General features: G+C 44.4%; 1 protein-coding gene and 2 long non-coding RNA genes across 3 annotated transcripts; 1 reads left to right on the top strand and 2 right to left on the bottom strand.

Annotated features, from left to right (window-relative positions):
* The first annotated feature begins 21,723 nt into the window (after positions 1–21,723).
* On the top strand, positions 21,724–141,469 carry Fli1 (Fli-1 proto-oncogene, ETS transcription factor). The gene is made up of 9 exons (XM_048343656.1): positions 21,724–22,053; positions 87,624–87,835; positions 97,362–97,516; positions 103,134–103,337; positions 112,012–112,077; positions 136,799–136,864; positions 137,934–137,993; positions 138,899–138,946; positions 139,468–141,469. Exons 1-9 carry the CDS (start codon positions 22,036–22,038, stop codon positions 139,995–139,997), a joined length of 1,359 nt encoding a protein of 452 aa, XP_048199613.1. The 5' UTR covers positions 21,724–22,035; the 3' UTR covers positions 139,998–141,469.
* Positions 48,923–55,075, bottom strand: LOC125349486. The gene is made up of 3 exons (XR_007210522.1): positions 52,706–55,075; positions 51,829–51,832; positions 48,923–49,090 (listed from the first exon to the last, which is right to left on the bottom strand). It is a non-coding gene; the product is annotated as an uncharacterized LOC125349486 (long non-coding RNA).
* Positions 123,129–136,788, bottom strand: LOC125349487. Its single transcript, XR_007210523.1, has 3 exons — positions 133,053–136,788; positions 126,623–126,624; positions 123,129–123,141 (listed from the first exon to the last, which is right to left on the bottom strand). It is a non-coding gene; the product is annotated as an uncharacterized LOC125349487 (long non-coding RNA).
* Positions 141,470–142,465: the final 996 nt, after the last annotated feature.

Raw genomic sequence — 142,465 nt, 5'->3', positions numbered from 1 at the left:
AGCCTTCTTGTATTCATAAATAGTTCAAGAGTATTAATAGCTTATCATACTGCCAAGTTCTGTTTAAAAATGAGTCAGCAATCAATATACATGCTTCTGTTTTTTCTGATAAATGGCAATTTCTGAACACATCCTAGATTCCAACACAAATAATTTAGCATTTCTTTATTAGAAGTTTTCTAGTGATATATTTTTGTTACTACTTACTGAATGTTTTAACCATTTTCCATCAATTATGTAAATTGAATATTGTGAATATTTTAAATTTAAAATCTTATTAATATAGCTAGGTGTGCTTCGGGCTTTAATATGTAACACCATCTAAGCCTTACTAGAACATTTAGGAATAGTTACTGTTACTTCAGTGAAGGGGAAAGCAGGCTCTGAGTTGTTAAATAACTGACTAGAATTCTGCAGCTTGAAACAGAGCTATTGCCCAAACCCAGAGCTGTTGATGCAAAGCTAGGATCTTAAACAACATGCCACATGGCCTCACCAGGGACTTCAAGATGTCACTTTAGTAGCAATGCCAAGGCATCCTTGACAGCACTATTAGTCAATCATATTCTTGAAGATTTGTGTCTCAGGACTGTGATGCAAATATGGCTATTACTCAGCAATGAAAAGTAACAAGTTATTAATGCATACAGAAAGAATGCTGAATCTTACATGCACTTTGCTAAGTGAAAGAAGCCAGATCCTAAAGACTACACAGTATATAATTCTATTTCTAAGTTTTAGTAAGACAGGCAAAACTCTGACCATATAGACAAGTCAGTAGTGATCGGTGTCTAGCAGTGAGATGAAAGGATGGGATAGGAGAACATATTCAATGACAGATTGTTACAGTACTGTGGTTTTGCACTTGTGGAAACCCAAAGAACAGCACACCACCAAGAGTGAGTTTTGCTGCATTTAATTTTTATAAATCAGGCAGAAGCTGGTGTCTCTTATCTGTATCTCAAGCAACTCAGGAGACTGAGATCTAAAGGATCAAAATTTGAAGCCAGCTGGAGAACAAAATTTCAATAGAATCCATTTCCATAACAACCAGTAAAAAGCTGGACTGGTGGCTTGGCCCATGTGGTAGAGCATCAACCACACAAGATGGAATTAATAGGATGACAACTGAGTATAACTGTATTAGGAATGACTTACTCAAACTAACTGAGAGATTAGGGGAAAGGGAATGATCTAAATAATTTTGGAAAGTTTCTGGCCAGATAGTAAAGACCAATAGAATTATGCATAAACATAATATGTCTGATGAGATAAAATTTTCTGTCTGTAGGGTATACATTAGTAATTTTGAGACCATCCTCCCAGCATGATAAATTTGAACAAACAAGCAAATATATCATCCACAATAAGTGGCAAGTCCCGGGGCTGGGAATATGGCCTAGTGATAGAGTGCTTGCCTCACATACATGAAGCCCTGAAGTGGCGCTGTGGCTCAAGTGGTAGAGTGTTAGCCTTGAGCAAAAAGAAGCCAGGGACAGTGCTCAGACCCTGAACAAAAAGAAGCCAGAGACAGTGCTCAGACCCTTAGTATAAGCCCCAGCACTGGCCAAAAAAAAGGGGGGGGGGACAAGTTTTTCATTGCAGAGGAAGTAAATGACAAATCACAAAAGAGCAAATTCTAGGATGAATCCTGTCACCCTAGATTGACATTAGCAAAATTACAAAATCAGCATCCCCCCAACCACTGTCCCTGTCCCTGACCCTTTTTTTTCTCGTCTAGTGCTCTACCACTTGAGCCACAGCTCCACTTTCTTTTTGGTGGTTAATTGGAGAAAAGAATTTCATGGTCTTTCTTATCCTGACTGCTTTGAACCATGATTCTCTGCCTCAGCCTCCTGAGTAGCTAGGATTATAGGTATAAGCCACTTACAGCCAACTAACTCTTCTTCTCCAAAACAATAATAAGCCTCCTATGTTGAAGCTCCAATCCTCAATAAGGCCATTCTTGGAGTTCTTCTAGAAGGTAATTAACATGAAATGAAGTCCTGGAAATTGGCTATAACTCAATATCACACATCCTAAGAAGAAGAAGTAGGGATGAGAGTGCACAGAGGAAAGGTTACATGTATACCCAGCAGAAGACATCCATCTGCAACCCAGGAGACATAGAACCAGCCAACACCTTGTTCCTGGACTTCCAGACTGCAGAGAGGGAAACCTTAAGGTGGTGGGGGGGGGGGGAGGGGGACATTCTAGAGCTACTCACTCTAGGGTATTTTTTTTAAAACATGCTTAGTCAACCCAGATGTAATGAAGAACAGAAAGAAAGAAATTCACCAGGTGTGTGCATTTACCTTGGTATAAGTTCATACAGTTCAGTTCCTCATCTTGTCCCCCAAGAGTTACAAAGCAGTGACACCAAGTGATAAGCACACCTCAGTCCTAAGTCACAGTTCCTAAATACCATTCTGCAGTAAAAAGAATTGAGGCTATTCTGAGAAGCAGTTGATTCCAGAGGCAAAGCAGGGAAAACACAAGAGGATCACGAAGCATCTGATGATCTAAGAACACAAGGAAGTGCCAAGGAAACTAATGCAACAAGGATAGGCACAAATCAAAAGGATACAGAGGCAAAATGTGGTGGTACACCCCTGTAGTACTAACACTGGAGAGGCCAAAATAGGATTGAGAACTTGAGGCCAGCTGGAGCTACACAATGAGACCCTGTCATAAATAGATATATTTAGGCAGATATATATACACATATATATATATACTTGAAGATATATGTACTTGTAGATGAATAAACATATATATATATACAGGTTAGGTACATACATAAACACACATACACACATACGTACATATACAGACAGACAGGAGTCAAACTGACCGAACTCTTACATAGTCAGAATATGGACAACAAAGCAAATGCTGATAGCTATGGAGTCTAATCCAGTAGATAATACATACCCATGAGTCTAGGCTGAAATGAATAGATGATTAAATCATTACAGACAACTCTTATTAAGCGCAGAATTCCAATCATGTAGAGAGAGTAGTGAGATCACCCTGAGAATACCACAGCCATTGTTGCCCAAGGTGAAATTTACCAACCTGAGGAGAGAGAGACCAACCTCAAAATTTGTCTCCAGGAAAATCCTTTTCCTTGCAAAGAATCTCCTTCTAATGTCTTGTCAACTACAAAGGCAAAGAAAAAAAATAAATGGTGACTTTACATAAAGAATATTGACCAACATAGCTAGAATCTGGAACCAACCCAGATGCCCCTCAGTAGACGAATGGATCAGGAAAATGTGGTACATATACACAATGGAATTTTATGCCTCTATCAGAAAGAATGACATTGCCCCATTTGTAAGGAAATGGAAGGACTTGGAAAAACATTATACTAAATGAAGTGAGCCAGACCCAAAGAAACATGGACTCTATGGTCTCCCTTATTGGGAATAATTAGTACAGGTTTAGGCAAGTCATAGCAGAGCATCACAAGAGCCCAATAGCTATACCCTTATGAACACATAAGATGATGCTAAATGAAATGAACTCCATGTTACGGAAACGATTGTTACATCACAGTTGTAACTACTTTCAACGTCCCATCTGTATCTGTAGCTTCTATTATTGATGATGTTCTTGAATCACCTTCAGTGGTTGTACCTACACTATCTCTGTAATCTTATCTGAGTATATTGGGAACCGTGTATACTGGTATTAGAAGTAGGAAATTGAAAGGGAATACCAAAATTGAGAGACACCGGGTAAAAACAGACAAACAACTACAAAAGCAATACTTGCAAAACCATTTGGTGAAAGTGAACTGAACACCTCAGGGGGGGGAAGGGAAAGGGAAAGGGGGAGGAGGGTAGGGGGGCTATGAGGGACAGGGTAACAAACAGTACAAGAAATGTATCCAATGCCTAACGTATGAAACTGTAACCTCTCTGTATATCAGTTTGATAATAAAAATTTGAAAAAAAAAAAAAAAAAAGAATATTGACCAAGCACTTTGAGAGAGAGAAAAACAACAACAACAGTAACTTTACAAAAGAGGCCATTGGCCAGGAAACTTTGATTTCTCATGTGAGACTCAATTTTCAGCAAGTTAAAGATGGTAATAATAGAAAAGGACTGGTGGTGCACACTTGTAATCCCAGATACTAAGTAGGCAGAGATCAAGAGGATCGTGATTCAAGGTCAGCCCAGGTAAAAAGTTAGCAAGACACCCCCCCACCCCACCCCCGCCAATCAACCATGCACTTGACATCCCAGCTAGGAGGAAAGCACAAACAGGAGGATCAAGACCCAGGCCACTCTCCAGGCAAAAACACCAGACCTTATCCCCAAAATGACTAAAGCAAGAATGGTTAGGGATATAACTTAAGTAATAGAGCTTTTTTATTTTTCCTTTATGCCAGTTGTGGGGCTTGAACTCTGGGCCTGGGCCCTGTTCCTGAGCTCTTCAGCTCAAGGCTAGAGCTCTTCCACTTGAAACACAGCACGATTTCTGGCTTTCTGGTGGTTAATTGCAGGTAAGTGCAGGTAAGTGTCTCACGAACTTACCTGTCCAGGCTGGCTTTGAACCGAACCGAGCTCCTCAGATCACAGCCTCCTGCGTAGCTAGGATTACAGGCATGAGCCACTGGCTCCCTGTGATAGAGCAATTTTATAACAGTCTCCTTAGTGCATCAAAATATAACTAGAATGTAATATAACCAATTTAATGGTAGCACGAGGCTGCCACGTGCATCAATTAATGTGAGCTGCCTTCCTGTGCCCACACACACATGCACATACATACACCAAGAGGTCATATCTGTGTGTATATAGACCCATGCCCGGGGTTCTTTCTTATTTCCCTTATTGGAATGCTGTGTAAACATGGCTGCCTCCCTAGCTCCAGCCTGCGGGTTGTCAGTCTCCCTCCATGGGTTCCACCTCTCCTGCAACACACAGTACTGGTAAAGGAGCTTAAAGAGAGGGCCTGAGTGTCAGCCCGGTCCTGCCTCCATTCCTGTCCCTGCTGCTGTGGCAGGCAGGAAATGCCAGCCTCCTCACAGGAAGGCCTGTTGTGGTAAGATTTCCCGATTTACTTTATAAATGCAAGAAAGCCAGATACAGGAGGAGATAAGCACTCAAGATTGCAAGTGCTTATCATCTCTCTGAGTTCTGAGCCCCGTGGTCAGCACCAGGAATCAGCTTCTCTTCTAGAGCTGCAGGCCAAATTTCAGTTTGGTTCCAAACTGAAAGGACTGATGAATGGCGTTGTCCATGGAAAAGCCCTTCTCACAACTTGCTGGCTCTGAGGGAGATTCCTTACTTAGCAAATTGCCAGTGCCTCTCACTCACATGTGCAATGGAATCCCAAGGAACTGGGGCTGGAGCTGTGGGGAGGGACATAGGAAATCAAGCCATACAATGGTTCGTGGCTATAATCCTAGCTATTCGGAAGGTGGAGATTAGGGATCATGGTTCAAGACCAGCCCAGGCATAAAAGTTTGAGACTCCACCTGAATTAGTGGCTGGGAGCTGTGGTAGAATCCTGTCATTCCAATGGCACAAGGAAGCACAAATAGGATCTCAGTCTAGGCCAGCCTGCCCATAAACAGAGACCTTATCTTATAACTAACCAATGGGAGAAGATGCAAGTAGACTAGGTCAAGTGGTAGAACAACTGCTTAGCCAAGGTGAGGTCTTGACTTCAAACCCAAGTACTGTCAACATACAAGAGTCTGTGACATACAGGCTTGGGAGTGAACCATAGTATTCACCTGACTGGAGTTTTCAGTAACAGCATTCTCCTGGCTCTGATGCCTAGCTGTTGATGAAATGGATGTAAAATGTTTGGTAGAGTAAGAAAAGGATAGAGAACTCAAAAGAACCAGACAGCCTGCAGGTGGTGACCAGATGAAGTAATACAGAGTATGTGGAACAGGTTCTATCTAAAAATCAATTGCACTCTGGCAGCCATACAAGCCCACTTGCTCTTGGATCAAGCATGGGCAGTGGTATAGTAAAGGTTGGAAAGCAGGTACCACAGACTTGAAGAAAATTGTGATTCCTTCAAGATCCTTTCTACTCCAGCCCTTTACCTTCAAAGTCAGTTTTTATAAAGTAGAAGCGCTAGTCAGGTGCTAGTGGCTCACACCTATAATCCTAGCTACTCAGGAGGTTGAGATCTGAGGATAGAGGTTTGAAGCCAGATGGAGCAAGAAACTGTCTACGAGACACTTATCTCCAATTAATCACAGAAAAAGTCAGAAGTGGCGCTGTGGTTCAAGTTGTAGAATGCTAGCCTTGAGCAAAAGGAGCAATGAGCTCAGGGACAGTGCCTAGGCCCAGAGTTCAAGTCTCAGGACCAACAGAAGAAACGTAAAACCCCTAAAGTCACCAGCCAAAAAAGCAGCCGGCAGGTTGTGCAGAGTGAAATTCAGTTCTGCGTCTCTCTGTCTCTGTCTGTCTCTGTCTCTCTGCCTCTGTGTGTGTGTGTGTGTGTGTGTGTGTGTGTATTCATATTCTCAGGCACTTTGAAGCTATGGGAATTTCAGAATCACATGCTTAGTATGTCAATGTGTCACTCACAATCTGATCTTTATAAAAAGAAGAAAAAAATGACAAGATTAGGGTGAGAGCTATGTTCCTCCTTCTCCCCACCAGCAAAAAAAAACCTAAGAGACACTTTAGTTCACAACACTTTGACTTAAAAAACATACAGAAAGAAAATGAAAACATGCCTTCCACCTTTGATCTCTTATCTTGGCAAGCCAGGTTCCCTCAGAGGGACTCTCAAGGCTGTGTGTCCCACTGTTTATTGTGTTAAGTGGGGCACATTGTCTTGTGTTCAGCTATGCTGCGCATCAAGGTAGTACTGAATGACTAGACTCTCTAGGCCCCTACCATCCCCTGTCTCCCAAAGTTGATGGTCACCATAACAAAAACAATGTTATATAAGGCCAGTCTTTAATCAGACAAGTATTTGCATAGCTTCTTTTCTCTCTATAAGTTGGAAGCCCTGTGACAAAAGAATCTTAGCTCTCCAGATAAATGTTCTCAGACATCAATATTAAAAATGTTTTATATATATATATATATACATATATATACCACCTTATCCAGATGTCTCTATACACTAACCACTATCTAGCCCCATCCCTACCCACCCTTCTAAAGAATAAACTCCAAGGATTTGCATGTTAAATAGAATTGACTTTGGTCTATCTTGATTTCCATCCATTTTTTTCTTTTTTGTTTAGAGTGGAGTCACGACTACCTAGTATTCTTCGTGACTGTATATTTGCTTTGCATTTTCTGTGGCATGTGTCCCAAAGACTGTAGGGTATTGCTTTATTTTCAGTGGTCACAGTCACTTCTATATTACAGTTGCAATGGGTGACCACGTGTCCTACTTGGAGCAATTCATTTTTGAGGCCTGCTGATGACCCCTCAGTGATAGGGTACCTTTCCTACAAGAGCATGCTTTCTTTTAATTCTCTGCTTCCTGCCTTTTCAAGGTTGAGTAAGGTCAGATTGACAAAACAACAGTAACAGAATCTGTGCAATCCTTTGGCTTCTCAGAGACAGCAAAGTGAAATTGCTCAGGTGCTGTCCACTGCCTTTCCCACACACTCGGGGCACCTCTCCTTTTACTCTGTCTCTTTCTCTCTCTTTTTCTCTTTCTCTCTCTTTTTCACACACACACACACATACACACACACAGAGAGAGAGAGAGAGAGAGAGAGAGAGAGACACCAATGAATCAATCAATCACTCCATTCAGTCACAGAAGCAACACTGTGCCTGGAATCATAGTTGAATTATATCAAAAGAGCAGAGGTTGTAGCTCAGCATGCATAAGGCCCTGAGTTCAAGCACCAGCACCACGAACAAGTAAACAAACAGAAATAAGCAAAAAAAAACAAACCAACAAAATCATGGTCTAATCCTCATTTATGTCAATGCACAGTTTTATTTATTCTCCAGTAACCCACAGTTCAGCCTTGGGACAGTGTGCCAGAACTACATTTAATTTACAGGTGCAGTAAAGAGAAAAGCTGTTTGCCTGGAGGAGGTCCTATCTATGACACTCTGGATTACCGATCGAGCATCTCCCCTTTGTGTACCTCTGGCTCTCTCTCTCTCTCTCCTAAGATCCCTATCACACTAAAGTCATGCATCTGTGTGTGTGTGTGTGTGTGTGTGTGTGTGTGTGTGTGTGTACAATGGGAGTCATAGGTCTCACCAGGTTACACATATCCCGGAAGGCAAAGAGACCCCCTGTCCAGTGACTCTTTCCATGGAGCATGCTCTGGTCACTGCCTCTATTTCCTGGACTTATCTCCCTCACCAGATTTCCCACCCATTCTCTGCTCCTGAAATATCCAGGAACTGAATCTACATTTATAGCCTGGTAAAGGCTATAGATGACACAGATAATGAGTGATCAAGAGAGTTTCTCCTTGGTAGCCACCTATTAAAATCTGAAAGTGTTTGTTTGAGGAGCAGAGAGTGACTTTCCTCCTTCCTCATTTTTGAAAGAAAATAAAGAATAGAAAAACCCACAAAGTAGCTAAAGATAATAGGGTTTTGCCCCTTATTTAGGGGGTGAGTGGAACTCCAAAACTATGGCAAAAAAATAAAACAGCTGACACCATATGGGCACATAATAAAGCAGTCTTGATCATGACAGTAGTTTCTGGGAAGGTGGAGTAAAATGGGTCGACATGGTCCGTTCCCAATTTTTGTCTGTGCCAGTACTAGGACTTGAAGTCAGTGCTTGGGTACTTTCCTTACTTGTTGGGCTCAAACCTAGCAGTCTATCACTTGAACCACACAGCTCCACTTCTGACTTTTTAGTGGTTAATTGGAGATTTTTGGGTTTTCAAACGTAAGGACTGTAAGGCACCATAATTAATTCCAGTCACCAGGAACAGAACCAAGACTAGAACAGAAAGTTCCTCACCCTGGAACAGTGATTTGCCTTTCATTCACACCCTCTCCCAAGCTTAAAATCCCCACAGAATTATAACCTGAAGCTATGTCATGGCCATTTAATTATACCCCTCTCAGATAGCAGAGATGGAAGCTGAGTCTTGTCTTGGTCAGAATCGTAGAGCCCTTTGGATGACCCAAGGGAACATCACCCAAGTATGTTCCCCTGCTTCCCTAACCTCCTATTACTTGCTCTCCTATCCCTCCAAGCCAGCATTGCTGTTGCTTACCACCCTAAGCCTGGATGGCAAATCCATGGCCCAGGAATTTCTTGCATCTTGCCAGAGGACTCGACCCCCCACTCTCCTTTAGGAAGGGTTGGGGGATAGGCTGGTTTTCATGACTCCCCCTCCCCCCACTGCCTCTCACTTGTGCCTGCCTTATAGCAGCTGTTACCAATTTCAGCAATTTTCTTCTGGTGAACTGAAGGCTCCAGGTGACAAAGGGAGTTGATTGTATTCTCCTGAAGAAGAAGATAGCCTCAAACCTCCTCCCACCCACTCCTGAGCCTGGACTGGGCAAGTGGGGCTTCCAGCTGGTATCTCACAACCCTCCCCATCCTCTTTCTGTACACATGTGTGCCTATACACTTATGCATGCACAAATGTCTAACACACAAATCTGTATAGACACACAAATGTTTAACTCTTAAAACCTGTCTGAAGGGGACTCCGATTCATCGTCAGTTCATTTGCCCAACGAATGGATTAAATGTCCATTCTGGCTCCTGAAGTCACCGGGAAGAATAGGAAATAGAACACAGATACATACCACACTGCCTAGGACATGAGCCTCATTCATCAGCTGATCTCATCCAAGAAGCTTGGGAATGCTTAGCAATGAGGTTTATAGATCAGGCCTCCTGTTTAAACGATCACTGTACAAATGAAGCAAATGGGGAGCACTGATTTGAAGGTAGACACTCTCCCCCACCTTTAAAGCAGATAATAAAGCAGTATCATTCACGATAAACCTCCTGTCAATGTTCCTTTACTCAACTCAATGGCCCAGCATTGTTTTGTATGCCCCTCCTTAGTGGCTGCCCGGAAGGAAAAAGACAGTTAAGAAAGCACCTCACTTCTCTGCCAGTTAATATCAGTGGGAATGCTAGGTATCCAGACATTTAAAAAATAGTCAATGCCTGCCTTTCAGGTTGCTTACAAGCTAACCAGGGGCAGACATTACGAAGATTTCTAAAATAGTAAGGATGTCAGAACAGAGTGAAAATATAAAGACGGAAGTGTGTAGAATCTGGAGGAAGGTCTCTGAGTGATCACTTTAAGGAAAGAAATACAGGCCAGGCACCTTGAGGTAGCTTACATTGCAATCCTGGCCACTGGAGGTGGACAGTGGAAAGATCAAATTCAAGCCAGCTCAGGCAAAACTTTTCCAAGACATCATCTCAACAAATAAGCTGGATACGGCGGTGGGTAGCTCAGCTACAAGGAAGACATCAGTAGGAAGATGGTAGTCTGAGCTGGCCTAGACAAAAATAATTGAAGCTCTATTAGAAAAATAACTAAAGCTAAAAAGGTCTAGAGTGCCTCTCTTGCAAGTGTGAGATCCTGAGTTTGTACCCCAGTACAGCCAAAGAAAAGAGCAAAGGAAGGAAAGGAGTGAAGGAAAGAAGGAAGGGTGGGAAGCAAGGAATGGGAAGAGAAGAGAAGAAAGGAGGGAGAGAAGGAAGGAAGGAAGGGAGCAGGAAAGAAGGAAGGGAGGGAGGGAAGAAAAGGAAGGAAAGATAGGAAGGAGTGAAGGAAGGAAGGAAGGAAGGAAGGAAGGAAGGAAGGAAGGAAGGAAGGAAGGAAGGAAGGAAGGAAGGGAAGGAAGGAAGGGAAGGAAGGAAGGATCAATGATGGTGAGATATAAGCTACTTTAGTTTTTGCTTCTTCTAATATAGCTGAAGCCCTCAATTTCAAATCTCCCACCCAAAGATGCATGACATGGTTTTAGCATGTATCACTCATTTTATTTGAGATTGTTTGGAAAAGTATTTTTGTTCATTTGGGAGGGAAGACAATCTCTGCAAGAATCCTAGTAACAAGCTGAGCTGGGGGCTCATGCTTGTGATCCTAGCTACTCCCGAAGCTGTGATCGAGCACTAGCCTTGAGCAAAAAAGCTAAGGGACAACACCCAGGCCCTGAGTTCAAGCCCCAGGGCAGGCATACACACACAAAAAGAATCCTAAGAACAGAATTCTAGGGCAGTGAGTGGCTCGGGTCCCCCAACCCCTTCCCCTCCTAAGCTCCCCAGCGGGGTCTTGTTTTCCTAAGCATTGGTCAGGAATGTGCGGGGCGGGGGGCAGCCTGGTCGCCAGCGAGGAGCCCAGGCAGCCCCAGTCACGGTCCCAGGCTGGCCTTTCACCTCCTCGCTCTCTGGGCTGCTCTTACTAAGTAGCAAAATGTTTCAATATGTGGAGCTCTGGGGGAGGGACGGGAGAGAAAAATCGGGATATTGTTGAGAAGGAAATAATGAATAACCCTGCCGCCAGTCCTCGTACCCCCCACGGTGGGCAGATCTGGGTGATAAGTGTGTGCTTTCTCTTGAAATGGAATCCTAGCAATTGCCTCTTGGCCAGACATTTCCAAAGTCAGTTGGAAGATGGGGGGGGGGGGGAGGGAATGGAGAGCCGGGGAACAGAGACTAAACCAACTTTCTTTCTAGGGGCCAGACCCAAGGCACTGAAGTGACTAGAGTACCCAAGAAAGAAGAGGAGATAGCACAGAGAAGCTAAAGGATTTGTCCGTACAAACGCAAACAAGCCCATCCTTACTCTTAAATGATGCCCCTGGATCTGCAGTTCCCCCCCCCCACACACACACACAAATCTTAGATCTACAAACCCTGGTCTCTGCAAGGGTGCTCCAGGTTAGGGCTCCTGGAGTGAACCCCTCTTATGATATGCCTAGAGAGAAGAGAGCAAACTAAACCCCAAGCCTCGCTTGACCCTGGACTGGGCAGGCCACTGAAGGGAATCTCTGTTTAGAAATCTGAGAAATGTGAATCCAAGCAAGGCCAAGGCTACAAGGAAAAGTGAAGAGGGAAACAAGAAAAGTCTCAAGAAAACAGAAAGTTCAGGACCCCCACACAACTCTTTCGCCTCAGCACTTTTTTTAATGCTTGCATTAAATAGAAAAAGAACCCTCCATGATTCAAATATTTCTGTGACATTTGTAATCCACCTTGCTCTGACAAATACTCCCTGGAAAGGTGAGTTCTTCAGGAAGTCAATTACAGGTTCATGCTAACTCAAGAGACTGAGATCAGAGTATCATTGTTCAAAGCCAGCCCAGGCAGAGAAGTCTATAAGACACTTATCTACAATTAATTAGCAAAAAGCTAGAAGTAGAGCTGTGGCTCAAGTAGTAGAATGCTAGCCTTGAGAAAAGAAAGTGAGCTAAAAGAGAGTGCCCAGGTCTTGAGTTCAAGATCCCAGAATTTGTGCATGCATGTGTAAACACACACACACACACACACACACAAAACACAACACAGAAATTTGCCTGGCAATAACACGAAACTTTCAGAAAACAGATGCTGAGCTTGTGGGCCAGGCTGGCCTGTCTCCTTTTGGGTTCACAGTGGCTGTGTTTATATATGCATGAAGTAGTTTTTAATGTTTCTTAAAGTTTTGTGGTAAAGTAGGGAAGTTTCTGGAAAAGTAGCTGGGGACAGATGGGTGGCCATCCTTTTAGAACAATCCATCAGACAACAGTTGAAATATTGATAAGAAAACGGAAACCAAATTACAGCAGGGGAAAGCAGAGGAAGAGGGAGTGGGACCGACTGGGAGAGCTGGCCCTATAGAGGAAAGCTGCCCTTATGTGCACAAAAGCTCTGGTTTCGGCAGCAAACATCCCCTTCACCCCCACCCCCGCCCCCAGGATGCACCAGAAGAGCTGAGACCTCGGGTCTGCAGGAGCTGCAAAGAAACGATTACAGCAAGTTTTGCCTACAGGCAGTCAGGTTTAATTTCTCACTGCCAAGGTTCTGGGATCTCTGGGCACAGACAATACGCACAAACTAGAATCCTGCTGACTTCTCTGGACAGATTGACTAAGGTGAGTGGCATTTTTGCCTGAGCAGCTGCAGGCAATGCAGGGTCCCAGTGACTCTCTCTTCCCCATGCCAGTTTATGTCGCCTTTGGAAAATTCATGGCTTCCTGGGACAGCTTTTTCTTCTCAATCATCTCTCTCTCTCTCTCTCTCTCTCTCTCTCTCTCTCTCTCTCTCTCTCTCTCTGTTTGTGTATGTGTGTGTCTATCTGTCTGTCTCTCCTCTTCCCTTCAAATGGTACCCTGGGTTTCAAAGAAAAAGGAGAGAGTGGAAAATGTGTGTGGGGAGCGGAAGCAACGAAGGAAATCTATGAGCCATGGAAACCTACCTTGTCCCTGAACTCGGGTGTGTATGTTGTGGCTTCAGGAGCCAAAAAAGCTGGAATTTGTTAGTGGGGAGAAAAGTGCTTTATCAGAAACACATTGGCTGCTGGAGAAGCCGTGGGCTGCTACGTTAAAGATGGATTAAGAGAAAGCAGTAGAGGAAAGGGGGAAAGAGACAGCTGCCAAGCTTGGCAAAGTCAGAAGACAGACTCGCTGAGGCAGAAGCACCTGGCACCCTAAAGTGGTTCTTGCTCCCTCCCGCTCAAATAAGCAGACCCAAGAAACCATCTCATTGATTATCACATATGCATTGTCATTGTCCTTGCAGAAAATCCATTTTCTTTCCAAAGGAGAGAATTGGTTCCCGGGAAAGCACACCACCACCACCACCACCACCCCCAACCACCACCACAACAGACCTGAGAAACTTGACTTAGTCTTATCCCTAGAGAATCCATCTTCCAAAAGGGAAAGAGTAGAGCTACTGGCCTGGCATTGCCAGGGTGGTAAGAAAATCTTGCAGTTGGTCTCTGCCCGGGTCCTATTGATAGCAATTTGTTCTTTAGGACCTTTCTTGAGCTGTGTGGAAGGGAAGAACTATCTCTGTTCTGGACAATTTCTCTCCTTGAGCTAGTGCAATCCTGGTGCATAACTACCAAAGCCCTGGGGGGGGGGGGGAGGAAAGGCCCGGAGCTTTAACTGTAGGAGAGAGGAAGGATCTGGCTCCAGTCCCCCAGTCTCCCAGATGCTGCCTCCTAGTTCTTCCTTTTTCCTCTTCCATTTTTCCCAAGGCTTCCATCAAACCCCACCTCCTCATCAAATCCCCTACCACCTCCTTATCACCTCAGTCAACCTCATTCCATTCTTGAGTGACCGAGTTTCTCCCACCTAGGTTGGTTCTTGAGCCTTCTGGTCCTTTCCTGGGCACTTACTTGCACCATGTTTCAGACCGTCCCAGACACAGCGTCTTACGTCAAGGTAAGACATGACAGCGTCCTAAAACAGGTAATGACCCCTTCCCCCTCTCCCTGTTCAATCCTCACCTTGACCTTCCTCCTTTTCCCTGGAAAAGTGGGGGAAGAGGAAAAGCCATTAGGCATCCCGGTACCAGGTACATCGCGCTTAGCAACTGCGGTTTCTGAAGCTAGAAACAGACGAGGCTGGTGTAAGACCTGCCTGCACGCGGCCGTTTGGGTCCAATGGTGGCGCCGTCTGCGGCCCTGGCGAACAACTGGCTGGTGCCCGGCGTTCAAGGTGTGCTGGTGTTTGCGTGCGAGCATATGTGTGCCGTCGTGAGGGCTTCTGCGTGTGCACGCGCGAGTGTGCAAGCGGATGTGCGTGTCTGTGTTGCTCCGCGCAGGGGTGCTGGGGCGCCACGCGTGTCTCCTACCCGACGGACCTCAAGCCCACCTTGCTCGGCCCTGCCCGCCCCTCGAAGGCTCAGATCACTATGTCTGACAGCCAATCGCCCATCGTAGGTTTTTTTTTTTTTTTGAATCATTTATTTTTCCTTTCCACAACGATTCTTAAGAATGTAAACAAAACCGGGGCTGGGACATCTGGGTTACACGTTCAATGAAAATCCCTTGATGGGGCAGCGCTGAGGTCGCGAGCACCGGGACGGCGTTTGCGCGCCCGCCGCCACCCTTGGCCTTTCAGATAGGGATCCAGAACTTGGGACTATCCGAGCCTACCTCAGAACCCAGAAGGAAGGAGTCTGCGCGACGTGGTAAATGGAGCCGACACACGCAGACTCTCCAACCTGGCTCCGCCCTCCCGCCCAGAAGCCCCTCCCCTTCGACCTCCCCGACCGTCCCTCCCCCCCCCCCCCCTCAGCTGAGCTACCTTCAGCTTCAGCGAAATACAGTGATAGTGCATGCTAGTGCTAGGTGTGGGCCGGCCAGCAGGACCTCCACCTAAACTGACCTCTCCGTTCACGTCCAAGGAGAGCCAATTATGTGTCCAGCCTCCCAGACCTCTGGTAAAGGGAAACTTGACACCGCGGGCCATCTCTTCAGTCCCAGCCTAGCTTTCTGAAGCAGTGTATGGTCACTTTTGAGAGGCGGGATCCTGGAGACGAAACCCCATAGGGCGTTTAATCAAGGATGAACGTGGGAATGAAAGATAAGACGAATGTGTCAATGGTCCAGGAAAGGAGGGAGGGAGAGAGGAGGGAGGGAGGGAGGTGTTTCTCCACGAAGTGTCGGGAGTTCCAAGACTGTACTGCAACTTGCTCTCACTTAAGTTCTACCTTCCATTGTAAGGGGTCGCTGAGGAGTGGGAGCTATAACCACTCTCACAGTGCCTCTGTGTGGGCACACACCTAGCACCCACAATCTCAGGGATGATGATCCACCCCGCCCCCTCCATTCCCCAAAAAGGAAGCAAAAGGAAGCCAAGAGGCCTGACTGGGGCTAAGAGTTAGGGGGAAAGAAAAGTGGTCCAGGAGAGAGCTGAGGGGCTGGAAAGATGATGGTTGCCAGAAGGGGCCGCTCCCTGCTGGAGCTCTTTTTCAAGGAGGGGTTTAAAAAAATGGGATTTTTCAGCTGCCACAAAGTTTGTATTGTTGCACAAAGGAGTGCATTGATGACGGGAAAAGTCTGCGTGGCAGGACAATCTTGAGTCTGTTTAGCAGGCTCACTCCGTCCATCATTTGCCAGAGGGGCACAAACAGACCCCGGCTGCCAATCCCAGTCACCAGCACCCCGCTCAGGGTTGTTGACAAACATGGAGCCCAGGCTCCTGGACCCCCCCCCCCCCCAGGAGTCAGAAGCAGAGCTGGGTCCTGAGGAGCCAAGGCTGTCTTCTGTGCCTAGAAGATGATGATGGTGGCGATCTGAACCCTGGTGTGGGCTCTGGGGGCCTCCAGAGTGCAAGGGGTGAGGGGAATACCACAGGAGAGAGTGTGGGGAAGGTGACCCTGTAAATCCCTGACCACCACAGTCTGAGATGTCTCCTTGTGGTGATATTGACAGTTACCTGTCACACAGCCCTTACCCCTTACATTTGCCAAGCCCTGTTCTGAGCATGGAGCTAACTCATTTCTAGTAATAATGAACCTATTCAGTAGTTTGCAGATCAAAAGCTGAGGCACGGAGAGGTTAGTGTGACTGAGCTTGTATGGAGAAAATTGAGGTACAGGTAATGACAAAGTTCTAGACTGCCAGGCACGTTCTAAACACTCCTTTTCAACAGCCCTTAGAGATAGGTCCTAGCATAAAGGTTCATACAGACCAGGATAATGATACACACAGAGGTTAAGGAACTTGTCCAAGGCCTCGCAGCTGCTAAGTGCAAAGTCAGATTCAAACTCAGGTTGCCCCCTAGTAAACTGAAGTCAAAGGCAGCAGTCACTCGGTTATGGGGATGGAGGAAGGGCTTGGAGACCCAAGTAAAGGAACCCTGCCCAGTGCTAGAGCCCTAGCACAGAATGCAAAGCTGGGGGCACGCATTCCTGAGAGCTCTCCCCTGTCCTTCTTAGTGCTTCTCCTAGACTCCTTATTTCTGCCCTACCAGCTTTCGGATCTGGCTCAGGCAGCATTCTGGGAGAGCCGCCCTCCCTGATATCCCTGTTCCAACCCCAGATGGAGGAAAATTGTTGGGTCCGGACTATTCCTAGCCACAGTAAGTGTCTGGAAGTGGCACCTGGCTTGCCTGATTCGCAGGATTAAAAGCTGCATTTCAAGGATACAGATTACTACTTGGAACACACTGTTTGAGGCTACTAGGAGGAGGAGGAGGATTAGAGGAGACTGGAGAAATGAAGCCCACTCCCTCATTTCTACTACCTCCTTCTGGGCGCTGCTACTGAGTGCGGGGTGGGGGTGCAGACACCTGGTTGGTCTCCACCGTTTGTCAGTTTAAGCTCTCTGGTCAGCCTCCCACTCACTTGGGTTTTTTTTTTTTTTTCTTTCCTGGACGCCGTGTGGTCTCAGAGTGTGTGTGTGTGGGGGGGGGGGGGGGCGCCCAACCGATGGCTTGGGGATCGCCTAGGGCTCGGGGTGCGTAGACACCCCTCCCCATCCCTGCCCCAGCCTCCCGCCTGCGCGCCGGCGCGCACCCCACTCTGGCCCCCCACGTTGCGTTCTGAATCCGCTGGGCGCAAAGGCAAAGAAAGAGCGTGGGGAGCGGGCAGGGCAAGCCGAGGCTCTAAATCTTCCTTCAATCTGTGAGTGGATGAAGTCGGAGAAACAAATTCAAAGCAGGCGCGCCTGCAGAGCCTTCCTGCAGAAATATTCCCCGGCATTCAAGCGCATCCAGGGGCGGCTTGAGCTGCCTTGTTTGGCTAAGGTCTGACGAGACTCGAGTTCTCCAATAAAAATAAATCTCAAATTAATTATGGCCTCGAGCGAGAGGCCAGACACTTGAAGCTGCAGTTTGTGCAGTCTGGAGTTTTGGCGCTCGCTGGCCCGCCCACCCCTCCTCCCCGCCCCCACCTTCTCCCGCCCTTCTCTCGGCTCTCTTTCCCCTCCCCCTTTGCCCGCCCCGGGTACCCAGTGTGGCCGGCAAAGGACCAGCCACCCGGGAAAGGAGAGGACCCAGAGGGAAGCCCCCTTCCCACCCCCAGCCCCCACCCCCGCGCCTTAGACGCCCTGCCCAGGCGGGCATCTTTAAGAGTTTCAAGTGACCCCGATGTCCCAGAGTCTAGAGGCACCTCCGACACTCGGCTGCATTTGTGGCGTCCTCCCATCCCTTGACCCAGGCTGGGACCTAAGAAGCCCAGGAAGCCTGTGTCTGGAAAGTCTTGACCCGGTCAAAAGGGCTGACACTGAGCGAGCCAAGACACGTTTTCGCCCCGTCGTCGTTCCCCTCCCTGGGGAAGCGGGACTTCCGCATCTTTGAAAAAAATTGTCAAGTGCAGTCTGCCCTACGCAAGCCCTGTCCTCTACGTTTCAGTGAAAAGACTCCAAATATTTCCTAAATATCCCCCCCCCCCACACACACGTGTACATGCCTTCTAGAGAAGCCTTAGGAATGCCTGAGGGGCTGTTTTGTTGTTGAAGTCTTTGTAAGTTTTCTCCCCCCCCCCCCCCACCTCCAGTTGGTAGCTTTAAAAGAAAGGTTTGGCCTGGCTGCCTTGGCTGTGAATGTCCTGACTTTGAAAGCCAGGAATGGGTTGATGAAATGGGCACCGCTGGTATTCATACCAGATCATGGTCCCAGCCCTGCCCAGTCTGGAAAAGAGCAAATCCAGGCAGTGCTTGTGGAGCCAGGAAAGAGGGTGTGCACAAGTGTGTGGGCAGGGGCAACCATTCCCAAGCTAGGCTGGTAGACCAAGGAAGGGGGTGGGGAGGGGGGGAGACAGGGAGAAGAGAGGGAGGGGAAAGAGAAGAGGGTGGAGGGAGCAAAGGAGGGAGCCATAGAGGGTAAGGAAAGCTGCATTCCCAACACAAGACAGTTTTCATTTGTAGCGGGCCTCACCGCAGGCTCTCTATCAATTTGTCTCAATGCAAACATTCAAAATATTCTCTTTGGCTGCTCGTGAAAACAATGTGAGCTGCCAGGATCAAACCATCTTTCCAGATGTCTGGTGGTAACCACATTAAACAGGGCAGACTTGTTTACTGTTGTGTTTGGTTAGGGCTCTCTCCCCACCCCTTCGGGATTTTAAAAAAAGAACCAGCAGCAATAGAATGAAGTTTCTAGCCCGGAGTTATATAAGTTAGGCAAACTTGCCCACCAGCACATCAACACAGGATGGAAAGAATCTGACAACCCCTCCCCCCTCAGAATTGGAGGGGGGGTCCTTCTGAGTGAAGACCCTTATGAATGGGCAGTAGCTCTTAACAGGGGAACTGCTATGTAGTAAGAAACAGTATTCACACCAATCAGGGGTCCACAATGCCTGTGTCTATGCACAGGGTGTTGCTTATGCCAGAACAACCCCCACATCTCCAAAATTACGAAATCACCATACTTTTGGTTTTACAGGCAAAAACAGAAAGTGTTAGTCTTACAACTCAGACAGGCAGCCCAGTCTTCATTTTCATCTAGTTTTATATTGAATACTCCCAAAGGGTTAGGAAATGAGGCTTAATGAAAACTGGGAGTACTAGGAATGTTGGGGTGACCCTTGATCAGAACAGTGAAGACAACTGGTCTTTGGAGGCCAAGAGAAGTTGGAAAGAGAAACCTGGTGGTTGAATTGTCATGGTTTAGGAGAGAGAGACAGAGAGAGAGAGAGAGAGAGAGAGAGAGAGAGAGAGAGAGAGAGAGAGAGAGAGAGAGAGAGAGAGAGAGAGAGAGAGAGAACACGGGGGAGTTGCCTCTTGTGAAGTGGCTATTCACAGCCTCTGTGTAGTCAGCTCCTGGAAGAGGGGCTCTCCATCGCGGACTTGAATGATTTCTAGCTGAAAGAGAGGTTGGGATGCTTAGTTTTCTAGTGAGGTCCTGGTGAGACTCAGTCTCCCCACACCCTCCTGCAAGCTCTGTTGTCGTTTGAAGGTCGGTAGAGTCTGGGCTGAAAAGGAAACAATTTGGGGTTTGAAAGGATGTAATTCATTCTTCCTTTCCCTTTAACCTCTTTCCTTTCTGGAAAGCATGTGGAAATGCTGAAGGGAAGAGCAAGAGGGCGGGAGACAGGCTGGTGGGGAAGAAAGGGTTAAGCCTGATTTCTTTTAATTGAACTCCAGAACTGGTGGCCCCAGGCAAAGGGGGGGGGGGCTGACCCCGCTAGCGGTAACCAGATGTGGCGGTCCCTAGGGAGCTCTGGAGCAGACCCCTGGATTGAGAAGCAGACAGGAGGGAGGGGGGAAGTCCGCCCTGGCCCCCACCCCACTAACCACTCCACCCCACCCCCCACGCACACACTGAGACTCAATTGCTGGCTGGCTGCACCCGACACTCCAGGTCTGGTCACGTTCAGACCCGTGTCTGTATTCGAACTCAAAATTGGAGCTGAATTGATGAGACTAATTTCGAGAAGGGGAGGGGGGAGGGACGGAGGGAGGCGAGCGAGCTCTGGGGCTCAATTGCTCCTGAAGAAATAAAGCATTAATAAGTCACCTTTTTTTTTTTTTTAATTTTACCCCCCTGTCCCGCCGCCGTGGACACCCTTTTGAACTTTTTTTTTTCTTTTCAATTTACTTGGATCATCTCTGGATTGTTTTTTTTTTTCTTCTGTTTTTTCCCCTCTGGGAGGACTCTTAAATAAAAGTGAGAAAGTCCAAAGCGTGGTCTGGAGAGCGTGGACAAGGTAACTGGTTTTTGAGATTGGGGAGAAGGGAAGTCAGGCCACACAGACCCCTGAGCTCGGCAGCCCAGTAGAGGGCCCGGGAGATCTCTGGGTGAGCTGGGCCTGTGAAGTGGGCTGTGGGGAGGCCGGTCACACTGCGGGGTGGGGGTGCCAGTCCCGGGAGGGGGGACCCCAAGTCTCACGGGGCGGGGGAGGGGGAGAAGTCTGGGTGTGATGTGCTGCGCTCGCGGGGGGGGGGGGGGACCTGCTGGTCGGTGTAGAGGGCTGGTCGGTCGCTGGGTCCGTTCCTTGTCCCCCACCCCCACCCCCCAACCTTCTCTCCGAGGACTTGAAAGGGCGACTTTGGCTTGAGAACCTAGGCTTGGGCCGTCGGGTCCCGGGGTCCCGGTAAGCGCGAGGGAGTGAACTGGGATGCTGTTGGTCTTGGCCTTCGGTGACTGCGGGTTGCCCGCGTCGGAGGTGCGCCTACGGGAGGGACCCCGAGTCCCGCCCCGGACAATTCAGGTCCTGCAAACTCCCCCCGAAAGCCCCGTCGAGGAGTGAGTGAGAAGAGTCGCTCCGGGCGTCCGCAAGCGTCTCGGCCGCGGTGGGACCGAGTGGGAAGTTTCCCATTGATTCATTCGTATTATTATTGTGTAAGGGTTGGTTTGCTTCCGTCGGCGTCCGGCGTCCCAGCAGTAGGCGCTCCCGCCAGGTTATCCCTCGTTCTAGAAAACTCTCCCGCCGTCGTCCTCCCATCCCCAAGAAAAGCTTTGACTCCGGCTGGAAAAGGCATTAATGAACGTATCTGTGGGAAGAAACGGAAAGTGAATGAGTCAGGACGGCCACCTTCGGCCAAGGGCCCCGGGAAGAGGGAAGAATCTCAAGGCGTTTGGCTTTGGATTTGGGGACGGAGGGGGAGTGGTGGGGGGGGGTGTGGAGGTGGAGGTGAAGGGGGCTGCGTTGCAGACTGCGGGGAATCGGGGCGCGGACGCTGGGCGTGGACCCCGTCATTGTTCCCGGCCAGCTCTTATCTCCCAGAAGCAAGTATCCTGTGTGCCGCGGCGCATGAAGGCACCGGGCTATCTCCGCGTATATTTATATAGAGTGTGATGCGAAAAGCAGGACGAGCCGCGGAGAGGAAGAGGGGGTGTTGGCGGGGGGGGGGGAGGCAAGGGAGAGCAGAAGGGAGAGAAGAGAGAGGAGAGCGCGAGAGAGAGAGAGAGAGAGAGAGAGAGAGAGAGAGAGAGAGATAGGACTTCCTCCCCGATCGCAAAGTGAAGTCACTTCCCAAAATTAGCTGAAAAAAAAGTTTCATCCGGTTAACTGTCTCTCCGCTACAACAACAAACGTGCCTAGGGGAGCGAGGGCAGGGCGCTCGCAGGGGGCACTCCGAGAGGGCCCAGGGCGCCAGAGAGGCCGCGCCGGGCCAATCTGAAGGGGCTGCGAGGTCAGGCTGCAACCGGGTCAATGTGTGGAATATTGGGGGGCTCGGCTGCAGACTTGGCCAAATGGACGGGACTATTAAGGTAAGCGGGGGTGTCGGGGGGTGGGGAGCAGTGGGCGCAGCTAATGGGCCCCTAATGGGGCCCATTAGGGGATCCGGGAGATGGGCAAATGGGGCGCTGGGTGGAGGGGTCCCGGAAGACGTGGCCGCTCTCCCTTCTTTCGGCGTCCCGGCTTTGCGCGGTCTTCCCCGGCGCTCGGGTGTTAAGTCCTACATTGCGGAGAGGCCGGCTAGGCTCTCCATCCAGGACGATCTCCCCCCACTACTCTCTTTGCCAAAGTGGAGTCCGGCCTCCTCCCACCCAGCTGCCCAGAGGGCTGCGGGAGGGGCCATGTATAATCTGGAGACCCTGAGCGCCGATCGGAGTCAAGGTCGAGAGACCCCTGGGTCTGCCATTCCATCTCGGCAACCAGGGCGCGCCGGTACTGCAGCTGGACACTCGTTTGGCAGCCAGCTTCCTTTCGCCAGGGGTCGAAAGCAGCAGCGGCCACCAGCTTGGGTCCCTGCCTGGTGTTGGTGATGGGTGGGGAGGGGGCACGAGTAAAAGGATTAACTGCAGGCGGGTCGGGGTGCCAGGGTCTGGGGGTCTGTTGGAGCTGGCTCTTCCAGATGGAAACCCCTGTTTACAAGCCAGCCAGGCTGGTTTCTCTTCCCTCTCCTATTTCTGTGACCGGGTGCTCAGCGCTCAGCAGCCGCGGGCTCCCCGGGACTAACAGGCTGGCTTCGACGCTTCCTCCTTGGGGAGTCTCCCACCCCACCAGTATCTGGCGGCGCAGCTCTTCTGCACCTCAGTCTTTCTGAGCCCCATAAGTGCCAGCTTCCACAAAAGGATCCCCCAGTAGCTGTCTTCTAAGTGAGGGCCCATAGATCTTCAAATCACTCAACCCCCCACTCGCCCCCTGCGGGTTCGGACCCCCCCACCCCCCATCCTAGGCACCTACCATGCCCTTCCCTTCTCCATCCGCATTGCTGCGCCTAGGGCTAGATTGCAAAGTGCAGACCACGGGAAGGTGGAGCTATGGGTTCTGTGCCACCCTCCCGTAGGGGCTACTGACTACTCCCTCTGTAAGGGGGAAGTGGGGAAAGAACAGAGAGAGGGGGACCCCCATCCCCCAAGGTGACTGGCCTTTGAAGACCTAGTGAATGAATGAGACCCAAAGTCAGCTTCTAAGCTGGCCATGCAGAACCAAGCAGAAAGGTGCCTGGTAAAACTATTAGGCTGGTGAGGTGGGACTGGCACAGACTGTCATCCTTCAGATCCCAGAGGCACCGCCTCCCCCGCTTCGGGCTCTGCAAAGAAGTCTAAGATGTATGATGTTGAGCTTAGAGCTGCAAGAGATTTTTATCATCCGGGTGGAGTCTTAGTGGTTTTATTTTCTAAGGTTTCTCTCTCCCTCTCTCTGAAAGTTTGACATATGCTGACATAGGTAAAAATTACCAACTAAAGGAGCTTGACTCTTGGAGATGCCATAACTGGCATGTGTTAAAAGGAGCCTTTAAAAGCTCATGTAACTCAAACTTAAAATGAGTGGGTGAGAAGAGGGGCATGGAGGCAGGAGTGAAGGTCACCAGGCCGCTTTGCTCTTGTTTCTCTACTTCGTGTGTGTGTGTGTGTGTGTGTGTGTGTGAAGTGCCTTTATTCATGGGTTTGGTATGGAGATGTTCCATTCTAGGATGCCCTTCCACTAAACAGGACTCTTACAATCACTCTCTTCTATCCCCAAGATACCACTCTGGTCTGCTGATCTCTGGAAGGGCAGCAAGATGGCTTCCAGGGATTAGTGTGGACACCCTAAGGAGAAGTGAGGCAATATCTATCTCCCCAGTGTTCAGATCTCTTAAGCACAGGCCCTGAGCAGAGGGAGGAAGCTGTGGTCTGTATGTATACCCAGGATGTGTTAACCTCCTTTGGCATATACATAGGGATTAGCATGGCAAGTAGTGGGATCAGCCTTAGACCAGAAACCTGGCACTTTATGTCAAAGGTGGGACTAAAAGTCTCTTGTAAACTGGGTAGCAGGAGCCCCTGAGCCCCTCCAGCCTTCCCTTTAAGCACCTTCTCTTCCTGGTTGCCAGTCTTCATAGTCACCCAGAGGGCCATGGCCTTCTCAAGCTATGTTCAGTTCACTCAGGTTCTGAAGGATGGAGTCTAGAGTGTGTGTTTTGGTGTTCTTATTATGTGGAAGCCACAGTTTCCTGTTCACTTGTGACCCTTTGAATCAGGGTTCCCAGACCTCCACTCCAGGACTGTGCTTGGAGAAGGTACTGATCTGGGAGAAAGGCCCACTAACTTCTGGCCTTGCTGTGTAAATGCATGATATGTTCTGTCTCTTGGTGCTTCATGTTGGTAAAAGCAAGCTGAAGAGTAAAGTGCTTCTAGAATGGAGAGTATCTTTCCAATCTATCCTCTGAATATTATGCTTCTGCTAATCCCTTCCTGTCATAAAGGAATTGTGAAGACCCTATAGACAAGACCTAAGTTGTAGACCCTAGATTGCATGTAACCAGTTTGAATAGCCTGCAAACAGCTTTGAGTGGTTCTGGGATGTGATCTTCATCCACCTCTACATTTCTTCCTCAATTATGAAGCCCATTTTAAAGTGCCTGCAGATCGGAGAGCTCAGGAAGTGTTTTGTCCAGGAAGCCAGGCGAGTCTGGATCTCTTTATAGAAGCCCCTAACGTTGTGTATAACTTAGATAACTCTATGGGATTATAAATTCCCAATCCATGGGCTGGGAATATGGCCTAATGGCAAGAGTGCTTGCCTCCTATGCATGAAGCCCAGGGTTCTATTCCTCAGCACCACATATATAGAAAATGGCCAGAAGTGGCACTGTGGCTCAAGTGGCAGAGTGCTAGCCTTGAGCAAAAAGAAGCCAGGGACAGTGCTCAGGCCCTGAGTCCAAGGCCCAGGACTGGCAAACAAACAAACAAACAAACAAAACAAAAACCCAACAAAAAAACCCAAAACAAAAAACAGATAAATTCCCAATCCTGTTGGCTTTCACCATTGTGTTCTCCATTCCAAGGATGTCTCCTGAAAGTTCTGAGCACCATATTGGTAGTAACAATGATTGTTACTCGTCTCTTGCTAAGGGCCAGTTCACTCATCATATTAAACAACACCCTATGCCCCACCAGGTTCCCCACAGTGATATTATCAGTGTTGAAAAGCACATGACAGTGATATTCCCTTGGTGCCTGAAGAAATGACCTGGTTTCAAAAAATGTATCTTAGTTCTAAGCAGACTTCAGTTGAATCCAATTTGTTTTGTCTATGGACACTTGACTACATAGATAGATAGGGAGCTATCAAAGCTGGAGAAATAATCAGAGAAGTAGACATGATAGCAAAAAATTAGGAAATAGGGGATGGAAGAGGGGACTTGAAGTCAGAAAACTGGATCCATTTTCAGCTCTAGAACTTGTCGCTATATGCTGCATAGCAAGTGTCTTATCTTGGTTTACTAATTTATAAAATGAGGCCAAAGCATTTCCTTACCACAGCTCACATTTAGAAAGAAATAAAGTACCTAAAGCTGCATATACATTAGTTGAACTAATAATCTTTTAGATCAGAATATATGGTGATCTCATGGACAGAACATTAGAACCCAGGTCTAGATTTATCATATTGTGTATATCCTGAATTCAGCAAATATATGTGATATATTTTTTTATGTTCAAGACTCCACATAATATTGAGAATAAAGCCAGTCATCAAAGCCAGGCTCTGGTGGCTCACATCTATAGTTCCAGCTACTCAGGAGGCTGAGATCTAATTCAAAGCCAGCTCAAACAGGAAAGTCTGTGAAAGTTTTTTATCTCCAAGTAATGACCAAAAAGCCTGAAGTAGAGCTGATTTTTATGGCTCCAGAATAGCAACAGAAAAAAACACACACAAAAGCACACAAACTACACCAACAGAAGTGTTTAAAACCCTGAAAATGTATACTCTAGTGGAGGTGGTGGGTGTATTTGAAAAGAAAGAGAATCATATCCAGTAGCCATGCATTTTCTGAAAAGCTATAAAGATCTTGGAGCACAGAAAATGTATGTTTAGGGAAATCATCACTAACCAAGTTAAACAGAGCAGGTATGATCTCATCTAATCCTTTACCTTGGCAAAGTTGAATACCACACAACCAGTAAGTGATGGGAATGCAGAATGGGAAAGAGAAGTTGGGGTTACAAGCCCAGATTTGCAAACCAGAAGAGAGTCATGTGACAGACTGACCCTGGATGGCAGGGAAATATGGGGGAGACATCTTGGAAAGAAGCAGCCAAATGAGAGACACAGGAGCAGACTTGACTGCTGCCTTCAGGTAGAGGATGGACTGTGACCTGCTTTCTCCCCTCCCTGTCCATCTCATGGCCTAGTGCTATCTCCTGTCTTTGAGAAGGCTCCAGGCAAGAGAGGCTGTCGGTTTCTCAGTTACTATAGCCATACAGCTTGCTCTCAGAGGACAATTACCAAGTGGTAAGTTCTGTTCTCTGTGTGAATAATTTCTACTCAATTTCCTTCTATTTCTATGACTATGAAAATTCAAAATGTGTAGGTTGGAAACTTTAGAGCATATATATGGACATTCTCATTTTATCGCCAGGGACACTGAGGCTCAGAATATTAAATGGAGCATCCAAGATCACACAGTTGCATTTTCACGGAAAGAGTGAGAATTTAGGAATTTAGGGTTCTATGCTTTCCTCTACAACATGAAGATTGAAGATATGGTTTGCTTTTGTTATGTTATGTGAATTAAAGAATCCTAGAGGCAACGTGTGTGTGTGTGTGTGTGTGAGAGAGAGAGAGAGAGAAAGAGAGAGAGAGAGAAAGAGGCAGATCAAGACAGACAGAGAGAGAAAACAGAAGCCTTTAAAAGAGGTATCATGAGGAATCTGACTTTAAACTAAACATATACTTGTGTCATTTAGTGAAAAATATATTATTACTGTCCTGACCGTGATGATGGCTCACACCTGTAATCTTAGCTACTCAAGAGACTGAGAGCTGAGGATCTGATTCGAAGCCAGTACAGGCAGGAAAGTCCCTGAGATTCTTATCTCCATTTACCGACCAGAAAGCCAGAAGTGGAGCAAGTGCTAGAGCAGCAGTCCTTGAGAGAAAAAGCTAAATGATAGTGCTCAAGCATCAGGACTGCTCCGTAAAATAATTGTTATTGTCTTCAGTTATTTCTCTCCTTAGAGAGAGAGGGGAAAAAAAACTCCTAATTTTTGGATAGAATTTTGACACAACTGGTTTCTAAAATAATTTCTTTTTTATGTTAGACAAACTGTACAACTTACAAGAATACATCCCAAAATATTGTTTTTTTAATAACTGACAAGTTCCTCTGACAGCCATGTCCTGAGTGCTGAATTCTTCTGTCAACTCTTAATAATTGAATATTAACCTATTTAAATAAAATATGTTCAGCAGTGTTCAAACATTTCCATTTTCTGGACTGTGCAGAAAAGAGGTCTTTAATAACAACCACATTTAATAATAAGATTTAGGATTTCAGTGGCTCCCTCTGTTTGGGGTTAAACAGTTAAGCTGGCATTTTTAAAGTAGTTGATTTAAATCAAGTCTCTCTTTTTTTTTCTAGAAATACAGAATTTATCTAATGTAAGTATTGAGTTACACCCCCAGAAAACAAAGAGAAAAGATTGGGAAAAGGTTTATATTGATAAATTACCAGGCAGGCTTCCTAGTGTAATGACTTTTATCTAACCTCAACCTTCAGAAAATATCCCCAGATTAAAGTCTCACTCAGTCTGAAGCTTGGTATAGAGGGCTTCAGGTCCAAAAACAACTATCTTAATTTCAAATGGAACATCTACTGTTTTCTTTCATTTGAGACAACCAGCTGCATAATATAGTTATAGAATAGTGTTTTTGTTGCATTTTGAATAACATGGTTTTTGGAAGAGTGCACTTAAAACAGACTTTCTAAGGCTATCTTTTGTTTATTGTTTTTCAACAGATTGAATAACCTAAAAGGCATTGCTGTTGTATGTGTTTGCACATGCACACACGCGCACGCGCACACACACACACACACACACACACACACACACACCTTGTAAAAACCTTCAAAAAGCCAGCCCTAATACTTTTTTTTCTTTTACTGTGTAACCCAGGCTGGTCTTGAACTTGAGTTCCTTGCCTTTCCTTCCTGAGTATTGGGATTATAGGTGTACACCACCATGTCCAGTTCTAAAATAGCGTGTTCAGCAATTTCAATGTTATACAAGTGTTTTTTACTTTGCAAAAGATTATATATCTTGTTTCATTTTCTGTTACTTCAGTGTTTTCATGTCTATTGTATTCATCCCATTTAGGTATCATTTCATCTGTGGGATGGTTTTACTATGTGATTTCACTCTTTCACATATAACTCTACTATTGACTTGGTGTATATAACCATCACTAACCTGTGCCCTTTGTGGTGGTGTTTCTTCAGAGACATCAAATGGGGTCATCATCTGTTCCACTATGGTCACTCCTAGCACCAGTACCTTCAAATTTGTCAGAAGGAGGCAATCTATGGAACAATCATTTTCTGTGTAGAATGAGATGTCATTGTAAGCATTGCTAACCCCACCCTTAAGGGAATCATCAACTGACCAATCATATTAACGCAACTATAGCACTGTTAGTCAGGACCTGAACTTGGTGACTACTTTCTATGAAGAGACATTACTGGTGGCAACAGGGACACTGCTTGGTGGACCCAGCCAGGGGATAAGCTGTGTATTTGTCAGCAGAAGGCAGCAGGTGAGCTATCCCCAAGGAAGGAAAGAACAATTTAAACTGAAGAGACAGAGAAGGACTCAGTGCTATCAGTGACCTATGTTGTTTCTTACCTGTGTAGTTTGCAAAGCATACTTGCTGGCATCTTGTACTTATAGGAGCTCTGTAGAAGGGCAAATCATCACATCTCTCCATGAAAGCAAGTCCAGAGAGCTGAGACACCTTGCCCCATATTATATAGCTCATAGCAACAGAGCTACCTCTCAAGCCTGGTCTTTCTTATGGCAGAAGAGTTGCTTTGTCTGTCCATACAGCTGTGCTTCCTCTTTGCATAGGTAGCTCTAAAGGCTGCTCTTGAAATATGGATAGGACTTGAACATTAAGTATGGTCAAGGGCATTCTAGGAGAGAATAGGCTACTTTGAGGAGGGAAGGATGAGAGTGGGAAGGTCAACTGAAACTAGATTATGAGAACACTAGTTACCATAACAAAGAATTGGGTCTTACAAAAAAAAGAGTAATCCAAATTTTTGAATAGAGGGATGGTCTATGTGGATATTACAAATCTCTTAACAACTGAGTCTTCCCTACCTCCATTCTCTGAGACAAATGGCAATGTGAGTAGCTCCATCACTTAGTAGAGATCTCATGAAAAGTGGGTAGAGATCAGGAACAGACAGTGGTGATAGGTTCAAGCAATCAGAGTTCTACCTGAAATCTTTAAAGTGGTTTTTTTTTAATTTATATTAATATGATACCCAGAGAGGAAGGAGAAATTGTGTAATAATGTCATTACTGTTTTTCTTGCCTCAAATGTGTCTTCTCTGACCAGTGTTCTGGGAATCTCGCCATGACTTGTCTCTTTTCAATTGAATTGTCTATGCTGAGGTACAACTTAAGTTCTTTTTGAGAATGAGTCAGCAGAGAGTAACTGAGAAGAAGCAAAAAGATGGGTATTGGTTTGAAATTCAAATCAAATTTCTATGGAAATTCAGAAAGGGGTGATATTTTTCTCATTGGATGGTTAGACCCATTGCCTGGCTTAGACAATTGGTATTTCATCCAAGTGAATCAACCAACTCAGAGACTTAACACCATTGTTCCAAATAGTATCTGAGCTTGAAGACATTTTCAGATAATTCATATCCATTTTATAGCAGCTTCCAAATTATAGCAGTACCAAATTCCTGGTACCTACCAAACAACCAAAATACCAAAGTATTTAAGCTATTTCCTGTCATTAGGGAAGGAACAATGTTCACGTCATGCCATTTCTGATCAACAGTTCACAGTGTATGACATTTTTAAAATGGCCTCAAAGAGAATGTAGATGTCAGTACTGAAATGCTTTTCCAAGAGCAGGCCCATTTAGGCAGCCAGTGCTGTGTGTCCAAAGTAATAAAAGACCTTAAGTCACATTTCAGTGCACACGTGCAAGAGGCCAGAATTACAGGTGTCCAGGGAGCTCTAACCTTGAATTTCTAGACATGTGTGGGTTTCACAGGTCTACTGGAACCTCACATTCCAGTAGCAGATTTGGTTCTGAATGTGGGGCTATTTCATTGAGTTTATGTTAGAAGTGTCTGAAAGCAAATATTTTTGCCATACATTCATGCTACAAAAATGAATGTGAAAAGAAACAGGTTAAAAGAAAATCCCTCAGCTTGTGAATTGTCTCTGTACATGCTGTTATCATCACTATGAAAAAATACATTGAGATTTTCTTTCCTTTAAAAAATATTATCTTTAAGTAGTTGTATGAAGGAATTACCATTTAACAAAGCAGTTTATGACTATCGTGTATCTTGATCTGTGGCGCCGTTTTTGACATTCAATGAGATTGAGATTTGTAGGTCTCCAAGAGTCATTTTATCTTTCAATGTTTATCACTTAATTTACATTCACTCATCTGAATAGGGCACCAGGTACACTACCCAGTAGAGTGGGGTATAGCTGAGTAAGAACAAGCTGTCTCTAATGTTTCATTCAGACTTCTACATAAGATTGCTCTGTTTCCTGATTTTAAGTGCTGATTTTTTTTTTCCAGTCCTGGGCCTTAAACTCAGGTCCTGAGCACTGTCCCTGGCTTCTTTTTTGCTCAAGGCTAGCACTCTGCCACTTGAGCCACAGCACCACTTCTGGCCATTGTGTATATATGTGGTGCTGAGGAATCGAACCCAGGGCTTCATGTATAGGAGGCAAGCACTCTTGCCACTATTCCATATTCCCAGCCCTTGATGGTTCTAAAAGAAGAAATAACCCTTTTCTTTCATCTTTGGTGATACCAGTCCATTGTGTCATTTTTGAAAAGCCAAAGAGTCAACCCAGTGGAGAGTCCTTCTTATTTTCTCTTTCTCAGTTCCAATTCATCTGTTCATATAGTAGCATGGAGAAAAATGTCACAACTAAAGTAAAAAGATAGGGATGGGTATGTGACTCAGTGGTAGAGTGCCTGTGGAGCATGCAAGGTCTTGGTTTCCATCTCAAGAACACCAGGAACAAACAATGAAAAGATAAAGAGAAATTGCTTAAAAGTATTTGTTATACTTACTGCCATATACTTAAAATCTTCTCAAGATTAACAAGTCTTGGTAGAAAATAGGAAAGAATATTATGAATAGGCAATACTAGAAAAAGAAATTCAAATAAGCAGTAAACATGGAAAGCATAGCCAGCTAGAAGGAATGGTTCAGGCCTGTAAAATCCTACTTACCCATGAGGCAAGGGAGGAGTAAGTATATCTCATTATTCAAGGATAACCAGGCCCAAAGCTAGCAAGACACAGTCTTAATCACTATGCTGGGCAGGGTAGCACTCACACAAACTCTCTCAGCTATGTGGGAAGCCTAAGAATGATGATCACAATCACAGCCAGCTTGGCATATATTTAGCTCTCTTTGAAAAACAACTAAAGCAAAAAGGGCTATGGCATGGCTCAGGTGGTAGAGTGCTAGCTCAATGAGTGTAAAGAACTGAGTACCAGTACCACTCAAAACAAACCCAAAAAGTATTTTAATAAAAATAATGAAATTTCTTCATTTGTGACCTAGAAGAGCACACAGATAAAAACAACTTAATAATGTGCATATGTTAAATGGTTGAAATTCAAGGATACAGATTAATTCATATATTAAAACTAGTTGCTTCTAGGCATGACTATAGACTTTAACTTTTCATAGGATAAAATCATGGACAATTTCATTTCTTTAATCACTGGAACATATTTTTGTAACTTAAAAATAGTGATGTAGGGCTGGGGATATAGCCTAGTGGCAAGAGTGCCTGCCTCGGATACACGAGGCCCTAGGTTCAATTCCCCAGCACCACATATACAGAAAACGGCCAGAAGCGGCGCTGTGGCTCAAGTGGCGGAGTGCTAGCCTTGAGCGGGAAGAAGCCAGGGACGGTGCTCAGGCCCTGAGTCCAAGGCCCAGGACTGGCCAAAAAAAAAAAATAGTGATGTAAAAAAAATTAAAAACCTCGACGACAGGTAGGCCTGTAAGAATCACTCTATGCAAAATTGTAGATCCCAGTGAGTTGGAGGTCAAATTTTATAGTAAAAATAGGAAGAAATAGTCAGACTACTCAGATTGAGGGTCTCTATATTTGAGTTCTAGCCCCAGGCCTACCTCAAGCTAGTTATGTGGTCTTAGGTGAGTTAGTTCTGGGTTAAAGATTTTCTAGAGTATAAAATGAAAGCATAATTTCAGTTCTTCCTTTCAGCTCTCATGTTCCTATGACTCTGCTCTTGGTCAGGTTTTATATTCTTGCATCTCATTTGGGGATTGTGGGTAACTGAGCCTCTTACAGGTTTTCTTTCTGGTCCAGGATGGTTCTCCTATACTTTCAGAGCTATTTTCATATTGTAGAAGGACCTTGGAGGCTGGGGCTCTTAGGAGGGGCTTTGTGAGTTTCTGGAAGCCAATTGTCTTTACTGCCAAGTGACATTGGAGCTGTGCCAATCTCTTTGCGTTAATGCAAACTAAGAATAGAGCTTCACTCTGCTCTGGGGTCCTAAGACTCTTTTTTTTTTTTTCTTCAAAAATTTAGCCTCATTTGAAATCCAAAAACACATTTGGCTCCAAGTGCCATTGCCCTGGACTTAAATAAAAAAATCTTGTCTAATTGAAGGGAAATTGAATTTGTCTGGTTTTAATTCATTTACACTTAAGTCTTAAAACAACAATATTTTTGAGAGCTTATTTGATGTCCAAGAAGAATGTTGAGCCTCTTAATGAGTTTTCTGGAAGGCCTCTCTCTCTCTCTCTCTCTCTCTCTCTCTCTCTCTCTCTCTCTTTCTAAAACAGGAAGTGGTGCTGTGCTTTGGGCAAACACACTCAACCCCAAAAGGCCCCAATTCAGTTTGAAACTGTATCACCCATAACATGTGCACAGGCCCTGATGGCCCTAGCTAAGGCCTTTCTTCCTCTAGGCCTTACCTTCCACCTAAAGAGGAATAAAAATGAGGAAGAGCAATCATAGTTATAAGAAGAGAAAGAACAAGTTATCTGTTCAGCTTTAGGTGCTAAGCCTTAAGACATCTTCTCAGTGTTCGTATCAACCCTAGAAGGTAGGCATTCTTTCTATTTTGGAGCACTAAGTCACAGTCATCCATTTAGGTAGAAAGCAGAAAAGCCATAATCTGAATCTAATCCCATTTACCTCCAAAACTAGAACACAGCGACGGTGATACATCACCAGATGGGCACATAAGTCTCCATGTGGTATATACCACACCAAACCATTTAACGAATCTGCCCAGGAAGGAAAAACTACCTGGCTTTGTTAGCAAGTGTACCAGGCAGCCAAGAAATGATAAAGTTGACAGGTTCTGTTTTTGCCGTAATGAACTAGCAGTAAATTTTCTAACTCAGTAGAGAATAGCATATTCTTTGATTCGACAATACTTTGTCATCTACCTTCCCTTTTTCTTTCTTTTTTTCTCTTTTCCTCTCTTTGCTCTTTTTGCCATTGTCTTTCACTTGTATATTCATAAGACTACACATATTTTTTTTTAAAAGTAACAGATTTGGGAGATCATAGGACACACAAAGAAGTGAATGTTCTGTGAGGTTAAAAGGAAATCATCGAGCAAGGCTGACTTCAGGCTTCAGTTTCTCTTGAACAGCATTTCTTGTTATTTCAAGGTAGATTGACTTATAACTGCATCCAAAGCCACCTCACATCAGTGCCTTTTATCAGCTCAAGTGAGACTTCCTGTGGACTGGCGCAGCTTCCTGATAGATTTCCTTTTTCCTTTGGCAGAACAAAGAAATCATATCTTCAAGGATCTTTGGAACAAACATAACTTAGCACTAAAGAACCAATTATTTTTTAAAAAATTATCCTCCTATTGCAGGGCTAAGTGCTTGCCTTTGCATTTTTCATAGCATCTCTGCTTTACCATGGGAAAGCCTAAGTACATTTGTCAGGGCCCAATGAGTCATCCAAACCTATCTAGGTATAGTTTGATTTTATTCAAAGATAGGAAATTAACCTAGTATTATTACCAATGCACGATCACTTCTTTCCCTGCCTACTTCTTCCCCCATGTAAACTTTCAGGAGTTAGGTGAAACACTTCATTACATAGAGTTTTTTTGTTTTTGGTTTTTTTTTTTTTTTTTTGCCAGTCCTGGGCCTTGGACTCAGGGCCTGAGCACTGTCCCTGGCTTCTTCCCGCTCAAGGCTAGCACTCTGCCACTTGAGCCACAGCGCCGCTTCTGGCCGTTTTCTGTATATGTGGTGCTGGGGAATCGAACCTAGGGCCTCGTGTATCCGAGGCAGGCACTCTTGCCACTAGGCTATATCCCCAGCCCTCATTACATAGAGTTTTTATCCTTTCAGAATAACATATCAGCAAAAAAAAAAAAAAAAATGCAAACTCTCTCTTATGTAAAGATTTCAGCTTAGATTGGTGTTCTAACTAAAAACATGCATATACATATATATATATACACACATACATATACATATATATGTATCTTTCAAAGTATACTCGAAGACTCATTAAATCAATTGAAGTAGAAATTATAGACATTGTGACAAGGTTGTTCCTTTTCTCTTTTGCCTGGAATAATCTGTATTATTCCACAAACTTTGACCTCACTATCTTCTCTCTCTGTTACTACTGAAAGGCCTTTAGGCATAACCCAGGGCAAGAAGGAGACACCTAGAATTGCTGCTTGTATTTTTCTCATATCCCCCAAAGCAATTGTCACACACTGTCAAGTTAAACATAGTAGTGCTCTCCCTAGACTCTTAGAAAGCAAAAAACCATTACACAGAAAAGAGAGTTGAGGCTTCAAGATGCTTGCTTTGGAGATGACAGGTTGGCAAAGAGGCACTACAAGCAAGACTCAAGGACTCATGGGTCCAAATGGTACATTCCACAGTGAGAGTATCTTCCGAAGGAAAGAAATCAAGCATCATTGAATCCACAAGGATTCCTGCTCGCTTTAATCATTGGTCCTATTTATTGACCATTGTCAAAATATACTTGGGGAGTGAAAGAGGACCTTTGCCATAAGAGCCACTGAGAAAATCATGTAGCCCCCCTCCCAAATGTTACTAAAATAGAATTTTTGTTTTTATTTTGTCTTTAAAAGGATTTATTTGGAATAGGAAAAATTAAAGCTGAAATGTAGCTCTGTGGCAGGAAAGATATGAGAGCTAATCTATCATGATGAATTCATCTTGAAGTCTCCTAACTCCATTGTCATCTCTAAAAGAAAATGACTTAAGCTGGGCATATGCAGGTAATCCTAGCTACTTTAGAAGACTGAGGTTTGAGGACTGCAGCCCAAAACTAGTTTAGGAAGGAATGTTCATGATACTGTTATCTCCAGTTAACACCACAAAGCTGGAATTGAAACTGTGGCTCAAGTGGCAGAGCACCAGCCTTGAGTGAAAAAGGTAAGGGACAGTGCCCATGCCCTAAACTCAAGCCTTAATATGGCAAAAAAGTAAGTAAGCAAAATAAAATAAAATAGTTTGAGAGGGTATTCTGAAATAGTAAAATAACTCAGAAACTGTCTGGCATGAAGACTATGGGAGTGGTTTGGGCCTGACTGGTATACTCATGTTATCCACTTTGGTGACGCAAAAAGGAAAGGGTTAGAATGACTACATGAATGAAAGCATGAGAGTAAGATGTTTCTTTTCCTGTCACTGCACTATACTACCAGCCCTGCTCTCTACTACCAGTCATGTCCTCCATCTATGACCGCACAGTCATTCTACTACAAAGATCTATACATTGTCATGCAGCTATCGCCAACTCTGACACTGCTGTCTATAGAAAACCCTACTGACTTGACTCTCATCTGCTCCATGCCAAGAGTACGTTGGGTCAAAAGGCACCAGTAGTCTTTGTCACACAAGGTCTCTGATACAATGACTTCTCTAGGGGTCAGAGACTTGGAAGGATACTTGTGCTTTGTGCCATTTTTTTAGAAAAAAGAAGAGAGAAAGCTCAGCCATCTTTTCTGAAAATATCTCAGGAATTGAGCGTATTGAGCATTTTCCCAGGGTGCATGGAGAACGTATCCAGGAATGCAGATCTGCTTCTCTGAGGTTCTAAGTTGTTCCTTCTGCAGACTTGTGGATCTCTATGTACTTGTTGGTCTGTGGAGGAATTACCCCGGGCACTCCTTCCTGTCCTCCTTCATGTCCCCCCGGAAAGTTTTGTGCATGAGACATGAATGGGCAGGGGCACTCAGCTTGGAGCGCATTGGAATTATTTGCTTCCCATCAGTGTGGACTGGATTTGACCCAGTCTCTTCTCTGCCCAGAGCACCCTTTAAAAAGAATTTTGAAAACCCTGTGTGTTTCATGGGAAATTTCACATGCCTGTTTCTGATTCATTTCCAATTAAAGGCTCAAAATACTGGTTTTGTAAGAGCTCTTTGATGATTCTGATTCTTGTTGGTTCATCTTTTTCCCTCTCCTAAATGTCCACAGAAGTTTAATAAATGTTGTTCAGATATTTGCATGCTTAATTATTAAACATAATTGGAAACAGGAGAGGATGTTTTAGTGCTATAGACAATGCAAGTACACTTATAAGCATGGAAAGAGACAGAAAATCACATTGAGGATGAACTGTGGAAAAACATTAGAGACGACACTGAAGATGGATGCCCATCACTGGAGCATGGTGGGAGATCAGAGCTCCTTTGGAAGGGAGAAGGGAGTAATATGAGCAGCAGTCAGCTCAGTTCCACAAATGTCACTTGAGTCACCACTGTTATCTGAGATGGAATAGGTAGAATATCATTTTTTAGATACAGATGCTAATCTTTACTTCCTCCTGATTGGAGAGGGTTAGTAGTCTATATATATAGCAAGCCTCATTCTCCATCTCTTTCTCTTGGTCAGTAAAACCTTTGCTGTTTATTCTTTCTGGGGAGATCTCTACACTAGCTCTCCAGGAAGCTTCCAAATCCTTTGCATGATCCCTCTAAAGTACCAACATGCCCCAGGTTTGGGTTAACCCACTTCTATGTCTGGTCTTGCCTTAGGCTGGCTGGAAGTGTGGCATTGAGCTATAACTCTTTCCTTCTTGACTTTGACCTCTCCAGCAACCCTGAAAAAAACCTAAGACTAGTTGTACAATCCTTTTCTACCATGGATCAGGTAGAAATGTGAACCAATGAGTTGCTTGGAGTCTCTTGAAAAAAAAATGTATGAATTAATTACTACAGTTTACCATATAGCTCCATGTATGGTTGTCCTTGCTGCCAGTGGTAGGATGTTTTAGAGTCTGTCAAACTTCTCAAGTGCAACTCCGTGTCCATACAATGGAACTTGACAATGCTGTGTGCTATAAGGTACTTCAGCCCTAGCAAAGGGGACATCAAGTAGTAGTGAAACAGGTAAGCAGTTGCCAGAATGTGTCCCTAGACTACTATGGCTGTAAGTCATGTGCAGATTGACATTTGAAACTGTAGATTTTATCCCCCCTCCCCTTATTGTCTAAAGATATGTGATCTAAGAAAAAGTATTCACTTTTATAATTCCTTTTTCTAAGAATAGTAGTGGTATACCTGTACTCCGAACTACTTCAGAGGCAGAGATTGAGAGGATGGCCATACAAGGACAACCTGAATAAGAAGTTAGCAAAAGCTCATCTTAGTCAACAGCAAGGGAGTGTGGTAAATAGGAGAATTGCTGCCCACTTCAGCCAGCCAGGTACTTGAGACCACGTTTGAAAAATAATTAACGTGAAAAGGGCTGGGAGCATGGCTCAAATGGTAGAGTACATTGAATTTGAGGCCCTGAGTTCAAACTATATTATTACTCCCCCCACCCCCAAAATAGAAATGACAGTAGTAATAAGGAATACTAAATTTTCTACCTGTTTTACTAATTAGTTGAGTAAAAAGAAGTGTAGAAGTAAACTACTTTGCAACCAAATGCAAAAGTGAGTCATTATTATTAAGCTAGTTATATTATTTTGGTTATTCTCCTCATTCCAGTCCATGATTTCACAAAACAAAATAAATATGTCTTAAATTGAATTTATTGGCTTGCTTTTCTCTGGCAGTAAGACTTCAAGGGCGTAGTTGGTTAAATTCGTCAATTAGCTACTTACTCATATCTCTTTGCCCATATAGACTCCATCTCTACCAATGCCCAGTACACATCAAACATCTATATTCCACCTTTCCCTCCCTCGCATCCGGCCATTGTCCTAGTTGTGAAACTCCCGTTAAATCAATGGAGTTTTTACGTAAAAAACACAAAGCGATGGCAGGATATGACTCTGAGTTCAAGAATTCCAGGCTTGTGCTGCTGATAAAGAGACCTGTCAAATAGAAAACACCAGAGAAAGCTTCTCCTGTCCAACTTAATGGTGCTCAGCTCCATTTGTTTGAAGATTTGCCTCTTTCTTTATAGAGCCAACAACATCCTAGACTACAAATCACATTGTTCTTCACAACAATCCCTTGCAAATAGATTTTTTTACATGCCCATCTGGTTATCTCAACATTCACCAGCTGCCAATTCTTGTTCACATTGAGCCTTCTTTTGTAGAATCTTCCATGTCCTTTTGTCTTTAAGGAGGTACAGGAGCAGCCCAGAGGTTGGTCATTTCAAAGGGGAGCTTAACATTTCAGCCTCTGATATTTTATCCCCCCCACCCTTTTTTTTGTAAAGAAGACATTTCCACCAGGGAGGGATAATAGAGATCATTCCCATGGGTAAGTGGATTTGAATTTGTTGGGTCATCTCAGAGATGGTCTATTTTCTGAGATGTTGCTTCCAGGAGCTTATCTGACTTACACGTGAGCAAAGAGATATCAGAATGAAAGCAGTAACTGGCCTGAAAGACAACCCTCTGGTCTTGGAGATGTTGGAAATGGTGGTAGCTCTCACTTCATGAGCACAGCAAAGCCATCTCTCTCTGTCTTTTGTCATTGCCCTTCACTAATATTTTAGATACACTTGTAACTAAGTCTTTGGATTTATACTAACCCACCACATGTGATTATGTGACCAGAAGGAAGCAATGAAATAGCTGAAGTAGTGGAGAGATGAAGACAGAAAAACAATGTTGGCTGTTTCCACTTTGAGCACTATGCAGACACTGAGGACTGAGATTAAGAATTCCTTAAGTCTTTCTTTCTGAGTCTGCTGACTTGTGCATGAGATTTTATGACTGGCTTACAGAATTAGGATTTCAAAGTGGATAGTGATGGACATTTGAGTATCAGTGATTCCTAGACATCACCAGCTAGCAAAATCCGCTATATGTCTTGCTGCTCCATAAGACCAAAAATCACCACTTAAATTTAAGGGAGGCATTATATTTTCCCACCAACCAGAGAATAAAAGTAAAGAGATTATAGAGCATCTCAAATGTGATAGACTATCTCATACAATGGAAGCAAATCAGCAAGTTGCAGGAAAGACTGTTTTTTGACACCGCTATCTTTTTTTAAAAGTAGGTTCAATTGTACAAAGATTCTAGATGGCTGCCTTCTTGCACCATTTTACTATCTATACCCTATGTCTTGCCTACATTGTTACAGATATGAAACTAAGGAATACATCCCTTTCCAAGTTTTTCAAGGAACTATTAAATTTCTAGTTTTAAATCTGAACTGGGTAGGAGAGAGAAATAGTGTTTTCTTGGGCTACAGAAAGCTTAAACATCTCTTTTGAAAGTATTGGTAAATAGGTAGCTTCACAGGAGATAGAGCTCTTGTGATATTGCACACTTTTTAGCAAAAGAGATTCAGGAAATGCTATTTTCAACTTTCTTAACTCTATCTTAAAGGCCACAGAAACTAGAAGATTAAAAACAACAATAACAGCAGTCAGTATTGCCCAATAAAACTTTCTACAAAGAAGGAAATATTCTTCTGTATACTGTCCAATATGGTAGCCACCAACCTTAGCTTATTCAAGTGGCTACTGAGCCCTTTTAAAGTAGCCAGTACAAAAAGGAAGCAGATTTTTAATTCAATTCATTTAATCTAATTCAATTCAATTAATGTAAACACACATATCTTTCTATGGTTACTTGGCCACCATACTGGATAGTGCAAATCTGTAATTCAGGTTAAAAAAAAATCATCCTGAAATCTGAATTGAATCAGAAGGCTGTATTTGCCTGGATTATTTTCCATCTGAATTGGCAAGATACCTGTTGTCCACATGGAGACAAACACTTTCATTTATTCTTGTCACTGACACTAAGTCAAAGGAGAAGGAAAAGTCAGTGCTAAGTATTGTTAAATTACCACCCACTGTGGACTGGGACTATAGGGTTAAGTTTACCATCTGGTCTCCTGGCTTCATCCTTAATTCTAGTCTGTCTCTTAGTTATGGAACACTTTATTTCCCGTCTACAAAATGGGTGCATTTGGCTTTATCAAAGGGAAATTCACAATCATGATTGAATGTCTATTGGGTTTGCCAAGACACAGGCTTTCAATATATATCCTTCCACTGAAAAATAACCTTGGCTAATGAGGACTCATACAATATCACAACTTCAGTTTCCCAGATGCAAAATGCTAGCATTGTACTAAGTTGCTTTTAAGGTTTCTTTTAGCTCTAATGCTTTATGCCACCATGAAAATACGATTTGCTATTGCATAGGACTCTGTACTATTAACAGATGGTTTCCTTTTCTAGTTCCCAGATCTGTATAATTCCTTGTAAGAAAATTCCTTCTTAAGTATAACTGCAAATAAAGCAATTTAATTTAGCCAATGGCTAGCTAGATGATCTTGGAAACTCGATTTCCTTCTAGTGGATATGCCCTAGGTTTTGAACATTTTGTGGTACTCTTGTCCAGAGATCTACATCCTTGATATACCCCAAGACATAAAACAGTGGCATCTGTTGCCTTCATGTTCTTAAATGTGGCTAGTGGAAATATGTGACATATTACCCTTACTGTGGCTTAAAAACTACCCTAAAGAATAAATACCTGTATTCTTCTTATGGGTGGAGATCTTCTCTCATTCTTAAAGTTTATCTAATGAGCAAAACTGTGATGGATTTTTCTTTGGAAGCCCACACAGCATTGTAAACATCAATCATGTAGTTCATCACTGAATCTGTGGCCTAAGATTGTGAGTTGAATTGTAGAAAGTGGAGGTGGACGGGCTCCCCTGAAAAATGAGGTAGAGTTCTCTGAGGTCTAATTCTCCCTAAAAGTTTTAGGAGTGATAAACCACTGAGAACCAGCTTCTCACTTTTACCAGGCCTCTAGAAAGCTAGGATTATGGGTGTGACCCACCAGCACCGGGCAGAATAAAATACAGACCCTCTATAGGCTCCAATCACTACTCAGTTAGAGTCACTCAATCTGATTATGCATAGAGTTCATCATAAATTCCACAGTTCTGTAGTTTGCTCATTTGAATAAATCCCTTATGCTTGAAATATTCTACCTTTGTTCTTTTCAGATTGCATCTTATTTAAGTGAAAATTGTGTAAAAGCAAACAACACAATTCTTGGCCAGGCACTGGTAGTTCATGTCTAAAAACCTAGCTAGTCAAGAGGCTAAGATCTGAGGATCAGGGTTTGAAGCAAGTCTATGCAGGAAACTCCCTGAGACTCTTATCTCCGTTTAACCAGCAAAAAGCTGAAAGTGGTAGAGTACCAGTATTGAGTGAAATTTTAAAAAAGACAGTGCTTAGGCCCTGAGTTCAAGACCTAGGACTGGCAAGCACACATACATATACACATATACATACACACATACACATACATACACATACACAATGAATACCATTCTTTGGTGGATTGGGTTATTATTGGATCGTTTATCTGTCTACTTAAGCTAAACTATTTCCTGGTTTTCAGGATCTAAGTCTTGTTTTGTGATGTTTGCTCAGAGCTCCTTGAGAACAGAGTCTCTTCTGGTTTGCCTTCTTATCTTGAGTACTTCACTCATATTTTGTGCATTTATTGAGCAGCTTTCAGGTGCCAGGGGCACTGTGGACAGATATAAAAGCAACAGATATAGTTTCTTCTGTGGCAGAAATTTTGATCAAGCTGAGAGAACAGGTATCCAGTCTGAAGAGTTCTGTGTGAAAGGGGAAGTATGGGGTGCCTCACAGAGTCTAACATGGGGACCTAACCTAGCCTCAGAGGTCAAAGGCTTTGCTAAGGAAGTAACGATTGGTCTGAACCCTGAATGACAAGAAGGAGTAAATGTGAAAGAGACTAGGCCTTCCACAAGCCTTTGCTAATGAATGAATGAGTGAAAAGGCTGCTTTCCTATGTGGCCTTGTTAAGAGTCAGAAGCTTAGACATTTGAACTAGAGTCCTTCTGGCACTACTTGTGTATCCATGAGCCATTTGCTTAGCCATTCTCTTCTTCAGTATTTACAGGCAAAGTACAATGAAAAGCATGGAAAGACATCCAACTTTGCTGACATCATCACATGCATGTTCTACTAAATACATAGAGCCAATGCTTCTAGTGTCCGTATTATTTTAACAAGCAGAGCATACAGACATTTCAAGGTCAAGATACTTAAAGAGTGATTACCACCTTTGAAGATCCCAGACTGGTTTCAGGCTGATATATAATTCCTCACTGGGCAGTCTGGTAGCTCTTGTGTAGCTAGCACTCAGAGAAATATACTCATTGGCTTTCACAGGAGCCACTATCTGACCTAAGTAAGAAACTGCATCTCCTCAGGCTTCAGTTTGCTTAACTACAGATCAGGGAGATTCTTCCAATGATAATTTTACCTCTAGGTGATGTTGCAATTGAAGACAGTGGTAAAATCATTTTGCAAGATCAAACACATACACAGGCACACGTACACACGCGCCTACTGAATAGGCATGCTAATCTCTATCTAGTGTTTGCTAGAATTTCAGAAGAAACTCTCCGATCTAAGTTTCTAGGAAAGTTGAGGATTGGAATTGGCTACTGAGATCTTTTCTGGGCTTTCCAGGCCATTTTTTTAAAAACTACATTCTTACCTTAAAACGTTTTCAGGACAGACCAGTGTAATGCCCATAATGTTTGTTGAGTAGTTACTAACCAGCCCAGATTGGTACTGAATCCTTCAATGCATTTTGTCACCTCATTTCCATCATAGATCCCTGGAATTCATCTATTATTATACCCTTCTTCCCAGAGAGACTAATGGAAACATACAAAACTCAAGCAACTTTCCAAAATGTTTTCAGCTTATAGTCTCTCTGATACCAAAGATTTTATTCACATCATATGTGAAATAGCTTAGATTTTAGAGTAAGGATTCAAGGTTTCTAAGTGACTAAACATACACAATTAATTATTTCTGCCCTGGAATACAAGCATATTAGCATTCGCAAGAGTTTATTCATTCATTCATTTATTTATTTCAATATTTTTGGCTTTCTGGTGTTTTCCACATGCCTCTACTTCTTTTCCTAACTGTATTGCTCTCCTGGTGCTTAAAGGAAGGAAATCTATTTTCAAGCCTGTCCAAATAGAGAATGTCTTGCATTAAAAGTCGTAAGACCCACAGAGAGACAGGCACCGGTGGCTCATGCATGTAACCCTAGCTTCTCAAGAGGCTGAGATCTGAGTCAACCTCCACAGGAAAAGCTGTGAGATGAATATCTCCAATTAACCACCAAAAGGATAGAAGTGGAAGTGTGGCTCAAGTGCTAGACCAGCCTAAGACCAGCTAAGGGACCTGAGTTCCTGAGTTCAAGCTCCATTATTGGTGCATGCGTTCCTGCACCGCCCCCCACCCCCAGAAGGATTGAATTGGCAGAATTAATGACATATGGTGAAAACTCACTAAGCAAGCCCCATAGGGCTGCCTGGACCTGGGCTATGTTTTAGTATCGGTATCTTAAACCATGTTTAAGAGTCTTGTTATTCCCTCCCAGTTCCCATCCCACCTCATTCTGTTACATGATACATACAGAGAGAAAATAACATTTCTACCTTCTTACTGTGGAAACAATAGGTTTTTGCCTGTGCCCTACTTTTATTTCCCCAGTGGGGAATCTGAGAGATGACCTGATTGAATTCCGACCTTTGAAAGGTCATGGTTTGCATTCAAGGCAGAGGAAAAGAGTGAAGAAAACATTTTAGAATGATATCCCACGTGCCCTGAGCACCCTGGGACCTTTCCTGGATGCCCTGTGGTCTGCTGATAAGATTAACAGGGATGACAAGTGGTTCATTTCCAGGATAAAGGAAATGCGCTGCTCCATTGTTTAAAGGAAGCCCAGCTGGGAGAGTAGAAAGAGTTGGGACCTGAGCATAGGTTTTCCTGCTGGTTGGAAAGACAGGCAGCACTTTGCTGGAGATGCAGTGACACTGCCTGGGTCTGTCCCCAAGCTCATCTGGGCAGTGTTTGTGTGGTTGAAGTCACTGAGGGGTCATTGAAGTTTATGGCATGGTCTAGGGGTTAGGAGCCAGGCTGTTAGGAATGAAGGTACATCGCTTTGGAGAGCAAAAAGCCCAATTCATACAATGTGGTCCATTTAGGAATCAGAGCAAATGCACCAGGAGATTTAGAGACGTTGATCTGGTTTTGAGTTTAAATCTGGGCCCTCCTTCTCTCCCTACCCCCTCCAAGCCAAAACATTAAAAAAAAAAAAAAAAAAGCTCTGGTTTCCCTTTATGGAGTGCAAAATAAACAGATCTTCAAGAGCAGGAGAGGAGCCTACGTCTCCAGCCCAGAGCTGGGGGTGGTGGGGGGCCTTGGGGAAAAGCAGTGATTCTTCTTTCTGGTTAGGATTTGGCATTGACTTTTATTTTCTCCAACCTCTGTTTTTCTAGAAGTCTTGCCTGGGTGGATAGGAGAGGACAAAGGCAGAACCTGATCTTGGTTGTTTTCCGTGTGTTTATTTGTTTGCTTTTTAACCAGACTTCAAAAGAGGAGGACTTTTGAGAGTTTAGCATTTCCCAAATTACAAGCTACCTGGGAAGGAATTGAACCTACCATCCTGAAGAGAGCCATGTATTCTGAGCTGTCCGCCTCTCCTGTCTCAGCCCAGGAGAGCACCCAGCTGTAGGCATCGCAAGGTCAGCTGTGGTTAGTCTGGTCACCGGGCCCTGCATTCCTTCTGGGCTTTGCTGGGTTTGGGTGGGTGTGACCACTGAGTTTACTCTGTAGAAAACCGGAGACAAAGAGTCTAAATTGGGCAGGATCTTGAATCTAATGACTTGTTTACGATCCTGTACTTCTTCTAGGGCAGGGAGGAGAGAGAGGACAGGGTGAGGGCGCTCTGTGGGCACCGGCACCCTGTTGTTTTTCATTCTAAGGAGGCAGGCCAACTCCAGCAAGTAGCAGGGTATGCCTGGCAGCCAGCGGCCAAAGCCAAGCCGTGCTCTGTGTAATTTTCCAAGGTGGGGAGGAAGCAGTGGTAGTAACTTCTGCCTAAGACTATGAGTTTGGCTTCCAGGAAACGAACTGCTCCACAGAGAATGCCCGATCTTCCACATTAAAGCCTTCATTTCCTCCGACTTCTGCTTCCAACCAGGGGCGGTAGGGGTGGGAGCCTTACCCTCTTCACCTCTGCTCTAAATGCACCCTGCACCAAAAGTACCTGTATGGAATGCAAGCCTGTGATGTGGCTATCCTAGGACCTGCAAAAGGAAGGAAGAGATTCCCAGGATTCTGGCACAGACAAAAAGATTGAGAGGGCAGTGCTAGAAGGTAACATTTACTTCGTCATTGTTAAGTGCAAAAAAATTCCTCAAGACAGAACAAAACAAAACAAACACCCACACAGGAAACCTAGTCTCACTGCAAATTTTGGGGACTTCATTCTTCCTGGGTCTAGAAGTTCTATAGTTCAGAGATGCTGCTTCCAGGATGATAAGATTTGGGCCTTTGGGATTAATCCAATAGGGAGGAGTACAGAGGCAGAAGAAGGTAGCATGAACTTGCTAGGCAGTTTATAAATATCACTTTTTAGTTTAGGGTTCTCTTTTCTGATGAGGAAATTGAGGCTCAGAGAGGTGAAGTCATTGGCTCAAGGCTGCATAGCTTCTAAATAGGACATGGTACTGCTTCTTTTCTGTACAGGTTGGCACAAGGAGACAGTAGTAAGTCACCCATGTGTGCCTCAGCTTCTCAAACTGAGAAGGGGGTGGCCCTAAGATGTGGTCTGCTACCTCTCCTGGGTGGTTTTGGTTGGGCGTGGCCAATTCGAAACTGTGCTTCAAAAGAATGAGATGTGCTGTGGGAGTAGAAGAGCCCAGTATAAGATGAACTGTGCCTTCTTGCTTTCCAAATGCTTCCTTATGTTCCCATAGGGACAACGGTGTATTGGACATAGAGAAGGCCATGTTTGTGGGATCCTCAATGCCTTCCTATCTGGGAGACCTCACCAATGAGAGAACCGCCAGGAAACTACAGTTATAATGGAGAAAGGGCCAAAAAAATGACAGCACCCAGTCACCCTGAAAGACAGAGAAATATTTCTTCCTGCACACTTTGTCAGGGTTATTCATTCATTTGACTGCTAAGAGCTAGCTAGGCGGGGCAACTATTGTAATTGGAAAAAGAAGGCCACCTGGTATGATGGATATGTATTTCTATTCCAGCCTCTGTCATCCAGGAGATCTATGGCTAAGCTGTGGGAGGGGGTACAGAAATGGCTGTCCACAATGCTCTGAGGTGCCCACAAAAGCTGACAGCATAAACCCTTCATTGAACGCCACGTCCTCTTCTCTTCTCTCCTCCCCCTGCCCTCCCCCCCACTGGCCCAAATCTGACCAATGGGGAAATCAGATGTGTACGGGAAGGAGCTGGTGGCAAAATTCCTTTCCACTTGTTTCCTGTATCTGGAGGCCAGAACTGAGAACATTTTTCTTTATTTCTTTTTCTAGGGATGACTTATTATTTGAGTTATTGTTTATTTGGGTTTGGATATAAATATATATTTTTTTAACTTGATAGAAAGAAATTTTTGTTTTTTTTTTTCACATTTCAGTTGTTCACCTCTTTTGCTTACCCCCAGCTAATTATTTGGCAACTAGTCAGTTACTGGATAAAATCCCTAGGACTAGCAACTCAGTGTGTGATTTATCTCCAGAGGTAGAGACTCAGTAAGACCAGAACAGCTGAGGTTCAACTCGGTGGAAAATTCAGAAGTACAAATGTGGATCCAAACTGGGCTGAAAAACCTCATGAGATCAGGCTTTCTTGGACTTCCTGCTTTTTGTCTAAGCTGTATATTCAACATAAACGAACTTTCGGTATTTTGAAACTTCCGTTTCTGATCTCAGAAGCTGGAAGTAGAGAGCTGTTGTGAACATTTCCACAAATTTTTGTCATGGTTATGCTGGGAGCCAAGTTGAAGTTAGCAATTGTGGACCTTTGGAACTCGTTACAACTGCAGCGGCAGGGGAGGGAGAATGGCGTTTTTAGTAAAGAGGTTGGGCCTTGGAAACAGGCCTGGGACTGTCTTCAAACTCTAGTCCTGTTATTTCCAGGCACGTGACTTGATGCCTCTGTCTTAGTCTCTTCACCACTTAGATATAGAGAACATGATTGTTCATGATATCTTGAGGCTCAAGTGACCTGTGTGTGTGTGCATGTATGTGTATACGTATGTTTGTGTGTGTATTTCTTTCTTCTCATGCTTATGTATGATATGATTACATATATATGTATACATAAACACAGTTTATCTATAGCTTAGAAGGAGTCCTGCTGGAATCTTAGGCAGCTGATTTCTGATAGCTGGGGCATTTGAAGTTGTTGAGATGGACCTAATTAACTGTCAAAATGTTGTCCCATACAAGGATAGTAGGGCCTGGTTTTTCAGGAAGGAAGAACTGTGTGATGGGAGAGAAGAAAGGCACCAGTGAGACTCCAAGGAAATGTTGGGAGCTGAGTTGCATTCATCACATCATTTGGTATTGATCCTAGGGAGAAGAGCTGAGCAGGCAGGTGCAGTGGAGAGCCAGAAGCTCCATACCCTCAGCAATTGAAATGAACTAGAGCTGTGCAGAGAGAGAAAGGAGGGAAGCCAGGGTCAGGGATGGTCTATATGAGGTTCCTGGAAATCCCTCCCAGAGATGTCCACCTGGCTCCCTTCCTAAGCTGACTAACGCTGTGAGTGCTGCCACCTCGTTGCCGTGTTTGGCTGACTTTATATGTTTGGATTTTGGTAGTGGTACTGGGCCTCAACACAAGACCTGGGTACTGGCCCTGAGTTGTTTGTTGTTGTTGTTTTTTTTTTTTTTTGAGGGGGTGGGGTTGGCTCTAGGCTGGACTCTATCATTTGAGCCACAGCTTTCCTTCTGTCTTTTTGGCAGTAAACTGGAGAGAAAACTGTTAGAGTCTTTCTTGTACTGGCTGGCTTGAAACAGAGATCCTCCGATCTCAGCCTCCTGAGGGGCCAGGATTATAGGCTTAAGCCACCAGTACCCAGTTTACAAAAAAAAAAAAAAAAAGAACAACTTCTTGTTTGTTTGTTTGTTTGTTTGTTTTTTTGCCAGTCCTGGGGCTTGGACTCAGGGCCTGAGCACTGTCCCTGGCTTCTTTTTTGCTCAAGGCTAGCACTATACCCCTTGAGCCACAGCGCCACTTCTGGCTTTTTCTATATATGTGGTGCTGGGGATTCGAACCCAGGGCTTCATGAATGGGAGGCAAGCACTCTACCACTAGGCCATATTCTCAGCCCCCACGGACAACTTCTAAAGCACTGACATCTGCTGATATTTAATTTTGTATACTACTTGCAAAACATGAAGAAAAGCACAAAAGGAAAATGCAAATATACCCATGATTTTGCAACCAGAAAACAATCTGTTACCCTATATGTAATCTATGCAATGATATTTTGATGATTTACTTCCAATCTAGCGTACTACCATCCCGTCTTTATTTAAAAAAAAATTTTTTATTGGTATATATGTTAGCTGTGCAAGGGTGTTTCATTGTGACATTGCTGTACATGTCTGATCAAATTCACCCCCTTCGAGCATATTCTCTTATCCTCTTACTCCATTTCTTAAACAACTTCATCATTCTATTTTCATACATGCATGTGAAGTACCTTGCACTTGTTTAACCTTCCCTGTCATTCTTTTTAAAAAATTATAAGTGTGTATCAATTTTCATGCCTTAATTTTTAAACTATTATCGCATTCATGTTGTTGTATAAGTAATCTCCTTGAGGTTTCTTTGTACCAAATTGTGGATGTTGAACCAGGTATACTCAGCTGTTCACAATTGATCTCAGTATAAGAGATGGTGTCTCTGCATGTCAGTGGCTGAGAACTGTGGGCTTGAACCATGCCAACAGCTGGTCACAATTTCGAACCCAAAGGGTTAACTAAATATTATTTTTCCCATATCACTAAATATTCTATCTAACAGATAATGTAATAAATCACTAAACAATAAGCAAAATACTGTTTGTTTGTTTGCTTGCTTGCTTTATCTTCTGGTGCTATAGATCAGACTCGGGACCTTTTACCTGCAAGGCAAATACTCCACCATTGAGGTCCACCCCACGCCTATATGGACGCTTGAATAGTGCACGCCGTCTTGGCTTCCTCCCAACTTCTGGCTCTGGGATGGCATTTTAGAACAGAAATACATTTCTTTCCTTTTCATTTTAACAAAAATTTCAGTATACGGTTTAAAAATGAACCCGCATGACATGCTGAACAAGTGATGTTATACAAGTCACAAAGACCCCCTTGAGTCATAAAACCAGAAACCCTGGGGGAGGCAGGGCTGGGCTTTTGCTCACCTCCTTGTGCCTCTTAATGCAGCCCAGATGGAAGCAGCATCTGAGAGCAGATTGAGGCCAGCCCAGGGCCTGGTCTGATGGCACAAAGACACCACAGCTCCAAATTCCCCACTACTAGGACGTGTCTTTTGCACATGGAAAACAGCTCCTAATAAGAGCAGAGTGGTCTCTCTTCTTGTCAATCTACAGTCCCTCCTCAGTGACCTCTGCATCTTAGGGCAGCTGTCGGCCACTCTCTTGCCCCTCCCAGCCACAGGGTCAGCCGGGAGGGCTCCTTGTCAGAGAGGCCAGTCCCTCTTTGTCTTCTCTGTGTGTGGCAGAGGTTGGAAGGTAACTTTATGAAAGCTCTTTGTTTGGCAAGAGGGTAGCAGGACCTCTGTGCAGCAGAAACTCTCTGGGCTCCCTGTGCCCTTCCCTGCCCCCACTCCAAACAGTCAAGTTCTGCACCAGCAATGTTCATTTCTCCAGACCCCATCTAACCTGTGCTTGTTTAACTCACCCAGAGAGGCTGGAAGCTCCTGGCTACTACTACAGAATCAGTGTCACTGGGATTGTGATGGAGAGTTCACTGGGAGCTACCTGTCAAGCTTAGCTTAGTCTGAGAGATGGTCTTCAAAAGAGCTGGAATAGTCACACTTTCATTCATGCCTTCCAAGTCTTTTGCCTTGATGCTCATGGCATCATCCATGCAATCATGCACTAGTTTCACTAATTTATAGTTAGCACCTCCCATTCCATGTCCCATGCTAGAACATGGGGATGGCATGAAGGATGAGACAGACAAGTTTGGTGCTCTCCTGGAAGATGAGAAAGAGTCAAAAGAAAAGCAGCTAGAATGAGAGTCTATGGTGGAAATCACAGAGGGGGAATAACTGCCAATTTATAAAAGACCCTTGATATCACCCACCTTTTGCTTTGTGTTAGAAATTGTGACTAGCTTTTGGCATGGTTCAGGCTCACAGTTCTCAGTCACTGATCTGCAGAGAGACCATCTCTTTATATCAAGATCATTTATAGGTAACAGAGCATGCCTGGCTCAAGCACAGGGTCTAGCAGACCCCTGTGGTCAGGGAGTTCCGAAATGGCCTCAAACTTATGGGGACTGGGATCTGTTTACTCTTGGCACACTGGGATTTCCTGTTTCTAAGAAAATGGGCTTAGATGCTCAGCTGTATTAACCAAACAACATGTTGACGCAAATGAATCCAAACCTTGGCAGCTCCTGGCTTTCTGGAAGGCCGGGTTTAGGAATTAAAGCATTGGGTGACTTTCATATTCTGATTTCTGAGATAGATGAGTCAGGCCAGGTATTAACTGGAGATTCTCCATCCTGCTTAAGGAGAAGTCCTGTCTACAAAGGAGGTTTCTAAAGTCCATTAAAGGGCTTTGAACTCATCTTTCCTCATCATCCTACAGGAGAAGGGATTAGGGAAGGAATCTCTCTATGGTCCACAGCTGGCCAGGTAACAGATGAAGGTATGACAAGATGGTCCAAAAGGTCTGCCTCTCCCCTCTGAGTCTCTGTCACTAATTCTTTTTTTTTTTTGGCCAGTCCTGGGCCTTGGACTCAGGGCCTGAGCACTGTCCCTGGCTTCCTTTTGCTCAAGGCTAGCACTCTGCCACTTGAGCCACAGCGCCACTTCTGGCCGTTTTCTGTATATGTGGTGCTGGGGAATTGAACCCAGGGCCTCATGTATACGAGGCAGGCTCTCTTGCCACTAGGCCATATCCCCAGCCCCTCTGTCACTAATTCTTATCTGCCTGAAAATCTCATGATATGCTCATTCCTTTGAGCATCCAAGAGGCTTGTATCAAATAAATGCAACAATTACCCATGACATAACTGTATCATATTTGACATATGATACTAGGGCTTTACTCTATGATCTTAGCCTAGCTAGCAAGGTCCTGGAATATGAGAAAGCTAAACAATTTTGGCATGGGTAGGGAAGGAAAGAGAGAAGTCAGAGGAGAAGCTGGCTAGGGCCAAGGACTACTGACCCAGAGAAGGGAGGAAGGTGAGCAGATGGAAAGAAGAGCAGCTTGGTGACTGTGGACAACGAAAATCCAACTGACTTACTTAGTGTTGGTCCTCACATTGCCATTCGCTTTGTGTGTCACCCAGATGCCAGAAAACTCTGAGAGGATGTGCCTGCTTAGGTCCTCAGAAAGCTAATCTATCTTCCAGAAAGAATTTTTTTTTAACCATGTTTAGTAATACTTGAGCCAAAGAATTTTGTATGACTTCCACAAGAAAATGCAGCTCTATGGTGAAAAAAAAATGTGCAATTTATCAGATAATTATTTCCTAACAAGTTATCATCATTGAGGGGCTGTCAATTCATATAGCCAGACAGGAACTAGTCAGTTAAAGTCCAGGTTCCTTGGGAAAATCATAGGTAGGGATTGAATGATGGATGGCAGCGTGCAGAAAAGGCACTGTAAGAATGTCAAATGCAGTTGTTGATTTTGTGTTGTGACCCTCCATTTCAAGCATTGAGAAAGACAAAAAGAGGGGAATCTTCAAGAATCAGGAGGAAAAAAAGTACCTAATTTCTTCATCAGTTCAGGTTGCTATAACAAAGTGCTCTAGACTGAGTCGCTTATAAAAAACATAACCACCAAAGGAAAATGCAAACATGCTCATGATTTTGCAACCAGAAAACAATCTGTTGCCCTATATGTAATCTATTCAATAATATTTTGATGTATTTACTTCCAATCTAATGTACTTCCATCCCTATAACTAACTCAATACCCGAAGATGTCATCTTCTGGCATTAGGGGCTAGGATTTGACACGGATTTTAAAAGGAAACAAAATATGTAGTTCATTCCACCATAACCGTTGTGTGCAGTTGTGTATAAAATGATAGTGTAACAATAAAAAATAGAAGAGAAGATAAATTGGGGTCAGGCAGTATTAATAGGGTTAGTTGATTCAGAATAAAAGGGAAATTCCCATGAGCTCGGGTTAGGGGGTTTTATGGGGGAGGTACGCTGTGATCTAGCAAAGGCTCATCCACACAGGTGTCCGTATCACAGGTGATGAATCAATGTTCTTGTGAACATTAGGAATGTATTGAGTAGGAATGGCTGTGTGTGATCTGACAGAACAAGGATAGAAACATTTCAGAACTGGAAATAAAAGAAAAATACATTCCTCATGCCATATGTGTGTGCTGAGCTCCAGGAGGTGGCCATGTGTGGGAAAGAAAAGGAAAGAAGGAGAACAGGAATTCCCTGCTTGAATTCCAGGAATAGGCCAGTGCCACTCATTCATTCTTTTATTAATTCTTATTATCAGACATTTACTGAGTGCCAGTGATTTCTGGGCGGGATTGTGAATGCCAGTTGTGTATGAGATTTAGTCCCTGCCTTTGATGAATTCAAGGTCTCTTGAAGAAAACAAGCACAGATGAGCACTCAAGTTACAAAACAAAGCAAGCACTTACACAATAATAGCTGTTAAATATGACAAGAGGCCAACTGAAGAATGTTCTAGGAAGACCTCAGGAGTCAGGATGGCTTCCCAGAAGAGGTACCCCTGGGGCTGACTTACTAAAGGACCTGCTCTTTACTAGATGGACTGACAAAGGCATTAGCATGGCCATGGGAAGAGTGTGCAAGGTCTGTAGTAGTGACACAGTATGAGACATCTCCCACCTGCATGAGATGGAAATTGAGAAAAAGGAGTAAGACTTTAGCCTTCACCTTTATGGGTGGGGCCATAGGGAGTAAGATTTTCTTTTATCTATGAAAGGAAATTATGTGTATGTTTTTGTAAGAGGATAAGACAGCCACCATTGCATCCCATTCAGTTAAATAACCATGTATAAGGTGCCTAGTACATGAAAAGGAGTGATTGTGTTAGATATTTCAGGGTTCATACAAAGAAAAACAATCTAGTGCAAGCCATTAGGGGATATCCTAGAAACTTGAGAAAGTGTATGAGGAAAAGGGTGAACATAAGTGACTTAGATATAAGATTGGAAGAGGTTTGTTGCTCTGGGAGAGGCGGAAACAAGATGAGTGGGAATGGAGATCTCCAATAGCCCACATTTTTTCCCTGCCTTCTCCGGTCAAAGCATCAGCAAAAGAGCTTTAATTAGGTTCAGAGAACTCTGAGGTTCAGGTTGGAGTGCCCTGAATAGGTGGTACACAGGTGCCACCCCCAATAGGTTTTCCAGCTCAGTCTCCTGAACACCCTCCACACTCTGCCCAAGGTTTGATTCCAGGCTACAAACTGAGCTGTTCATTGGGTCCTGATAAAAGCTATAATTAACTCCCACAAATGCCAGGTGATGTAGCAAGGGCAAGGGAAGACCTGAAGGTGAATGGTTTTCTCTGGATTCAGCTATTGCTGGCTTTTCTTCTTGCCTCAATAGCATCCGTGTTTGGATACTTAGGGTATCTGAACACCAGCACTCCGTCATGCACAAACCCCATCAGTATATTCCTGTTCTTTCTACCTTTCCCCTCCCCAGCCTGAACACATGGGTTGTACCTTCTGGTGCACACATTCAAGCAGGACATGGAGGCCACTTCAAATCACAACTGAAAAATTTTGGCCATTCTCAATTCACCTGTCACCCTCAGGCAGCCACTACATAGGCAAATGAAGCTCACTTCATCAAAAGCACTCTTATTCACAAACCCCTAAGTGTGTCCAGTAGTCTTGAAGTCTGCAGGGGAGGCCAAGCAAGAATGAGGCTTCCACAGAGACTGCTGGGAGGTAATAAGTGATTCACGAAAAGTCATCTTATTAGATCCCCTTTATATCTTCTCTCTCTCTCTTTTTCTCTCTCTCTCTCTCTCTTCTCTCTTGCTCACTCACTTGCTTCAGGGCTAGTGGTTTCAAAACTAGCAGCTGCAAACTTATGAAGGAAAAAAATTGAAACCACAAAAGCTGTCTTGTGAAACGTATGTGCCAGTCTAAAAGTGGTAGTCCATGGGGTGGGGGGAGCTGTGCCTGTTAACGTTCAGGAGACAGAAACAGGCACTATGAGACAGTAGTAGCTGGGTCTTTGTGGTAGAGAGGAATTTGCCTGTTAATTGGGGCTTGGGGTTTCAGGGGAAAAGGTGGAAGGGACACCCAGGTGGTAGTGGTGGAAGAGGAGGAGGAAGAGGAGGAGAGGGAGGAGGGGAGGCAAAGGAGGGGGAGGGGAGAAGGAGAAAGAAGAGGAGGAGGAGGAGGAGGAGGAAGTGGGGGAGGAAAAAGGGATGGGAGGAGAGGAGGAGCTGATGATCTCAGGAGAGGCTCTCTGGAATGGCTCTGGCATGGGCTGAGCTTACTGAGACAGCCATCTTCCCAAATTCAAACCAGACCAGCTGTGACTGTCATGACACTGCGATCTTCCAGAAGACTTGAGGTCTGGCCTCTCCTTTAAACCCACCGAGAACTTTTGAAGCATGCTGACACACATAACTGCCACCCCACTTCTGAGTCAGATCATATTCTCTCTCTCCACCAATGTCACCCTAAGTCCTGCCCCAAACTCCCACTGAAATTCTTATCTCAACCTACAAATCCATCCAAGAGGGTAAGGGGAGGAAGATTCCAAGGAAATCCTCACAGGTTTCATCAAATGTGAAGGCTGGAAAGGAAACTTGCTTTGAAGGGCAGTCATTGGCCTGGGGTATTTGTCCTGTCCTGTCCAAACATCACACAAATTCTATCTCTAGTCAGGTCAAAGTGGACACTGAGGCCATTTGCCTCTTGTCTTCTGAGCAAGAGCAGGTCACACACAGGCCCACAGACAGACAAAAGAGGCCAACCTCCAGAGACCACTGTAGACCATGTGTACTTTGGCTTTTCTCTCCTTCATAAAGAAGATCCAGATGGACACTGGTCATAAAACAAAAGTTATCTAAAGTGCATTTGAGGGTGTGTGTGTCTGAAGAGAAGCAAAGTAGGTGAAGTGATTAACACTGGGTGGGGTTAATGAGAGAAGGCTTCTGGAGGAAGTAAGTTCTGAGTAGAGGCTAAAGGAAGGGGCGGAACTATGGCTGGGGCAGAGGAGAGGGAAGAGGAAGTATGTACTGGGGGGCAGCAAGACTATCTTTGGGAAGGGGGATGCTTAGCTGTGTGGTGGTCCTGGGAGCTGGGTCAACCTTGAAGGAACTGCCCAGCGTTATTAAGGAAGGGATGTATTTTTCAGGAAGAACAATAGAATGCAATCTATTTTCAAAGGAGAAGAAGCATGTTCAATATTACCAGCAGGCATGCCGTGAAGTAGAAAGATCACAGATTTTTGGAAATAGCCTACTTTGAGTAAACAGATCTGAGTTTAGCTGTGAGATATTCCTTTAAAGGAGCTAGATAACCTCCCAGATTTCACCTTTGTGAACTATAAAATGAGGAAATTATTTCTTAAGGCCACAGTGAGGAAGAAATTAGATAATTCACCCCAAGTACTTACTTCTGTTCCTGGCAAAGAGCAGCTCTTAAATCCGTGGTGGCTAGTATTATTTATTTTGTAGCTCATAAATTGGAAACACAGCCAGGGCAAGTGCTTCATGTCCTCAAGAGGTAGAACACAAGGCTCTAGGATGCCTGGATGTTGAACCCAACAGATCTGGCCCAGTCTCAGTCTCGCATGTAACGAAGTCAACCAAAATCTGAATAGAACTCAAGCATTGGGCCTGTCTCATGGTTGTCTATTAATAGAGCTGGCATATCAGTTGCAGATGCAGACTTACTGTAGCCTAAGCCCAGGGTACCAGAATTTGATTCTCCCAGCCATGTATACTAAGAAATGTTTACCAACCTGCTCATTAGGTGCTGTTCACAGATTTCCACAGCTGATTTCAGGCCACTAATGTGATGTCCTTAGATGCAGTGTTGGGAAGAGAAGTATGCCATGAGCTGTCAGAAAACTACATGAGCCAATTCGTGCCAATCTCTGCATCCAGTGACCCCATCCCAGGAGTTGGCTGTGGTTTATCACAAAGCAGAATGGGTCTCTGCCCTCCTAGCTTTGCTTCTTGTTTGTTTCAATGGAGAGGCAAGGAGTTGAAAGAGGGTAGATTGTCCATTCCTGCTCTGTTCTCTGTAAAACTGGGCAGAAATTAAGCTTCCCTCCCTGGACCTACACCCCCTCAGGCCAGAATAGCAAGTTCATTTTCTTCATAAACCAAAACAAAAGAAGTGGTCTTGTGCAGTGGGCCCCATGCAGAGAAGCTCTGCCTTAAGGGGAATCTGAAGGAGCAGCTCTAAAGTACTGGAATCTCATGGTACATGGGCATGTTGGGTTCAGGAAGCTAATGTTGCTCTATCTTACTCACCTGGACATAGGTGAGTGGGGCACACCTGGGCAGAGGTGAGATGACCAGACCATGCACTTCAGAATCTCTTGATGTATTTTTAGGTTAGCAGCAGGGAGGATTGAAGACTTGTAGAACCAGCTGGGCACTGTTGGCTCAGGTCCATAATAATCTTAGCTACTCAAGAGGCTGAAATCTGAGAATTGTGGTTCAAAGCCAGCCTAGGCAGGAAAGTTTCTGAGATTCTTATCTCCAATTAATCACCAGGAAACTGGAAGTGGAGGTGTGGCTCAAAGTAATAGAGCTCTAGCCTTAAGCAAAATAGCTCAGGGACAGGGCCCAAGCTCATAGTTCAAGCTCCATGGCCAATTGAAAAGAAAAAAAGAAAAAGTGAGAATGGTAGAACCAAGAAGTGCTAGAAATAAAAGACCTTTTCATTCATCCACCTGTCCGTTGTTGTATAGGTAAAGACATATCTTCATGTTGTGTCACTTGCTGAGACTCAGATCTCTCTCTGTCTCTGTGTCTCTCTCCTGCTCTTAGGTGGTGTTTCTATGCATGGACAAGTGTGTTGTTTTTTCTCTCACATTATTTCTTCTGTAATTGCTGTGACCTTTGTGATAATAAGCTCCTTCCAGCAAGGCCAAGGCCTTCTCTTTCCTATACATTGTCTGTGGGCACCTAAAAAATCCTGGGCATACTGTAAACTAGCTGATAAGCCCGATCTGCTCCAATTCAGCCATGTAGGAAGTGATGGGAAAAAGCAGAGTTGGGATAAATCCGTGTTGGGTTTTCTTCCTCCAAGTACTGCAGTTAGCTTGTTCATATTCCCCATTTACCCCAGCAGGCACCCCTGACTTTGCTGGGATACAAGTGATCTGCCTTTCCTATGTAGTGGCATAATGTGAGGAGCTGTCTAAGCTAATGGCATGCTAGTAGTGCTGTAGCTTGGAGGTGAGTGAAAGAAATGGAAGGACCCTATTATTTTTCACAACCTCTGCTCCAATTACCAGAGAACACATCCTTGGCCTCATGTTCTTTCATCCAGTGGGTTGAGAACCACTGGCTAGACCTGTCCTAGTTTGTAGAGAGGCCTCCATGCTTCCTTGTGGATGACACTGAACAATGGTATAAGTCTCTAAAGAGAGCATTTGCTGCTAGGATGCTAGGCTATCAGCCCAGCTCTTCCAAGAGCCAGTTCTTATGCTCTGCTGCTCAAAGGAAAAAAAAATAGAGGCAGGCTTAACACAGGGACAGGAAGTGAGCTTACTATTTTTATAAACAATGAGCCCATGTTCTCCGGTTCAGGTGTCCTGATTTATCTCACAGGTGGAAGAAAGAATGGCTGGCCACTGTCCTCTCTCAGGGCTCAAAGTTTGGGAGCAGGATTTCCTCTGCAAGTTGTCAGAGATCAGATAAAATCTCATTCTCAGGCACACACACACACACACACACACACACACACACACACACACACACACACGGCCCCAGGCTTTGGGCCATACTTCTGTGTGCTCAGTTTTCAGAGACCAAACTGAACAATGGCTTAGGACTTGGTACAAGTGCTGAGAGAAAAGAGAGAGCATAGAGTGGAAGTCTGACAAATTTGGGCCTTGCAGGCCTATGGAAAGGGATCAGGACAAACTGAGTCCCCTTATATACCTGTTGGCCACCTTATGGTAATTAGAAAGTATACTTCATACAGAACCTCACTTACTACCTTTCCTTTAAAGGATGGAAACCAGAAGCATTCATTCATCTCTGTTTTTCCAAAATGGTTCTTGGGAAGCAGGCTAGAAAACCATATCCTGGGCATTGGCTAGTGGGATTGAGAAGGTGGGCAAACATTTAAACTTGTTCCCAAGAAAGTTTTAGTTAAAGGCTTAATGTGTTTTTCAAAAGACATCCTCCATCTTTTCAGAATAGGAAGAACCCAGTAGTTTAGGCACCCCATATATTATGTGGCACTGTTGAAAGGTCTGTTGACCCAACACCCAACCTCAAAGCATTCTCAGTATCAGAACATGGCCTATTTGTGTTTAATTGAACCAGCTAACCAAGTTTGCCTGCCTAGGTTTAGAACATAAAAAAAGTTGAAAATGTTAAAATGGGGATCTATACCCCCATAGGATTCTTTATGCTTTCGTCCTTTCACGCCAGTTTTCCTGTGTCTCATTCTCTCATCATTACTACCTTTGCTATGACTGTCAGGCATTTGTGACATGGGTACTGTCTTGTCAACTCTACTTCTAGTCTCTTATTTAATCCTCGCAATCTTGTGCTACCAGTTTTACAGAGGAAAAACTCAAATCTCAGGGAAGGTTCCTAACTTGCCCAGGTTACCCAGCATATATGTGTAGACCAAAGCAAGTATGCCTGCCTGTAAGGGCCAGTATTTCCACAGCTTCATTGTTCATAAGAGTCATTTCTATGCTTAGTCAATAAGAATATGGGCTGGGTAAAGAGCAAACCAGCACTACTGAAGCCTTAGATCAATTTGCATCTAGGCATCCAGGCATGGTAGTTTACACCTCTAATCCCATAGTTTTTGGCGAAGAAGTCATTTCCCTAGGTAAAAGTGCAAGATCCTACCTGAAAAACAAACTAACCAACTAACTAAACTGAAGTAAAAGCAAAAAGCACTGCTTGGCATAAGTGGTAGAGTATTTACTTAGCACATGTCAAGCTCTGAGTTCAATCCTTAGTATTGCAATACATAAATAACACACAGTAAAAAAAAAAAAAAAAAAAAAAAAAAAAAGCCTGAGCCGAATTCTAGAAAGCTGATAGATTCATTTCCATGCCTAGAAAAGTCTTTTCCAAAGAACAGAAGAAGGCTCTGCATGCAGGACGTACCTCAATGGGAGGAAATAGGGTCTCCTTTCCTTTTGATGACTCATTGGGGAATAAAGAGCATCTAGGGTGCTGGGCCCTCAGATTCTGACAGCTACAACTTTCCTCTGATCTCTGCCTCTGGATGGATCTTTAGGGAGCAAGATCAAGTGCCAGCTGACTGACATCCCAGGAAGGGATGTATTTTGTTTACTGGGGGAATGTAACAGGAGGAAGCAAAGACTAATTAATGAGGGGTTTTTTTTTTTGCGGGGGGTGGGGTGGGGAATCTCCATTAGTAGAAATGAATGATTTGCCCAGATGGGCCATTGAGAGGCGTGCGGAAATCCTGTGTTTTCCCACCATTATTCCCCATGCTTGCGAAGCCTCTGCTGAATGTAGCCGGAAATCCTCTGGAAAAGAAAATGCACCAGCCAGTTTACTTGAAACTGAAAAAAAGCAAAAAGGTGCAGAGTCCCTATTCCTTCTCAAGAAGCAGGGATCCATTTTTCCCAGGGGACTTCTGAGGTCCCAGGAAAAGGTGTATGCATGGCCCCTCCTAATGCAAGAAGTTCAGCCTAATCTGCAAACACCAGCACCTTTGGATAAACACAGTGTGGCTCGCTCTCTATTCTGTTGGCCGTTTCCTGTTGCTCTTGCAGCTTGTGCAGGCTTGAAGGTAGGGTGAGGCTGTGACCAGAAGCCACAAGGTGACATGTACATTCACTCGAACCCTCTGTTTCCTGTGTTGCTTATAACCCAGCTGGACAGAGGCTGGTGCTGCCCAAGGGAGGGGGGTGGTTCACAGCCTAAATGTGGGGATCAGCACCCATGCTGCCATCTTCCATGGGCACAAGGCACTTGCTTGTAGAGTGTGGGTGCAGAAAACAGAAGCAGGTCAGCTTGTGCGTCCAACAGTCTGAACAGCATGTACCACAAAACAAGAGGTCAAGTAGGAAAGTGTGGTTATCAAATTGAGATAAAAGGGCATTCTCAAGAAAAGAAAAAAGAAAACTTCTCAAGTGAAGTTATGTGAAAAATATCATTTAGCAAAACCTGAGGTTCACAAGGCTTGTATTCGAAACTTGTCATGCTAGGAAAAAGTAACCGTGATTTGAAGTTCAGCATAGCCTCTCATTTTAGGATTTCAAAATGCTTCAGTAAACATCTCACGGGGCTTGGGGGAGGGAAAGAGCTAGGTGGCCAATGTGATAATGTGACACCTACTGTACTGAATAGTGAAATTAAGTCACCAATACAGTGCAAAAGTCTGCTCAAAGACCTCAGAAGGGACTAGAATACAATTTATAAGCACCTGCTTTTCTCAGTCCACTCAAGCACCTAATTTCCACTTCCTCCTGCAATCCTGCTTTGAGGTAGAACTCTACACTTTTGAAAAGCTTGTCAGAAAACATTGATGTGTAAAGAGAACCACTGTGAGCCTAAATCATTTCAGCTTCCATGTTTGATGTGAATTGCTAGACTGAACTCTGTCCTTCATTCATAGAAATAGTTATGGGATACTTACCATTGGCCAGACATGGTGTTAGGGCTCAGAGAACCCAGAGAGAACAAAAAGATTAAGATTCTATCCCATATACACTTAAGTCTAATGGAAGAGTCGTTGAGTACATTTTGGCACAAGTGAATATATATATATATTATATATAATTATACTGTGACATGCATAATGAAGAAAAGACAGAATGCTGTGAGAAAGAAGTGCAAGCTGGATATAATTTAAGTTGGAGGATTCAGGAAAACCCTTGAAAGATAGGACCCTTACACAGAAATTATTCAGATGGAGGAAGTAATATGCTTTATTGCTTTATATAGAACCAGAGCAAGTTATGAGTCTAAGAATCAGCTAGCTGCCCTGACACTCCACGCCACCCCCCCCAAAAAAAAAGACCAAAGAGAATTCAGTGATACTCATTTATCCTCAGAAGCCATGCTTCCTTCTTCTCCTAATAGTTTGAGCAGTTTATGGTAGGAAAAGAGAAGAAAAATCAGTCTTGTAATAGCTTTCCAAAGTTTGTCTGAGAGATATTAGGAAAACAAGACTTTGTGTCCAAATGAACATGAAGAATTTAAATAGACATAAAGAGATCTCTTTGCCTCAAGGATTATCAGAGCCTTACTGAGCACTGGTAGTTCTCACCTATCGTCCTAGGTACTTAAGAGATTGAGATCTGAGGATCATTGTTCAAAACCACCTGGGGCAAGGAAGTCCTTGAGACTTTTAAAAACTGGAAGTAGGGGTATGTCTCAAGTGGTACAGTGCCAGCCTTGAGCAAAAAACACCTAAGGGGCAGCACCCAGGTGCTATGTTCAAGACATAACACAGCACCATCACTGAAAACAAAAACAGAATTACCAGAGCCTTGAATTCAATAATGTATAGTAGCTCCAAGGAAGGGGAAGGAGGCATGCCACCTGCAGCATATTCCAAACCAACTTGATTGTGACAGTTTATTTCCCTGAGCCCCTACTAATCCACTCCAGTGGCTTTGATGCAACAAGCCCTGGGACATGATTATAGATGTTGAACCAAACAGAATCTCAGAAGCTCTACCCACTTCTAGCATTCAAGCTTTCCTCTTTCCTTATTACTTTAAAGTTATTTTATGCTGAGTAAATACAGCCAATGTTATTGGTCTCGAAGAGCAAAGAGATGAAAATAACAATAATATGCAAAGTGAGTCAGAGTTAGCAAATCCAGCCATGGGCTGGAATCTGTTGTGTATCACACATCAAACTAGAAAGACTACATTTGGAGGACTCCAGTTGGCAAAAAACATCATGGGTGGTGTGGTGTGCCCTGAAAATTCCTGAAGCGGTACAAGCACAGGATCCAGTAGACTTCTCTCTGCTTTGCCCTTCTGTCTTTGTCTAAGTTACCAGGTCTCTTTGGCCTCCTCCTTCTCTTTCAAATTGAACAAAGGTACCCAGAAAGACATATGTTGATGCCTGTCTCCCTTTCTCCATCCCTCCATCTCTCTTTCTCTCTGTGAGATAACCTATCAGAATGAAAAAAAAAAAAAGACTCCAGAAACTGCCTCTTTTCAGAGAGGAGTTAACTCCCACATGATTTTCCTATCTGGCTGGCAATCAGCAAAGTAAGAATGACAGAGCACATGATCATGACTGGGGTTTGCTGCTGAGATATTGAGGTTCAGATAGTACTACCTGTAAAGCCTCCACAGAGCTCCAAATCCCTCCTGACAGCACCCAGAAAATGCTTGTGCAATCACATGCCAGAAAAAAATCAAAAATTATTATAAACCATTGCCAGAGGTTGGACTTGGTTCATACACAGACATGGAGAGGCAGGGAGGGGTGAGAGAGAGCAAGGCAGAGTGAAGGAAGGAAATGTGTTTCCCAGCACATTAAGAACCCCTGTTTTCTCTTCCTAAGATGACTCGGACAAAAGCATTTAGAGGTTTCGGTACTTACTTGTGCATATGCAGAAACAAGGTTATAGGTTATAGTGAAAGGCAGGCCAAAGCTATTTTGCATACCAGTAGGTACACAATTTAACTTGTTTCAAAGAGAAGGATGATTTTGGACTGAGATGTAGTAGCCTGCTACATTTCTTCAAAGATAGATAAGTGCAGACTGAACACATTCACCCTTGTGACCCAGGCTCTCTGCAGCAGGGTGTTTTGCTTGGTTTGCACCAATGCCCTAACTCGCGGTCACTTGCTCTTGGTGGCCAGTTTCACTTCCTGATTTTAAGAAAATGGTCGTGAGGCCTGTTGCTTGGGCCTGCTGTCACTGAAGGAAGTGTGTACTTTGAAAATGTTGAAGCCAGCAGGCTCATGTCCAGTGCATGCAATCCATCAGCAAAAGTCTCTAGATGCCTAAAGAGTCTGCTGCAAGCTCAAATGACAAGTAACTGACAGATAAAGATCTGGCCTTAAAACCACCTAGAATCTATGCAAGTGGGCAAGATCAAAGGTGTAAGAAAAGCCAGAGGGATATAGAAAAACAAATGGAAGTGTGACCCCCATGTTTGTAGGCTAGGAAAGCATCAGAGAAATCGTGACCTCTAGGAAGAAGGACGGATATCAAGTCCTTGAGACTCTTATCTCCAATTAACCACTAATAAGCTAGAAATGGAGCAGTGGCTCAAGTGGTGGAACACTAGCCTTTAGGCACACAGCTAAGAGACAGCACCTAGGCTCTGAATTCAAGTCCCAGTACCACACACACACACACACACACACACACACACACACACACACACACACACACACACACACCTTCCATGAAGATTTTCTTAAACTATGAAATAGTTTACAATTCTACTTGCTCCCAAGGATTTCTATCATAATGGTAAAGTCTAGCAAAGGAATCTTGTGCCATCCCCATTCATTAAAAAGAGAAAGAAGCAGAAACCAAGCTGAATTAGAAGTAAAGTTTAGTTCTCTCTCCTCCCTGAGTGCTTAAATTTCTCTATAATCACCTTGAGGTAATTGTGGCTCTCATTTGCATCGAATTATTTTAAGGCAGACCTGTCATTTCTAAAATTGGATGATATCTAAGAAAGAAATAAACTCCCTAAGATATCCTTTGGCTAAAGTGTTCTTCCCTAGTTCAGAAGAACTTGGTGACTGTAGTTGATGTAAGAAATAATGATGGAGAAATAATTGTTGCAATTGTCCTTGCTGTCAGGTCTCAGGACTAAAAAGGCAAACACAAGGTGACTGATACCCAGTGTGGCCCTAGGAGCTGAATGAACTAGGCATATACATTTGGAGAAAAATCTGTAAAGCTCCTATGAACTTCCTAGGTCTTCCTGAGCCTTCTTCTTCTTTTTCTTTTCTTTCTTTTTATTTTTTTATTTTTTGCCAGTCCTGGTGCTTGAACTCAGGGCCTGAGCACTGTCCCTGGCTTCTTTTTGCTCAAGGCTAACACTCTACCACTTGAGCCACAGTGCCACTTCTGGCTTTTTCTATATATATGGTGTTGAGGAATGGAACCCAGGGCTTCATGTATACAAGGCAAGCACTCTTGCCACTAGGCCATATTCCCAGCCCCCTGAGCCTTCTTTTGAACCTTTAGATGCTAAGTCCTCTTGGCATTTCATATGATTCTGCAAACAACATTGTATTATTCAAATTTTCCTTGTTCAAGGATTCCATACATGGGACTGAAAAAAATTTTAATGCCATTTTGAAGGAAAGTTTGAGAGAAGGGTATAAAGGACAATTGAAGCATGCAGCTGGAATTTTTGTGTGTGTTTAATCCTGAGGTTTTCTGATATCCAAACTACCAAGTTGGTTATCCCTGGGCCAAGATTCCCTGAGCCTCATCACTGAAGCCATCCATGTGTAGCAGAGAGTCCTTCCTGTTTAAACCCTTCACCTAACCCCACTAAACAGGAAATGCAAGCCACTAGAGCTGAACATAAAACACACCTCCAGGATCCCCCCACCCCCACTCCACCCCTAGTCAGTATAGCTACCTATGCTTTGTTTTCCATTCTGATGAGCAGAACACGCTCATTTCGATTAGGCAAGGTATCAGAACTCCTTGGAAGTTGAAGAGCTGGTTGTAAGTCTCATACTCTGGACTCTTTCATTTAGTGGAAGGAGCCATGTGCATCGATAAACTACAACTTTTAGTAGTGGAATGAGTACCCTGACTGCGAAACTGGAGGTCATGATTGAGACACACAGAGATGGCAGCCTTGTCACACTTGCGATCCGATTGGTGGCTTCCTATTCCCAGTCAGTTTGTCGCTTGGGCAACTGTGGTTGAGAGTGTAAGAACTTGGGAGAGATTTCTGGAGACACACCCATTTCAGATTTGCCCCAGACAAGTCAGGTAGAGATAAAAATATCCACTATCACTACAACAATTCAAAACAGAAGTCTGTAGCCACAGTATATCAGGAAACTGGTATTGTTGATTTATTGGTTTCTGGAGGCAGATGTTCAGTAGACAACTGCTTCTCTGATCAGTGGAAAACTATTTTTCAGATACTACTAGAAAAGATACTAGAGTTTTGTCTATGTGCATAGTCCCTGCTGTAATAGTATTTTCATACGTGAAATATTATAAAGATGTTCAAATTTTTTCAATTGGTACTGGAATTAAAACTCAGGGCCACACACAAGCACTTGAGCTATAGACCCCATCAATTTTTTTCTTTAATTATTTTTCTGAAAGGAACTCATGCTTTGGTTTGAGGCCACCCTCTGTCTAATATCATCCCACCTCCTTTACCCATGTGCTTAGGATTAGAGGTGTGTTCTATAACACTAAGCCTTATAATTTTTAGTAGTTTTTTACATACTTGCAGTTTGTGGGTATCTGTGTGTATGAAAGTATTGTGCAGGACAAGGCAAAGACCTCTGGTTACTGAAAGCAAAGCCTCACTCAGAACCCTAATATACCCTTCAGTCAGTTCCCCAAAGGAAGCACACAAACCCAATGAAGCTCATGCATATAATCCTACCAACTTAAGAGGCTGAGATCTGAGGATTCCAATTCAAAAACAGCCTGGGAAGGGAAATCCAAAAGACTCTTATCTCCAGATAACCACCAAAAAAGCTGGAAGTGGATTTGTGGTTCAAGTGGTAGAGTACTAGCCTTGAACAAAAAAAGCTAAAGGACAGTGCCCAGGACCCTGAGTTCAATCCCCAGGACCAGGAAGGTTTGGGGGAGGTATGAGTTTATATAACAAACTATGGACATCTTTTGAAGTTCAAAAGATAAAGTTCTGCAGTAGATCTCGCTCTTAAGTGGACAGGGACTTCGGAAGGTCCTTTGCATACTGAATTTCTTGAGTCCAGCTAGCCAAGTGGAGATGATGGTGTGAACTGTAAGTAGGAGCCTTAAAAAAAGAAAAGGCCTTGCTTGATCCAGAGCAGAGACAGGCTGAGGAAGCTTGGGTGGCAGCTAGCAACTTCCTCTCATCTGTGAAATGGGTACATACTGTGACTCACCTTGGAATTTATTCTCTCTCTCTCTTTCACACACACACACACACACACACATACACAATGAAACACAAGTAATGGTTCCATAAGTGAGAATTGTAGAAGACACACAAAGAATCCTACTTAACTTCTTACTTTCATGAAACATGGCACTCCTCTCTCCTGTCAGAACTTGAATGAGCCAAGCACAGCAGTAATGCCAGCTGCTTCTTGGGAGGCTAAGGTGACAGATTCATTGGAACTAGAGCCAGAGACCAACCTAGAAAAGGAGATCCCTGACCCACCAAATAAAAATAAAAAGGAAGAACCTTAAACCCAATTAAAGGGCTAGGAATATGCAGGACATACAAAGTCCTGGATTTGACCTCAAGCATCATTGAAAGGGAAGGAAAGGAAAAGAAAAGAGAAGGATGCAGGGGCAGGGGGAGGAGGGAAGAAAAAAAAAGAAAAAAGTGTGTTGGAGTCATGGCTCAGTTGGTAGAGTTCTAGACAATAAGTGAAAACATCATGTACCAAGTTTGAATCTCAGTTTGGGACCAAAAGTTAAAAAAAAAGGAAGGAAGAGGAAAAAGAAAAAGGAATTAAATTACTTGAATGAACTCTTGATGAAAATTGGGTTCCCAAACTATTGAAACATCTCTAAATACTCCTTTTATCCACATCTTCCAAAATTGGTGTTTATATAAGCAATGATTGTGTGTATATATATGTATATATATATATATATATATAATCATTTTTTGTTGGTTGTGGGGCTTGAAGCAGGGCCTGAGACTCTTTGTGCTCAAGGTAGCATTCTATCACTTGAGCCACAGCACCAATTCTTGTTTTAGAGTGGTTAATTGGATATAAGAGTCTCATGGGGATTTTTCTGCCTGGGCTGGCTTCCAACCGTGATCTTCAGATCTCATCCTCTGAGTAGCTAGGATTATGCAGCAGCATGAGCCACTGGTACCCGGCTTTTTAAATAAAAATATTCAAAGAGAGATAAAGAAGGAGCCCCTTGTCTCCCCATACCCCATAATCTCATAGACCATGCTGGAAGTAGTGATAGGAGGTTTACAATGGCATCTAAGGTTGCTTACTCTAGTAACAAATCACTCAAAAGACTAACTTCCATGTAGTTTGCTCTAATACTTGTGAAATTTACTACCTATTCAAATGTTGATGAACACCCCACCCCCCCGCCCCGGGGACTTTTAATAGATATAAAATTGAGGATCTGGCAGTCAGGGGCAGAATGGCTTAATCAGAACTTTTGTTGAAATGACCTGTTTGTTTTCATGGACATCCATGGTTTCCAGAGTTAGACTTCCAGATCATCATCTTGAGCTCTGGATCCGGGAGGAATGAGCTCCATATACATGCATTCTATCCTTGTCTTCGTTGTCTTTGTCTTAAGTCACAGCAACATTTGCTTGGGTCTTGTCACTGTTGTAGTGTAATGGTTGGAGAATGCATCCACGAGGGAGCCAATATTCTCTGCGTTACCCTTCTTTCCTCCATCCTGCTGCCTTGGGCACCAGGGCTGCCATTTTATAGAAGGAAAAGAAAAAGGGAACTTGAGGAGTAATCTTTGCTCTCAAGACCCCACCATTGGAGCAGAAACCAGAACTCTAGACCCTCTACCCAGTGTTCTGTTCACAACATCAACATCTGCTTCTTGCTAATATCTGATGCTAAGAAATAACCCAGAACCAATGCACCAAAAATGCAGGACAGCCAAAGCTTATTATTCAGCTGATGCTAAGCCCCAAGTCCCTTCCCCCGCTGCTCTCTAGGCTTTCCAAGTGCTTCCAGGTGGGACAGCCAAGTTCAAGGCCATTCTGATTTCTGGTTATCTTCTCCTTGCTCTGCCTCTATTCAGAGAATAGAGAGAGAATGAACTGAACCCAGCTTTCTAGCCAGAAAGATCCTTTTTGTTGTTGTTTTCCTCTTTGCATCTTACTTCAAAATGTGTGGCATTGGGCACATTGTATATCTTAGCCCAGGCACAGTGTTTTTGTTGTGTTATTATTTTCTTTGTGTGTGCCAGTCCTGGGGCTTGAACTTAAGGCCCCGAGTGTTTTCCCTGAGCTTTTTGTTCTTCCACTTGATAGCTGTTGAGAGTGATAGAGCTAATTGCTCTATGTGTCTCCCCAGACTTTCCTGTCTGGGCTGGCTTCGAACTATGATCCTCAGATCTTAGTCTTGAGAGTAGCTAGGATTATAGGAATGTGCCGTGAGCACCCCATGGAAGGCAGTTGCTTTTTACTTATAAACTCTATCATGAGAGCAAGACAAGGTGATGATTATAAAAGCACTTTAGACAGCAACATGCTATATACAGGTTGCAATTGTTACCAGTGTTGAATTTATTCTTTTTTATGGTCAGGAGTGTAAAGATTTTCTCCATTAATTTCAGAAACAACAATAACTGAACAAAGCAAAGTTGCAGGGGTGCAGTTCTGCCCTAGAGTCCTGTATCCCTGTTGAGCTTTCCAAGACGAAACAAAACAAAAGAAGAAGGAAAAAGCAGCAGCAAATACTGCTTGGTTTTGCATTTTCCCTTCTGTTTTCTGATTAGAGTCTCTATAGCATGAGTGCAGAAGAGAACCTCAGAACCTTGTGTTTGCTGTGGATAAGCACCGAACTCGATGTTTATCAGCACTTATCGCCTGCTAACTCACTCTGGAGATGTGGGGAGATCACTCAGCCTTGCTCTGGGGGAGAGGCAAATCCTCTTGCCCAGTTTCAGCCACAGGTGTGGCCCATGATCTTTTAGCCCATCCCTCCAACTCCGTTCTCCTGTTCCCTATAAGTGTAAAAGAAGGAAGCAGGGAATGGGAATGGACAGTGAAGTACGGTGAGTGGAAGAAGCAAAGGAGTTTTGGAAACAAGCCCTGAAGCGCTGCGAAAGTAGATCACGAAGAGAAAAGAATGGCAGACTCCCTTCCCATCCAGTGCCCCCGTACTTCCTACCAGCTGCCTCCTCTGCTCTCAGCTTTCTTTTCCCAGCCTCCTTGGGGTTCACCCACCCCTCACTATTCCACAGGCTTGTTGGCAGAGTGGGAGAGTGGAAGGGAAGGGTGGGGGGAGGTAGGGGCAGGGAGAGGGGAGAGCCAGCATTTTATTAGGCTGTTGGATTTGATTTATTAGGGGGGAAAAATCTTTCGCTTTCTTGCCACACAGGTTATTCTCAAAGTGAAAACTCTATTTTACTTTGAGGGGAAAAAAATGGTGAAAGTGCCTCCAGTTATGAATGGAGCTCTTTGTTACCTTCCAGATCGACAAGACAGACTGTTTGGTTCATGTCTGTGCACTAGTAAAGGAGTACGGGGGCCTGGGAGACAGATGTGGCCTTAATTGCATGGAAATATTAGAAGATCGTTAAGCCATTTTGACAGGATTTTCCTCTTGCTGCCTAGGCAGAGGGCTGTGTCTGAGCTGCATCAAGTCTGGCCTGGCCCTTCGCCTGGGCCTCCCGTCCCCATGTGTGAGGACACATGGGCCCGTGGTTCACTTGCTCTGATATTATAAGGAAATAGATAGATGCCTCCATGTCACCAGCTTTGACTCCACATCTGTGCCCCACCAGTACAAAGAGCAATCTCTCAAGAAATCTCTAGACCCATAGAACCGTTTAGGAGGGGAAAATACTGTCAATTAAATCAATGTGCTCAGATAGTTGTTAACATATTGCATCTGATAAACTCAAGATAGGCCCATGGTTCACTTAAAGAACCTCATCTAACACGTCACATTACAGCTTTGGCCACAGCGTGCTGTGTAGAACATCTATTGTGGAGCTATAGCTCCATTTGCTGCCCAGAATTTTGAGAGAGGATCATGCCATATGTGCTAGCCTAGAAAAAGATCAAAATATTAGAGGAAAATGTGTAGTTTTTTTTTAAACCACATCTGTGTGGATTTCACAGCATTGAAAAGTGGAAAAATATTGTAAGTTGGAACTATTTTTTTTTTCCTGGTCATGGGGATTGAACTCAGGGTGTAGGTGCTGTCCCTGAACTCTTCTGCTCAAGGCTAGCAACTCTACCACTTTGAGTTACAGTCGCGCTTGCAGTTTTCTGGTGGTTAATTGGACTTCCAAAGGCTTTCCTTCCCGGGCTGGCTTTGAACCACGATCCTCCTGAGTAGCCAGGAATATAGGTGTGAATCACCAGTATCAGGCTAGTCGGGGACTGTTTTAATCAAGGATGTGTACACATGAGTGCATGGATGGAGTGTGATTAAACTATCTGCAGACTGTAAGTTGTGCTCCACAAAGTTCCAGGGACCCAAATAGGCTGGGAGAATGAAGCTGTCACAACAACCATTAGTGATATCCTGGGACAATGGCTTTTCTGCCTGTTCACTTCTTTCCTTGGACTTTTCTTACAGAAGTCACAGCCCACAGAAGTACAGAAATCAGATCAATAGAATCCTTGAATGTTTAGTTGGCAAAGAACAAGACAAGAAGCTCAGCCTCACTTCTCCTAGGCTAGCCTGGTTACAGTTCTCATGTATGTTTAGCCCTCTCTTCTCCCACTTGACCCAGGTACTTTAACACACACACACACACACACACACACACACACACACACACACACACACAGAGAGAGAGAGAGAGAGAGAGAGAGAGAAAACAACTATTTTACCATTTACTTAAAATGAAAAATAATTAGAGAGCGGGGGAAGAAGGCCTTTCAAACTCCAACTGGTGTATATATAATCTAATAATCCATTTGGGATACAGGAGAAAATGTGTATTCCATCAAATCTTTCTGAGTTGGAAAAGAAGACATCTAGGCTGGAACTTGGAAAGGGTTAGTACCACACAGTCTTCCCTACCTCCAGAGGAATGGGCAACTTAAAAATCATCCATGGTCAGGAACCACTTCTCAAAGTCGAGGTCATAGATGGCTGCATAGATGATGTTTAGGCCACAACCCAGAAGGGATGAGGACTGGGTGATCAAAAAGGAAGGCAGGTGAAGAGAAGAGGGAGAGGATGGCAGCAGCTGAGATCTTGTTTTCAGAGTAAAAGGCAGCACTTCCGGGCATGGTTGACATGTCAGAGTCCCTAGGCTAATCTTGTCAAACTTGCTGTTCTCCTAAGGGCTTCCCCTTAAGAAGGACCAAGGATATATTAAGGGGCCAGGCACCCCAGTCTGCAAGTTCTGGTTTAAAATACCGGCACTTGGCCCACTCTCACTCCAGCTCTGGGGCCCAAGTCACGAGCTCATTGTCAGGATTCAGAGGATACTACTGCAGATTCTTACACTGCCTGTCTAGCTTACTCCAGATCTACAAACTGTATTAGGGCCCTGCTGGGAAGATCATAGCATGTTTCTCAATAGAAAGAGATAGTGTATTTGACCCAGGCACAGTGACTCAAGCCTTTAATTCTAGCTACTTGGGAGATCGAGTTCAAAGGATCATAGTTTGAGGCCAGCCTGGATGCAAACATTTGTGAGATTCCATTGCACTCAATGGCTTCGGTGTGTTAATGGTGCACACCTGCCATTTGCAATGACACAGGGACATGCAAGTAAGATGATCACAGACCAGGCTGGCCTGGGTATAAAGTGGCATTTAACCTAAAAAGTAACCACCTTATTGTTGACCACCCAATCCTCATGCCCTATAGGTTGTGGCCTAAATATTATCTAAGCAAATAGGGGCTGGAAGTGTAGCCCAAATGCAAGAGTGCCTGCATGGCAAGCATAAGGACCTGAGTTCAATCCCCAATACCAATGTAGAAGAAGTAGAAGAGGAGGAAGAAAGGAAGAAGGAAGGGCCAGGCACTAGTTGCTCATGCCTGTAACCCTACCTACTTAGAAGGCTGAGATCTGAGGAGCCTGGGTCAAAGCTAGCCTGGACAGGAAAGTCTGTGAGACTCTTATCTAGAATGAACCACCAGAAAACTGGAAGTGGAACTGTGGCTTAAAGTGGTAGAGTGATAGCCTTGAGCAAAAGAGCTCAGGACAGTGCCCAGGTGGTACATTCAAGCCCCATGCCAAGCAACAACAAGTAAAAAAAAAAGAAAGAAAGAAAGAAAGAGAGAAATATACCTTTGATAGTGCTGGATCTCAGTCCCTATCTAGTTCATTGTTTTGTTATACTGAATGTCACAAACAGGATACTTTGTAGAGAGTAAAAATGCATTTCTTACAGCTCTGAGTGCTGAGAAATTCGAAAGTATGGCGCTGGCATGTGCCTGGTGTCTTATGGGGGCCGTTGCTCTGCTTCATACATGGTGCAGGACAACATATGGTGAGGCAGCAAGCCAGCCAGCTTGAGTCTCTCTTCGTACAAAGCCACAAATACTATCTTAGGGGCCCCACCCTCATGACCTCATAGTGAGTCCTAAGTAATTCCCAAAGGCTCCACCTCCACATATAGTTAAACATGGGAATTTGTGCATTCGATTGTAAATACATGACCATTGAATGGACACATTCAAACCACAGCCACCCCCTTCCTCTTGTGTGTACCCCAGAAGGGATAGGATGGCATGTTCGCCTGGGGTCCTTGCTGGCTATTTGTGATCAGCAAAGTCCCTGGGTCCAAAAAGGGTTAACATTCCCACTCTGTTCACTGCTTTCTCCTCCTCTGAAATTCCCTTCCTGAGCCATCTCTTTCTACCTCACCTCCTGCCACCTTTTCACGATGCCAGGAGACCACTGCTTCCTTGCTTGCTGAGATGTCATATTGATTGAGGTATCCAGAGAAGCTAGCTGAGATGATTTAAAGAGTTCCTGGTGACATTAACAATGTATGATTTTGATTTGTATACATCTTATACTTTCCAGAGGACTTTTAAGGATCATGCTCTTATTCACATCACATATCATAATTCTCCCCTTCCTCCTGCTTATTTGATTCAGGGTGTCTTTTCCTATGGTCACCTTCTGATCTGAGCACAGCTTAAGTTTCTACAGTTCCAGGGCTACCAGAGTATCCATCCACATTGGCAAAATTAACCATATACCTGTCCCATGTTTAATTCCCTGTACAAACATAGTTACACTGGGAGAGGAAAACTTCCTGTTATTCTCCTAATTTCAAAATGCAGACATTCTTTACTATCCAAGTATAGATGGTCCCATGGCCCCTTGTGAGTACCAAATGTAAAATTATATAAAATGGCATAATGTTTGAGTATAGCCTAAATACAACCTCCTGTATACTTTAAGTCATCTCTAGATTGCTATCAACATCTAATACAATGCATGCTGTATACATGCATCTTCTATGGTATGGTTAGGAACTACTAACATGAAAGATAAACTTGCACATGTTCTGAACAGAGAACTTTGTTGCCAAATAATTCAGATATGTTGGGATCTACAAGTGTAGAATAGATTGGATCCAGAGGGCTATTTATACCTAACCAATGCCAGTAAAATTTCAGGGTACTCTTATCACAGTGCCTAGTAGATATCCAATACATATTTGTTACATGAATGATCACATCAATGGTTGAGTGTGTGTGTGTGTGTGTGTGTGTGTGTGACAAGAATGTTTCATGATCCTATCATGAGATAGGACATACTAAAGAAATATCTAGAGTGACTTAGTTATGTTTTTAAGCACACAACCTACTCCCAAATAGAAGTGTCTAGAAACTGTACTGTTCACTACTGGTTGCTACTCACAATATGCAGCTACTTAAATGTAAATGAACTAAAATTAAGTGAGATTTAAAATTCAATTTTCTCAATCACACTGATCATATTTCAAATGTTCGGTAGCCACACATGGCTAATGGCTTCCACGTGACATAAGGCAGGTTTTAGAATATTACCATTAGTGCAGACAACTCCACCAAGCAGCACTGATCTAGAAGATAAGATTGAAGAGTTCAAAGCTGGTCACCACTGGCTCACACCTGTAATCCTAGCTACTCAGGAGGCTGAGATCTGAGTATCCTAGTTCAAAGCCAGCCCTGGCAGACACATCTAAGAGATTCTTATGTCCAACTAACCAGCAAAAAGCTGGAAGTGAAGATATGGCTCAAGTAGAAGAGCATCAGCCTTGAGCAGTTAAGACCCCAAGTTCAAGTCCCAATACTAGCGTGTCTGTGTGCGTGTGTTCACATGCACGCACGCACACATGCACACACACACACACACACAGTTTGACTTTCTTCCACAGAAAAAAGAATCAGGGTTCCTATAAACATTTTGGCTTCTTAATTTTGATTTTATTAAGATTGATGCTGAAGATTATGCATTTGTTAGTCTTTTCCAAAATCATTAACTTGTTTAGAAGTCATGCAGGCTGATGTCAGACCTGAGACTTTTCTTGGCTCAGGATTAGAAGGCACCACAAGATCACAAGTTTCTCCATGGAAGTAAGATTGGGACAGATGTGGGAGAGAATCCTGAAAGAGATGACATTGATCAGATGCATTGTGCTCACAAATTGGTATGCTGAAAAGAAACTACTTTGTACAACTACTTTAAGATAATAAAAAATAAAGAAGGTCCCCTATGGGGATTTTGGCTGTCACCATTTCGCAGGAAGATACAAAGGGTATCTCCACTGTGTTTCGCAGGAAGATACAAAGGGTATCCCCACCGACGTCTTCCTTCTCCTCACCAGCGTGGAAATCTCAGTCATTCAGATGATCAAGTAAAAGTAGCAGCCTTTGACAGTGGATCCTAAAGTAAATGGAACTGAGTAGAAAAATGAGGGAAAAAAAAAGTATAACTAAGAAGCTTTTGGATAGTTTGGGACATCTCCCCAGGGCATTTCCAGCTGGCAGATTTGTCTGCCATCCCCCATAAATTTTTGGAATGTCACAAGTTGGGCCTCAGTGCCGCCATGACACATGTCCTTGAGACAGACAGACGGGAATTGCTCCTGCTGGGCAAGGTCGGCAATTCTAGAAGCTTCCAAGAGTAGAACACTCAGGGCCCTTTATGGAGAAACTAAAGCAATACCAAGTTTCTAGGATCTGTCAGTGGGTTTTAAGCTAGGGTTTCTGCTTAAACAGCTTTATTGAGGTTGACAAAGAAAATATCTGTATGTAATCCCACTGAGATGTTTTCATTGGAGGGCCATGGCAGGACTTGTTCACAAAGTATCTGCTTTTCCTATAGATGGATGCCGAGAGACAAGGAGGCCCCAGTGCCAGACTGCCTAGGTTTGGCACTCAAGTAAAATAAGGATGAAAGCCAACTCAGTGGGTGACAGCTTAGAGGGTGGTTGCCAACTGTGAGACCAGCTGTGTACCGGAGATGGAGTCTGAGCTCAACGATGACAGGACACTTGGCTTCTTGTGTATAGACCAGGCTGTCCTTGCTTCCCCTTACCTCCTTCCTGCAAGAGAACTCAAGGGTAACAGATGAGTTAGTGCATGCAGAGATAGCCAGGTTTGCTATAAGTGACCATGACCAAATACTGTGTCGTTTAAACCCAGACAATTCTGATTTAAAGGAAGCACTGGTATATATTTTCTACAATAGGTAAAGAAACAAGCCCCAAGAGGTGACACGTTTTTACTATATTAGAACCTGTAGATGCTAATAAGATTGTGATTAGAGAGTGTGTATAATGTGATAGGCATGAGTTGGAATGCTACTATCATCTCTACTTTAACTAAGAAGGGAACTGAGGCAAAGAAAGATTAAACAGCTTGCCTAAGGTTACAAAACTGACAAGTGGAAGATGAAAAATTCAGAGTGTGTGTGTGTGTGTGTGTGTGTGTGTGTTGGTGCGTGTGTGCCAGCACGGGGGTTTGAACTCAGGGCCTCACATGTTTGACTTTTTTTTTTTTCTCAAGGTTGAGCTGTAGCCTTCACCACAGCTCCACTTCTGGCATTTTTTTGCTGCTTAATTGGCTATAAGGATCTCGCAGATTTTTCTGCCCAGGCTAGCTTTGAACCAGGATCCTCATATCTTAACCTCCTTCGTAGCTAGGATTACAAGCAGGAGCCACCAGTGCTGAACTACAACTCAGATCTCGATTGGTTTTGTGGATGACAGCTCAGATGACGGTCTGCTGTCCAAACAGCACAACAGAGTGTCCTTAACACACATTTACTCTCACTATTTACTTACTTAGCTCTCACCTCTGCCCTCTGGAGGTGGTTTTGTCATTGTGCTCATCTTATGATTGAGTGGACCAAGGCGCTGTGGTAATAAGTGGTGATAATGTCTATAGAAAAACACAAAGAAAATCCATCCTCGAGACATTCATAATCTAGTCAGCGAGGATGTAAACCTATGAGAAAGTATACATAAGACAAGAGTTAAATTGAGATAAAAACAATGTGACGTGGTGATTCAAGAGCAAGTGAATGTACAGCACCTTTGGGCTGAAAGAGAGATTTCTGTGGTGGCCTAGAGGGGGTAGGCTGCCTGGAGGAGGGGGACAGACTTGGACTGATCAACAGTTTGGTGAATGAATGAGATCTGATTAGGCAGAAAGATAGGGAAGGCAAGTCTGTGAGAAAGCAGGTGAAGCTGGTCTCAAGTGAGACACTCAAGAGCAAGCAAGAAATATACATTGAGCACACATCTTAAAGTTAGGCGCCACAAAGGTTATCCGTGACAAGAAAAAGGGTTGGAAATCCAACATAAAAAGAAGAGAATCCGTTTTTAAAAGGGATGTTAGAGTACAAAAGAGAGAGATTGGGGCGGAAGGGGGTGGTCCTGAGACAGAAGTGAAGAACAGATGAGGAAAAGCAGCAGAGGACACTAAGGGACGAGAGAGACCATGGGAGTTAGGCAAAGACAGAACCCAGAGCTGTTGAGCTAGCCCAGAAAATGGACCTCTTTAGGCACGACTCCCTTCCATTATTCCCTTCCCATCCACAAAGTCTGGCCACATGTTGCTGTAACAATATGGTAACCATATGCCCTTGGCCCACAAAAGAACTAAACACCTTGGGTAGAATGGTTCATCCAGATGTGGAAGCTAGAAATACTGCACCCTCAGGACCCCAGGCCAGGCTGCCTCCCGACGTGATGGGCATGAGGTCAGCAGGCGTGCCTCCACAGCAGTGAATCATGAAAAGGAAGCAGCCATGAAGAGGTGGGGAACAGACTTAGGGGCTCCCCCTTCCTCATGCTCTGGGAGGAAATGAAATGACATGTAGTCTCTATGCCTGCTTTGCCTATTCTCCCTGGCCACTATCAGTGATATAAAATATCCAAATATCTCAGACTTTTTCCCATTATGGACCCATAAGAGAGAACACTCAGCTTCCTGTGTGTGTGTGTGTGTGTGTGTGTGTGTGTGTGTGTGTGTACGTGCATGTATGAGTGCAAGTTGAGGCCTGAGCGTAGGGTCTGGTTGCTGTCCCTCTGCTTTTTCATTCAAGATTGTCGATCTGTCACACCACACCCTCATTCCTAGCTTTTTGGGTTAATTGGAGATAAGAGTCTCATGTCCTTTCCCTATCCAGGCTGACTTTGAACTGCATTCCTCAGATCTCAGCCTCTGGAGTAGTTAGGATTGCAGGTGCGAGCCACTGACATCCAGCTAAACCAGTACAGCTAAACCAGTACTTCCTTCATGCTCCTCCTAATGGCCCCTCAATGGTTGGTGGAGGGATAGGAGCAGAAAGGGGGGAGTGGCTTTTGCAGGCCTGTTTCCTACGAGGCTTCCTGTGAGGAATCTGAGGGTTCTGGTTGCCACGGCAACTGTCACATGAGGAAATTATGGGATAACATCATAGCTTCTAGGAATAAGACCTCAAGTGGTTGTTCAGAGGGAGCTGTCAGTGGCTTCGTGTTTAACAAGAAACGGTCACTGGGTGGGGCTGGTATATATGTGAACAAAATGGTGGGAGGGAAGGGGGAGTGAGGGCCAAGGCTTCATCAAAAGTACTTGAAGCACAGAGAGAACAGGAAGGTAACTAGTAGAGGTATTTGCTGGGGGGCGGGGCGGAGAGGGTCTCTACCTTTCCCATCATGCTGTGGGGCATTTATTCATCAAAATAATTGTTTGTATATCTATTAGGTACTAGAAAATGTGTAAGCAACAGGGAATAAAAGCAAAAAAAATTAAGTGAACATGGGCCTGCTCTTTAAGGAACACACAACATCAGAATTTGCCATAGGGGGAAAAAAAAGATGGAAAAACTTTCCCTAGGATCCTAGGAATGGAAGAAATATCTAATGAAGCATGCCACCATCACTGTCTCCTCTACCCCAAAGCACAGGAAAACTGGCAGAAAGTACTATCTGCTTTCCTGTGGATGTCTGCATGTGCCCTGGAAAGCCCATCTTTTGAGATCTGAATGGCTTCACTCCCTTCCTTTCCTTGTCACTCAGGTCTCCTCTTGCCCCTGCTGGCCCAGATGAAGAGCCTGATCCATCTGAAGGCCAAGACTTATGGGTGTTTTTCCCCTCCTATTTTCTTCTGTTTTTCCTTAAGGAAACTTCTAAGTGTCTTCTCTCTTGAGCCGTAGGGCGGCTCAGGACATCTCTGGCATGGGTGACATTCAGACTCCTGGGCCTAGCAAGCCTTGCTGTCACTACTCAGTTTCCCCCAGGATGGAACTAAAGAGGATGGGTGCTCGGCTATGGGAGAGGGTCTGAATTTGTTTTCAGTTGCAATAACTTGAAAACCACTAGGTTATTTATAAAGAACAGAAGTTCTGGAGATTGGAAAGTCTAAGAACAGAGTGTCAGCATCTTCTCAGATCTGGTGAGGACCTTGTTGCAGAGAGGGTCACTCTGTAGAGTCTTGACATGGTGCATAGTATGCTACAGTAAGATTGAACAGGGTTGTTAACTTGTGTCTCTTACTTGTCTCATGAAGCCACTAACTCAATCATAGGGGCCCACCCTCATGACCTCATCTACTCCAAATTGCTTCCCAAAAGGCTAGCCTCCAAATATTATTATCCCGTGACTCTGGGGTTTAAGTTTCAACATAAGCTTTGGAAAGCATCATAGAGGGCAGTATTGCTATATTATTATTATTTTTAAGGATTAATACAAACCACCTGGTTGAAACCGGGCAAAATAAAATCTCAAAGCAATTTATACAAGAAGCCGTTTGTTGGGGTGGGTTGCAAGATAGGAAGGCTAACAAGACACTGCTAACCTGGCGTCTAGGATTTGCTGCAGTGGTCGACAGTTCCTCTTTATCATCACTCCTGTGAGTCATTGAGAGCTTTACTTAACCCTTATAGACCTCTCCAGAACAGCAGGACAGTATGGGCAACAGGATTGATGCTTCTTGCTCATTGTAAGCTCAACATACCACCCTCACTATGCCCAGTCCACTTGGCACCATCGAATTCATCTTAGGCCACTCCCACTTTATTTAGCTGAGAGAAGATTGGCCCTCCTAGAGTCAACACATGACAAATTATGCACAAAAGAACATTGCTGACCCTTGGCAGTTTCCATTATCATTAAGATAAAGTAGCTTAATGGGCACCAGTGGCTCACTCCCATAATCCTAGCTACTCAGGAGGCTGAGATCTGAGGATATTGGTTTGAAGCCCATTCAGGCAAGACAAAGCATGAGGATCTTATCTCCAGCCAGAAAACAACAACAACAAAAAAGGCTGCAGTGGAACTCAAGTAGTGACGCAAGTAAGAGTGCCAGCCTTGAGCAAAAAATGCTTACTGACAATATCTAGGCCCTGAGTTCAAGCCTGACTACCAGCATACACACACACACACACACACATACACACACACACACACACACACACACAAGCCCAGCATATGAACTGATGAGATCTATTTATAAAGAAATAGAAAGTAAAACTGTGGTACAAATTTTTCTCCTCTTGGGGCTCAGATGAGCCTTGAATCTTCTTCCTAGGGTTTTTATATTCAGCACTTTTTTTTTCTTTTCAGTAGTAAATTTATTCTCTGTGGGAGGAGAATTAACTTTGATCTTTAGAAATGCCTTTTAAATGTGGTTATGGTCACAAAAGTGGCTGTGAAAACTCAATGACAACAGGCCAAGGTCTACAACCACCCATGGGAGACCTGGAGAAGCGTCTAACAGGCAGCTCATGCCAAACAGACAGCCACAGCTCTGGATTCTATTACATGGCCTGCCCGTAGAGAACTCAGAGATCCTGTTCTCTGAACTCATTTAAGCTCATTCCATTAATTTATTAAACCCCATTAAATAAATTACTTTTATCTGCAAAGGTTTTCAATTCTGTCTTGTGGGAACTGCTCTGGCTGCTCTTGTCTGGATCATCCACTGTGAAAGCCCCCTTCCCCAGTAAGTGGAGATTCATATTGTAAAGGTATTTCAATTGTGCTGCTATAACAAAATGCCACAGACTGGTTATTTTAAAGAATAGAAATATATTTGTCATGTGTACTATTCTGGAGATGATTAAGAAATCCACAATCAAGGAAGGGCATCTGGTGAGGGCTTTTTTTTTTTTTTTTTCCCTGCATCATTGAATGATGGAAAACAGAATGTCAAAATGGTGAGAGGAAAGAGGGAGGGAGAGGAGAAGGGTAAGGTTAGGGAGAGTGAGAGAGACTTTAAGAACAAGAACTTGGTTTTGTAACTAATCTATTCTCACAATAATACATTAATCCATTCGTGAAGGCAGAGTTGTTGTGACTTAATAATCCTTTAATGCCCACCTCCCAACATTGTTACCTCAAGAATTAAATGCTTAGTCTGTGAACTTGGAGGACACATTCAAACCGTAGCAGAGGGAGAGTAGACTTGCTGTAAGATTACTAAAATTCATCCAGGCATTCTGAGGTTCTGGGGCAGGTCTGGCTGTGGTATTTGCAGCCTGTGATCAGAGAGGGCAAACTGGAAATGATTTTGAAGAATAGCGTGAACTCCACAGTCTAAGCATCCAGACTCATTAGCTGGAGGACTTAGGGCAATCTCCTTAAGCCTTGGTTTCTTTCTCAATAATATGAGGATCCTATGGTTAAATAAGGCTGTGATTATAGAAGTTCCTTGAAAACTTCATGTTTTCAAAAATACTAGTTCTATTTCTTATTTCTAATTTAAAAGAATGGCCCTGGTTTGTTTGTTGCTTGATCTTATTTATTCTGTTGTTTCTCAGGGAGTAGTTATGAGAGGAAGGAGGACATTTTGTCTTTGATTTCTCTTTGATTCTCTTTCATGATATGAATCTAGAATGGTTGTACTTGATGACTCACTTTCCCTCCCCCATCTAGTCAGTCATGGTGCGGATTCCCGACAATCAGTATCAGAAACAATGGTAAAAGGGTATTCAATCACCCCTACTTCCTTTGAAAATAGTTATTCAAATGTAGCTAATTGATGATGGCTAATTACAATAACTGCATAAGAAATGACTCCCCAACCTTGTGGCATAAACCAAACATGGCACTCAGGAGTTTCATCAACCTTCATCCGAAGGCTCGTCATTCACATGTCTGGAGGTCGATGCTGGCTGGTGGCCTCAGCTCTTCTCTGTATGGGCCTCTCCTCATCTTGAGCTAGTTGGGCTTCATCACAGCATGGTGGCTAATTCTAAGGCCCAGAGGCTCAAGAAAGCATGAGAAGCAGTTGAACATAGTATGGTCTTTTATCATAGAACCTTGAATGTCAAGCAAAGCTATTTCTGTGATATTCTGTCTGTGAAAGCAATCATGAATTCCCTCTGGCTTCAAGAGGAAGAAAAGGAGTAGGAAAAATCAACTCTGCTTCTTCACAGGAAGAGACAAAGATTGGAAATATTGCCATGGTCATTTGGGGCACACACGACGTTGCCCTGTTAATATGTGGTGACTTGCTAATGTTTCTCACCTTCTTCTGTAAAACTTACCTCATCTTTCCTTTTCCCCTCTGCTCTCTTGGGGATGGAAATAATGGTCAAGAAACAGGCATGGGGGTAGTAACTAGGTGGGTGGTGGGAAGCAATACATTTGGCCTGACTAACAGCAACCACTGGCTCTTCAAACTTCCGAATTGCCTTGGAGTGACCCTCTCTCACACATACACACTGCAGTCTGATGTTCCTCCTACTGAAGAACGCAGTGGGTTTCCAAAACAGAAAACAACAGAGGGCTCTGCTTCTAAGAATCTTGTCTGTATTCTGCATACTCTCTGGCTGGCAAGAGAAGGGACTGCATGTCATTATGCAAAGAATGCAATAAAAAAAAGAAAAGAACCCAAAGCTCATGTGTTCCCTGTGGTGACCTTGGGTAACGGATATACCAGAGATTAGCTTTCCAGAGCCCTGGTTTGGGAACAGCGTCATGGACCCACTGAGCAGGGGCAGAGCAGGGAATTTGGTCTGGTTGCTTGTGACCTTCTTTTTACCCATTGCCTCCAGCAAAGCTCATGAGGCATAGAGAAGTATCCTGACAAGATTCAGGGCTGAGCAAAGAAAAACATGAGACGAAGATATCATGGGAAATGAATGCTTCTCGGACCTCATGTTTTGGGTCATTCTTTTTTTTTAATTTTAATTTAATTTTATTGTCAAAGTGATGTACAGAGGGTTACAGTTACATATGTAAGGTACATTTCGTGTCAAACATTGTTATACCTTCCCTCGTTTTTCTCTCACTTTCCCTCCCCCAAAAGCCTCTCCCCCTCCTGGGTCATTCTTTGGGTTGAAAATGAAAACTCAGTTTAAGCACTGGGATAAATAAAGAGAAAGAATGACCTCTCCATGATGGCACCTGGGATTTCTCCACTAACCATGTCCTGTATTACTGCAAATCTTGTTTGGACCCTTCCTACATGGAGGATGATGGTGGAGATTTCTCCTCCTCTTCTTCCTCCTCCTCCTCTTCCTCCTCCTCCTCCTCGTTCTCCTCCTCCCCTTCTCCTCCTTCTCTTGCTTTTTGGTTGGTCATAGGTCTTGAACTCCAGGCCTGAGCACCGTCCCTGTGCAGTGCTAGTGCTCTACCACTTTGGGCCATAGCTCCACTTTGGGTTTGGGGGTGTTTAATTGGAGATAAGATTCTCATTACTTTCCTGCCAGGCTGGCTTTGAACAGTGATCCTCAGATCTCAGCCTCCTGAGTAGCTAGGATTACAGATGTGAGCCACCAGTGGCTGGAGTGTAGAGATTTCTTTAGTGCATTCCTGAATAGACTGGGGAAATCCTCAAGGTACTGTTGATACTTTGCCTTGTGGCTCGAGTCACTGGTGTCTGTGCTTTAGCTGAAGTTTGGAACGGTTCCTGAGGTTTCATCTTCAACATTGGCAGGCCATCATTTGGCAATGCGATGACCACATCCCTATCACACAACTGACATCTCCTGGTCAGACACGGAAAGTAACATGTGATTTGCTTAAGGAAGACAAAGATGAGCAGATCTGTCAGTACATATAAGAAGCATACATATATGCACACGGAGATGTTTAATACAAACACACATGTCTCTGTGACAGATTTCAAAATCAGTGATTTTTTCACTTAGGATCTCACAGACACGCTGCATTCTTTGAATATTTACTTAGTATGTGCCATGTAAACAATAAACAAATACTAGGCACCTACAGGCATTACCCTGGAGTAGACGGCTCCTCCTCTTATTTGCATGCCTATTTAAGAGAGCCCCAAGCCCCATAGAGGCCTGAACTCAGAAGCTGGACAGATGCAAAGGGAAGCGCATGCAAGGGAACATCATTCATTCGTGGTGTGAAAGGAAAGCTGGAAATGCAGAATAGTGAAACAGGGTCTGATTAGAAGGCCAATGGGTTCGAACCTAACCATCATTGCCATACCTCTTACTTCACCTCAGACAACTGACCTTTGTTTCGACTATAGGCATGAAATCAAAATTATATTTTTCCAATGTTGAGTACTCAGCCAATATCAGTTACAGAGATTAATAACCTTTTCTTGTTCCTCTGACTCAAGAAGAACCAAGGCCAGGATTTTTGCCAGCATTGTGAGCAATAATCAGAAAGTAAATAATGTTCTTGGGTCTAAAGCCAAGATGGGATCTGCCTCTGGTATTCTGGTATGAAACAGATGTGATAGTACAGAGTGATTGTCGTGCACAGGAATCTTGGGCAGAAATGGTTCACTCACCTGCAAGTGTCAGGAAGGTACTTCCCTAAGCAGTGGACACTTGTGGCCAGTCTTGAGGGGATGTTCCTGACATTCATAAAAGTTATCATGGCTCTTAGTTGAACAAGAGCTAGAATAGGAAAATAGAGGTAGATCCTGAGGGCACGTGAGGTCTTTCCTGGAACCAGGTAACAGAATTTCCAAGGCTTATGGGCAGCAGCTGGATAGCTCTGAGAAGGAAGGCAGAGTTCATTCACTCTGCACCTCTTGGACATCTGTCTTGTCCTTTCTCTCTGCATGTTGCTCTCTGCCTCCCCTCTTCTGTAGACTAGCCTTCTTGACTTCCCTACTATGGAGAAGTAAAGCCAACTCACATCTCTTGAGCTGGCCTATCATTGAGTCAAGCACTCAGCAGAAAGGGATCTATTTATTTTAGGATGAATTTCAGATACTTGGGAGAAAATTCTGATTCCTCTTGTTTTTCTAGGTGTCTGTCAGAATTAATCAGGTTCTCCAGAGCAGTGGATCCACAAGGAGGAGATAGGTAGAAGAAATCTAGGTAGAAAAGAAAGAAAAGAGAGAGGGAGCGAGAACAGAAGGAAGGAAGGAGGAGGGAGGGAAGGAAGGAAGGAAGTGAAGGAGGGAGGGAGGAAGGGTGGTAGGGAGGGAGGGAGGGAGGGAGGAAAGGATTATAGAGGCTGAGAAGTTCCATGATATTCTGATTGTAAGCTGCTAGAATGAGGGAAGCTAGGGTCATGGCTCAATCCAAACCCAAAATCCTGGGAACCTGGATGCTAATGTCCAAGTGTAGGAAAAAAAGAGGTGTCCTAGATTCAGAAGAGGGAGAACAACTTGCCTCTTTTAGGACAACCAGTGTTTTGAGTAACCAATACAAGGGAAAAAGAGACATTGATCTCACAATACCATTTCTTTACCCAGTGGTTCCCTGGCCCTCTCCAGGCATTGGCTTTTTTAGTTTTTATTGGTTATTTTATTTTAGTTATTTAGTGTGACATTAAGAACTTGACTTAGATACTGTGTATAGATCATCTCATTGTGTTCTTATTCAAAATCCACCAGGTTAGGACTGGGGATATGGCCTAGTGGCAAGCGTGCTTGCCTCATATACATGAGGCCCTGGGTTCAATTCCCCAGCACCACATATACAGAAAGCGGCCAGAAGTGGCGCTGTGGCTCAAGTGGCAGAGTGCTAGCCTTGAGCAAAAAGAAGCCAGGGACAGTGCTCAGGCCCTGAGTCCAAGGCCCAGGACTGGCCAAAAAAAAAATCCACCAGATTAGGGAATTATTATCTCTAGTTTACAGATAATTACAGCTAAATCATACTAATATCTAAGGAATAATTGATGTAGCTTCCATTGGCACTCAAATTTCTCTGGCTCCAAAGATAGTACTTAGTACTTTAAGTACTTGTGTGTGTGTATGTGTGTATGTGTGTGTGTGTTTAAGTACTACCCTCACCAGGCATGTTTTCTCGCATATGAAGTTATATCTAAATTATAAATACATATGTGAACACACCCAGGGTCATATGCAGATATACACAAACATGTCAGCTAACTAGGGCACATGCGAGGGAGCATTCCAATGGTGTAATGCCTTTGAACAACTAACTTACAGTTTAACAAAATGAATACCAGGAATGCCCCACCATCAGGGTTATTTCCTGGTCCTGATCTGCCTCCAAGACCTCTTCAGCTCTGCTCTCCCATTCTGTCCTCCCCTATACTACGTAAGTGATATGGAAGGGCTCATTTTACTGGAAACTCCACAATTCACCTGTGACCAACCAAGCCCGTGGGACACTCACCTCAGCAGAAGATCACACCAGATTCCTTACGTGTTACTTCTTTTTTTACAACAGCACTGTAGGCTTAGATCTTCACCTTGATCACCCAAGAAGCACTTCTGGGTGCTAGGTGGTCACATACATTGCTGAGAAGGTTATATCCACATCAATTCCTCCCACTTTGTTTGGCTGAATCATCAAGAGAAAGTCTAGGGGACACACTTGCTGTAGAGGCCATCTTTAGATTGCCACACATTTTGTATAAGCTAGACACTTGTGCCACAGGTGCTCATTTAATCCACCTAGCAACTGAGGGAAAATTGACCCAGTCACAGCCTTGGATACCACCACTCCCTTAGATGACCTTGAACTAAATGATCCTTCTAGTGAGTCTCTATGTCCTCCTCAGTAATATAAATGCTCATTCTCGTACAAACTCCTCATCCCCTGTCACTTGACTATGCTACTCAGTTAATGAGAGACATTCCAATTTATTTCTGAAAGAGTCCAGTGTCTACATCTCACCCAATACCTCATTCCATGCTATTCAACCACTGTTGCTAGCCTCCTCTTCTCTAATCTCTTTTTCAAGGTCACAACCTACAGGCCCTAACAAACACACTCACTTCTGTGCTCTTCTTTTGCTAATCTCATGTGTCTCTGAGGGTATGTCTGTCCTGGAGGATGGTAAGTCCATCAGTCATAGCACAGTTGGAGCTTGCAGGCAAGATTTTCCACTGCAGCCCTGGGCTATTAGACCAGCTGAGAATGAGAATGCCACTTGCCTGGGTGAAGAGCGCAAACCTTAAGCTTCTTGTCTCTTGTCTGGCCTTGCAGGAGGCTCTGTCAGTGGTGAGTGACGACCAGTCCCTCTTTGACTCAGCATACGGAGCGGCAGCCCATCTCCCCAAGGCAGACATGACTGCTTCGGGGAGTCCTGACTACGGGCAGCCTCACAAAATCAATCCCCTCCCACCGCAGCAGGAATGGATCAATCAGCCAGTGAGGGTCAATGTCAAGCGGGAATATGACCACATGAATGGATCCAGGTAAGCCTATCCTTCCCTCATGTGGAGATGGGGAGAGCTCTGGGCATGTTCCCTCCCCATGTACACACTTGTAGAACACCTGTTTGTGTCAAGCCCAGGCCAAGTCCAGTCTCTCTGGGTTAAAAATAAAGAATTAAGACACTCATCCTGTCTTGATGAAGGTTCTTAAACTTCCTAGGTAGGTCTCATTGTAGCAAAGATGACCAGATCAGTCTTCTAGTAAAAGTGAAGTGGTGAGAAAGGTAGATAGTCAAAAGGACTGTGCCAGCTGTGCTAGGAAATTAATACTACACCTGGAAAGTATGCAGGAAGGGCAAGGGAGGTCATTTTGCCTATAAAACAGGAGAGAGGGGGCTGGGAATGTGGCTTAGCGGTAGAGTGCTTGCCTAGTATGCATGAAGTCCTGTGTTCAATTTATCAGCACCGCATAAACAGAAAAAGCCAGAAGTGGCGCTGTGGCTCAAGAGATAGAGTGCTAACCTTGAGCAAAAAGAAGCCAGGGACAATGCACAGGCCCTGAGTTCAAGCCCAGGATGGAAAACCAAACAAACAAACAAACAGGAGAGAGGAGAATCCTAGAAAAATCACTGACACAAGAAAAGAGCTCTGCCTCACAGATAGGAGGCCTTGGGTTCCAGGTCCTGACTCACCATTTTGAGCACATGTACTAAGCTTCTCGGAACACAGAAATGTTTGCTTCCTGTGAGTCTTCTGGAGCCTCAGGCAAAGGGCCCAGAACTGAGCCTAAGACTCAGAAAATGTCTAGTAGAGATTTGAAAGGGAGAAAATGTTACAGTAGTTTCATTCATTACCTGGACATTTCTGGTTATTTTCACATCCTCCGTGGAACCTAAAGATAGGGAGATACAAATGAGATGTGTAAAAGGACCTTGATGGGCCAAAGAAAAACAGGTCATTTCTTACATAGGCAGAGACTGACTTTAAGCACAGACGTGAAATGGAACACCATCAGAGCTGTGGTTCAAGACTGATGAGGTGATAGTCAAGTCACTCCATCAAGTCAAGATACCCCATTCCTATAAATAAGCCAGAATGGTGATTTACATCTAGAGTTCCAATTATGCAATAAGCATAGTAGAGAGATCTCAATTCAGGACCAGACTAGTCCAAAAAAAGGGGGGGTGCTAAGGATATAACTGAAGCACTTCCTTAGCAAGAGCGAAGTCCTGAGTTTTTCCCTAATATTGCCCACCAACTTCCCCCTCCAAAAAAAAAAGGAAGATAAAAATAATTAGAAACAATAAACTTCTTGAACTAGAGTGATAGAAATGTCCATGTTGCTGCTCAGAATATTCTGGGAGTTTGGAGCATTGCAGATTTTTTTATTTTCAGATTCTAGATGCTACAACCTGGGCCTAATGAATAAGCCAGAGAGACCCAGCTCTGTTGACTGAGCCCCTCCAACTTAGAACTGGGGTAGCAGCTCAGGAAGGCTGCTTTGCTGAGCAGACTCTTCCTCTCTTGCCTCCAGAGGAGGGATCCTCTAGCACTCCAGGATACTAATCTGGGGCTAAGAGACCTGCAAGAAAATTGACATTCAAATCTCTCTTTCTAGCTCGGTTGCATTAGAAGCCAGCTGTAGCAGGACTGTGGGACAATTCAATGTTTTCCTGGCTTTGCTTGCACAAAGCAGCCTCTGATTTAAATTTACCTATCTTGACCAGATAATCATCAGGTGACAAAGAAGATCCAGATAAGGCTGAATGAAGTATTCTTCCCCACTCCAGGAAAACACAAATGAGCTACTGGGGGTTCAGAGCCAAGCAAGTGGAGCACAACTGAGGCTAGTGCCTAATATATATTCTCTAAGGCTTTGTGTATAAATAGACAGTAGGGAACAAGGATTTTCAGAACGATACCTTTGCTTAAGATGGGACCATGGAAGGTCCTATTACTAAATTGTGCTGAAATAAAAGGATATGAAGAAATAGATGGGGCCAGAAGTCAAAAGTTCACACTTGTAATCATAACGACTCAGGAAGCTGAGATCTGAGAATCACAATTCCAATTCCACAATTCCACAATTCCAGCACAGATAAGAAAGTCCATGAGACTCTCATCTCCAGTTAACCACCAAAAAGCCAGAAGTGGAGCTGTCGGTCAAGCAGTAGAGTGCCAACTCAGAATAACAAAACTAAGGGACTGGCTCAGGCTCTAAGTTAAAGACCCAGTAATCACACACACACACACACACACACACACACACACACACACACATACACACACATACACACACACACACATTGCTGCCAATCCATTTAAATGTCTCATCCTAAGTGCCATGCTTCTGTTCTCTAAGCCCGACTGATAGCAGCACTTTGTTATTTATATTTGTCTTTTTCACCATAACCTAAAAGATAGGAGTAGTTGTTTAAATGACTCCTAACTTCACATGAGAAACCCAGAGGTTTTCCTTGGAATCACTTAGCTTGTTTGTGCCATCCAATAGAGAGAAGCCACTGGCTTCAGTATTGCTGTTGAGCACTGGGTGTGGAGCTAGACCAAAAGTGTGCATTGTCCCCCATGGAAAATACAGACTGGACTTAGAATATTTAATAGGGGGAACATGTAAGACATATGGTACAATGATCGTCTTTTGTCTGTATTAGTAGATGGATACATCGTACTATATTATTTTAAAATGCATTTCATTTGTTATTACTGTTTAACTTTAAAAAATTCAACTACCAAGCCAGGTGCTAGTGGCTCACGCCTGTAATCTTAGCTACTTAGGCTGAGATCTGAGGATCCTATTCGAAGCCAGCCTCAGCACGAAAAGTTCATGAGACTTGTATCTCCAATTAGTCACCCAAAAGCAGGATGTAGAGCCAGTGGCTCAAGAGGTGAAGTGATAGCCTTAAGTGAAAAACAAATAAAAACCAAAACTAAGCAATAGTACAAGGCCCTGAGTTCAAACCCCAGTAATGGTACCACCATCCCCACCAACACCAAATACAATCACCAGCATGTTTTAAAATGATCTAGGTGGCTCAATTGTGTGACTCACATTTGGTTGGACAGCGCTGGGTCAGAATGTCTTACACCGTCTTGTGGTTCACTGTGCATTCCCTCCATGTTCCTTGATAATCGTGGCTTGCTGAGTACTTCTTCAGGCTGATTGGAGGCCCCAGGGATATTTGTGCCTCTGGCAGGAAGGAGGTAACCCACATACATGAAGCTGTAATGGCTTCTTGCTTTATATCCCAGAATTGAGCCATCTGGACCAGGGTCAAGTGGCGAGCCTGAGCTCTGATTTGCTGAGAGTTGGTCTGGGCCAGTCAGGTTATAAGAGGTTCGCCATGTCCCTTTGCTCATCTTCCTGTTGCGGTTGAATCTGGTCCTCTGAGTTGCCCTTGAAACAGCCTGGCCAATAGATTCTGTGTTAGATGTAGATTTCAGCAGCTTGATCCAAGCTGTGGTCTGCAAATAATTCTCAGCTGCATCCTGTCTCAACCACAGGGATTGGAGGAAAACAGCCCAATATCAGTTTATAGAGAAGAAACCCAGGACTTGCCTTAGGTACCTAGCCTTCAGGACTTGAACTCAGGGTTAAACTTCCTGGACTGGCCAATAACATCAGGATAAATAGGACGCCCAGAGACTTATATGCCATGCTCACCATGGTTAGCCTTATGCATCCTGTCATGTGGGCTTCCCTTTATTCAGCACCTTCCTAAATCCTTATGTTCTGAACCTTGTAGGAGGAGACATGTCACGTGTCTCCAGAGTTAAGGGTTACACTCAAAATTCTAGAAGAGCTATCAGCATCTACTATGGGTAGACAGGAATTGGTGAGTGGATTTAGGGGGATGGCTTTATTACAACTTTGCTTTCTTTGAAAGTTGTTTTTTGTCGGAGACTTTTCAAAACACAAGAAGTCATATGGATGCAGAGATCTTACAGAAGTTCTACAGGCCACAGGGATTGCTGAATCACACAGGGCCAGTGCTAAGGGGAAGACAGGCTGGTGGGCCTGAACATACCAGTGTGATGCGGGCACCTTGAGTAAATGCTTAACAATTGGCCTGAGCTTCAAATTTGTATGCCTTATTTTCAGCCACTCTGAGGTAGATGGGAAGGGGCGGGAATCTTTGAAACCTTCTAAGACGTTGTGCCTTCTTTAAGTTGCTGAAAGCTTTGCAGGTTGCATTTGGAGATTGGTAACAGTCTTGAAAAGCAATGCCCACTAACTGCAGATGCACAGAAACAAGGGTAAAGAAACGATGGCTTGCTTGCTATCCAATGGATGTCCCACAGGCCTGCCATGGAGATGATCCAATCCAACCCCTCCCTCTCTATTGTGACAGCCCCAGGTCCTTTTGTCACCTGTCCCAGTGCAATCAGCTGCTTGTGGGGCCCTTCCCCCTTGCTAGCTGCAGTGCAGGCCTCAATACAAATGAGCAGCCTCCCCCACCCCCCCTCCCACACCATGCAGAGGAGCTGAATGGCAAGATCTCCCCCTCTCCCATGTGCTTTCCCTCCACTTCCTCCTCCCTTGTCTTGTTTTCATCGTGCCCTCTTCACAGGCACCAGCTGCCTCATTGAAGAGCAGCTTTTATGCAGGGTTCACCTGGACCCACCCTTAGCCATAGCCGACAAGCCCATGGCTGGGCTGTCTGGAAGAGGCACAAAGAATGGAAAGAAGTCTGGCAGGCGGTCAGGAGAGGTACAGCTTCCCTCTCCCCCTCAACACTCAGAGGAGGGCCAGCTGGGCAAGCACAGTGGTCCAAGGTGGGTGTCAGGGTGGTGTGTCTCTAGGATACCCCTTTGCAAGTTTTCTCACAGAGATCTGGGGCCAAGGACAGGGGAAGACAGACAGATCATATGCTCCACTGGGGAGCAGATGGAGGTAGAGCTGGGGGGAGGGAAATGTAGCTACGACCTCCATATACTACCAAATGGCGTTCTGCCCATCAAACAGCCCAGTGGCTGCTACCAAGTCCGCTGGGAAGACCAGAGCTCCACTCCACACTCTCTCCCTCCTCCATGCCCTTCTTCCCTGCCCCCAAATCCTACTGCCCTCTTCTCCATTCTCCAGGATTTACATGTTAGGAGGTCATGGTCAGGAAGGCGATACTAAATTTATTTTCCTCCACCTCCTCTCATAAGAGACAGGCAGGCCTTGCCACCTATGCCCAATGTCGGTGGCCATAAACTAGACAGGATCTCTGGTTTGGATGGTTCCTGACTTTTAAATTTCTCAGTATAGCAAGAAGTCAGTGCTTAACTCAGAAATCTCCAGAGTCCCAGCTGATATGAAAATTAATTCTTCAAAACTCCCAGTTTTCATAAAGGAGAGAAGCTGGGGGGAGTGGGTACCTTCTCTTCTTCTGCCCCCTGCCCGTGGCCTCTGGCTCAGCAGGGGAAATGTGTGTCAGCTCTGCCTTCTTCCCCAGAGGTGCCTGGCCAATGAAAACTTTGCTGTCTTGGTTGCTGACTTAATCCTTCAAGCTTCTCTGGCACTTGGATGGTTTTATAACTGATGAAGACAGGCTATCAGACTGTTGTGTGTGTGTGTGTGTGTGTGTGTGTGTGTGTGTGTGTGCGCGCGTATGTGTGTGTGTGTGTACTACCATGCACCTGTGTGATGGAAAATGGACATGTGCAGGCATAAGTTTGTTTACATCTGTGTATATATGCCTGTGTATGGTATACATGTAGCTGTATAGTTAAGTGATGAAGGATGTATCAATGTATGTGCAAGTTTGGTGCACGTGACCACACATACTTGCATTATGTATGTGTGTAGGTATAGATAACAGATGTATGTGTATTCATCTGTGCATATATGTACTGTGTGGTGGAGCATGTGTAAATATGTGTGCATACATAGAGGAGTGTGTAGGCATTTTGCATTGTGCACAAGGGTTGTGTGTGGATGTTTACATTGTGTATGTCTTATGTGGTAGAGTGTGTATATTTGTGCACATGTGGTGAAGTACATTTGCATTGCATTGTGCATTTGTCATGGAGTGGAGCGCATGTGTATATGTGTCATGGAGTGTGTGAATGCACCTCTATGGTGAGTTGTGTGCACATTTGCATGGTGGCCATCATATAGAGTGGAGGGGGTGTGTTTGTGTGGTGAGATGTGAGTTTGTTTGTATTAAACGTGAGTGTTGTATGTGGTGTTGGTGTGTGTATACAGTGGAATGTGTGCATGTTTGCATCGGGTGTCATATGTGGTAGAGTGTATGTCTTTTCATATGTCATGGAATGTGTGTGTATGTGTGGTAGGGTATAGGCACATTTGTGTGTCATGTGTGGTGGAGTGTGTTGTGTATATGTGTCAGGATACGTGCACATTTTCATGATGTGTGTCGTGTATGGTGGGGACTGTTGTGCATGTGTGGTGGGTGCATGAACATTTACATAGTGACCTGTATAATGGGGAGTGTGCATATGTGGAGGGGTATAGGTTTGCATTAAGTATGAGTGTTGTGCGTGGTGTTTGTGAGTGTGCATATGCAGTGGAATGCATACATGATTGCACTGTGTGTCCTTGTGTCTCTGCACGTGTCTCGGAATGTGTGGCTGGATGTGTGTATATTTTCGTGGCGTATGTGTCATGTACGGGGGTGGGGTGTGCCTGTGTCGTGGGGTGTGTGCATGTGGCATAGTGTTCGTGAACCTTTGCATTGTGTTTGTGTCATGCGGGGTAGAGTGTATGTATGTTCTTACTGTGCAGGAGTGGTGTGTGTGGTGGAGTGTGGGCGGGTGGAATAAAGCGTGTGTGTACGCACACGCACATAGACACACATGCGGTTAGCCGCCGAGCAGGACCCAGCATGCTTGGGCCAGCTCGGCCCAGACACAGGCACCAGGGGCTGACTGAGGCTGCTTCATCTCCGGCCAAGTCCTTGAACAGCAGAAGCCAAAGGGCCGAGTGCTGGTGAAAAGCCCTGATGTGCTACTGCCTTGCCTCCGACTGCCACGGGGACATTAAACCTTCAACAATCTGGGACTCTGACGGCTGGTTCTTGGTTCTCTGCCTGGAAAAACAGTAGGCGAATAGTAAAACCTTAAATTCTAACATGTGTAAGTTATACATCTTATTTTCATTTCCAGCCCATGTTCCCTTCTGTAAGACATCAGGAAAAAATTACCGTCTGACTTCTAATATCTCAGTGGAGCATTTATCTCCCAGCTATGATAAGTGATCTTCAATATTTTTTTCCTTTCAGATTAAGAAACAAATTCATTTAATTTTCTCTATTGAGTGTGCTCAGGCCTCCCCACCCACCAACTCCCCCTGCCTGAGTCTCGTGGAGCCCTGGGCTGAGTGCCTGCTTTTTGGGCTGCTGACTGTTCTCCAAGCTATGGGGATGGGTGGGTCCTTTATCTGGCCTGGTTGGCTCCTTGGGTCTCTCAGTCATCCAGTCCTGCCCACTGCAGAGTGGCAGAGGGCAGTGGCCAACCCTGTGGAAGGTCTGGAGGGATGAATGTGGAGCTAGAAGGCTGTGCTCTGAACCTTATCTGACCTCCCTGGTCTGAAGAGGGCCTGGGGTTGGAGCTCTTGAGAGAACTGGCCGTCTCCCAGGCTGCAGAAACGGATGTTTCCGGCTTGGAGTAATGGCAGCTGCAACCCTGTCCGGCCTTCTGGGGGTCTCTTTCCATCCTGCTGCTGGAAAGGCTGAGTGGGAGCTAGCCAGGCCAGGATGACATCTCCCTTGAGCCCACTGGGAGGTCCGTGACTACACTGGGCAGGGAATATATGGAGCAGGGCACTAGGTGGCCAGTGGAGGGCGTGTCAGCCCTGCTGTCCAGCCAGTTGCTCAGCAACCATCCCTACACTATCTTAGGTGAAGCTGGGCCGCTGAGGCTCATGCCTGAAACCCTAGCGACTCAAGAGGCTGAGATCTGAAGATCACAGTTCACAGCCAGGCCAGGCAGGAAAGTCTGTGAGACTCTTATCCTTAACTCAGAAAAGGCTAGAAGGAGTACTGTGGTTCAGATGGTAGAGTCTGCTAGCAAGAAGCTCGAGGATAAGTGCCCAGGCCCATATATATATATATATATATAATCTTAGGTGTTTGTTGGGTTGTGTTGTTTGAGACTGAGAAAGGTGATTGGCTTTCTCCCTTGTGCATCAATTTGGGATCGGGGTGCAAAGTGCTACAGCAGCTACAACCTCTGTATCAGGTTGAAGTCCATGTAGGACCCTACTCTTTTGCATGTGGGCTTTTGATGAATCCTGCCTCCACCTTCAATACACTATGTGACTCGGGCCCATTTTCTTTACCACCCAGTTTCTTTCACCATAAAAGACAGGTCATAGCCCTTGGTGGAGTCTACTGGGAAGATTATTGAGAAAATTCAATACATTGGATGTGGGACAATGAAATGCTGCAATAGAAATAGCTCAGCGAGAGAGCACTTACCAGTCCCCTCCTCTCTAAGCCAATTTGCAGGGCATACTATTGGTATGGAGGGAATCTAGAACTGTGTAGGCAGCATAGGGGGAGACAGTGACTCAGTGAAGGGGATACCCCCTAGGTCCTGGGGACCCTAGAGAAAGCTGAGGTGGCCTGGTGGAGCCTCTGTACCCTCCTCTAGGAAAGTTGAGAGAATAGATCTGAGCAAGCAGACTTTGAGGAATTAGAGTGGATCTACACAGAGACAGGTGCCCCCTCCCTTTGGGGTGAGGTGGGTGCTGTGACCCCACCAGATCAGAGAAGACCAGACTCACCCAAAGGACCATAAAGGAGGGACCCCACAGGCCCGGGGGAGGGAGGAGCTTCTGTTTTCTGGGCCCCACTCCGAGCTTTCTTACAAAGGGAAGTCCATACTCTTCTCTACCACCTCCTCCCCTTTGCCTGGCAAGCAGGTAAACAAGACTCCACATGGCCTAAAGCAGCCTCCCAGCTGGGGCTCCAGGTTGGAAGTTTAACCCAACCTTCCAACAGCTAAAAGATTTTTCCTCACAGTTTCCCCTGTCACCTTACTCTTACGTTCAAATACACGCAGTCTCCACTCTCCCTCTCCCTGCCTTTTCATTCTTGGATGGGTAGAGAAGAGAAAACCCAGATTCTGGATGGCCATAATACCATCTTAAGAAATAATAACAGGGGGCTCATGACAAGCTAAGGATGGCCCTGTGTAACAAGTGCTCTAACCAAGGCAGACACGAACTGCCCTGGGACTGTGGAGACGGCATGTCCAGGAGCAGAGACTTGCCAGGGTGGGGAATATAGATGGCCTGGCACTAGGGCTAAAACTGTGAGCTTCAGTCAGGCAGGGAGGGTTGTGACACCCTCCAAGGAAAGTTCACTAAGCAACTGCCATATACTTTTAAGTCCTGTAATTATAGTATGGGGCTGGGATTTGGAGCAAGCTGCAGTGGCAGCCTAGAGAATGGTAACAGGGGCTCATCACTGTCATGGTCTTCAGGATACCAGGTGGGGCTGGAGGTGGCTCCACCGGCCCCAGCCTGGTCTTCTGGGTCAGGGGTGAGCTGTCTCTCTTAGTGATGATCGTCTTTGGGTTTTGTCTCTTCTCACCCTAGGGAGTCTCCGGTGGACTGCAGTGTTAGCAAATGCAACAAGCTTGTGGGCGGAGGAGAGTCCAACCCCATGAACTACAACAGCTACATCGATGAGAAGAATGGTCCCCCTCCTCCCAACATGACCACCAATGAACGGAGAGTCATTGTGCCTGCAGGTACCTTAGGATCCAGGCTGCATGGCTGCCATTCACATCCTCATTCTTTGCGGGTTGTAATGGAAGGCTAGGCCTGCCTCAGGGAGCATCAGAACTCTACTGGGAGCCAGATACTGGTGGCTTATGTTTGTAATCCTCAGCTACTCAGGAGGCTGAGATCTGAGGATCCACGGTTCAAAGCCAGCCTGAGCAGGAAAGTCCATGACACTTTTATCTCCAATTAACCACCAGAAAACCTGAAGTGGTGCTGTGGCTGAAAGTGGTAGAGTGCTAGCCTTGAGCATAAAAGCTCAGAGACAGTGCCCAAGCTGAGTTGAAGCCCCATAACCAGCAAAAACAATACAAAACTCTACTAGGAAAAAAAACAACAACAAAGCTCTACTAGGTACCCTAAATCTCCATGGAAGCTCAATACTGGAAAAAGTCTCCTCTCTTCCTGACTCCCTGGCTGTCATCCAAGGCAGAATCCCTAAGAATCACAAGAACCCTGAAGTTCCTGAAGTCCCACTCTCAGATCCCTCTATAGACTGTAGGTGATGGGTCTAGTGCCCGAGGTTGAGGCTTGCACAAGGAGCAGAGGCAAGTCACCTCAACCTGCAAGGAGTTCCATGGGCTGAGATCCAGCCTTCCCTGCCTTTGAAGGAGGAGGGTAGCTGTCGATGCCTGCTCTTCCTTGGGCATAGGCTTCCTGGCATCTGCTCCTTTCCACCTTTCCAAAATTACAGCCAGCTCTTTCAGTTTGAAAATAGAAATAACTATATTTAACAAATGGAACGCCTCCACATATGTGCCACAAATTATGTCATTATGTAAAAATAGCCGCTTCCCCCACCCCAGGTATTAGAGCTGTTGGTTACAGAAAATAAAACCATTATTCAATCCTTCTGTCCACTGGCTGGACACTGTGTCCAGCCAGCATGGGCAGACTCAGCTGCCTGGCTACAAAAGGAGTTTGCCAATGGACACGTGTAGAATAGGTACCAGGGAGAAGGAGCACGTGTGTCCAGATCTGACACCAAGCGAATTACAAGGCAGGGACTGAACTCTGCTTACTAAAATAACTTGACCAAAGAGCCTAACTCCTTCCATTTGCAGGAGTAGAAATGCAGTTGTGGCTGAAGACAGAGGATTAGGCGTTTCTTTGAGGGAGCCGGAAGGAATTTGTTTGTTGGTCTAATACTAAATGCTTGTTTTAGAGACAGACATCTCCTTGGTAAACCTTGGTGTGTGTGTGTGTGTGTGTGTGTGTGTGTGTGTGTGTCTGTCTGTCTGTCTGTCTGTCTGTCTGTCTTTCTGTCTGTCTGTCTGTGTATCTCATTATTTCTAGAGAGAGGCAGGAGCAAAGGTTCACCGGAATAGCCTGGCACTCTTTAAGATACAAAAATGTTCATGTTCCTCCTACAAGGAAGAAAAGCTTTGTTTTAGGGCAGATAACCAGTGGTTCATGCCTTTAAGTCCTATCTACTCAGGAGGCTGAGATCTGAGATTTGAAACCAGCTTAGGCAGAAAAAATATCTGTGACACTCTCCACTTAAACCCCCCAAAGTTGGAAGTAGAGCTGTAATTTACTTAGTAGAGTGATATTCTTGAGTGAGAAAAGCTAAGGGACAGAGTCTAGGTCCTGAGTTCAGGCCCTAGTACAGGTGTGTGTGCATGCGCATGTGCGTGCGCACACACACGAGCTTAATTTGGTGAGCCTCTCCAGGTGCCACGTGTAAATCATTTTTTGAGAGAGTCCCCTCTCTCTCCTCACAGGTGACTCTCACTAAGGCATGCTGGGAAATTGTCTATATTTCTCAAGGCCAGGCCAAACTCTAACAGAGCTACTAGCACCAGAAAGAACTCCTGAGAGAATGAAGCACCGAGAGAACCAGAGATTGTCCCTGAACCAAGTTACTAGCACCCTCTCGTTTTGGTGGTCACTTGAGGAGGGCTTGTGGAAAATAGGCAACAGACTGCTTGGTTGACCCTCTGACCCTTAATCCATATTGAAATGCCTTCAAAGAGAATCCCGAGATGTCAGCTGTAGCCACTCACCCTGTTACCCATAGCAATAATCATGCAAACAGCATTAATTCCTATCAAGCTGTTTTCAGTGTGCCTAGTGGAATGAATGCATGAGTGATGATTTGTTCCATTATTTTACCACTGGCTGGATCGTGAAGCGCTCTATGCAGACATTTGGCTTCTCTCGGGTCAGCCTCCTGGACATGAGGGAAAGTCTCCTTGGGGCAAGTCCACAAATCAAGGCAATAAAACATTAGTGGAACAAGCGATTGAATTTATGATGGGCTTTTAAGACAAGTATAAACGAGGGTCCTACTTAATCACCAGCTTCACGTTCAGAGGGGAAGAAACTAGGGCTAAATCATCCAGGAAATACATTTGGAAGAACTTAGCATGGTCCAGAGTGGAAGATTTATAATTCATTGTGCTGTAGAGGGAGAGAAATAATGTTGTGATAGAGCCCAAAAGCAAGGGAGGAAAGAATAAAATAAATGAAATACAAGGTCTAAAATGGAATCTGAGGCTTTAGAATACCAAAAAGTAATGTATTTGGAGAAGTGAAGGATGTACAAATATGCTACATAATCCAATTCCCTTCACGGCATTTTTCTTTAAAAGCGAAAGAAGTATAAATGTATTTCCATTTACCAACGGGCCATGTTTAACTGCTTCGGGAAAACGAAGGGGTAAAACAAAGCAAGAAGTTTATGCAAAGGTGACAAATGCACACTTGCACAGTGAGCTTTAGAGGAGCTCGGCATTCTGACATAGGCTTCTTAATTTACAGGTGAGTTAAGGCAGGATGTGAGAGGACAGGATGGGAGGGTGGGGGTCAGGGGCCTGCTTTTCAGTGAAGTCCCACAAGGCTTGCATAAGAACCATGGCTCCAGTTCTTAGCAGCCTCCATGAGTCTCTGGGCAAGAGACTGAAATTTCCAAGGCTCCCCATTTCATCTGTGCAATGGAGGTAACAACATCCATTTTGCAGGATTCTCTCTCTCTCTCTCTCTCTCTCTCTCTCTCTCTCTCTCTCTCTCTCTCTCTCTCTCTCTCTCCAGTCCTGGGGCTTGGACTCAGGGCCTGAGTACTGTCCCTGGCTTCTTTTCTTTTTTTTTTTCCCCTCAAGGCTAGCACTCTGCCACTTGAGCCACAGCGCCACTTCTGGCTATTTTCTGTATATGTAGTGCTGGGGAATTGAACCCAGGGCTTCATGTATAGGAGGCAAGCATTCTTGCCACTAGGCCATATCCCCAGCCCTGCAGGATTCTCTTGATAAGAAAAAAAAAGGATGCCCAGCACTGTTCAAGCCTATAATTCTAGCTACTCAGGAGGCTGAGATAAAAGGATCACAGTGAAAAGCCTTCTCAGGCAAGAAAGTCTGTGAGACCTTTATCTCTCTTTAACTACCAAAAAGCCAGCAGGGGAGATGTGGCTCTAGTGGTAGAGTGCCTGCTTTGAGGGAAATAAAAGTTAAGTGAGAGCACAAGACCTTGAGTTCAAGCCCCATTACTGGCACGCGCACACATGCATAAAGAAAACAGAAAAGAAAAAAGGGACATATGGAGGGGCTGACAAATGGTAGAACACAGTCTAGGTTATGGTCCATTCCAGGATTCTAGATTCTTCCTATGAAGAAGACTACAGGAGTAGTCTGTGATCTAGGATCCCTCAGCTCCCTCTCAACCTTTCAAGGCTCCCTCATAGAATTCCTTTTCTTCTGCCAGCTGCCTCAACTCTAGCACAAATGTAGCCATGCATGGCAAGAGATTGCCCTGGCATATAAGCACCCAACAAGGGAGGTGGGAGAGGACTCGCGTGAAGTTTCTAGTAACATACAGGCCTGTGGCTGTCCCATTTCAAGGTGCCAATCTGACCACAGCACCACCTTCCTCCCCACCACAGCTCAGCATCATTCAAACTTGGCTTCCATTTTGCTACAAGTCTTCATAGACTCTCAATGAGACATGCATTGCTTGAAGTTCAGCTTAGCTATTCCTGCAAAGAGGCATGCTCAATAAAATAGATTTAGCATGAGGTGGAGGCTATTCATTGCCTTACCAAAAGAAAACAAAAAATCTCCTCCAGGAAGCCATTCAGGATTTTCTTTTTCTTTTTTTTTTTTGGCCAGCCCTGGGCCTTGGACTCAGGGCCTGAGCACTGTCCCTGGCTTCTTCCCGCTCAAGGCTAGCACGCTGCCACCTGAGCCACAGCGCCCCTTCTGGCCGTTTTCCATATATGTGGTACTGGGGAATCGAACCCAGAGCTTCATGTGTAGGAGGCAAGCACTCTTGCCACTAGGCCATATTCCCAGCCCCTTTCAGGATTTTCTAAATAAACACGACTCTCTTCTGCCCATTGACTTCTTGATCTCCTACCACAAAACTGATTGCTTTGTTGCTTAGATTTTTCCTGAGGCTAGCAGATATTTCATGAGGATGAAATCCTTGTGGCTGTCTTTTATGATGAGCATATTTAAAGGTGCTTATTAATCTCACTAACTATTGTCACCAAGTGAAGACACAGGTCCTAGGCTATGGAATCTCAAGGAGCTTTTCATTCCCTCATTACCCTCCGGATGGGCCAGAATTTGTGAGAAGAAGAGAGGGAAGAAGGAAGGAGAGAGAAGGGGGACAGGCAGAGATGGACCTAGACCTTAAATATTCATGTTCTTTCACAGCTAAAATGTTTTCTGTCCCTGACACCCTTTCTCATCTTTAAGTATTTGAATATCCTCATAATGTTTTGGGGAAAGATCTGGTAAAAATTTCAGCACAGCTGTCCTCAAGAGAAGAGAACCTGGATTGGATTTATGTCAAACATGAATACCACTGAGCTGTCTAATTGCACAGATAGGAATGCAGGGAGAGTAAGAACATATACATTTCTTTCTCTTTAGCCATAGAGGGATCTGTGTGCTTTCTCCCTTTCCTATTTGTTTTTTGCTAGTATATACTAATTGCGCAAAATAATGGGCTTCCCTATGACATTTTTATAAATGTATATATTATATACCATACGTGGATCATTATCATACTCATTCCCTTTTCCCTGGTCTTCTTGAAATCATTAATGGTCTGCAATACAGATGCCTCCTCCCTTCCCCCGCCTTTGCTAGAGACACTGGTCTCTAGGTCGGTGTTTATTTTCATTCTGATGCCACCATTTCTCCCGCAAAGGTTTCAATTGCCCTCAAAAAACTTGAAAGAAGATCCTGGCAGGATGCCGGTTGAGACAGCTTAGAACCTTCCAGAGTGCTAAGTGGTTGAGGCAGCACCAGATGCAGCGAAACCAGATGGGGTGATCTGGGGGACCACCGGGAAAGGGACTGGGAGAAGGGAGAGAGAGACAGAGAAACAGAGACTGAGAGACTGGGAGAGAAAGAGACAGAAGAAATGGGGAGAGAGATGGAGGAATATAGAACCAAAGAGAAAGAAAAGAGGGGAAGGAAAGAAGAGAGGATGAGCAGAGGAAGGAGTGGAAGAGAGGGAGGGGGAAGAGAAGGCAGAGTGGGACGCAGGGAGAGAGAAAGGGCCAGAGGGAGTGGAGAGGGAAAGGAAAGAATGGCTTCCTGAGGCTGGGTCCTTGCTCACTGCCCCTCCTCCCCTCTGCAGACCCCACGCTGTGGACGCAGGAGCACGTGCGCCAGTGGCTGGAGTGGGCCATCAAGGAATATAACCTGGTGGAGATCGACACATCCTTCTTCCAGAACATGGACGGCAAGGAACTCTGTAAAATGAACAAGGAGGACTTCCTCCGCGTCACCTCGCTCTACAACACAGAAGTGCTCTTGTCACACCTCAGTTACCTCAGGGACAGTAAGTGCAGCTCCAGCTTGTCCTTCTGCCCAGGGAAGGAAGGGGGCATGCGTGGTGGGTCACCCCCCCCCCCGGGGCACAGGATGAGGACACCCTGGGGTGAGGGGCTTCTCTACACAAGCACAGGGGCAGACCCAATCCACAAGGGGAAAGGAGGCACTCTATTTTTTAGGGTGCCCAAGGCTAGTTGTACTATGCCCAGGAGAATCCCTTTCTAGAAGCCACTACTGCCTGGCATTTTGTAGGATGGATGCTGCTCTGGCTGGAGGTTTCCTGAAGACATGGTTTCAAGTTCCAACAGGCAACTTTAGGTTCATATATTTAGGATTAAACGTTCTTCTCCTCCCTCTCTTCCTCCCTCTTTCCCTTCCTCCCTTCTTTCTCCTTCTTTATTCCTTCCTTCCTTTCTTTTTCTTTGTTTTATTTCCTTTCTTCCTTCCTTCCTTCTTTCTTTCTTTCCTGGGTCATGAGGCTTGAACGCAGGGCCTGGGCGCTCTCTCTGAGCTTTATGCTGCTCAAAGCTAGTGCTCTACCCCTTTGAGCCACAGCTCCACTTTCGGTTTTCTGATGGTTAATTGGAGATAAGAGTCTCACAGACTTTTGTGCCTGGGGTAGCTTTGAACTGTAATCCTCAGAGCTCCAGTCTCCAGAGTAGCTAGAATTACAGGTGTGAGCCACCAACGCCTGGCTGAGGTGTTTGATGATTTGTAAGCCCCTTTCTTAGCTGCCATCTTAGACACCATATGGGGCTACTTTTCCTAGTCCTGTGGGCTCTGGGTGGCTTTGTTCTTTACCTCTCCATTGCTCAGGGAGATTTTTATTCTGCAACAGTGCTCTGCATGGGGCAGGGGCAACACATACCATACTTAGTGGGAAAATGGAAAGTAAAAAAAAATGCCTTCAGAAGTTTCCACCCATGCCTCTAGGCTATCTGGCCACTTGTGAGGCGTCTGGTGACCGGTGGGAGAGTATATTCGAGCACCAAAGCAATGACCTCATGTCTGAGTCTTGCTGCAATATGAGGTCAGCTCTAGAAACAACAGTTTCAGCAAAGGGGCCATTTTCCACCCAGCTTATGCTGAGCCTTGGTGATTAGCATTTTCTAATGATCTTGATTTCTCAGCCTAAGTGTGTTTGTAGGATGGAAAAAAGCCAAGGATCATTTTATTTTTTTTTCTTTTTCCCATCCCTGGAGCTTGCCTCAGGGCCTGAGCACTGTCCCTGGCTTCTTTTTACTCAAGGCCAGCACTCTGCCACTTGAGCCACAGCGCCACTTCTGGCCGTTTTCTATATATGTGGTGCTGGGGAATAGAACCCTGGTCTTCATGTGTACAAGGTAAGCACTCTTGCCACTAGGCCTTATTCCCAGCCCAAAGCCAAGGATCTTTGAACAGCGTTTTGAAAAACGTTTTGCACACACACACACACACACACACACACACACACACACTGTAAGTAGGGAGCAGGGATGTGGGTGCAGAGGGTAGGTGAAAGAAGCAGAGACAGATAAGCAAAAACAAGGAATAAATCTGCCTCCCCTAGTATCATAACGGCTGAGGATAAGGGGTCCCTGGCCCCATTTTCTCTTTCATCAGAGAAGAGAGTTTAGATGCAGAGGTGAATTCTGAATGGTGAAAGGGCCCAATAACTTGGGGCTTCATGCTAGGAGCCCTGTGAGAAGCATGTTCAAGTTCCACAAGCCTGGTTTTCTGACTGGTCCATAAACAGCTCATGTCTCCATTGGTACTTCTTGTCACTGAAGAACTTGGACCACAGATACTGAATTCAGACAAATACCTCCTGCTCTGGAGGCCCAGGAATTGGAGGTTGCCATCAGAACCTCTAGGAGATGTTCTCTCAGACAAGGGCAGGTGACAAGGAAGGAAGTGGTAAGCAGGTGGTAAAGAGGAGGAGGAAGAAGAAGAGCAGAGTTTGGGATTTGGGGATATAATATAGCAAGAAAAAAGTGTGGGTTGGTTGTTTCTTCTTAGAACATATATAGAAATTAAGGAAGATGCCTCAAAGCAACCAAAATATGCAAGTTCCAGGAAGGTGATTATTAGTGAGACCCAACTGGCCAGAGTTAGGCATGTCATGGCCTTTGAAAATGCCAGAACCAGGCTGGGTGGCTCACATCTGTAATACCAGCCATTTGGGAGGAGGAAGATTAGAGGATTGAAGTTCAAGGTCATCCTGGGCAAAATGTTAGCGGCACCCCCATGTCAACTAATTAAAAGCTGGTTGTGGTGGAATCTACCTGTCATCTTAGCTATGAAGGGAGAATAAATAGGAAGAATAAATGGCCCAGCTCAGCTTGGGCACAAATATACAAGACTATTTTTTTTCTTTTTTTGTTGTTGTTGCTGGTCCTGGGGCTTGAACTTAGGGCCTGGGGACTGTTCTTGAGCCTCTCTGTGCTCAAAGCTAACACCCTTCCACTTGAGTCAAAGTGCCACTTCAGCTTTTTCTGAGTAGTTTGTTGGAGATAAGAGTCTCATGGATTTCCCTGTCCGGGCTGGTTTGCACCTTGATCCTCAGATCTCAGCCTCCTGAGTAGCTAGGATGACAGCTGTGTGTTACCTGCGCCTAGCTCAAGACCTTGTTTTAAGAATAACAACAGTATAAAGGGCTGGGATCATGACTCAAGTGGTAGAGTGCTTGAGTAGCAAATGTAAAGACATGAGTTCAAACCTAAAATAGTTGTATTAAGTTTAAAATTTTAAAACAAAAACATTTGTCCCAACTTAGCGGTGTAATAGCCTTCTGAGGAATGCTAGACTCGAAAAAACTCACAGGGGAAGACTTTCTAATTTGTGCTTTTAGAGAGTGTTGGGTTTGGGGCTTGAACTTCAGGCCTGGACACTGTCCCTGAGCTTTTACTCAAAGCTAGCACTCTACTACTGGAGCTATAGCTCTACTTCCAGCTATTTTTTTGAGGGAGGGGGGGTAGTTAATTGGAGCTAAGAGTCCCTATTGACTTGTCTGCCCTAGCTGGCTTCAAATTGCAATGCTTAGATCTCAGTCTCCTGAGTAGCTAGGTGTGAACCACCAGCACTTAGTTGGGCAGTTGATTTGTGCTTTGGTCATAAGACCCTCAGGACAGATGTCCATCTGTAGGGCTATAGGATGGAGGAAATTCCACCCCATCCATGGAATATTCTAGGCCAGAAACAAAATTAGTGGCACATCAGTAAATTTGTCTTTCCAGGCTTTAGTAGAAAAAGGGACCTGTAGAGGATAAGAAGTTATTGCCAACCTATTTACACTTTCACACATGCCCTGAACATTTCTGGTTGTGGGAGGGGGGTTATCATTTTAAACTTAGTATGCCAAATTAAAAAAATAAACGTAATGTATCTTCCAAAATAAGAAAGAAATAGCAATGTCCCGAAACACTCTATACACTGTGTTGAAAATATGCCAGCGTGTATCTGACCTTCATGGAGGTTTGGACTCTTCACCTAAATTTCAAGTAGCATGAAGAGGCTGGAGCTGATGGGGGGGGGGGCAGGATGGGGGAAGGCTGTTCTTGGGGGTCACATTGAAATTGCCTCAGGTGGCCAGCACCTGCCCAGGTGTCCTAAGTGACGTTTACGTTGACAGGCTGCCCCCTTGTGGGCACCGTGTGCATAACTCTACAATCCCCATTTCAAAGCCAAAGCCACTGAGACCTAATCTACACCAGGAAATCCATTGAAAAGCATCCAGCCTCAGTGAAAACACCTGTCCTAGTCTCTGAGCCTCCCACTTCTGTTGAACCAGCCTGCAGCCTGACCCCAGCTTCAGACTGCTGAAGACTTCCGCATTGAGCATCAGACCACTTTCTCCACAGGGTTGCTGTTTTTATTTGTATCCAGAGATAAATGCCTTCTAAAAACTTTTCTGTGGCCTTCTGGAATGAGACAGATTAAACCAAACATCCCCTTGCCCCACCCTTTTCTTGCCCACAGTGCCCCAAACTCTGGGCTTGATTGGCAGCCTCACTAGAATCTCTCCAAGATATACCCGCTGGACACAGACGAGGCGAAGGGAAAGGAAATAGGGCCCCTGGCAGACAGACATGCGAAGAAGTAGACCACAGAGGAGGCAGGGCTGCCCATGCACACCTGGCAGTTCAGCCTTGGGGCCACTGGGGGGAGTTCAGGGATGTTTGAGAACTTGAAAGCTCCTGGGCAGAAGGAGCAGCCAGTAGAAGAGTTATTGTTTTTATTTTATTTCACTTCACAAATGAATTGGGGTTGTGCATCTGCCTGAATCTGGCCTAGAAAACGTGGTAAGAAACAACATTCTCATATGCCAACGACATATGCCAACTAGGAGAGTGAAATATTTAGTATGATAGGAAGGTCACTGAGAAGGTATCGATCTTGATCCTTGTTTTTTAATTTCATACTAATGGGAAACACATTGTGTGATCTGTGGGCTTTCCACCTGCAGCCTCAGTGGGCGATAGGCCTAGCGACGAAGCCAGTGTGATATGTTGTTCCTGCCAGGCTCCTGTCTGACTGGAAAGGAGAGCAGGAATCCAGCAGTACAAAAGGCAGCATGGGCTGGACACCATCATTTGTCAGCCTGGCCTGATCGGCACTCAGAACCCTCTGCCTCCAGCCGCCAGTATGCGCTCAGGAAGAGCAAGGGCAATCAGCTCAATAGGCTGGTTGTGGAGGGGCCTGCCAGACTGTATGGTAACATTGTCTAAGACCCAGACAAAGGCTTTGGTGCTAGGAGCCTTGCCACCCTGCTCCAGGTGTCCCAGAGGTAAAGCAAATTAAGCAGCCGGTTCTTGGAAGAACCCCAGAAAGGGTTCCGTCTCCTACCTGTGGCGCTTCCCTGTGCCCATTCCCTTTCACATCCCAGACATGGGAGACTCAGATGGAAAGTTATTCTTGTCTTATGAGTTTACCCTGAAAAACACCATTCCAGACCAAGCACTGGTGGCTCACATCTGCAATCCTGGCTACTCAGGAGGTCGAGACTGAGGATTGTGGTTCAAAGCCAGCCTGGGAAGAAAAGTCTGTGACACTCTTACCTCCAGCTAACTAGACAAAGGCCCAAAGTGGAGTTTTGATAGAGTTCTAGCCTAAGTGAAAAAGCTAAAGGATAGCCTCCAGGCCGTGAGTTCAAGTCCCAGTACTACTTAAAGAAAAAGTAAAAGAACAAGAAAAAGAAAGAAGAAAAAAGGGAAGAGAAAGACAAGAAAGGAAGGAAGGCAGAAAGGAAGGACAGGTGGAAGGAAGGAAACAAAGAAAGAAAAGGAAGGAAGAAATGAAGGAAGAAAGAAGAGAGAGAGAGAGAGAGAGGAATTTGCTTTCCCTCTACAGCCCAAGGACCAGGCAAACTAAAAGTCAGAGGGAGAAGGAAATGTGGGTCCCTGGGGAGAGAAGCCAGTGCCCCCCCTCCCCCGTCCAGCCCCCTCTCAAGGGAGGCTGCCTCTCCTTCCCAGAGTGAAACTTGAACCAAAAACAGTCTTGGGGCAAAATTGCTTTCCTAGGTTACCATGAAATATATATTTCATGCAAGCTTTGGGGAGGTCAAGCGACCCTTTCCTTGGCTTTCTGGGAGTTTCCTGTGGCTTCACGTGTGCCCACAGACCGACTTTCACCGTGGGGAAATCTGATACATGTGGTTTTTCTGAGCTTCGTGCTCAAGGCTAACTTTGCACTAATGACTTGGGCTTTTTGCCCCTCGGAGACCATCATTTTTCTTCATTTGCTTCGGCAGGGAGTCACAGCCTGAGGGAGAGAATGCCAAGGACAGAGGCCCACATTCTCCATCTTATCCTGTTAGAGGTGTTTCCATTCCCTTGGAAAGTTCCATTCCATTTCCTAACCAGTCATGAAGGGTTGTTTCTTATTGCAGCAGAACCCATTCACAACTCTTCTTTCAGAGGGACAAGATGAATGCCTGGCAAGCTCTTAGACAAAAAGACTTTATCCTGGGTCATTGTGAGTGCCTTGTAGGGGAAAGGGTGGAAAGGCATGATGATTACAGCTAGCAACTCTTGGTCATTATTTACAATCCTGGGGCTATTCTGTGCTATTAATTAACTTATTTATTGTTGCTGGTACAGGGGCTGGAACTCAGAATCTTGCCCTCTGGCTTGGCTTCTTTGTTGAAGGCTAGCACTCTACTGCTAGAGCTGCACTTTCCACTTCTAGCTTTTTCCTGGCTAATTGAAGATAGGAGTCTCATAGACTTTTCTGCCAGTACTGGCTTCAAGCCACTATCCTTAGACCTCAGCCTCTTGAGGATTGCAGGCATGAACCAATAGTTCTCAACCCTGTTCTGAGCACTTTCCACATGATTAAAAAAGAACAAAAAACCACCTTTAGCTTCACAGCAATTACACTAGGTAAATGCTGCTATTAGTTCCTTGTGTGTAAGGCTCAGACAGATGAGGGAAATGGATGTGTGTTCACTAAGCTAGTCAGTGGTAAGAGGCAGATCTAATTTTACACCCTTATTTGCATAATAACCTATGCTCAGCTGAAGCTATAAAATGAACTTCGGGATCATCACTTTGTTGTGGAGATTCTTGAGAATGGAAATCATTGAGCAGAACTGGTTTGGGGCTACTGAATTCAGGTGATGGTTTATACAATGTTATATATACACGAGAACTTCAGTATGGAGCAGTCTCTACATGGCCCCTGCCCTGCCCCTCCTAGTTTTCATTTGGGAATTGTTTCAGAACCTTCTAGAAGGAGTAGCCACCCAAGCCAGACTCATATGTCCCAAGAAGTTGGAGACTTTATCCTGTGGCCTAGTATGGGCACATTTTTCCCTGCAGCACCACAAGCAAACGCCCACAGCTGGGTGAGGCAGGCGCAGTTCGCCCTCTGTTTCCCCTCTGCGGCTGGAGACTAAGACTAGGCATGGCCAACAGCCCGTTTCCAGCCTGGCACCCAGGCCCTAGGAAGAAGGAGTTGTTTAGAAAGTCTTGCTTAGCCTCAGACACATCTGTCGAGCTCATGGTAGCCTTATAAAAAGCAAATTCCAGTCCTAGTTTTTGATGGCTCTTTAACATTTTTCGTCAGCAGAATTATGAGAAGAATCCTAAAAATGCCTACGTGTGACAAAACGGAACTCTTTGGGCTCACTTTAAATAAAAGAGCCAGTCTAGTTGTAAGGAAGAAGGAGCATGCAATGTTTTGACAGGCAACCAGACCCATATGGTCCTCCCTTCAAACAGTGGAAACTGAGGCCTGTTTAATGACTAATGGAAAGACTTCATCTCTGCTCTGAGGTGACAGAAATGTCAGCCCTTAACTCCTTGCGCTGGATTGTCTTCTCTTGGAACTCACGTGAGATTTAAAAAAAAATCCCATTTCCAGAACCATCACCCACGCTCTTTCTAACTCCCAAAACCTTCACCAAGAACACAGGGCCAAGCACCTGGCTCCACCTGTAAAAGTACACACCGGTATGCACACAGGTGCACCCAGAGACTTAGTGGTACTTGTTTCTCCAAGACATGGCAGACCACAGGCATAGGCCAAATCTGATCACGGAAAAAGCTCAACAGAAACTAAGGAGAATTTATAACCGACACTGTGTTCACCCGATGAAGTCTAAAACATTTACTAATGGGTCTTTATTTTAAAAAAAACAAGTGCCATCCCTTGACTTAGTTCAATCCCTTCATTATTCTAATGAAGAAATCAATGTAATGTTAGTTAACCCATCATCAATCAGTGAGTTAGTAAAAGAGCCAGTGCGGGTGGCTCATACCGGTAATCCTAGCTGCTCAGGAGGCTGAGATCTGAGAATCATGGTTCAAAGCCAGCCCAGGCAGGGGAATCTGTGAGATTTTTATCTCTACTAAACTACCAAAAAAGCCAGAAGTGGCTCTATGGCTCAAGTGGTAGAACACTATCGTTAGGTTAAAGAAGCTCAGGGACAGTGCCCAAGACCTGAGTTCAAGCCCCAGAATGAGTACACACAAAAAAAAAAGGAGGAGGAGGAGGAGGAGGAAGAGGAGGAGGGACTCATTCATTCTCCATCCTGTGTTCCTTCTGCGCCAGTGCCTGAACACTGTAGGATACAAACATGGCTGATCATAAGAGGCCAGTCTTGCCTCCCCATACATGTCCTGTTCTAGCTTACTCAGCCCCTAACTCCCAAAGTTACCAAAGTCCTAAGTAGTTGATACCAAGCAAATGGGTCTCATTAGCTTCTTTCTTCCCCTCCTTTCTCTTCAGGAGTCCTCTGTCCTTCTTAGCCTCTTTTCTTTCCCCCTCCCCATTCTCTTCTTATGCCATCTCCTAGTTTGGATGAAAGAAACGTCTTTTAGTTCTAACCTGTATTAGTCAGCTTTCCATGACTGTAACAGATGACCGAGGCAATCAGCTTATTAGGAGAAAAGGTTGATTTTGGTTCATAGTGGCAGAGATTGATTGCTCCCCTACTTTGGGTCTGTGGCAGTCCAGCATAGCAGGACCTCAAGTGAAGGAAGAGCTGGGGGGAGGGGGTTTCTCACAATCCCCTCTGAGTGTACCACTTTCAAAGACCAGAAGACCTACTAGGCGTTCATTCTTAAAGTTCCCACCATTGCTCCATAGGACCATGCTTGGAGTCAGGCTTTTGAACACAAAGACCTTTAAGGAAACATTCTAGATCCAAACTATAGCATTCACTTTTGTCTTTTTTCTTTTCTTTTATCTTTGCCTTCCAGGTTCACTGCTGGCCTATAACACAACCTCCCATACCGACCAGTCCTCACGACTGAATGTCAAAGAAGGTAAGTCCTTTCTCCATCAGGCTCAGAACTCTGCTAGTACACAGTCCCATTTGCTTAAGACTACGGTGGGAAACTTGACATCTGTAGACCAAGTCCCTTGTTTCTGCTCATTTTGTTTTTCTAATGTCCAAGAAAAGAAACCAAAGAATTTCACTCGTGCTGCTTGTTGCAAAATGACCACATCAGGAGGCGTTGTGATATGCTGTAATAATCTTATAACTAGAACTTGAAGCTTTCTTACAGGAGAGAAAATGAATTGTTGCACTTTACCTGAGAGGCAACTGCCTACTTCCTGAGCTTGAAGTGGGAGGATTCTCAAGAAAGCGATAGTAAAGTGAAAAGTTGACAAGTTTAGCATGGCTACCTTTTAACCAACGTGAACTAGGTCGATTTCCTTTGTAAAGAGGTAATTTAAGGATGTGGTCTGGCCTCGTATTGTCTGCTTTTGGTTTGGTTTGTTTGATTCGATTTGTTCCGAGAGAAAGAAAACAGTGTCAGAAAATGAGGTGTGCTGATGAATCTAACACACATTCCATTAGCGTTTCTCAGCATCTTTATTTCGGAAGCAATTTTATGAGGATTCATCCAGATACTGTGTAAGATTTTAGATAATTAAGCAAGTGAATAATTCCTATGATCTAGTTCATGGAGGAAAACAATGTAACATCAGTACTAGAAATCAGAGGAGTGGACAAAATTGTTAGGGGAAAAAGAAAATTCCACCAAGGAGGGACTTCAGAGTGGAGGCCTAGGAGCAGAGGGGAGTATGATACATACACTCTCCTCCCGCCTTCTCTTCTCCTCTCTTTCTTCTTTACTTCACACCTGTCAAAAAATGGTTCCACTGTGGCCTATGCACTGTGGGTGCTGCCTAATCTTTCAAAAGAGATATAAACTCTTCTAAGGGAGGAGAGCAATTTCTCCAAAATCCTCATAGGATAGGGAGGTTACAGAGATCTCAAAGGTCAATGCCATAGCTTCAACCACACAGGACCTTGTGTTTCCTGTTAACAATTTATAAACTGGATACCAGTGGTAGAGAGCTCTGTCTCTGAGTTCAAACCCCATGATGGACAAAAAACTACATAATTGGACAACAAGCAGATATAATACAATGATTCTGCTTTTAGATGATTGTGTTTCTTCTCATCTTGGGCCTCATCTTGGGCCAATCTTGTTTTCCATTGCTGATTTTTCTTTCCAAGTCAAATATATCGACTATCTCCATGGAAACCAAAGAGGGATTGGTGTAGTCTTCATTCTGTGCCACTTGTTTTCTGGCTGACTTATTTTAACATCATGTTAGGAATGCCTGTAAGAGAGAAAACCTAAATACATTGAAATCTGGATTCAAGGAAAGCCATGCCACCCCTTAAGCCATTTCCTGTTCAAGTGCTAGGGGCTGAATGGATTTGGTGAGAGTTAAGTCCGGCCATGGCTCTGTAACACTGCTTCCGCTCTTAAAGAGATGACCATGAGCCACAGCATGAAGGATCTCCGCAGCAGGAGGCCTCTGCTTTGCTTAGTTCTACATATTCAACTTCGTTTCATTGGCAGATTTGGAAGGAAGCAAGAGAGAAGGGGTAGAAGGAAGGAAGAAAAGAAGGAAGCAAGAAGGGTAGGCAGAGGAAAGGAGAAAAGGAGGCAGGAAGAAAGAGAGAAAGGAAAGAAAAAAGAGAAAAGAGGGACAGAAAGAGAAGGAGGGAGGGAGGAAAGAAGAAAGGATGGAAGGAAGAAGGAAGGAAGAGTAGGGGAAGGAAAGGAGAAAAGGAAGAGAGAACGGAAAGAAAAGAAAAAGAAGAAAATAAGAGGAAGAGAGGGGAAGAAAGAGAAGAAAGGAGGAAGGGAGGGAGGAAAGAAGGAAGGAAGGAGGGAGGGAAGAGAAGAGAGGTAGGAAAGAATAAAAGGAGAGAGGGAGAGAATAAGGAAGGAAAGGGAAAAGGGAGAGAAAGGGAGATGGTAAAGTCTGTGTGTGGCTGCATTAGGATTCAACACTACATTCTACAACCTCTGGCAATAACCACTGAGGCTCTGGTGCTGGCAGAGCCAGGAGGAGATTTTCTCACATTGGCCTTAAAACGTTTCTAACATGGTTTTAGTTTAAGAACCCAACCTATTGGGCTAAGTTGAAACGTGTTGGCCTCACCACCCGCTTCTGAGGCCTCAGGTCTCAGCCCTGTCCTCTACCTTCCAGGCTGGGTCCCCTCTGGGGGCAGGAGGGGTGAGGGCTTTTGTGTCTGGAGACTACATTCACCATGCTGAGGCTCATTCAAGGCAGCTCTTTCTGGCTGGGTAGCAACCTTCTTCTGACATGAATTAACTGAAGTCTCCAGGCAGACGCACATGGCTGGGGCCCCATTCAGGTGGTGCCTGGCATTTATCTCCCAGCATCAGGGCCCTAGCCTCTAGAGATGATTAAGTCTGAGCTTTGCAGGTGCATCTTTTGTCCCCAGTAAAGCTGTGCACTTGAGCTGCCGCCTCCCTCTAGGGAGGTGGGCTGAGGCTGAATGACCCACTGTGCCAAAACACAAAGTGCATTAGCAAGACAAAGATAAATAGCCTTTTCTCCCCCCCCCTCTCTCCCACTTCTCCATCTCTCTTCTTCTCTAATAGCTATCTTTATTTCTTTAATATTAAATGGAAAAAAAGAAAGAGAAGACATCACCATGCAACCTTGGTTACCTCGTCTCTGAATAAGATGCACTAGTAACCTCAAAGTCAGAGCTGAGCTCCAGAGATGTGTGTGTGTGTGTGTGTGTGTGTGTGTGTGTGTGTGTGACACGAGAGCAAGTGCTGCATTAAGCACAAAGGAGAGAAGTTGTGGAGATGATTTAGAGACATTATTAATGTGTCTTTAGAGTTGGTGTGATTAGAATGCCTTTCTACTTTAAAATGGTGCCATCGCTCTTCTACAAAAAATGGCTGCAAGCCCCAAGGGTTATTTGTGTCCAGGAAGGATGGCTGCATTTTGAAAATTAACTTGTAATGATCTGTAAGTAGCTCCTGAGAGGGCGCCCAGCTACCCAGTAGCAGAACAAGGACTCAGATCAAAGTTAGAATATTAAAGGTCTCTTGCTTCACTGATAGTTAATCTCATAGAATTAGAGATTCAAGGGGTATGTGTGGGGGGCGGGGGGAGATGTTGGGTGCCAGGATGCATTTAGACTGGAGGAATAACTGCCTATGTTCTATAGTACAGGCAGGGCAGCTATGGTGGACAACAATTAATAGATATTTCAAACTAGATGATAAAGAATATTAAATAGTCTCAATATAAATAACAATAAATATTTAAGGTGACAGGTATGCTAAATACTCTGATCTGTTATTCAAACATTGTATACATGCACACATATAATATGTAATCATTATATGTCAGTTAAAATATAATGTCCCAGGGCTGGGAATGTGGCTTAGTGGTAGAGTGCTTGCTTAGCATGCATGAAGCCCTGGGTTTGATTCCTCAGTACCGAATAAACAGAAAAGGCTGGAAGTGGTGCTTTGGCTTAAATGGTAGAGTGCTAGCCTTGAGCAAAATAAGCTCAGGGACAGTGCCCAAGCCCTGAGTTCAAGCCCCAGGACTAGCAAAAAAAAAAAAAAAAAAAAGGTAATGTTCCTCTTCCCCCTCCCCTCTACTTTTCTGGTGGTAGCAGTATTGAGGTTTGAACTCAGGGCCTTGCATTTTGCTCAGCTGGTACTGCCACCTTGAGCCGGAACTCCCCCCTGCTTTTTGCTACTTGCTTTGGAGATAAAACTTAGCAAACTTTTCCACCCATTCTGGCCTCAAATTGTCATCCTGGGATTACAGGAGAGAACCACCTGTGCCAGGTATCAAAGATCTTTAAGAATACAAACTTTTCTTTCCTGCTTGCTGCCTTATCATGAAAACAAAACCTTGCCTAAATATAATTCAGGCAGAGATCTGAATTGAGGGCACTATGTTTTTCTTTCCCTGTCATTTCCCACTGTCACCTCTAGCTTCAACTCTAAAAGGTTCTTTTGCCTGAAAATAAACTCACATATACCCTCTCCTTGGCAACACCCCCCGGGCACAGAGTCCCTTGTCGAACTTTGTGAAATACTGATGTTCAGGGACAAGTAACATATGACTCCAGTTCCAGGAGAGACATAGTGAATAGCATCTTGGGAGTGGAAATCAGCTGGTGGTTAGCAGAGGCCACAGTAGGAGAAAAGGGAGCTAGTGAGTCTCAGGAGGTGGGGGGAAGGGGGGGCCAAGTTTCAGTTTGGGAAGCTGAGAAAGTTCTGAATGGTAGCAATGGTTGTCCAGCCATGTGAATGTGTGTGTGTGTGTGTGTGTGTGTGTCTGTCTGTCTGTCTGTCTGTCTGTCTGTCTGTATTGATACTGGATCTTAAACTTGGAGCCACACTCTCACTTGCCTTTTTCACTCAAGGCTGATAGTCTGCCACCTGAACTACAGCTCCACTTCTGGCTTTTTGGTGGTTGGCTGAAGAGGAGAATCTCACAGATGTTTCTACCTGGGTTAGCTTCAAACTGCAATCCTCAGAGCTCAGCGTCCTGACTGGCTGGCCACCTCATGTGAATATTCTCAATGCTAACCAGCTGTACAATTACAGTGGCTAAAATGATATATTTTAAATTCCCATTATATACGTGTACTTACACGTATGCATACATGTGTACATGTATGCACATATATGCGTGTGTGTGTGTGTGTGTGTGTGTGTGTGTGTGCTGAGTCCAGGGCTTGAACTCAGGGCCTGGGGCTGTCCCTGAGCTTTTGTGCTCAAGGATAGTGCTACTATTTTAACCACAGATCTAGTCCCAGTGTCTTAGTGATTAATTCTAGATAAGAGCCAATGAATTTTCCAGGAGGGTTGGAATTTGTGCATGTGTGTCTATGTCTGTGTGTGTGTGTGTGTGTGTGTGTGTGCGCGCGCGCACGCGCCAGTCCTTGGGCTTGAACTCAGGGCCTAGGCACTGTCCCGGAACTTTTTCACTCATGGCTGTAGCACTCTATCACTTGCACCACAGCTCCACTTCTGACTTTTTGTAGCTAACTGGAGATAAGAATCTCATGGACTTTCCTGTCCATGTTATCTTTGAACCTCAATCCTCAGATCTCAGGCTTCTGAGTCGCTAGGATTACAGGCATGAGCCACCAGTGCTCCAATGGGATTTGCTTTTTACATTCAGTTCTGCAGATTTCTTATAACCGGGAGCCCAGCTTGACACGTCTGCTTTCCAGTGCAGAGTCATGGGAAAAGAGAGTAAAGTAAGAGCCTTCCTGGAGATACATTGGGTGGTTGAGCTTGATCTTTCCCAGCCCCCAATCATCCTAGGCAAGGAGCTGTGAACATATTGATAAAAAGGATAGGAGAGGGGCTGGGGATATAGCCTAGTGGCAAGAGTGCCTGCCTCGGTATACCCGAGGCCCTAGGTTCGATTCCCCAGCACCACATATACAGAAAACCGCCAGAAGCGGCCCTGTGGCTCAAGTGGCAGAGTGCTAGCCTTGAGCGGGAAGAAGCCAGGGACAGTGCTTAGGCCCTGAGTCCAAGGCCCAGGACTGCCCCCCCCCCCCAAAAAAAAAAAAAGGATAGGAGAGTGAAGGGACCAGATGAGCCCTAGTGCTTTGTGTCATTGTCATAATTATGGATTTTGATGACTCTACATTAGTACAGTACTGCACATTCCCAAATTCCTCTAAGCCAGCTACTGATGGCTCTAGCCTATAATCCTAGCTACTCAGAAGGCTAAGATCTAAGGATTGAGGTTTGAAGCCAATGGGGGCAGGAAAGTCCTTGAGACTGTTATCTCCAATTAAATACCAAGAAGCCAGGAGTGGAGCTGTATAGTTCAAGTGGTAGAGCACTAGCGTTGGGTAAAAAGCTAAGAGACAGTGCCCAGGCCTTGAGGTCAAGCTCCAGTACCAACACACACACACACACACACACACACACACACACACACACACACACACACACACACACACACACCAAACAAAAAAAAAAAAACCTGTTCTAGGCAACTTGGTTTTATGGGTGGACACTTAGGTAGGTTCTAGAAAGTAAGTGGCCCATAAGCATCCTGGAGCCTGAGCAGTAGCTGTCTCCACACCTCCTTTGTCCTGGCCTCCACTCCAGGATGCAGCCCTAAGCTTGTCTGCCTCGATCACAGGTCAGACTTTTTCTGTTTTTCTGGGCAAATCCTGTTTCCGGGGTCTGTCCCATTGTGCTCAGCTGGGGCAGCTACAGGTCAGAATAGCAGATCCCTTCTTCCAAACTGCCTTGCATCCCTAAGCCCTCATTTCCTCAGCTCCTCATGCTGAATCTGTTTAAATACCTTGAGACGCTCCAAAAGACAGAAGATATTGAGCTCTTTGTTTATTAACTCCTGGAATTCACAACCTACCAAGGGCTGGCGGTGCACTGAGCTTTTAGCCCCAGCCTAGAAGCCTTTTAGGACCTGCTGTTAAATGGGAAAACCAAAGCCATGACCCACTGGTGGAAGACAGACTGCCTGTGGAATTGCCATCGCCAGGCCATTGCCCTGGCTAATGGATAAAAAGTCTGTGTACTTGCTCACTGGGAATGGGAAAGAGAGGAGGGAAGTTTTCCTTTTGTCCATTACCATGAATGCATGGTTACAGCTGATTTGGGAGGGAGGTGGGGGCTGTGCTTTACTATTGGCCAAGCATTTTTACATCTTTTGTTTCATTGGTGCCTGACACCATCATTCTGAGTAGGCTGGGATGCTAGCCTTCTCATTGACCTTCTACAGATAAGGAAACTCGAGGACAGGACTTCCAGGCTTCCTCAAAAGTCATCCCTGCCTTGGGGTCAAATGGGACTCAACTTAAATGGTGACCTTGGGCGGGGCACTTGCTGCCTCAGTTTTCCTGTGTCTCAACTGTGGTGCAGCATTAGGGATAATAGAGTTGTTCATCAGTGTGATGTCTGACGGGTCAAAAATGCTTAGTAGAAGCTATACTAATAACAGTAAATTAGTACTTAACTATGCTATTAATATGGTATGTTACAATGTTATTGATTAACTGGCGTGTATAGGAGCATGTATGCATGTGAAGTTACTAGGTCTTGAACTCAGGGCCTGGGTACTAGTCCTTTGCTTTTGTTCTCTCAAAAGTGGTGCTCTACCACTTGAGCCATACCTCCACGTCTGGCATTTTGGCATTTGGTTGGACTTAAGAGTTTTAGTGCCTGGGCTGGCTTCAAACTGCAATCCTCAGATCTCAGCCTGCTGAGTAGCTGGTATTACAGGTGTGAGCCACTAATGCCTGGCTAGTAATTAATGTAATTGTTGGGAAAATATCACAATGTGTTTGAGGCCTTACTGAAGTACCATTTGCAATGTAAGCATCTGTAGGTTGTACAGAGCTCCTATGTAGGAATCTGTGTCACAGAGGAGATAGATTGTTCAGGAACAACATTAAAGAGGGATTAAAAACTACATATAATTGAATACAAAAATGCATGTGACATGGAAAGTGTTCGCTGAGGACAGTGACAGAGAGTGAAATCATGAATATGCATCTATCCCAAACCTTCACACGAAACAGAAGAAATCAGAGGCTGTGAGCCCCATCAGGAACACACAGGGTGTAGTCCCTAATCTGAAAACCTCTAACATCAGAAATGATCTCAAATACTTCCGATCCCAAGCATTTCAGATAAGGAAGACTCAACCTGTATAAATCTTTTTATATGCAGTAGACCTCTGGTTCTAAAGAGACCACTGTTGAGGACAAAACCACAATGCCTCCAGAGGCACGGAGATAAGCCCTGGGCAGCAGAGACAACCATTTACCCATCATGCCATCTGAATTCTGCTAAAGTTCTTTGTCACCTTCCAACAAATCCTAGCAATTTCACTTTCTCATCTCAACTAAGTACACTCGTTTAATTTTCTAACTGGCATTTGGGGGGTGGCACTGTTTGCTTTTGGGGGGGCAGATATTCATAAAATGAAGGACATGGAAGCACTCATAGATGACACAATGATTTAATGCAAGGGACTACAATGCATGACTAAGAGCTTCTCTCTATCATCTGAGCTGCATAATACACACACAAGGATTTAAATTTTTGTTTTGTTATTGTTGTTGTTACTGGACCATGCTTGGTCCCAACTGCATATAATTAGTCTATCAGGCTTACTGCATTGGCTAGAGAGATGGGGTGGAACTGAAATAAAATTGATCTCAAATGCATAATTGTCCAGGAAGGGTAATGAGCCCTCAGGATTCACTGGACTATTGTCTCTACTTTTATGTGTTATTGACATTTTCCATCACTTTAAAGACACCTTGAGAAGTTTTGTTTTGATGAGGAAAAGTCTAGGTGAGGAGAGAAGCTTTGTCCCTAAATGTTATAGTATGAGAGGACTTTTGGGGGGGGCTCAGTACTTTTCAAATCCTTTTTATTTTGGTTTTGTTTAGTTGTAGGGCTTGAACTCGGGCCCTGAACACTGTTCCTGAGCTCTTTTTGCTCAAGGCTAGCGCTCTACCACTTTGCGCCATCCCATTTTCTGCTTGATAACAGGAGATAACAGTCTCATGGACTTTCTTGCCTGGGCTGGATTCCAACTGTGATCCTCAGATCTCAGCCTTCTTCGTAGCTAGGATTACAAGTATGAGCCACCAGCGCCCTCACATACTTTTGATAGCACAGTAGGTTTGTCGGGGGATGGAGGGTGGTGGGCATGGAGCCCATAATGGGCATGGTCCACGTACATGGAGGGAGAGAGTATTGACTGTAGAGCTCAGAGTGGACGTGAGTATGGCCTCTGTGTGTATATAACACAGAGAGAGAGAGAGTCCTTTGCATAGCAAAGTGTTGGGCAGAGATGATTGCTGAGAGTAGGGGTAGGGCAGGGCTGTCTGTGGTCTAAGGTGAGACTGATGATTACAAAATAGACAGGTCTTTGCTTTCTCTATTTATTTTTTTAACTTTTTTTTTTCCTTTCTGAAATCCCACAGTTAGTGTTTTGTCTGCTTTCTATCTAACCATCTTTGGAAAGTTGCATTTTTTTAAATTTGTTTTTTTGTTTTTATTTTATTTAATTTTTTTCACACAGAGAGAGAGAGAGAGAAAGAGAGAGAGAACAAAGAATCGTTGTGCCTGCTGCAGTAGGCAGGAAACCCCAGTCCTGAGGGAATTCAGCCCGCCAGCCCTGTCCTAGAGTCAGACTCTGGTTCTCTGAATTCAATTTGACAGCTTGTCTGGGACACTTTCTAAGTAACCATTATCCTTCCTTTCTCTAAGTAAAAAGAACTCTTATTCCTGACTGTGGGTGTGCTGGGTGCACTGTGATTGCACACGTGTGGCCTCAAGGTGATGAGGACACATTCTCTCTAAATGGTTAGAAACCGTTAGCAGGTTTTCTAAGACAAGTATGTATTGCTTCCAGAATAATGAGGCAAAAGATTGTAAGCACTATTCCACTGCTTCAGAGGCAGGTCTGTCTCAGGAGGGTAGGACTGGTTTTTTGTTTTTTTTTATTGGCTATACACTTTCTTCCTCTGAGGATTCATTTAAAACATACAGTAACACACACACACACACACACACACACACACACACACACACACAGATCCTCCTCTGACTAGTCTCCTCTGTCCTTGTGTTGATTGATGATTCTGAATAAGAGTGTCAATGTGGAGGGAACTCAGAGAGAGAAGTCACAGGTTAGGAGTGAGGGACCCTAGGAAACAAGAGAGGTGAGTAACTAGAGTTCAAATAGGATTCTGCTCTAGCTGGGAGCAGGGCCACGCCACAGGGGGCTACACCGTTATACCATGAGAGACCATGGGTCCGTCACCCAGCATTCCACTTGGAGAGGATCCAGATTCACCACTACAGGGGAAGTAGAGGTCTAAGTTCCAGAGCAGTCTGGGTAAGCATGGAGTTCAAAGATATGACAGTTTTGCCCCAAGGACATTTTTGCCCATTTAAGTTTGGGGTTTAGAAGCTTTTAAAAAGGATGGTTTCGGGGGGGGGGGGTACTGAAGCCAGGGCCCATGAAAGTTAGCCAAGCACTTTACCACTTGAACCATATGCACCTCAGCCCCCACCCCCCCCCCCATTTTGTTTGTATTATATTTTTGAAGCTAAAGTCTCACTAACTTTACCTGGACTGGCTTCAAGCACACAATCCTGCCCTCACTTATCTTATCACAGTAGCTAAGAAGTTTTATATTCACATCACATATGTACATTATAAATTGTTGACAAATTGGTACTATTATTATTCACACTTTCTAAGAAGCCCAAGTTTCTTGTTGGGTCAGAAGCAACACAGAGTCTGTTGCTGAGTTCCTTACCCTAGCCAGAGAGTGACACAAGGCCCCAAATGGCCTTTCTGTCATCTATCCAGCAAGTTGATCAAAAGACCTATTTCTTCCAAATAGCTAATGTTCTTTACTTGGCAGCCAAACTCCCTGGATCATGCCTGTAATCTCAGCAGCACAGGAGGCAAAGATTGAGAAGGATCTGGGTTTGCAACCAGCATAGGCAAAAAGTTTGTGAGACTCTATCCCAACCAATAAGTTGGACGTGATACTGTACATGCAGGAAGGGTACACAGGCAAAGGATCATAATCCAGACTATTTGGGGCATAAATTTGAGACCTACTCAAAAGTTAAAGCAAAAAGAGCTGAGGGCATGGCCCAAGCAGTAGAGCCCCCTTTTTAACAAGCATAGGGTTTTGAGTTCAAACCCCAGGACCAACCATAAAAACAAAAAGTTGTTGAGTGCTGGTGGCTTACCCTTTAATCCTAGCTACTTAGGAGGCTGAGATCTGAGGATAGCAGTTCGAAGCCAGCCTGGGCAGCAAAGTCCCTGTAAGACTCTTGTCTCCAATAAACTTCTCAGAAAAAAGCCAGAAGTAGTACTGTGGCTCAAGTGGTAGGGCACTCACCTTGAGCACAAAGAGGCTCAGGGACAGCACTCAGGCCCTGAATGCAAGCCCCAGGTCTGGCAACCAAATAAATAAATAAATAAATAAACAAATAAATAAATAAATGAAAATAAAAGGTGATGTTTACTACATTAATTAATTGCTGCTGTGGTCTAAATATTAAGAGCCTCATTCAACGCACTCAGTTTTCTCTGCATTTTAAGAAAGCATGTTAGGTTGTTTCACAGATTTTTTTTTCATTTGTGTTTGATAATGTACATGCTTCATCTATCCTTTGTGTTGAATGTTACATTTAAGAGGAAGAACCAAGAGGGAAGACAAAAGGACTCGGGAAGGAAGTGCTATGCCGAGTCACACACTATCAAGAGGAATACAACCAATGGAGTTTGAAAATGAGGGCAGAGGGTGGATAGTAGTCAGTAAGTCAAGTAGTAAAGATCCCCTCAGATTACAGATAAGCAATATCCGAGGTGCATCTTAAAGAGCTTGTCAGGATGCTCCAGCCATCTTGCCTACCCATGCTCCCATCATAAATCAGTGAGGGGCAGGAAGTTGGAGCCTCTCTGCTTTCACTCTGATCAGCACTTTCCATTGCTTTGGAGATTCTGTCCCCTCTGTACACTGCCTAGTCCATCGTGTACTGATAAAGGTCCACAACAATTTCCCTCCATCAGCACCCTCTCTGCCCTTAACAGAGCTTGCTTCTTCTTGCCTTTGTGCCAGAAGACTAGGATGGAACTTTTCCTGGCCGCTAAGAAGTGCCCACTTAGGCTTTCTTGCCCTTTGGGTGGCATGCCTTTTGTGGTTTACTGGGGATAAGAGTTTCGTGGATTTTTCCTGACTGGGCGGGCTTAGAGCTAAGATCCTCAGATCTGAGCCTCCTGAGTAGCCTATAGGTGTGAGCCACCAGCAGCACCAGGCTGCCTTTCATCTTTGTGCACATCAAAACTGCTCTTAGATGTTTTCCTAGTGAAACAAAGGACTCCCCAGGCCCCTGTTTCCTCTGCATTGTTGGTGACAAGGAATGCCTGGTTCTGCCTTGCCTTTTAAGCAAGAAAAGTGATGCTGTGTCAGCTCTGAAAGTGAAAGAGAAAAAGGTGTGAGAATGTAGGAAAGGTATTCTGGGTAATTTTGCCAACTGAACAGATTTCTAACCAGCCTCAGAACTCCTCCTCTACTCCCAGATAGAGGCCCTGCAGCTGGAGTGCTCCCTGCAATACAGTGCTTATGCTAATTGCTCAGTGGCAGGTCCCCCACACTAAATGAGCCTCCTGGTTTGTGTGGTCTTAATTGTCTCTAGACTCTGGGCTACTACCATTTCAGCCTGGTGCCATCTGTAGCAAGTTTCACTTCAGCTTGGACATCCATCCCTCTCAGGTGACAATGCCAAGGCTCAAAATGGAATCTATCTGGGCTGAGTTAGTGCCATCACTAATGCCTGGGATCTTGGCTCCTAATGGAAACTAAAAGGGGTCCCTCATGCCTGCTTTGAGGAGCAGGTTCCCAAAATGCCTTGGAAAGAAAAGTATGGACTCTCAAAGGTTGCTGATGACCCACTAATGGCCAAACCACAATCTATGCAGGATATACCCGGAGTATTTGTTGGGCCTAATACCCTGGTTTAGAAATCCTACAGCCCTGAGGTTGTGGAGGGCAGTGGTGGTTGGAAAGTACAGTGGGTCCTTTGTGTCCCTCGCTCATACCTCCACCATCAGCCAGCCACTGACTGAAAACACTCTGAGAAAAGCACAACGCTACTGAACTCATACAGACTTTTTTTTTCTTGTAATTCTCTAAACAATTACAAGGAATCTAGAGAAGACTTAAAATATATGATGGGCTGTGTATGTTCATTTTTTTTTTTTTTTTTTTTTTTTTTTTTGGCCAGTCCTGGGGCCTGTCCCTGGCTTCTTTTTGCTCAAGGCTAGCACTCTGCCACTTGAGCCACAGCACCTCTTCTGGCCGTTTTCTGTATATGTGGTGCTGGGGAATCGAACCCAGGGCCTCATGTATACAAGGCAAGCACTCTTGCCACTAGGCCATATCCCCAGCCCCGAGCTGTGTATGTTCTATCAAACAAAAATTCCACCATTTTATAGAAAGAAGGCACTGGAACATCTGTAGATTTGGCGTTGGTCAGAGCTCCTAGGTCCAATCCTCATGAAAAAGGAGCAATTATATTTAAAATTTGTAGAAGTTGTGCTGTGGCTCAAGTGGTAGAGTGCTAGTCTTGAGCTGAAGAGCTCAGGGATAGCACCCAGGTTCAGAGTTCAAGCCCCATGACCGACAAAAAATAAAAATAAAGAAGTTTGTGTTTAGTTTCATGCCCATAAGCCAATTGTTATTGTTATTGTTATTATTATTTGCTGATCCTGGGGCTTGAACTCAAGTCTTGGATTCCTGGGTACTGTCCCTGAGCCTATTTGTGCTACCACTTGAGCCACAGTGCCACTTCTGGCGTTACCGGAGTACTTTATTAGAGATAAGAATCCTTATAGATGTTCCTGCCTGGGGGGGGGGGGGGGGCTTCAAACCTCGATCCTCAGATATCAGCCTCCTGAGTAGCTAGGATTATAGATGTGACCATTGGCATCATAAACCAAACTTACCTCCCTTTCCTCTTCTCTCCCTTTCTCCTCCTTTTCCTCTCTGCTTCCCTCTTCTCTTTCACTCTTTTTTTTTTTTTTTGCCAGTCCTGGGCCTTGGACTCAGGGCCTGAGCACTGTCCCTGGCTTCTTCCCGCTCAAGGCTAGCACTCTGCCACTTGAGCCACAGCGCCGCTTCTGGCCGTTTTTCTGTATATGTGGTGCTGGGGAATCGAACCTAGGGCCTCGTGTATCCGAGGCAGGCACTCTTGCCACTAGGCCATATCCCCAGCCCTTCTCTTTCACTCTTGAACATTCTCTTTCCTCTCTCTGTCTCCTCTCTCTCCAGAGAGACAGAGAAGTTGTCGTTAGTGAAGTGACCAACACCAAGATAAATAGAAGCTCTTTTTCTGTAGATATAGTAAGTGCTTATCTTCAGAGAACCCTCCAGTTTAAGACAACAAATGGTTTGTTTCTCCTGAAAACTTCTTATGTGAGATGACATCTTTGGAGAAGTAACACTGAGGCCTGAACACTCATGTGAACCAGATGGTCTTGGGGATATACAAGCGCCCCCCCCATACTTGGAAACCAAGATGTTCCACGTGTCTCTCTAATGACGTTTGAATTCTTGTCAGGTGTAATGAGAAAGTGATGGTTCTGAGAACAACAATCACTTTACCTGTCAGAATGTAGCTCACCTTTCAAAGCCCAAATCAATGGCACTGGCCTGGAAGTATTTTTTTCCTCCCTACTACAGACTACGGTCTCTTTTCTGCACCTTCCCCCAGCCCACAACCATAAGCTATTTATGGACCTAATTACAGATTACCTTGAAGTCTTTAATTGTGAGTTTTCTCCTCTATGTGTTCCCCCCCTGCTTACTCCGTGAATGCTCAGTAAATATTGACAGTTGATGGATTCACTGGAAAGGAAAAATCTAATCTTTTGTCACTTGAATGAAATATTTACTCAGTCCTGCTCCATTAAAGTAAGAACCAGAAGAAATTAGCTTTGGTTAGCCCAAGAAAGATGAACTTCTCCTATGAATGAAACTCTGAAAAAGAATAGTAGCTAAAATTCTGTGAGAAATGCCTCAAGAGTATATAAAGGATTTTCACATGCATAATCTTCTTATTTTCCAAAAATCCCCACGAGGATTACATGCACTGTTTGCTTTTATAAACTCTTCAATTTACAATTGGTCAATTCATAGGGGGAGTAGAGGGTGAGAATCTACCTTTCACAGACAGCTAAGTTTACTGAGGTTCAGAGACTCTAAGTCTTTTGCTTAAGATCACACAGCATTAGAACTTACTCATTAAGACAGGAAATTGACAGGGGATTTGTAACGTCCAACCTGCAGTTCTTTTGCTTTGCAAGGAGCCATTTTTCTGTCACTAGAAACGATAGAATTGTTTCCTATAAAGTTCTCTAAGAGCCCTTAATGGCGCTATAAACAGTCCTGTTCTTGCTTAGAGCTTGCCATTCTTATTTTTAAAAATGAAAAATGCTCTTGATAGAAATTTGATAAATCTTTAAGCCTAAAAGTCTTTGGCCTGCTTGCAGAATAATTATCTGTTCTGCCCAATATCCTAGAGAAGCTCAGGGGGAAAAAAGGCAGTTTTGATGCTCTGAGTCATATTTTCAATTTCTATTAAAATTCCTACAAGGCCACATGTTCTGTCTCCCAGGCCTTGGGCTGCAGCCTATGCCAATTTGCATGTCTGGTTTAGATCGTGTCTGAGGTCCCTTACTGTCTGAAAACAGAAACTCCCATCCTGTGATATGTGAACAAAGACTACACTTCACCTACCAAGCATCGATGATTCTTTTTCTCTTAGCACTTATGCTGTTGTCTGATAAGTAGATTCTGGATATGAGGTCTGATGCACACAGGGCCCTCATGTGACCTACCAGGCCACAAAGACAAGCTCCTACAGGATGAGTTCACCTGTGTACCCCCTCCCCCAGCAACCCCAGAGATGTGCCTTTTTCTGAAAGCTACCTCAGTCATTGGTCAAAAGGCATCCTAGGGAGTGTTGGGATTTGAAGTTTCCTGATTTGAACAGCAACTTCAGCCTATGAGCCTAAGACCTCCACCAGGAAATCATCCACATTCTAGATTTTTTTTTTTTTGTCCAGTCCTGGGCCTTGGACTCAGGGCCTGAGCACCATCCCTGGCTTCTTTCGCTCAAGGCTAGCACTCTGCCACCTGAGCCACAGTGCCCCTTCTGTCCGTTTTCCATATGTGTGGTGCTGGGGAATTGAACCGAGAGCTTCATGTGTAGGAGGCAAGCACTCTTGCCACTAGGCCATATTCCCAGCCCCCATCCACATTCTAAATATGAAGAAATGGGTTGACTGTCTCATTTGGGGCGATCTAGACTTCAATTTTCTCATAAAAATGCCATATAGATACTGCCTGCTGACTCACACCTATAATCCTAGTTACTCAGGAGGCTGACATCTGAGACTTTTATCACTAATAAACCAGCAAATAAAACAGATGTGGAAGTATGGCTCAAGTGGTATGGCACCAGCCTTGAATGAACAAGCCAAAGGACAGCAGCCCAAGGCCCTGAGTTTAAGCCCCAGTATTGGCACACGCGCTCACACACACGCACACACACACTACTGTTCAGGTATTCTCCAACATAAAATGATTTCCTTCAGTTAAATGGCTAATAAGAAACTGACCTTCCTGAAAGACTGAGATCAATACAGGGCAATCTACATGCACAAAGAGTGATAATAGAAAGCTGAGCACAACCAGCGTAGTAAATACAAGACAACTGTCGAATGAGCTGTGATGCACAGGACTCTGAAAGGAAAGAATGCAAAAGAGAGAGACAAGATGGCTCCTGTGTAGCCAAGGAAAAAAAGGGCAACCTCAGTGAGCATTTCAGCACTGGAGAGCCAGGGCAGGCTCTCCACAGGGCAGAGAGGGCTGAGCCACAAACTTCCTCTCATGGATTCCCCAAGCTGGGTTGAGCTGTTATATTTTCTCTCTCCAAGCTGGAATCCCCTTAAACCCAAGGCCCCTCTGACTAAAGACGCATGTAGTTGTGTATATTTGGCCCTGTGTAGAGGGAAGTTTGGCAAATACCCAAGTCATCTACTCAGCATGAATTGCTTTTCCCACTATAAAACTGCCCCCTCTCCCTGCAAAAAAAAAAAATCCCACTTTGAGGTTTTGTCAAAATAAATAGGTCATTTAGATATCTGTGCCATTTGGACATAAGACTACCAAAGGACAAGGTCAAAGGAAAAGACTCAGCCTCTGTGGGGCGCCTCGCACAATGGCTGCAAGGCTATGCCTAGCGCACGTGCCACTTACCTTGCCAACCTTTTCATATTTCAAAACCATCCATTTCTTTCAAGCATTTTGCTCATACATCTATTTTCCCCCTCTACACATAGAATGTCTTAAACACTACCTTCTTTATGCTCCACACTGCGGGGCTGGTTCGGAAATTCAGGGGTTGTTTAGATTCAAGGTCAAAGGATCTCTGAGCAGAGGAAATGTGATCCAAGATACTTTTTATTTTATTATTTTATTTTTCTTTCTTTCTTTTGTAAGTTCCAAGCTTGGGCAGAGGCTCCCTTCTCTTCTGGCATATGGGGTGGGGGGGAGGGGCGGGCAAAACCCTCTGTACTCTTTGGGACACAAGATGCCATCAAAGGGAGTCATGAGTGACCGCATAAAGAATGGACTAAAATGAAGAGAAAACTCTGCCCTGAACCTCAGCAACAGCTGGGGCAGGGACACATGGAGGAAGAAGAGGGTGAGACAGTTTTGGGGCCTTGGAAACCAATAGGTTGCCCTCATCCTCTCCATCTTCTTGGCCACGTTTCTCACTCCAGGGCACAGCAAAAGTCATGTCTTCCTTTGGAAAAGAGACATAATTTCTTCACATTTGACCCTCACTGGCCCAGGGCATGGAACAGACTTGGCCTTTTCCCCTTTATGACTTTGGTCTACTCTTGCCTTCTCTTCCTTTCCAAGGCCTTCCCAGATGAGTTTCGTAATATTGTCACCAGAACAAATATTTCAGAGCTGGCAGCAAATGTTACAGACCACGTAGATAATATGCACATTTTTATTTTTATTTTATTGTTATTTTTGTATGTGTGTGCTGGTTCTGGGACTTGAACTCGGGGCTTAGGCATTGTCTATGAGCTTCTTTTGCTCAAGACTAGTGCTCTGCCACTTGAGCCTCAGCTCCACTTCCAGTTATTTTTCTGTGATTAATTGGAGATACGATTCTCACAGACTATTCTGCTTGGGCTGGCTTTGAACCCTGATCCTCCGATCTTAGCCTCCTGAGTAGCCAGGACTCCAGATGTAAGCCACCAGGGCCCATCGTGTGTTCATATTTAAATTTCCATTTATCACATGTTGATAGGGTCCTCCCAGCATTGAATGAAGATTTGTGGTGCATACTTTTTGCAGAAGCAAAAGTTGAGGTTCAAAGACAGCAAGAAAGACCATCATTCAGCTAAATAGCAGGAGAGCTGGGTTTGGAACACAAGCTAAGTGATTCCAGGGCCATGCCGAGGCCACTATCGAGAAGGGGCAGCTCTAGGATGGATTCAGAACTGCTCATCTTCCCCATCCTTCTGGGCCAGATGGCTTTGCACTGGAAGTAGAAGGGAAATCAGGCGTCAGACAAAAGAACATCAGGAATGGCACAGTAGCCAACAGAGGTAAGGATAGGAGCATGGTAGAAAAACGGTATAGAAGAAACTGGCCCTGAGCAAGGCACCAGTAGCTCATGCCTGTAATCCTTACCTGCCTAGGAGGCTGAGATCGGAGGATGAGAATTCAAAGCAAGCAAGGGCAGGTTAGTCCATGAGACTCTTATCTCCAACTAAACACCAAAAAGTCAGCAATAGAGGTGTGGCTCAAGTGGTAGAGCACTAAACTTGAGCAGAAAAGCTAAGAAACAGTGAGTTCCCAGGCCCTAAGTTCAAGCCCCAGTACAGGACACAGGGCTGGGACACAGCATGGATGACAGATAGCGGAGACCTCTGAGTTTATTGGTATCCAGTAAAGCTTCCCCCTCTTCATCCACAGCTTATTAGAAGTACAGGCTGTCAGAGAGAGCTTTAGAGAGTCACTGTCTGGTTGCTTGTCTGAAGGCTGTTTCCTTTTTACTATCAGCCTGGGTAGTGAATTTCTCCTGGTTGGCTCAGATGTTTTCTTGGAGATCAAGGCCTTGGATCCAGGGGCACTGGTCATTTGCACTCTCAGGATACCATGTGAGGTCTGTGCTCAGCTCTGAAAACAAATGGCCTTGCCCACTTGTCTGCTGGAAGGTCTACATTTGGTGCTGGACTTTCCAAGCTTAAACAAACCTGGGGGCTGCCAGCCTGTGCCACAGAAAACAGCAATTAAATGAGAAGCTGTAGTGATCATGCATCTTTATCCATCAAATAATGGAGAGAAAGCAAGACCTTCAGTGACAGGGGTCAAAGAGAGAGGCTTTGTGAATCACTGTGACTTTACCCTGCCTCTTGGGTAGAGAAATGAGGTCCTGATAAGGCAGAGAGTCACTTGGCATCTGGCCTTCAAAGTGACTGTAGGTGTGGAGGTAGGAAAATGTCTTTCCTGAGACATTCGGCCACATTTCTCGCGTCCGTTTTAAAAGATTCACACAGAAAAGGAGTTACCACTGGTATGTACGTGCCAGCCTCATGGTCAGCAAAAGCTTTCTCCTTCCAGTAGGGACCTGCAAGGGAAAAATAAAATCTCCAAGCTCATATTTCTCTACCCCAGGAGTCTCCCCTGGAATCTAAGAGGCCATTGAGTGTCAGATTCAGCCACCCCGAGCATGGCATAATGGAGGAACTGTTTAGGACGGCGTACACGGGGGAGGCTGAACTCTCCACAATGGCTGGCAAAGTCTTGCTTCTCAGGCACGAGGCTCAGGTCTCTTTGCTTTGGCAGAAACTGACCTCAGGACTGCCTGAAACCAGAAACCCCCGAGCAAAGTCTTTTTAGTGGCTCCTCTGCAAAGCAATCACAATAGGATTTGTCATCTTGGTACTCGGTAAAGCCAGGGGTGTCAGCCTTCTGAAGCATGAAAAGCAAGTTTGTCAGAATCAGGGCATAGTTTCTGCTGATAAAGCTGATCTGTCTGCCACCGTGGGGAAACCAGGAGATCGTCAACTCTTGGGCTGGCCAGAATGGGCATATTTTTGCAGACTGTCTGGCTGTGGCCTCCAGCTTGTCTTCTCGGAAGTCAGTTCTGGAACGCGGACTTCATCCATTGCCTCTGGAGCCGTGGCAGGGTGCACCTGGCTGCCCAGTGCTGGCCTGCCACATGGGAGAACCCCACAAATGAGCAACCCATCTAAGGAGCTGCATAAGGGGCCAGTACCAGGCTCCAGAGGAAGTGTTTGTGTAGGAATGTACGCTGCTGGCCTGGGTTCCTTGGACTGGTTTTATTGTGTTTGTTGTACTTATAATACTATTTGTGTTTCTGGTACCAAAGCTGAACACCCTACTAAATTATCGCTCCTGTGACATTTAGTAGGACAAAAACACGAATTCACACTGGAGTGTTTAACCATGAGATCGGTCCTGATAAATACTTCGTTAGGGGGGATTCTGTCCTTGTGTCAACATCATAGATTGTGATGAAACAGGGATTGCTGTGACATGCAAGTGATTATGACTTCATGAGATCACCTTCATAGCTATCTATCTACCATCCATCATTGCCTAAATATCATTGTGTGGGATGGGACTGTACATCAAATAAAACACAGGCTACTCCAGCCCTTAATTTCTCTGCAGGGACACGTTGTTAGCCTCTGCCTCAAAATAGGTGGATTTTTTTCCCTGTGCTTAGCTGGGTGACAGGGCTGATTGTGGCCTGTCTTCCTAGTACCATGGGTGTAAATCACCTGAAGAAATAGTTCCATTGGGAGAAGTCAGGCTAGGAGCCTGGAATCCTTTTCAGCTAGTGAATCATAAGAGAATTGTGTGTAAGTAGCAGGAAGGTGAAATTATCAGCCCAGTTCAATAATTCATTCATTCATTCATTCATCCATTCATCCATTCATTTACTCACTCAATATAGTCAACAATTGTGCTGGACACAGTGTCTCTAGACATAGCAAAGCTTCTTGTCCTTGTGAACCTGACACTTAGGTGCAAGTGCTGAACACAAACAACACACACAAATTAGGCCCCAGGTGCCAGTGGCTCACACCTATCATCTTAGCTACTCAGGAAGCTGAGATCAGAGGACTCAGTTCAGAGCCAACCAATCCTGGAGTGAAAAATCCACAAGATTCCATCTCCAATTTACTAGCAAAAACAAAAACAAACAAACAAAAAAAAAGCCAAGCTTGGGGGCATGGCTTTGAGTGTTAGAACACCAGCTATGAAGCAAGCAAGCCACGTGTGAGTTAGTGCAAGGCCCTGAGTTCAAACTCGAATGCCTACGCATTGCACGATTAAATTAGGCAATGAGTGGAAGACCAGAAACAGAGCAGCATAAAGAGGACACAGGGAAGAGGAAAAATGATGTACGTTTGGCAGATTGGCAGCAAGTGTCAGCTTCTTGCTAATGGTGCATCTCCTAATACTGATCGTTCACTTGCACTGAGCCCAGCACTAAGCCAGGCTTGTGCTGACTGCTTACTTGGACTTCTCATTTCAGCTGCAAGACAGCCCAGCTTTTTGGGAATTGCTCCAAAAATACTGATTCTCACTTTAGTCTCACACTAAGGCCAAGGCCTTATGAATCCTAGCATTTTGTTAAACTCCGCAGAAAATGGGTTCAGGCTGTCCTTCCTGGAGTTGGGTCTCAGTGATAGAATTTTTCATGAAAACAGTGAGGAACACAAAGGCCAGTGGAGGACAGGTTGTGGTCCTTGTTGTTCTGTCTCTTCATTATTATGCTACTTGGCTGAAGTCACAGGTGACCACCGAGTCATTTGCTGTTTATTGCTCTATTAACTTCCACAGGGTGATTGTGGCACATATAGACTGACTGCAAGGGGGGAAGGGGTCTCTGTTTCTGTCACCTCCTTGGTCACCCATGGGTAATTGTATGGTTGGTTGGGCTGGTGAGAGTATCTACCCACTTGTGAAACTCTGCATTCCTCCTCAGGCCAACAAAGTCACAGGAAAACTCCTCTGTTAAAATACCATGAAGTTTTCCACTTGGAGCTACAGAAAAAGCCAGTGATCACTCTATAAGAGAGAGGGAACTCATTCTGTTTGCTGAAACTTCTGTGCATCTGTTCTGTCCCTGGAGCTATAATAAAAGATTGGGGAGAAATAATAATAAGTCAAAGACAGGCTGGGAAAGGTGGCATACTCCTAGACTCTCTGGGAGGCAGAAGCAGGAGGACCTAGATTTGGAGAGTAACCTTGACAAGTTAAGCATGAAACTATCTAGAGAACAAAATTAAAAGTCGGAGGCCTAGGAGCTCAAGTGGTAGAGAGCTTGTCCAGAAAGCCTAAGGCCTTGAGTGCAATGGCAAACATAGCTAGGGTCATTATCTGGGATTCTAAAGCCATGATCACAGGGCTTTCAGTGGACTCATGAATAAGTAGAAAAAGTGATTGGGAGTATTCCAGACAGATTGCACCCATGCAGCTTATTAGAAGCCAAAAAGGGCTTTCAGAGGACGAGGACATGCACCCACTGGTTTCTAGCACTTGATGGCTTTCCTTTTTGCTCCAGCTTGTCACTTTCAATTCTGCTTTCTGCTCTGTCCCTACGGAAAGGCCTCCTTTCACCTCCTTACCCCCACCAGGCACCCCACATCTCCTGCAAACCACCTAGAATATAGGCCTCACCTTGCTGTTTACCTAGGCCCACTGCATACCCCAACCTCTGTTGACCTCCACTGCTGCAGTCACCAACCAAGATCAGCAAATTTGCTTAACTCCAGTCAGTTCCTGGCAATCCTCAGGCCCTCTCTCTTGGTCCTCTCTCCTTCTCTCCCTCCATATCTCCCCAGTTAGTTAGGCTTGTATTTATATCACGCCACTCACTTCTGCCTTTTCCCTACCTGCATTGCCTACTGTCACCTTTCCAGTGAGGTCTTGCTCATCTCTGAGCTCCAGAGAGCCTCTCACCTGCTGATATACCCCCGCGCTGCCCTCCTTCATCTCCAGTAGCTACTGCCATCTCTACCACACTTGGCATATGACTGCATTTCCTGACAGTCTTCAAGCTCATCTTTACCTAAATCCAAAGATAAGAAACTTGGTTCATACTCAGTCACCTCCACTCTGTGGCAGAGCATAGAGCACGTGCAGACGTTGGTCCCTAATGAATGATTATAGGCCAAGGTAGCAAATACCTTGGATGTCTTCCACCTTCTCCTTTGCTTTTGGCACGGTCTTGGTAATGATTTCTGCAGAATCTTTCGCCAAAATGCCTCAGGAGCCTTCAGCCTCTCTCCAAATTCCTAACAAACTGGCTCCATTGGTTTATTTGGTTTTAAGCAAAAAGGATCTGAATAAGGCTGGAAGGTAGAAGGGAGAAAGATGGAAGGGGTAACATTGGTCAAGATGTATTGTACTCACAAACTGGTATGTTGAACTGAAACCCCTTTGTACAACTACTTCAAGACAATTTGAAAAAATTTTTTTAAAAAGCAAGAAGAATCTACTTTCAAGAGGCAATGTGAATTCAAGGGGGAAGAAATTAAATAAAAATAAAAAGTGACGACTTGCAGCAGTTGAGTTTTGTATTGTCTCTTTCCCAGCCTTTCTTCCTATCCCCATTCCCCTCGCTTTCTGTTTTGCTTTCCAAGCCAACTCTTAAAGACTGTAATTTAAAAACTGAATTGGCTTTTCCAGAGCCATGAGGAATTTTTGTCTGCACATAGATATATTTTTTTTTCCACAAGAAAATTGTCCTTCTTTTTTGGTTCTTCTTAGCCAGTAACAGTGAAAGATCAAGCAATCTGGATCCATCTGTCCATCCATCTTCCCAGGTCTTATTCTAATTTGTTCAAGAGGCTCTGAAAGGGTGGAAGGGAATGGTTTGTGTTTCACCATGTCAGGCTGTTGTTTGATGAGGTTTGTGCCCCATTTGTTCAGATGGTTTTTATGGTTTCTTTGTTGTTCATGGAAAGACTTTGAAAGTCATAATTCTGTATCCTTAAGCCCTTCTGTTACTCCTGCTCTATGTCTCAATGGGACTCGCACCATGACACAGGAAATGAGGGACATTTCCAGCCAGTAGTTAAGCAATTTCTGAGCATGGTTGTGGAGGCAGCTGGATGTATTCTTTTGAGCAAGGCTGGGGATCAGTGAAGCTCAGATTCCATAGAACATTCTCCAAGACGATCTAGTCTCTAAGTCCTTCCCAAATGGAAGCGTTTCTCCAACTACATCTGGACCATTTCTTGATCCAGCCTCTTTTCCAGCCACACCTCTGGCTTTCCCCCTTTCTCTGAGGTCATCAGGCTCATCCCCCAACAGAAAAGTCTTAGAGTTCTAAGACAGCCTGCAATGGGCTCACAATTCGGAGAAACACGTCAGTGTGCTGTGACAGGAGGCTGGAGTTGGCCTTGGAGGAACAACAGGAGTGTGGGCTTTGAGATAGATTTCTCATGGGACCTTCCTTCTTGACATTTCCCATCTTGCCAGAGCTACTTGAGGACATTGCTAGGCAGCTATGGATATTTCTTTTCTTCCTAACTATGTTTTTGACGAGTTCTATAAGGTAATTTACACATGTCCTATGCTTTGATCATTAATATAACCCATAAGGTAGATAATGCCTTTCAAATGTTACTTGCATATCCAAGACAGGGCTCAGATAAGTCTAATTAATCAAAGCGCTCAAAACAAACCACAAGGATAGGATTTGAATCATCTCCCATCTTTTAAATTGATTTATTTATTGTCAAAGTGATATACAGAGGGGTTACGGTTTCATACATAAGGCAGTAAGTACATTTCTTATCAAACTTGTTACCTCCTCCATCTTAAACACAAGATTTCCCAAGTGCTTCAGACAAGACTGAAATCGTCTCAAAGTCAGTGCTAATGTTTTTTTCCATCCCCATCCCACCCCCCAACCCTACAGGAGTACACTTCAGGAATTTAGAGATGCTTAAAAAGTCATTGCTGAATTAATGTTAATATCTTCTGATCACTAAGATAATCTTCATGTAACCTTCCTACAAAGCAGTCAAACCTAATTGTTCCTATTTGTTGTTTTTCATTAGACCCTTCTTATGACTCAGTCAGGAGAGGAGGATGGGGTAATAACATGAATTCTGGCCTCAACAAAAGTAAGTCAATGTCATACCATTCTTTGGGAGGACATGTTTTTTTAGGACAGAGTGGAATACAGAGTCATGACATAAAGAATAAAAGCAAACATTTGTTTCTATGCTTTTCTGAACACATATGAAAATTCATTTTCAGGGCTAGAGAGGTAGAGATGTGTAGTTCCCATTTACAAGGTTCTGGTCCAATCTCCAGCACCATAGTTTTTTTCGGTGTAGGGCCTGCTTCTTCTTTGAAACACAGTGTGGGATTAGACCTTTGAAATTTGCTTGGTTTTAGGATTTTTAATTTTGAAGGTTTCTTGGGACACATTTTTGTATAAATGAAAGGTGACTGTGTTTAAATTTCTGTTAAGGTTGATAAAAGATTTTCAAACCTATGGCTTTGTTCTTCCAATTGGTGATGCTTAGTAAGGTCACAGCTTTGTCTCCACTAGATGAGAAACTGAGAGGAAAGATAGCCTGACAGAGAAAGGGTAGGGGATCCCATGATGATAATTAAAGTTTACCCAATATCTTCCATTATTGGCATGTGGAAAGAGGATGGTTCATGAATTCCTGGACCAAAATGTGTCTATCTTGCTGTCTCTAGGAAGTAAAAGAGCAAGTGGAAAAGGAAGGTGAAGGAAATTATTTTAAGAAAGAGACTGGGATTACAAATGAATGCCCAGGCAGTAACCAAGCTCCATTTACATTCTGTGTGTTCATTGTAGACTCTGCACACAGCCCTTCACTGTATGGAATCACAATGATGAATCACACATGGAGTAGGCCTTTAGGGAGGAGAAGAAAATGGTTGTACATACATGATTCGCTTCACCTGGGAAATAGCAAGGAAGTGGGTAATTGGTAATTGAGAATTACCAATGTAATCAAGGGCTGGAGATGTGGCCCAAGTGGTAGAGCCCTCCCAAGCAATCATGAAGCCTTGGGGTCAATCCCCAGTACGACCAAAACAAAATAAATAGAATGAACATGAGTCTAGTACCTTGTGCCTCTTTCTGGAGAGCATTTGATGTTTCTCTGGCCCTGGTGAACAGCCCACTTGCCTCACTTCCTTCTCTTGTTACAGGTCCTCCACTTGGAGGGGCACAGACAATGAGCAAGAACACTGAACAGCGGCCCCAGCCAGGTATTTGACCCAGACATATGTCTCCTTTGCTTCTTATGTAGCTGTGGATTCCACACGATCATTTGGTGGAGAATTTAGACAACATCTAGTTGGTCCTTCATAACTGTGGGTTCTGACCCAAGGATTCAACTCATCAGAGAACAAATATATTCAGAAAAATGTTGTATGTATACTGAACATGGCCAGGTCTTTTCTTGTCACTCCATAAATAATACAATGACAATTTATTTTTCATATCACATACATTGTCTTAGGTTTTATGAGTAATCTAGAGATGACCCAAAGTCTACAAGGGGATGTGTGTAGGGTCTGTGCACGCACAGCTTAAAGCCATCTGAGGAATAAAACGTTCATGAGATTCCATCTCACTCGAGTTTGGTGCAGTGGCATGTACCTGTCATCCCAGAGACAAAGGAAAGCATAAATAGGAGGATCACTGGTCACACCAGCCTAGAGAATAAATGAAGATCCTATCTCAGAATATGAACACAAAAAGTAGCTAGTGCAGTGGCTCAAGTAGTAGAGCACCTACGTAGTAAGTGCAAAACCCTAAGTTCAAACCCTAGTACTACCAACAAAAAGGAAGGAAGGGAGGGAGGAAGGAAGGAAGGGAGGGAGGAAGAAAGAATGGTTAGGAGGGAGGGAGGGAAGGAGAAAGGGAGGAAAGGAGGAAAGAAGAAAAACAAACATGAAAAAATGATGCTGTTACTTTTCTATGAATTTTGGCCCGAACCATGTACAATATCTTTGAGATCTACAAAAAAGAAAGCAGTAAAGTTTACTGAAATTATGCTTTCCTGTGATATTGAAATAGAAGTGTCAAGTCTTACAGTGTTGTTACTTATGATGCTGTTATTACATTTTTTTAAATAATAGTGAAACAAATTTCCTTTTGATTTCTTTAGATCCATATCAGATTCTGGGCCCCACAAGCAGCCGTCTTGCCAATCCTGGTGAGTTTACCGTGGCCTGCAAGCTCTTCTTTCCAGAATGTTTCCTGGTTTTGTGGGGTTACAAAGAGCTCCATCTCATATCTAGATACCTGACTGGGGAGTAATGAGTTCTTCTTTTTCCAGATAGTCAATACCTATCTTATTGTGTGCAAACTAGAGGTTGGGACTTGTTATTAGTTGACAGTGTCTAGCAGCTGAGAATGCTTCTGCAAATCCAATATATTAACTAGAGGAAAGGATTTTGAATATTCAGGCCATGATGACTATTTGAGGTTGTTAGACAGACTAACCATCCTGATTCCATCAGCATACGTTGAATACATGTGCTGAAATGTCACCTGTACCCCATACATGCATGTTGTTATTATGGTTCTGTTTTTGTAAAGTGAGTGGCAAGAAGGTGTTGCCTGAAGGTAAAAGACCAAAAGGGGATTCTTAGGAAGGACAAGAAAAGCATGCATGAGGGAATCAGGCTCTGACTTCTCCAGGCTGAGCTGCTGCTTTCTCCTCTTTGCCTGCAGGAAGTGGGCAGATCCAGCTGTGGCAATTTCTCCTCGAGCTCCTCTCCGACAGCGCCAATGCCAGCTGCATCACCTGGGAGGGGACCAACGGGGAGTTCAAAATGACGGACCCAGATGAAGTGGCCAGGCGCTGGGGGGAGCGGAAGAGCAAGCCCAACATGAATTATGACAAGCTAAGCAGGGCCCTCCGATATTACTATGATAAAAACATTATGACCAAAGTCCATGGTAAAAGGTATGCCTACAAGTTTGACTTCCATGGCATTGCTCAGGCTCTGCAACCACATCCGACTGAGTCATCCATGTACAAGTACCCCTCCGATATCTCCTACATGCCTTCCTACCACACCCACCAGCAGAAGGTGAACTTCGTCCCTCCCCATCCATCCTCCATGCCTGTCACTTCTTCCAGCTTCTTTGGAGCAGCGTCACAATACTGGACCTCCCCTACTGGTGGGATCTACCCCAATCCCAATGTCCCCCGCCATCCTAACACCCATGTGCCTTCACACTTAGGCAGCTACTACTAGAAGCTTAACCATGGTGGCCTTCCACTCTTCCTGGATACTTTGGACCCTAAAGGACATATGTGGCCTTCTGGTGAAAACAAAACTGGATGTTCATGCTTGTTGGTTAAAAGCTTTATTCTTTACAAATTTTTTTAGATGTCAATAACTCTTGCTTCCTCTACCTAAAGAAAGAGATGAATCATTCCATGGGCCAGTAGACCAGTTTGGATTCTTAACCTCCTATCATTTTTATGAATGGAATATTTTAGATGACTGGAATGATTATATCATGGTTCTAAAAAAAAAAGAAGCTGTAAATTTTCTTTCTATTTTTTATGACCAAAGCAGTTTCTTATCAACACACGGGTCTCATCATTGTAGGAATCAATACAATAATGAATGATGGACTTAACCAGTCATATTCTGGTTTGAAACTAAGTGAAAATAGAGGCAGGAAGCTTATACTCTTACTTTTAGGAGAACTGAGTTCAGTGGATGGCAACTGGAACACTGGCTGTAAGGCCAGTGAAGTTTTCACCCAACTGGAATTTAAAAGTCAAGCTGTGTGTGTGAATGTGTGTTTGTGTGTGTGTGTGTGTGTGTGTGTGTATGTGTGTATTTATGAACCCATGGGCGTCGGAAAATCCCTGTTAGTGGTCCATATGCACTTAGCTGACCGTTCTCTCTACAAATAGTCAAGCTTTGAACTAAGAAATTATAACACAATTACAGACATTCCTGAAAGACAGATGATTTAAATAACTATTTTTTTAAAATGACAATGGGTCCCAGAACTTTGAAAAGTCATAGGGATTTCTAAACTCACACAGATTCGCAAGCGCTGTGCGTTTGTTAGACCATCAGACCAGGGTCAACCAATCAGAAGGCATCTTACTGTATAAATTATGCAGAGTTATTTTCCTATATCTCACAGTATTAAGAAAATAAATAATTAAAAAATTAAAAAGAATAAATAAACGAGTTGACCTCGGTCACAAATGCAATGTTACTATCGAATCAATCATTGTTATTTTTTTAAGTGTAATTTGTACATCTTTTTTTTGTCAATCTGTACATTTGGGCTCTTTGTACGTTTTTATAGCTGGTTTTAAAAAAATGCATAATGTGACTATTGCTGAAAAGAAAACAGAGTGTCTAAGTCAGTGACTTACTAGGAAAAGAAGCACTGGTGATATTTAACAGCCATGCATGGGCAAGAGAATTTCATTTAAATCTTTAATGCTTTGGAAATGTTTGTAAATAACAACACTGCAATAATCACAATTCTGGAAAGGACAACCAAACTTTCCCTTGTGGAGGCGAGGGATTTTCCTGCTCTATATATGCAATATATTTTTTAGACTTTAAAATATATATAATGTTGCAGGTAATCGCTGACTTTTAACTATATTAAGTGTTAAGCTGACAACTGTCAATGAAGACTATGTTGTAAAATAATTCGACTAAATAAATTGTGCCTTCTTCTCTCAGAACAGAAGACATTGTTTTCTTATATAGTGCTGCTGAGGCAAAGCATTTTTCCAACGAAAGTTTTCTGTTTTCTTCTTGGGCTCTGAATTTTTCACAGGCCTGGCACAATGGTTCACAATTATAATCCAAACTGTTCAGGAAGGAGAGATGCGAGGATCACAGTTCCAAGAGCTCCAGGGTAGACCCCCCCCCCCATCTCAATGCCAGACAGGCTTATGATTTCAGCTGTTGAGGTAGGATGTTGGTTGGAGAATCTGAATCAAGGCCAGCCCAGGTTGGCACTTATGACCCTTCTTAGAAAGTAATGAAAGCAGTCTGGGCGATGGAGGCTCATGCCTATAATTCTACCTATTCAGGAGGCTGAGATCTGAGGATCAAAGTTCAAAGCCATCCTGAGCAGAAAAGTCCCCATGAAACTTCTTATCTACAATTAACCACTCAAAAACTGGAAGTGGAGCTGTGGTACAAGTGGTAGAGTGCTAGCCTCTAGCACAAAGAGGTTCAAGGACAGCACCCATGCTCTGAGTTCAAGCCCTGTAACGGGAAAAAAAGTAATGAAAGCAAAAAAGGGGTTAGGAATGTGGTTGAAATCCTAAAATGCAAGCATGAGGCCCTTAGTTAAAAGCCCAGAACCAATCCAAAAACATTTGTTCAAATATATGTGCTATAATACTTCAGAAGGTACAAAACCATGTGGTTCTGCTTCTTATCAGAGGAATTTGTAGATTTTTTTATTCTATATAAGTCTTCATTCAGTCTAAGAGAGTTTCTATCAGATGACAGCCAGTGTCACATGTGTAAGGAGCAAAGCAAAGCAATCAGGTCCACCCAGGACCGTTTTCATTAGAATTCACCGTGTTGTATGCACAAAGTACTGAAAAAGCAACTGGTCAACCTGATGACTCTGTAAAGAATAAGAACTCCACTTTCTTTTAGTCTCATGCCAGGATTTTATTGCCTGTCCAGAATTTTAAGAACTTTTTTCTTTCAAAGGAAGA

Source organism: Perognathus longimembris, chromosome 3 (genome assembly GCF_023159225.1).
Source record: "Perognathus longimembris pacificus isolate PPM17 chromosome 3, ASM2315922v1, whole genome shotgun sequence".
Classification (NCBI taxonomy): Eukaryota; Metazoa; Chordata; class Mammalia; order Rodentia; family Heteromyidae; genus Perognathus; species Perognathus longimembris.
This window is presented reverse-complemented; position numbering and strand designations above follow the sequence as displayed.

Coding starts and splice junctions, on each gene's coding strand:
- Fli1 (XM_048343656.1), top strand. Junction 87,836..97,361: donor GACCACATGAATGGATCCAG/GTAAGCCTATCC, acceptor TTCTCACCCTAG/GGAGTCTCCGGTGGACTGCA. Junction 136,865..137,933: donor GAATTCTGGCCTCAACAAAA/GTAAGTCAATGT, acceptor CTCTTGTTACAG/GTCCTCCACTTGGAGGGGCA.